This window comes from Schistocerca nitens, chromosome 10 (genome assembly GCF_023898315.1).
Source record: "Schistocerca nitens isolate TAMUIC-IGC-003100 chromosome 10, iqSchNite1.1, whole genome shotgun sequence".
In the NCBI taxonomy this organism is placed as follows: Eukaryota; Metazoa; Arthropoda; class Insecta; order Orthoptera; family Acrididae; genus Schistocerca; species Schistocerca nitens.
Window position 1 is genome coordinate 39911140 of NC_064623.1, and position 144179 is coordinate 40055318.

The window sequence follows — 144179 nt, forward strand, 5'->3', positions numbered from 1 at the left end:
AAAACGAATTTAGGATGTACAGTAATCATTAGCAATGAAAAATTATGTATGTAATCGTCATTACCTATAAATATATGAAGGGGATGACAGACGTGCTGTTTATAATAAGTTGTTTTCTCTTTTCATGCATTGTTTTTGTGGAAGAATATCTGTTCTAAACCTTCGCTGAATATTTCCACCATCGTGCCAGCTGGGATATTTCCCAGTACCAGCCCGTCCTCCTGACGATGAAATTTACCGTGAAATTCAAAATTCAGGTAATCCAACGATTTTGATAACTTCTTCGGTACTAAGTTTTTTATGCGCCAATAAACTATTTTTCTGTAATGTCAGTACATTGTCTAATGGGAACATTAATTTATAATTTAGCAATACCCAAAGATGCTAGTGTAGCATTATCCGCTGTAGGGATCAGCATGGGTTTCGAAAAAGATGATCGTGTGAAACCCAGCTCGCGCTATTCGTCCACGAGACTCAGAGGGCCGTAGACACGGGTTCCCAGGTAGATTCCGTGTTTCTTGACTTCCACAAGGCGTTCGATACAGTTCCCCACAGTCGTTTAATAAAGAAAGTAAGAGCATATGGACTATCAGACCAATTGTGTGATTGGATTGAAGAGTTCCTAGATAACAGAACGCAGCATGTCCGAAGTAAGAGTGATTTCAGGTGTGTCGCAGGGGAATGTCGTAGGACCGTTGCTATTCACAATATACACTCCTGGAAATGGAAAAAAGAACACATTGACACCGGTGTGTCAGACCCACGATACTTGCTCCGGACACTGCGAGAGGGCTGTACAAGCAATGATCACACGCACGGCACAGCGGACACACCAGGAACCGCGGTGTTGGCCGTCGAATGGCGCTAGCTGCGCAGCATTTGTGCACCGCCGCCGTCAGTGTCAGCCAGTTTGCCGTGGCATACGGAGCTCCATCGCAGTCTTTAACACTGGTAGCATGCCGCGACAGCGTGGACGTCAACCGTATGTGCAGTTGACGGACTTTGAGCGAGGGCGTATAGTGGGCATGCGGGAGGCCGGGTGGACGTACCGCCGAATTGCTCAACAAGTGGGGCGTGAGGTCTCCACAGTACATCGATGTTGTCGCCAGTGGTCGGCGGAAGGTGCACGTGCCCGTCGACCTGGGACCGGACCGCAGCGACGCACGGATGCACGCCAAGACCGTAGGATCCTACGCAGTGCCGTAGGGGACCGCACCGCCACTTCCCAGCAAATTAGGGACACTGTTGCTCCTGGGGTATCGGCGAGGACCATTCGCAACCGTCTCCATGAAGCTGGGCTACGGTCCCGCACACCGTTAGGCCGTCTTCCGCTCACGCCCCAACATCGTGCAGCCCGCCTCCAGTGGTGTCGCGACAGGCGTGAATGGAGGGACGAATGGAGACGTGTCGTCTTCAGCGATGAGACTCGCTTCTGCCTTGGTGCCAATGATGGTCGTATGCGTGTTTGGCTCCGTGCAGGTGAGCGCCACAATCAGGACTGCATACGACCGAGGAACACAGGGCCAACACCCGTCATCATGGTGTGGGGAGCGATCTCCTACACTGGCCGTACACCACTGGTGATCGTCGAGGGGACACTGAATAGTGCACGGTACATCCAAACCGTCATCGAACCCATCGTTCTACCATTCCTAGACCGGCAAGGGAACTTGCTGTTCCAACAGGACAATGCATGTCCGCATGTATCCCGTGCCACCCAACGTGCTCTAGAAGGTGTAAGTCAACTACCCTGGCCAGCAAGATCTCCGGATCTGTCCCCCATGGAGCATGTTTGGGACTGGATGAAGCGTCGTCTCACGCGGTCTGCACGTCCAGCACGAACGCTGGTCCAACTGAGGCGCCAGGTGGAAATGGCATGGCAAGCCGTTCCACATGACTAGATCCAGCATCTCTACGATCGTCTCCATGGGAGAATAGCAGCCTGCATTGCTGCGAAAGGTGGATATACACTGTACTAGTGCCGACATTGTGCATGCTCTGTTGCCTGTGTCTATGTGCCTGTGGTTCTGTCAGTGTGATCATGTGATGTATCTGACCCCAGGAATGTGTCAATAAAGTTTCCCCTTTCCTGGGACAATGAATTCACGGTGTTCTTATTTCAATTTCCAGGAGTGTACATAAATGACCTTGTGGATGACATCGGAAGTTCACTGAGGCTTTTTGCGGATGATGCTGTGGTATATCGAGAGGTTGTAACAATGGAAAATTGTACTGAAAAGGAGGAGGATCTGCAGCGAATTGACCCATGGTGCAGGGAATGGCAATTGAATCTCAATGTAGACAAGTGTAATGTGCTGCGAATACATAGAAAGAGAGATTCCTTATCATTTAGATACAATATAGCAGGTTAGCAACTGGAAGCAGTTAATTCCATAAATTAACTGGGAGTACGCATTAGGAGCGATTTAAAATGTAATGATCATATCAAGTTGATCGTCGGTAAAGCAGATGCCAGACTGAGATTCATTGGAAGAATCCTAAGGAAATTCAATCCTAAAACAAAGGAAGTAGGTTACAGTACGCTTGTTCGCCCACTGCTTGAATACTGCTCAGCAGTGTGGGATCCGTACCAGATAGGGTTGATAAAAGAGATAGAGAAGATCCAACGGAGAGCAGCGCGCTTCGTTACAGGATCATTTAGTAATCGTGAAAGCGTCACGGAGATGATAGATAAACTCCAGTGAAAGACTCTGTTGGAGAGACGCTCAGTAGCTCGGTACGGGCTTCTGTTGAAGTTTCGAAAACATACCTTGACCGAGGAGTCAAGCAGTATATTGCTCCCTCCTACGTATATCTCGCGAAGAGACCATGAGGATAAAATCAGAGAGATTAGAGCCCACACAGAGGCATACCGACAATTCTTCTTTCCACGAACAATACGAGACTGGAATAGAAGGGAGAACCGATAGAGGTATTCAAGGTACCCTCCGCCACACACCGTCATGTGGCTTGCGGAGTATGGATGTAGATGTAGAATAGTAGCCAACATGTTACCAAGTTCGTAACATTTTTTTACACTACATGAATTCTGAAAGAACAGAAAAAACAGTCTTGTTTGTGCAAGACTGGATTATTTAATCTTCACATCTGATGCGTTTCGCTCGTTGTAGGCTTCAACAGACAGCATGACTGTTACCTTCCAGTTCTATAAATACGTTACGACGCCTCGGTTGCGAATAGCAAGAATTTTTGTCAGTAAGCTCAGTTATGGCGCAGTATTCTGTGAGTTGAAATTTATACCCCTCACCACCACCAGAGACGCAGATGTGGCCCTGCAGTGTACGTCTTCCTCTTGTTATTTTTAATTTATTCATTATTACCTTTATTAGCAATTTATACTAATACCAGTTTGTAAATTCCCCAGATTGTCTGATGGTGCCTAGTACAGGTGAAAAGTGTCACATGTGAAGATTAAAATAAACCTATCTCTACATCCACGTGATTACTCTGCTGCTCTCAATAAAGTGCCTGGCAGAGGGTTCAATGAACCACCTTCAAGCTGTCTCTCTACCGTTCCACTCTCGGGCAAGAGAGACGTTTTTTTCTGTTCTTAAGAGCCACTACGGTTGCTGCCTCTGGGGAAGTCATGGAATGGACTGATTTGAATTCTGAAAGAAGTAAAATTCTATCAGCCTCTTATTCAGTACTTTATTAAGCTTGTAGTTAGCGGATGTATTATTATTAATCACAGGCCTAATATATTTTTCTCTCTTGTGAGTCTTAACTTGTGACTGTAATTGAGGAATATTGGGAGTCATCATTTTAACTGACCTCTTTCCAGCTTCTGTAGACAGAAAAACGGTATTATCTATTTTTCTTTTAAGATGACTATGGAACCTTTTGGTAGGGTCGTCATGAAAAGCGACTGCGACGAGATCTTTATCTACCTTAGTAACCATACCTTTTTTCTATTTTTTTTTTTTTTGCACGTTTCTTTCTCTTTCCTTTCCATGATGGTATTACGTAGGACGAGAACAGCACTGCACAAATGCTAAAGAGATCACATGCTAAAACGTCATCAGCTGGTGAATGAATGACTCCAATATTACATATTTCAGGATAAGCCAGCATTAGTTATCTGTGAAACTAAGGATACACAGTCACGCAATAAAAAAAAAAAAATGACATGGCATATCACAAAAATATCTTGAAGTTACAAGTGCGGGGCACATACCAGATACATGAAGCTGTACAGATAAACTGAAGTCATATGTTACAAACATAACTGTCAGAACTGGACTGACAGATTAACAGTAGTAACAGCGCCACGAAACAGAATTCAGTAGGTGGCGATAGAGATCCGTTAGCGGCCCTACGAAGCGTCAGGTGGCAAACGAATACTTGTGTGCTACAGTTTTTAGAAATGCAACAAGTCATATAACCAGAAAGGTCCAAACGACAATATAAAATATGCACATACTTCTATGGTCACTTACAAGTGTCAGTATAGAAGACAGAAAGATCTTGATGTGATCGTTTCAGAATGACTTAGGTGTTAACTAATGATACAGATAAATACGGAGGTACTATTGTCTTATGAGCGCGAATGTAGCGGAACTAGAAATCAGAGAGAATTGTATTTTACACAAGTAAAATATTTTTTCTTTTTTTTTAACTGTACAGATATATACAAAATAATCATTTACGCTCAACTATCGGACTTAACTTCTGAGGTAATCAGTCCCCTAGAACTCAGAACTACTTAAACCTAACTAACCTAAGGACATAATACACATCCATGCCCGAGGCAGGATTCGAACCTGCGACCGTAGCGGTCGCGCGGTTATAAAAGGAAGGACATACAGATCTAAAAGTACAGTTTAGTGATTGCATCACATTTGGTGTTCTAATAAAAGTACTGTACAGAGACTAACAAACGTAATGCATAAAAACTGCTAAAATGAAGTTGTACTGCAGACAGCTTGAACAACATGATAATCTGTAATGTACAGAATTAATCAATTTTAAGATACATTAGTGAAAGAAGAAGGAAAAGCTAGCTAGGCAGGGGCTGTGGTGCACCGAACTGTACGTAGCGAGTATGTGGCTGAATATATCAAAAACCATTGGCAATCGCGGTGCAACAGTTCCTCGAGTACTGTAAGCGTGTTGCCTGGTTAACGCAAACAGTTCTCTACCTCTTCCAGACTATCAAATTCACGCACTTTACGTTTAGCATGCAGGATATTCATTTCTTTGTCAATCGGAAGCATGGAATTCCCTTCTTTTAGCAAATGGCAGCAAGGGACAGTATCAGTTTTGTGTCTATGCTCCCCGAAAGCCTTCCGGTCTGTGCCACATAAATGCATTCACACACCTACATCTCTTCCCACATATCCCAGACTTTTGGTAATTGCCTGTCACTCATCCACGAAATCATCCAAAATCGAGTTTTTCTCCATTAGCATCATTTTTAAGTTGTACGCAATATTTTCGCAATGCTGATCTGCAGAGTTACTTCGTCTTTCCATCTGTTAATATAAGCCGAACTTCTGCTTGCTAAAACTTTCGAGCCTATACCAAGTATAAATCTTTCAGAGTAATTGTTATCCATTGAAAGTTGCACGATTGTATGTATTTCTCTGTTCGTATTGCTAATACTGAGATCTAACCTAAGTAGTCTGGAACCTTTATGTGCAGATGCTTTTTTTTTTTTTTTCCTTTTCATTTCTTCCACAAAGGGCAAAAGTTTACATCTGTCTTAAGAAGCTTTTATTAAAATTTTGCGCCAAAGAATAAAGCAGCCGGAATAACACTAAACTATTATAAATGCCCATGGTAACTCATATAAACGTAAAAACTGAATGAAATTGATCATGGGGATACATGCAAGAAAATTACAAGACACAAGGTATTTATTTACTTTTCTATAATTCATTTTTGCAGCTCTGTCTTTTCATTCTCTTCACAAAGGGCACTTGTGTTGCTGTATATTGAACAATCCTCATACAACCACCGCTTACACGCTACACATTATAATCATTCAGCTTTAGACGAGGTTTAAGAGTAAACTTCCAAACATTCTACCATTCATCTTCCTTCAATTTCTCTGAGTCATTACAGCGTTGGCCGCTTTTATCAGATTTTCACTCCAAGAAGCTCGATTGTTTACCCGATTATAGGTATTCGGAATGAGGCACTTAACCTGCAAGCACAACACTTGTGATTTACACTATCCATACTATACTACAATCGTGAAATTACCACACAACAAATGGGTACCTACTACATCTACATCTACATTTATACTCCGCAAGCCACCCAACGGTGTGTGGCGGAGGGCACTTTACGCGACACTGTCATTACCTCCCTCCTTGTTCCAGTCGCGTATGGTTTGCGGGAAGAACGACTGCCGGGTAGCCTCCGTGAACTCTCTCTAATTTTACATTCGATATCTCCTCGGGAGGTATAAGTAGGGGGAAGATTCTCGAAACCTGGACAGCAAGCTACACCGCGATGCACAGCGCCTCTCTTGAAGAGTCTGCCACTTGAGTTTGCTAAACATCTCCTTAACGCTATCACGCTTACCAAATAACCCTGTGACGAAACGCACCGCTCTTCTTTGGATCTTCTCTATCTCCTCTGTCAACCCGACCTGGTACGGATCCCACACTGATAAGCAATACTCAAGTATAGGGGGAACGAGTTTTTGTAAGCCACATCCTTTTATGATGGACCACATTTTCTAAGGACTCGCCCAATGAATCTTAACCTAGCACCCGCCTTACCAACAATTAATTTTATATGATCATTCCACTTCAAATCGTTCCGTACGCATACTCGCAGATATTTTACAGAAGTAACTGCTACCAGTGTTTGTTCGGCTATTATATATACAATAAAGGTTCCTTCTTGCTATGTATTCGCAATACATTACATTTGTCTGTGTTAAGGGTCAGTTGCCACTCCCTGCACCAAGTGCCTATCCGCTGCAGATCTTCCTGCATTTCGCTACAGTTTTCTAATGCTGCAACTTCTCTGTATACTACAGCATCATCCGCGAAAATCCGCATGGAACTTCCGACACTATCTACTAGGTCATTTATACACTCCTGGAAATTGAAATAAGAACACCGTGAATTCATTGTCCCAGGAAGGGGAAACTTTATTGGCACATTCCTGGGGTCAGATACATCACATGATCACACTGACAGAACCACAGGCACATAGACACAGGCAACAGAGCATGCACAATGTCGGCACTAGTACAGTGTATATCCACCTTTCGCAGCAATGCAGGCTGCTATTCTCCCATGGAGACGATCGTAGAGATGCTGGATCTAGTCCTGTGGAACGGCTTGCCATGCCATTTCCACCTGGCGCCTCAGTTGGACCAGCGTTCGTGCTGGACGTGCAGACCGCGTGAGACGACGCTTCATCCAGTCCCAAACATGCTCAGTGGGGGACAGATCCGGAGATCTTGCTGGCCAGGGTAGTTGACTTTCACCTTCTAGAGCACGTTGGGTGGCACGGGATACATGCGGACGTGCATTGCCCTGTTGGAACAGCAAGTTCCCTTGCCGGTCTAGGAATGGTAGAACGATGGGTTCGATGACGGTTTGGATGTACCGTGCACTATTCAGTGTCCCCTCGACGATCACCAGTGGTGTACGGCCAGTGTAGGAGATCGCTCCCCACACCATGATGCCGGGTGTTGGCCCTGTGTGCCTCGGTCGTATGCAGTCCTGATTGTGGCGCTCACCTACACGGAGCCAAACACGCATACGACCATCATTGGCACCAAGGCAGAAGCGACTCTCATCGCTGAAGACGACACGTCTCCATTAGTCCCTCCATTCACGCCTGTCGCGACACCACTGGAGGCAGGCTGCACGATGTTGGGGCGTGAGCGGAAGACGGCCTAACGGTGTGCGGGACCGTAGCCCAGATTCATGGAGACGGTTGCGAATGGTCCTCGCCGATACCCCAGGAGCAACAGTGTCCCTAATTTGCTGGGAAGTGGCGGTGCGGTCCCCTACGGCACTGCGTAGGATCCTACGGTCTTGGCGTGCATCCGTGCGTCGCTGCGGTCCGGTCCGAGGTCGACGGGCACGTGCACCTTCCGCCGACCACTGGCGACAACATCGATGTACTGTGGAGACCTCACGCCCCACGTGTTGAGCAATTCGGCGGTACGTCCACCCGGCCTCCCGCATGCCCACTATACGCCCTCGCTCAAAGTCCGTCAACTGCACATACGGTTGACGTCCACGCTGTCGCGGCATGCTACCAGTGTTAAAGACTGCGATGGAGCTCCGTATGCCACGGCAAACTGGCTGACACTGACGGCGGCGGTGCACAAATGCTGCGCAGCTAGCGCCATTCGACGGCCAACACCGCGGTTCGTGGTGTGTCCGCTGTGCCGTGCGTGTGATCATTGCTTGTACAGCCCTCTCGCAGTGTCCGGAGCAAGTATGGTGGGTCTGACACACCGGTGTCAATGTGTTCTTTTTTCCATTTCCAGGAGTGTATATATTGTATAAAGCAATGGTCCCATAACACGGCCCTGTGGCACGCCAGAGGTTCGTTTAACGTCTGTAGACGTCTCTCCATTGAGAACAACATGCTGTGTTCTGTTTGCTAAAAACTCTTCAATCCAGCCACACAGGTGGTCTGACATTCCGTAGGCTCTTACTTTGTTTATCAGGCGACTGTGCGGAACTGTATCGAACGCCTTCCGGAAGTCGAGGAAAATGGCATCTTCCTGGGAGCCTGTATCTAATATTTTCTGGGTGTCATGAACAAATAAAGTGAGTTGGGTCTCACACGATCGCTGTTTCCGGAATCCATGTTGATTACTACAGAGTAGATTCTGGATTTGCAGAAATGACATGATACGCGAGCAAAAAAACGTGTTCTAAAATTCTACAACAGATCGAGTTCAGAGATATAGTCCTATAGTTTTCCGCATCTGCTCGACAACCCTTCTTGAAAACTAGAACTACCTGTGCTCTTTTCCAATCATTTGGAACCTTCTGTTTCTCTAGAGACTTGCGGTAGACGGTAGTTGGAAGGGAGGCAAGTTCTTTCGCGTACTCTGTGTAGAATCGAATTGGTATCCCGTCAGGTCCAGTGGACTTTCCTCTGTTGAGTGATTTCAGTTGCTTCTCTATTCCTTGGACACTTATTTCGATAGCCGTTTTTTCGTTCGTGCTAGGATTTAGAGAAGGAAATGCAGTGCGGTCTTCCTCTGTGAAACAGCTTTGGAAAAAGGTGTTTAGTATTTCAACTTTATGCGTGTCATCCTCTGTTTCAATGCCTGCTTTTCGTCTTCGCTCCTGTGCTTTCTTGCGTCAACTGTCATAAACCGGCGATGAAGAAGACGCACCTCCCCTTTCCAGTGTGAAAAGTTTCTGACTGACCTTGTACACTGCAGAGTCGATTATCGTTAACTAATCTATAGCTTCCATCATTCGGTTTTTCGTTAATTCACTTGCATCCCGATAATGAAACATATTTGCACCAAGTTCGTGAAATTTCAGACACCTAAGTCGGCCAGTCGTTTAGAAAATTCCTCCTAAAATACGCGAAGAGTCTCACAGTTTCTACATAATTCGCAGCACGCTCGCCCTCTGCAACTGCTAGCTCGCTATCAACAGACTGGTGCTGCCACATACTGGCAAGTATGGAAACGGAATGTGCGTCGTCTTTTCCACCGCGTCAACTCTACTACAGGATGACGCAAAATTTGTGTTAGAAAGTGTTTATTGTAGTTCAATTGTACGCCACAAGTGACTCCCCTTGTGATACTGTTGTTTTGTAGCACTGAAAATTGTTTAGTTCAATGGACAAGGTGTCAGTTCACTTATCAAAATATGTTTTGTATATACTAAAGACGTTTTACATAAATTCTGGGTGTATTGTTATCGTGAGCTGTGCATTCAATGGCGCATTTGATCCAAGAACAGCAACATCCGGAATTAATACATAGCCGGCCGGGGTGGCCTGATCGGTTCTAGGCGCTACAGTCTGGAACCGCATGAGCACTACGGTCGCAGGTTCGAATCCTGCCTCGGGCATGGATGTGTGTTCTACGGGACTGATGATCTCAGATGTTAAGTCCCATAGTGTTAAAAAAAAATTTAATACTTGTCAGTATAATTATGGTATTGAAAGGACGTCTAATTCCGATGACAAAATTTAAGTACCCTCTGAGAAGTATTTGGTTTAACGTTTTCTCTGTTTTTCATTTTTTATTTATTTTTTTCTTACAGGTGGATTCGACGTTTTTAAAACAATGGTTCTCTACATGCCTCAGTGAAGGGCCACTTTTTTTGGGATTATGAAATGAGTGACTATAATCCTCTGAAACTGTCTTTCTGTAAATATGGTCTGTATGCACAGATTAAGATTATACTGACGGCGGATTAAGGACGAAGGCCGGTATGCCGGCCAGCCTGGATGTGGTTTTTAGGCGGTTTTCCACATCCCAGAAGGTGAATACTGGGCTGGTCTTCACGTTCCGCCTCAGTTACAGGACTCGCAGACATTTGAATACGTTGGAAAGAAATTGGCCATGCCCTTTCAAAGGGCCCATCCTGGCATTTGCCTGAAGCGATTTAGGGAAATCACGGAAACCTTAAATGAGGATGGCCAGACGCGGGTTTGAACCGTTGTCCTCCAGAATGCGAGTCCAGTGTGCTAACCACTGCGCCACCTTGCTCGGTACCCTGCTCAGTGAGGAGCCCACAGTATCAACACGACATGAGTGTAGGAACGCAAGATGTCATGACGGACTCTCCTGAGGAGAATCAAACAGAAACTTAATCCTTTCCATTAAAAATTGATCTATGTCCACCTATGAAGGACAGTGATGTGGAGCAGCGGTATTCTTTTGCAAATGATATTGTTAACGGCTGTGAAAATGGAACAGGAATGGAGCAGCGGGTTTTGTGGTAAGGCACATTTCGTCGTCCATGAGGACCTCAACAAATAGAACTGGCTCCACTGGGGTACTGTGAATCCAGAGGGTAAAGATACTGGACTTGATATAGAACGTCACTCTTACAGTCACGAACTTGTGTGACTACGTAAAGGGCAGAGTATTCGAATATGTTCTTGCTACACGCCAGGACCTTGCTGCAATTTCCTGAAAGATCCGTGCAGTCGAAAATGGTGATCTTGAGCAATTCAGTTGAAGACTCTGCACTCTCGTCGCTGCATAAGTAAATCACTTATAAAACTTTTGGATTAAATTTCAGATTGTCTGCTATAGCATAAATACGATAACAAGAACCTATCATCTCGTACTATGACAGCAGATAAAATTTCTGTAACACCTGCTTTGCACCAACCTGTAGCATGAGCCACGTTTCATCATGCTATGTTACTTTGCATTGTCACATCACACGAAAGATCCTTTAGCGGCCAAGTATTTTTACACATACTTTATGTACATTACTAGCCTTTAAAATTGCTACACCACTAAGATGACGTGCTACAGACGCGAAATTTAACCGACAGAAAGAAGATGCTGTGATATGTAAATGAATAGATTTCAGAGCATTCACACAAGTATGGCGCCGGTGGCGACACCTACAACGTGCTGACATTAGGAAAGTTTCCAACAGAATTCTCATACACAAACAGCAGTTGACCGGCGTTGCCTGGTGAAACGTTGTTGTGATGCCTCGTGTAAGGAGGACAAATGCGTACCATCACGTTTCCGACTTTGATAAAGGTTGGATTGTAGCCTATCGCGATTGCGGTTTATCGTATAGCGACATTGCTACTCGCGTTGGTCGAGATCCAATGACTGTTAGCAGAATATGGAATCGGTGGTTTCAGGAGGGTAATACAGAACGCCGTGCTGGATCCCAAAGGCCTCTTATCACTAGCAGTCGAGATGACACGCATCTTATCCGCATAGCTGTAACGGATCGTGCAGCCACATCTCGATCCCTGAGTCAACAGATGGGGACGTTTGCAAGACAACAGCCATCTGTACGAACAATTTGACGACGTTTGCTGCAGCTCGGAGACCATGGCTGCGGTTACCCTTGACGCTGCATCACAGACAGGAGCGCCTGCGATGGTGTACTCAACGACGAACCTGGGTGCTCCAATGGCAAAACGTCATTTTTTTAGGATGAATCCAGGTTCTGTTTACAGCATCATGATGGCCGATTCCGTGTTTGGCGACATCGCGGTGAACGCACATTGGGAGCGTCTGTTCGTCATCGCCATACTGACGTATCACCCGGCGTGATGGATGGGGTGCCATTGGTTACACGTCTTGGTCACCTCTTGTTCGCACTGACGGCACTTTGAACAGTGGACGCTAATTTCAGATGTGTTACGACCCGTGGCTGCACCCTTCATTCGATCCATGCCAAACCCTCCATTTTGGTAGGATAATGCACGACCGCATGTTGCAGGTCCTGTACGGGCCTTTCTGGATACAGAAAATGTTCGACTCCTGCCCTGGCCAGCACATTCTCCAGATATCTCACCAATTGAAAACGTCTGGTCAATGGTGGCCGAGCAACTGGCTCGTCACAATACGCCAGTCACTACTCTTGATGAAGTGTGGTATCGTGTTGAAGCTGCATGTGAGCTGTACCTGTACACGTCATCCAAGCTCTGTTTGACTCAATGCCCAGGCGTATCAAGGCCGTTACTATGGCCAGAGGTGATTGTTCTGGGTATTGATTTCTCAGGATCTAAGCACCCAAATTGCGTGAAAATGTGATCACATGTCCTAGTATAATATATTTGACCGATGAATACCTGTTTATCATCAGCATTTCTTCTTGGTGTAGGAGTTTTAATGGCCAGTAGTGTAGGTGAGGATATTGCTTCTGGAGTGGGCTACACAGTATCAAGTGGAGTATTACGCGACGTCCCTGGAGGCGTCTGGAGATTCCAGAGGGCGTTGGGCCTAGCAGCTGGCACGCCCACGGACTCACGCCGTGACTCAGTCTTTATGTGGAGCAGGCGCGGCGTCTGCGTTGCGCCACGCGGACACTCTACTCCAGAGTACAGCGCTGGAGCACAGCTGGACCCGCACCGCACACGGTCACACCGGGCGTGGCTGCCTCCTACCTTACCTGTCCAGACCGGCCTGAGTCACCGACCCACGGCGGGACCCGGCCGGCAGCTGTTAGCTTGCTGGTGCCTCTACTTTCACTGCTCACCACCAGACCGCCAGATGCTGCGGCCAGGGCCGGCTGGCCCGAGTTAAGCTCTGCGTCCCTAGCCTGATCGCCGTAACGCAATACTGCGTCCGCAGTGTACAATCTCATCGTGGGGTTCACCCCATGTCGAGGCACCTCTGGTCTTGTCATTCGTTTGTCCCATCAACATGAAAGTACGGTATTCTTTTGCAGCTCATCACGTCTCAGGCGGCGTATCGGATACTACAATATCAAAATAGGTCTTGCATCAGATAGTAAAATACACTTCTGGAAATTGAAATAAGAACACCGTGAATTCATTGTCCCAGGAAGGGGAAACTTTATTGACACATTCCTGGGGTCAGATACATCACATGATCACACTGACAGAACCACAGGCACATAGACACAGGCAACAGAGCATGCACAATGTCGGCACTAGTACAGTGTATATCCACCTTTCGCAGCAATGCAGGCTGCTATTCTCCCATGGAGACGATCGTAGAGATGCTGGATCTAGTCCTGTGGAACGGCTTGCCATGCCATTTCCACCTGGCGCCTCAGTTGGACCGGCGTTCGTGCTGGACGTGCAGACCGCGTGGGACGACGCTTCATACAGTCCCAAACATGCTCAATGGGGGACAGATCCGGAGATCTTGCTGGCCAGGGTAGTTGACTTACACCTTCTAGAGCACGTTGGGTGGCACGGGATACATGCGGACGTGCATTGTCCTGTTGGAACAGCAAGTTCCCTTGCCGGTCTAGGAATGGTAGAACGATGGGTTCGATGACGGTTTGGATGTACCGTGCACTATTCAGTGTCCCCTCGACGATCACCAGTGGTGTACGGCCAGTGTAGGAGATCGCTCCCCACACCATGATGCCGGGTGTTGGCCCTGTGTGCCTCGGTCGTATGCAGTCCTGATTGTGGCGCTCACCTGCACGGCGCCAAACACGCATACGACCATCATTGGCACCAAGGCAGAAGCGACTCTCATCGCTGAAGACGACACGTCTCCATTCGTCCCTCCATTCACGCCTGTCGCGACACCACTGGAGGCGGGCTGCACGATGTTGGGGCGTGAGCGGAAGACGGCCTAACGGTGTGCGGGACCGTAGCCCAGCTTCATGGAGACGGTTGCGAATGGTCCTCGCCGATACCCCAGGAGCAACAGTGTCCCTAATTTGCTGGGAAGTGGCGGTGCGGTCCCCTACGGCACTGCGTAGGATCCTACGGTCTTGGCGTGCATCCGTGCGTCGCTGCGGTCCGGTCCCAGGTCGACGGGCACGTGCACCTTCCGCCGACCACTGGCGACAACATCGATGTACTGTGGAGACCTCACGCCCCACGTGTTGAGCAATTCGGCGGTACGTCCACCCGGCCTCCCGCATGCCCACTATACGCCCTCGCTCAAAGTCCGTCAACTGCACATACGGTTGACGTCCACGCTGTCGCGGCATGCTACCAGTGTTAAAGACTCCGATGGAGCTCCGTATGCCACGGCAAACTGGCTGACACTGCCGGCGGCGGTGCACAAATGCTGCGCAGCTAGCGCCTTTCGACGGCCAACACCGCGGTTCCTGGTGTGTCCGCTGTGCCGTGCGTGTGATCATTGCTTGTACAGCCCTCTCACAGTGTCCGGAGCAAGTATGGTGGGTCTGACACACCGGTGTCAATGTGTTCTTTTTTCCATTTCCAGGAGTGTACTTTTTGCCATGTATTGGGTACTGCAAATTATGTTTGCACTCTCCAATGTCACCAGGTAGTAGCTGCAGACGATTAAATACCCGTCAGATTATTATCTTTTACCTTTATATTTATACAGGATATCGCAGGACGAACTGTCAAGAGCAGGTTGGCCAGAGTTCAACTCTACGTCACTGGCCTGATCACCGTAGCGGAATACCGCGTCCGTAGTGTCGAATCACATTGTGGGGTACACCACCTGTCGAAGCACTTCTGGTCTTGTCAGGCGTTTGTCTCATCAACATAAAAGTACGGTATTCTTTTGCACATTATCATGTCTCAGTCGGTGTATCGGACACTACAATATGAAATGAGTTCGTGTATCAGATAGTAAAATACTTTTTGCCATGTATTTGGTACTGCAAATTATGTTTGCACTCTGAAATGGCACCAGGCAGTGACTGTAGACGATTAAATACACGTCAGACTACTATCTTTTACCTTTATATTTATACAGGATATCGCAAAACGAACTGTCAAGAGCAGGCTGGCCGGGTATATACGATGGGGCCCTTCCACGACCTCACCCACGTGGTGACAAACCAAAAGTTCTACTGTAACCTCCATATAACATGTTAGTTTTCGAATCAGGGGTCACAGCATGCTGGTTGTGACGTTGTCCACTGTCTGCGTAGGATTACGCATTGGCATGGTCCATCAGGAGACAGAAAGCGGACGAAAGCGATCGAAGAATAGCGGCTTGTAAGGGCAGAGGGAAAAAAGTGCCAAGGCAACTGCAAAGGGAGGATAACCTCTGCGACAGTAGGACGGGTAGTAAGGGCAATAGCGGCTTGTTAGCTGCGGCAGTGCATGCAAGGTGTGGTTATGTTAGGGCGAGGCATCGTGCATCGTTAGCTTTGTCGTTGCGGGTGCTCGTTGTAAGGCCAGCTGCAGCGTCTGCGTCCCTGTAACTGCCCGAGGTCGTCATACAGTAGTGGGCGATCTGCCACAGCTCAGCTCACAGTGTAGGGGTGTGTGTGTGTGGCTGGGCTGCGGGTTGAGTACAGTACGGCTTCCCTGCGATTGCCCGTTTGTCAGCGGGTCGAGCATCTGGGGTTGCCAGTAGTAGCTGTGTTGCAAGGTCTTTGTTGTGTTAGCGTACTATCGGACCACAGATGTTTAGTTCCTTGCTAATAGTGTCTTTGGTCTATTATGTTTCCATCTATGGTTGTGGTCGTAGTTCCCCAGAGAAAGAATAAACGGGTTACGGGAGTGTCTTGTGTTTCTGTACAGTCGTGTGTCGAGTTTTTGGAATACCTGCGAGAGGTTATCTAGCCGATATTCCTAGTGAAGATCCGCGGTGCGTGTGTAACGCGGATCATAGCTTTTGATTCTGAGTATTTTGTTCTGTATGACCTGCAGACGACGCAGGCGTGTGGTCGCAGCGTATTCCCAGACGGCTGCAGTACACGTCATCAAGCTGGCCTGAGTTGAACTCTGCTTCAGTGGCCTGATTACCGTAACGCAATACCGCGTCCGTAGTGTCGAATCTCATTGTGGGGTACACCGCCTGTCGAAGCGCTTCTGGTCTTCCTACACACTTGCCTCATCGATACAAAAGTGCAGTATCCACCTCCTTCACACATAATAACTTTTTTACGGTGTATCGGATACTAAAATATCAAATCAGGTCGTGTATCAGATAGTAAAATACTGTTTTCCATGTGCTGGGTACTACAAAATATGTTTACACTCTGGAATCTCTCCAGATAGTATCTGCAGATGATTAAATACACTTCCGATTACTATCTTTTACATTTATACTTATACGGACTATCACATGACGAATTTTCAAGGGCAGGCAGGCGGAATTCGCGCTCTGCGTGACTGGCCCCATTGCCGTAACGCAATACTGTGTCCACAGTGTCGAGTCTCATCGTTTGGTACACCGTCTGTCGAGGCACTTCTCGTCTTCTGAGGCGCTTGTCTCATCAACATAAAAGTACGGTACAAACCCTTTTTGTGCATTATTACGTCTCAGAAGGAGTATCGGATACTACAATATCAAATCAGATCGTGTATGAAATAATAAAATACTTTTTGCCATGTATTGGGTACTGCAAATTATGTTTGCACTCTCCATTGTCACCAGGTAGTAGCTGCAGACGATTAAATACACATCAGATTGTTATCTTTTACCTTTATATTTATACAGGATATCGCAGGACGAACTGTCAAGAGCAGGCTGGCCAGAGTTGAACTCCGCGTCAGTGACCACATCACCGTAACGCAATACCGCGTCCGTAGTGTCGAATCACCTCCTTCGCACATTATAACATGTTTTACAGTGTATCGGATACTACAATATCAAATCAGGTCGTGTATCAGATAGTAAAATACTGGTTGCCATGTATTGGGCACTACAAAATATATTTGCACTCTCGAATGTCACCAGATAGTAACCGCAGACGATGAAATACACTTCAGATTACTATGTTTCACATTTATACTTTTACAGTCGAGGGGCACGAAAGGGAAGCAGCGGTTGGGAAGGGAGTGAGACAGGGTTGTAGCCTAGCCCCGATGTTATTCAATCTGTATATTGAGCAATCAGTAAAGGAAACAAAAGACAAATTCGGAGTAGGTATTAAAATCCCTGGAGAAGAAATAAAAACTTTGAGGTTTCGCTGATGACATTGTAATTCTGTCAGAGACAGCAAAGGACTTGGAAGAGCAGTTGAACGGAATGGACAGTGTCATGAAAGGAGGGTATAAGATGAACATCAACAAAAGCAAAACGAGGATAATGGAATGTAGTCGAATTAAGTCGGGTGATGCTGAGGGAATTAGATTAGGAAATGAGACACTTAAAGTAGTAAAGGAGTTTTGCTCTTTGGGGAGCAAAATAACTGATGATGGTCGAAGTAGAGAGGATATAATATGTAGACTGGCAATGGCAAGGAAAGCGTTTCTGAAGAAGAGAAATTTGTTAACATCGAGTATAGATTTAAGTGTCAGAAAGTCGTTTCTGAAAGTATATGTATGGAGCGTAGCCTTGTATGGAAGTGAAACATGGACGATAACTAGTTTGGACAAGAAGAGAATAGAAGCTTTCGAAATGTGGTGCTACAGAAGAATGCTAAAGATTAGATGGGTAGATCACATAACTAATGAGGAGGTGTTTAATAGGATTGGGGAGAAGAGAAGTTTGTGGCACAACTTAACTAGAAGAAGAGATCGGTTGGTAGGACATGTTCTGAGGCATCAAGGGATCACAAATTTAGCATTGGAGGGCAGCGTGGAGGGTAAAAATCGTTGAGGGAGACCAAGAGATGAATACACTAAACAGATTCAGAAGGATGTAGGCTGCAGTAGGTTCTGGGAGATGAAGAAGCTTGCACAGGATAGAGTAGCATGGAGAGCTGCATCAAACCAGTCTCACGACTGAAGACCACAACAACAACAACAACTTTTACAGGATATCCCAGAACGAATTGTTAAGGGGAGGCTGGCCGATGTCTCGCTCTGCATCACTGGCCTCATCACCGTACCGCAATACTGCGTCCGAAGTATCGAGTCTCATCGTCGGGCAACACCACACGTCGAGGTACTTCTGATCTTCCCAGGCACTGTCTCATCAACATAAAAGTTCGATATCAGCCTCCTTTTGCACATTATAACGTCTCAGACGGCGTATCGGATAGTACAGTACCGAATTACGTTGTGTATCAATTAGTAAAATACTGTTTTCCATGTACTGCGTACTACAATATAAGTCGGAACTCTCAAACGTTACCATATAGTAAATGTAGACCGATTAAGTACACATCATATTACTATCTTTAACGTTTATACTTTTACAGGATATGACAGGACGAACTGTCAAGAGCAGACTAGCCGAAGTTGCGCTCTGCGTTACTGGAGTGATCACCGAAGGCGATACTGCGTCCACAGTGTCGTGTCTCATCTTGGAGTACACCGCATGTCGAGGTACTTCTGGTCTTCCCAAACACTTGTCTCATCGATATGAAAGTAACTGAAACAAAGTCGGCCTTTTTTGGGTCGAGATCTATTTACGAAATTTCAATCACCAACTTTCTCTTCTGAATGGGAAACATTTTGTTGACACCCACCTACATACGGAGAAATAAGAATTATAATAAGATAAGAGAAATCAGAGCTAGAACTGAAGGATTTAGGTGTTCCTTTTTCACACGCGCCACTCGAGAGTGGAATAGTAAAGAAGTAGTATGGAAATGGTTCGATGGACCTTCTCCCAGGCACTTAAGTGTGAATTGCAGAGTACCCATGTAGATGTAGATGTAGATCCACCTGCATCGCATATTAGAACATTTATTATGTTGTATCAGATACTACAATATCTAATCAGTACGTGTATCAGATAGTAAAATACTATTTGAGGTGTACAGAAGCTTGCGCTGTCAACTTTCGGCAGATAGTTACTGCAGACGTTAAACACAAATGACATTACTATCTTTCACATTTACGCGGGATATACCAGGAAGAAATATCAGTATTGATGGATATCACGGGTATGATCATTCGAAAAGTCTAGAACAACATGGACTCCAAGTTGCGTGCCTTAAGATCTATGACCACATCTTCATAGGTACTGTGAAACAAAATGTCGGCCACTCCAAGCTCCCTGCTTTCCACATTTTGAGATGTGGTGTTACGCTATGAACCGTAACAAAAAAAAAAAAAAAAAGAGGTCTGGTAGGCACGGACTCTAAAGTGCGTACATCAAGGAGGGATGCACGCGAAAGCGACCAATATTGTGAAAATTTTTAATTGGATCTTCATTAACTACGTGGTACTGAAATTTCAATTCCTGATTATTACTGTGCAGTTCCATTCCTAAGTGTGATAAGTATATTATAATTAACAAAAGCTTGCATATGGGCAAGCCCCTTTGATGTTCTGTATTTTCTCATTTTATTTGTTCCTGCAGGGTTTTCTTCCAGTTATACGCAAACACAACGTGGGGAATATTTCGGTGTTTAGGAAATCCAGTACTGTGCATTGGAAAACTCAAAATCCTAGTGAATGTTACAATTCGATGATAATAGAAACATGCCCGAAGACAGCATTTGTACCCAGAAATGATGAAATTACAGCTTTTAACTGTGCTAATCATGGCATACTATTGACTCGACAGATGGTTCAAATGGCTCTAAGCACTATGGAGCATAACATCTGACCTCATCAGTCCCCTAGACTTAGAAGTACTTAAACCTAACTAACTTTAGGACATCACACACATCCATGCCCGAGGCAGGATTCGAACCTGCGACCGCAGCAGCCGCGTGGTTCCGGACTGAAGCGCCTAGAACCTCTCGGCCACCGCAGGGGAAATCCATGAAACTGATGCAGCTGATATTATTGTTAGTTTGAAAATCACAAGCAAAGAAAAGACAGCTTCAGGATGAAGAGGAAAATGCCTATGATTTGCACTAGTTCACCCACATGAATTAAGATGTAATACAGACACTGTCAAATATTTGATTCAGTTTTTCAGTAACTTACATTTCCGGAAATGGAAACTTCGGAATGAATTTGTAATCCCTTGTCGATAGCACTCAACAGTTCGTGCGAGTGAAGAGTTAGTTGTGTTTATCATTAATGTCCTCAACAATTCAAATATTCATTTTGTTATTTATTAGTTTCTTGTTCAGCATAAGATCTGTTTGTGTTTGGTAATTTTCCTGTGAAGGCAGGATATTTTTATTTTAATCGTCTTCAGGAGCTTCGTAGGTTGCTTGATGTCCGTTGGATGATTGCTGTACTGCGATAGGGAGGGAAAAGCTCAAACTGCATGAGGACATTGTTTGTACATCTATGGAAATCAAGAGGTGCTTTTACAATGAAACATTCAGAAAAATGTTGACAGATTCCGAAATCCAGAGATGACTTGATAAAATGTATACGTAGTTTAAAATTATTCTGAGATAGCTGTCCAACTGTATTTTGATTAAGAACAAATGCTGGAGCGGCGCCATCTGCCACGTTCTTCCATCTCCTGGACCTTCTCCTGACTGTTGTTTCATTCCTTGTTGTATATTTTATCCTGACTACAAATTTGATGAGATGCAAGTAGCACTTATTTAATGTTTTAAACATTTCCTTGTCCTAACCCGTTTTTCTAAATATTTTTCCATCAGTTAATGTTGACGTCTTAACATAGTGATGCCACTGATCAGTCGTCACTGTAGCAGTTTTAACTGTGCATCTCGAGATCGGTGTTAGAACCTTCCATCCCTTACATTTCTTGTATGAAGTAAGATATTATTTCGAAGAGCAATTTTTCTACTGAGTCAATACTGACAGTGAAATTCTTACTTGTCTCTTCACAGTCACGCATCGCCTTATTAACGACAAAACGACTACCACGAATTACACCGATTGTTTCTCTCTCTTCAGTCGTCTGCCATGTCTCATTTTATTTGCTTTACTCAGTATCAACAACATTCACAATTCTACAGTAGGAAGTAGGAAGGGTAAATTACAATATATGTCATCATTTCTGTTTCCCATCTTTCCATAGTTGCTTTAAAATTCGTGGAGGATTACTCCATCAATGTAACTAAATGAAGGCAGTTTATTTATTGCCATACGCGTTTCGCTTCTTTTATTTGTGAAGCAACTTCAGTGGCCTGTAACACTTGTGTTTTAATACATATAATAAGCGCATTATGTGGCAGTTACAGTATGTTGCTATGTTGCATTCTGTCGTGTTCCGATTTTGCTTTTTAGGTTAGAACCAACTTTTATAGCACAAATTACGTGTTGTGAAAAAATCGTTCGGTGTTACTTACGATTTCAAGCATCATGGAAGCTAACGAATACATCTCCAGGACCACAATGCATGAGTTAACAGCGCTGGCATTGCGAAGCGAACTGTACGTCACGGGCATTTTTTATCGGGTACTCCGCGAAAGGCTATTGTTCACAATGGGACACATACGTGCCCATCTTCCATGTGGGAAACACCACAGAAGCTGGCCAGAAATTGACTGGACCCATGTAGTGTGGTCTGACCAGTAGCTATTTTGTCTTGTTTCTTTCTTTTTTTTTGTTAATTATGTGAGGCATCGAACGCAACGTCGACTCGACATACCGTGTAATCCGCGTGGAGGTGGTTGTGTAATGTTTCTGGGATGTTAACCTTTCCATGACATTCATTCAAGATTATTGTGAACATTACCCAAGATGTTGGTCTCAACATTACCGTTGATCAATGTTCATTAAAGTCTTCGTGCCGTAGACATTCGTGCCTTCAAAGACGTTAACAGTCATGTTTTCAGCACTGCAGCATAAAATCGATTTGACACACAGAAAGAATGTGTTGGCACAACTAGTGGCGTACTGCAGTTACAATGCAGTTGCATTTGTCAACTCCCAGTTTTTAGTGGCGCAACTTCAGAGAAGCAACTTCTGTCCTGTCACACAAAGTTCATCTTGGTAGTATGTTGTTCATCCTCTTTCCTTCCACCACTGCTCCCTGGTGGCACTATTTCGAAACACGAGCATTCTGTTATCGTGGAGTAATTGCTGCTGTACTTCCTTTATTACTGAAAAAAGTGAAAATATTGGTCAGCAGGTACACTGCGGCACCTTCTGAAACTAGAAGAACAGCAATATACGTTTCATTTTTTACAGCGGTATGTGTGTGTGTGTGTGTGTGTGTGTGTGTGTGTGTGTGTGTCTGTGTCTGTGTGCGTGTGGGTGGGTGGTTAATATTTGCAAACCAATGACGTTGCCCACAATCTTAAAAAGATTTTCGGATGAATAAATAAATAAACTTAGTTTATGTAACCAAAAAAGCGATTCGTATACAATTCGTGATTTGTGAGACCGAGCATTATATAAACTGGATTATACTCTGGAAATGGTACCCGAGTGTGATGCGGTAGCTGTTAAACCAAATATTACTTGTTCAGAACGCCTATATCAATGAACAGAATAAGATTCTAAAATCTCGGAAGAGTGGCGTGTCTGCAGAAGTTGTTTATGCCAACTGTTGGGCAGTTTGGCGGTGCACACAGCATTTTGGTCTCCAAGTGTTATTTATTTTATAAATGTATTTTTGGTTCCGGGTTTATCTCTGTGCGAAATCTGTTTTCGGATCCGACGTTTGCGTTTCGTATTTCGCGTATTCAACTCTTGTCACAGCTCTAATACCGTAACCTGCAGTATAACATTCATATTCGCTCATATGAATTCAATTGAGGCCATACTGAAAATTGCGCAACTACTTAGAATATGTAGCGTCCTATGTGGACGGTAGCTCACAATGCCACTACAGAAAGCCACAAGTTGTGGCACTATATTTGTTGTTCAAATGGTTCAAATGACTCTGAGCACTATGGGACTTAACATCTGAGGTCACAGTCAGCCAGAACGTAGAAATACTTTTTTTTTTTTTGGGTCAACAGTCTACTGACTGGTTTGATGCGACCCTCCACGAATTCCTTTCCTGTGCTAACCTTTTCATCTAAGAGAGTAGCACTTGCAACATACGTCCTCAATTATTTGCTTGACGTATTCCAATCTCTGTCTTCCTCTACAGTTTTTGCCCTCTACAGCTCCCTCTAGTACCATGGAAGTCATTCCCTCACGTCTTAGCAGATGTCTTATCATCCTGTCCCTTCTCCTTATCAGTGTTTTCCACATATTCCTTTCCTCTCCGATTCTGCGCAGAACCTCCTCATTCCTTACCTTATCAGTCCACCTAATTTTCAACATTCGTCTATAGCACCACATCTCAAATGCTTCGATTCTCTTCTGTTCCGGTTTTCCCACAGTCCATGTTTCACTACCATGCAATGCTGTACTCCAGACGTACATACTCAGAAATTTCTTCCTCAAATTAAGGCCGGTATTTGATATTAGTAGACTTCTCTTGGCCAGAAATGCCTTTTTTGCCATAGCGAGTCTGTTTTTGATGTCCTCCTTGCTCCGTCCGTCATTGGTTATTTTACTGCCTAGGTAGCAGAATTCCTTAACTTCATTGACTTCGTGACCATCAATCCTGATGTTATATTTCTCGCTATTCACACTTCTACTACTTCTCATTACCTTCGTCTTTCTCCGATTTACTCTCAAACCATACTGTGTACTCATTAGACTGTTCATTCCGTTCAGCAATTTAATTCTTCTTCACTGCCACTCGGGATAGCAATGTCATCAGCGAATCGTATCATTGATATCCTTTCACCTTGTATTTTAATTCCACTCCTGAACCTTCCTCTTATTTCCATCATTGCTTCCTCGATGTACAGATTGAAGAGTAGGGGCGAAAGGCTACAGCCTTGTCTTACACCCTTCTTAATACGAGCACTTCGTTCTTGATCGTCCACTCTTATTATTCCCTCTTGGTTGTTGTACATATTGTATATGACCCGTCTCTCCCTATAGCTTACCCCTACTTTTTTCAGAATCTCGAACAGCTTGCACCATTTTATATTGTCGAACGCTTTTTCCAGGTCGACAAATCCTATGAAAGTGTCTTAATTTTTCTTTAGCCTTGCTTCCATTATTAGCCGTAACGTCAGAATTGCCTCTATCGTCCCTTTACTTTTCCTAAAGCCAAACTGATCGTCACCTAGCGCATTCTCAATTTTCTTTTCCATTCTTCTGTATATTATTCTTGTAAGCAGCTTCGATGCATGAGCTGTTAAGCTGATTCTGCGATAATTCTCGCACTTGTCAACTCTTCCCGTCTTCGGAATTGATTGGATGATGCTTTTCGGAAAGTCAGATGGTATGTCGCCAGACTCATATATTCAACACACCAACGTGAATAGTCGTTTTGTTGCCACTTCCCCCAATGATTTTAGAAATTGTGATGGACTGTTATCTACCCTTCTGCCTTATTTGACCGTAAGTCATCCAAAGCTCTTTTAAATTCCGATTCTAATACTGGATCCCCTATCTCTTCTAAATCGACTCCTGTTTCTTCTTCTATCACATCAGACAAATCTTCATCCTCATAGAGGCTTTCAATGTATTATTTCCACCTATCTGCTCTCTCCTCTGCATTTAACAGTGGAATTCCCGTTGCACTCTTAATGTCACCACCGTTGCTTTTAATGTCACCAAAGGTTGTTTTGACTTTCCTGTACGCTGAGTCTGTCCTTCCGACATTCATATCTTTTTCGATGTCTTCACATTTTTCCTGCAGTCATTTCGTCTTAGCTTCCCTGCACTTCCTATTTATTTCATTCCTCAGCGACTCGTATTTCTGTATTCCTGATTTTCCCGGAACGTGTTTGTACTTCCTCCTTTCATCAATCAACTGAAGTATTTCTTCTGTTACCCATGGTTTCCTCGCAGCTACGTTCTTTGTACCTATGTTTTCCTTCCCAACTTCTGTGATGGCCCTTTTTAGAGATGTCCATTCCTCTTCAACTGTACTGCCTACTGCGCTATTCCTTATAGCTGTATCTATAACGTTAGAGAACTTCAAACGTATCTCGTCATTCCTTAGTACTTCCGTATCCCACTTCTTTGCGTATTGATTCTTTCTGAGTAATGTCTTGAACTTCAGTTTACTCTTCATCACTACTATATTGTGATGTGAGTCTATATCTGCTCCTGGGTACGCCTTAGAATCCAGTATCTGATTTCGGAATCTCTGTGATTCTTGAACAGGGTATTCGCTATTACTAGCTGAAACTTGTTACAGAACTCAATTAGTCTTTCTCCTCTTTCATTCCTTGTCCCAAGCCCATATTCTCCTGCAACCTTTCCTTCTACTCCTTCCCCTACAACTACATTCCAGTCGCCCATGACTATTAGATTTTCGTCCCCCTTTACATACTGCATTACCCTTTCAATATCCTCATACACTTTCTCTATCTGTTCATCTTCAGCTTGCGACGTCGGCATGTATACCTAAAGTATCGTTGTCGGTGTTGGTCTGCTGTCGATTCTGATTAGAACAACCCGGTCGTTGAACTGTTCACAGTAACACACCGAAATCCTTGTCTTCCTTCCACTTCACTTCACTGACCCCTACTATATCTAGACTGAGCCATTGCATTTCCCTTTTCAGATTTTCTAGTTTCCCTACCACGTTCAAGCTTCTGACCTACTTAAACCTAACTAACCTAAGGACATCACACACATTCACGCCCGACCCGAGGCAGGATTCGAACCTGCAACCGTAGCGGTCGCGCGGTTCCGGACTGAAGCGCCTAGAACCGCCCGGCCCATATTTGTTGTGTGTGTGTAGCCGGCTTAAGTTCTGGCATGGCGGCAGGCGTCCTGTAGCACCTTGACTGCAACACTAAACCATGTGAAGATGTCTGGGAATATTTTGAAGGGTGGGTGAAACGTAGCAGTCAACAAATGAGTCGGCTGTACGGGATTTGATCGTCAATCAAACATCAAAAAATTTCTCCACTCACCCTCGCGGAATTATCAAGCTGCATCTACAGCTGCATGGCCACACTGTAATTCTCAATTACGTGCTTGGCAGAGGGTTCAGCGAACCACCTTCAAGATATATCTCCGCCGTTCCACTCTTAAGCAACGCGCTGGAAAAAAACCAAAACTTAAATGTTTTCGTGATAGCTCTGATTCCGCTTATTTTATTATGGTAACTGTTTCTCTGAGTGCAGCTGTGTGCCAGAAAAGTATTTTCGTATTCGGCAGGGAAAGGTAGTCACTGAAATTTCATGAGAATGTCCCACAGCAACAAAAAACGCCATTGTTTTTAAGTGATTGCCGCCCCAAATCGCGAATCACGTTCGTACCTCTCTCTCTCACAGTAACACAAAACAAGATGACCTTCCATGATATTTTTCAATGTTCTCCGTCGATTCTATCTGATGGCGATCCAGCACCGCACAGCAGCACTCATGAAGAAAGTCTGACAAGCGTCGTATACGCAGTCTCTTTATTAGACCTGTTGCATGTTGTAAGTGTTCTGTCAATAAATCATAGTCTTCAATTCGCCTTCCCCACGACATTTTTATGTGATCGTTCCGATTTCAGTTATTCTTAACTGAAGACCTTAGGAATGAAGCTGAATTCACCGCCTTCAGATTTGAATGATATATAGCGTAATCTAAATTTGGGGAATCCTTGTAGTACTTATTTTTCAATATTTAGAGCTTTTTTTCCCTTTTCGCACCATAGAGATATCTTGTCTAAATCATTTCACAATTGGTTTTCAACATATGATGACTTTAAAGGGCGGTAAGTGACAGTTGTCTCCTAACTAGTTTATATACACCAGAAGCAGTAGGAGTCCTATAACACTTCCTTCGAGAATGCCAGTTATTACGCTTGTTCTACTGTGAAGTATGGCTTCTCTGAAAGGAAATGACGTATCCAGTCGCACAACCAACACGATACTAGATAGACCCGCTTGTGATGAACGGTGATGTTATTCAATCTGTATATTGGGCAAGCAGTAAAGGAAACAAAAGAAAAATTCGGAATAGGTATTAAAATCCATGGAGAAGAAATAAAAACCTTGAGGTTCGCCGATGACATTGTAATTCTGTCAGAGACAGCAAAGGACTTGGAAGAGCAGTTGAACGGAATGGATGGTGTCTTGAAGGGAGGATATAAGATGAACATCAACAAAAGCAAAACGAGGATAATGGAATGTAGTCGAATTAAATCGGGTGATGTTGAGGGTATTAGATTAGGAAATGAGACACTTAAAGTAGTAAAGGAGTTTTGCTATTTGGGGAGCAAAATAACTGATGATGGTCGAAGTAGAGAGGATGTAAAATGTAGACTGGCAATGGCAAGGAAATCGTTTCTGAAGAAGAGAAATTTGTTAACATCGAGTATAGATTTAAGTGTCAGGAAGTCATTTCTGAAAGTATTTGTATGGAGTGTAGCCATGTATGGAAGTGAAACATGGACAGTAAATAGTTTGGACAAGAAGAGAATAGAAGCTTTAGAAATGTGGTGCTACAGAAGAATGTTGAAGATTAGATGGGTAGATCACATAACTAATGAGGAGGTACTGAATAGGATTGGGGAGAAGTTCGTGGCACAACTTGACCAGAAGAAGGGATCGGTTGGTAGGACATGTTCTGAGGCATCAAGGGATCACCAATTTAGTATTGGAGGGCTGCGTGGAGGGTAAAAATCGTAGGGGGAGACCAAGAGATGAATACACTAAGCAGATTCAGAAGGATGTAAGTTGCAGTAGGTACTGGGAGATGAAGAAGCTTGCACAGGATAGAGTAGCATGGCGAGCTGCATCAAACCAGTCTCAGGACTGAAGACCACAACAACAACAACAACAGTTCTTATTAGGCCATCTTCAGATAACTACTGGCTATTGTTTACAAGGAGCTAGTGTTCTTACGGACCAAATATTCTGGACTAAGATACAACGCACTTACATACCATCTTCAGTTGCGGTATTGTCTTTGGAATTGTCAAACGAGTCTTTTGACTTTTTGTTCTGTAACACTGTTCTTTAACATAACAAATCACATTTTATGGTTTGTCAGTACCATGTAAGACAATAATTAGAATTATTTAGAATACACATTATTACAAAACTACAGTTTTTTTGTATTTGTTGCGAACAGTTGCACTGCACATTTATTGCTTGTTGTACAACAGCGATTTTTTTTTCTTTGGGGGTTACATTTTGTTATTAGAAAAAAATGTGCATTAATAAATACCAAATATTACAATGTTACAGTTGAGTTACAGTTAGGGATGTAAACACATAAGGGATATTACATTATATTGGCGTGTGAATTTGTTTACTATTGGGATACTTTCTGGTTAGTAGCAGGTTTACTCTATTGTGTAAAGTTTAAGAGTGGTGATGTGCTCAGTTGCAATTGGTCATTTAGGACCATCTGGGGGTTTAGGGCTAAGGGTTTGTTAATTTCAAGTGCATCTAGTAGCCTGAGTTTTCTGCCTTGGTTGGCTATACGTAGCACTTCCGTGTGTGTCAGATATTTGTGTCCTTGTTTGAGAACATGTTCAGCAAAGGTAGAGTCTGATTTATTTATTCTCCAGCTGCGTTCATGTTCAGTCAGCTTTGTTGATATGGCTCGGCCCGTTTGACCAATGTGCAGTTAATTGGAGTCAGTGCAGGTTTGAAGAAAATACGTGTTCCAAAATCTTGCTGCAAATTGACGTGCGTGACATGTGTCCCCAATTCAGCGGACTGCTCGCTAGAACTCGCTAGCACTGGCGTTACATTGTGCTAGCGTTGTATTTACTGCGACTATTTTTTAGGTTTACCTCAGTCGGTAAAAACGGAGCCCTTGTAGGATCACTTTGTTGTTCGTCTGTTAAGACTCCTTTTTCTCAAGAACGACTAGATGCGTCGAGTTGAAATATGCGTCAAGTACTAAGGTTTTATGCCTCCTTGGCCGTGTAAAAGTTTTAAGTTTTTAAGTCTATGCAGTCACACGATATGGCCATTTATGGCACTCGCAAAATCAATCAAAACCTATGGATGTGCTATCTGCGTCCATAATTACATTTGCATAGAACACTCAGAGCATCTCTAGTCGCTCTTGTCCGTTTTTGATTATATATTGTGCTTATTTGAGCACGTTATATAGTGATATAAGTATTAGGAGTGAAGTAATAGCTTTACAGAATGGTCGGCGAAGGGCTTTTCAGTGGACAGCATTCACATATGCAATGACAGAAAGCAAGGGAAAGATGCTTGCAGTTCAACATCCCGTCGACTGCATAGTGATTAGTGTCGAAATTCACTCTAGTATTATGGAAGGTAATCAGCAATGTCTTCTCCAGACGAGCCATCCTGGCTTTCGCCTCAAGCGATTTTCGACGACCATGGTAAACGTAATTCTAGATAGCCTGACGGGTATTAGAAACACACAACTTCGCATTACACTCTCTTTTACCTCCTACAACTGCACATCTTAGCTCGGTGTAGCGACAGAGAAGCTAACAATAGGCAGGGTCACCTTGCGGAGTGAGTGAATGTTCTGAAGTCCTTGACCACCGTCCGGACTGGGAAGGTAATGGAGTGAGTGGGCTTCGAACCCACGCTCTGCCGTATGGTCTCTAGCACTTCGGGTCGCCGCAATGCTCTACTGTGGGCGAACAAGGGCGTCTAGACGAGCGTGGAACGGCATACTGGTGGGAGAGGGGAGATTCGTTTCCTGGTCCAGTCCAAGTAGTAACGGGTAATTGACCTTGAAGCTCATCAGACTTTTACGTAAGGTTAAGTTTAATACAATTAATGGTAGGGCCAATAAATGATTTGGATTACATTTGACAAAATAAATTCAGTAAAATATCTCTGAGTAACTCTAAAAGAGGGGAAAATTTTTATCACCATGGAGAAATAAAAATGTCAATTTATACAAGTTAGACTTTGGATCGAATCTTTTTTCTTATATGTATGACTGACATATAAGAAAAAAAATTCGATGACATCTTCCCCCATGAACCATGGACCCTGCCGTTGGTGGGGAGGCGTGCGTGCCTCAGCGATACAGATGGCCGTACCGTAGGTGCAACCACAACGGAGGGGTATCTGTTGAGAGGCCAGACAAACATGTGGTTCCTGAAGAGGGGCAGCAGCCTTTTCAGTAGTTGCAGGGGCAACAGTCTGGATGATTGACTGATCTGGCCTTGTAACATTAACCAAAACGGCCTTGCTGTGCTGGTACTGCGAACGGCTGAAAGCAAGGGGAAACTACAGCCGTAATTTTTCCCGAGGACATGCAGCTTTACTGTATGATTAAATGATGATGGCGTCCTCTTGGGTAAAATATTCCGGAGGTAAAATAGTCCCCCATTCGGATCTCCGGGGACTACTCAAGAGGACGTCGTTATCAGGAGAAAGAAAACTGGCATTCTACGGATCGGAGCGTGGAGTGTCAGATCCCTTAATCGGGCAGGTAGGTTAGAAAATTTAAAAAGGGAAATGGATAGGTTAAAGTTAGATATAGTGGGAATTAGTGAAGTTCGGTGGCAGGAGGAACAAGACTTTTGGTCAGGTGATTACAGGTTTATAAATACAAAATCAAATAGGGGTAATGCAGGAGTAGGTTTAATAATGAATAACAAAATAGGAGTGCGGGTTAGCTACTACAAACAGCATAGTGAACGCATTATTGTGGCCAAGATAGACACGAAGCCCACGCCTACTACAGTAGTACAAGTTTATATGCCAACTAGCTCTGCAGATGATGAAGTAATTGATGAAATGTATGACGAGATAAAAGAAATTATTCAGGTAGTGAAGGGAGACGAAAATTTAATAGTCATGGGTGACTGGAATTCGTCAGTAGGAAAAGGGAGAGAAGGAAACATAGTAGGTGAACGTGGATTGGGGGGAAGAAATGAAAAAGGAAGCCGCCTTGTAGAATTTTGCACAGAGCATAACTTAATCATAGCTAACACTTGGTTCAAGAATCATAAAAGAAGGTTGTATACCTGGAAGAATCCTGGAGATACTAATAGGTATCAGATAGATTACATAATTGTAAGACAGAGATTTAGGAACCAGGTTTTAAATTGTAAGACATTTCCAGGGGCAGATGTGGATTCTGACCACAATCTATTGGTTATGAACTGCAGATTGAAAAAGAAACTGCAAAAAGGTGGGAATTTAAGGAGATGGGACCTGGATACACTGAAAGAATGAGAGGTTGTAGAGAGTTTCAGGGAGAGCATAAGGGAACAATTGACAGGAATGGGGGAAAGAAATACAGTAGAAGAAGAATGGGTAGCTCTGAGGAATGAAGTAGTGAAGGCAGCAGAGGATCAAGTAGGTAAAAAGACGAGGGCTAATAGAAATCCTTGGGTAACAGAAGAAATATTGAATTTATTTGATGAAAGAAGAAAATATAAAAATGCAGTAAATGAAGCAGGCAAAAGGGAATACAAACGTCTCAAAAATGAGATCGACAGAAAGTGCAAAATGGCTGAGCAGGGATGGCTAGAGGACAAATGTAAGGATGTAGAGGCTTGTCTCACTAGGGGTAAGATAGATACTGCCTACAGGAAAATTAAAGAGACCTTTGGAGAGAAGAGAACCACTTGTATGAATATCAAGAGCTCAGATGGCAACCCAGTTGTAAGCAAAGAAGGGAAGGCAGAAAGGTGGAAGGAGTATATAGAGGGTTTATACAAGGGTGATGTACTTGAGGACAGTATTATGGAAATGGAAGAGGATGTAGTTGAAGATGAAATGGGAGATAAGATACTGCGTGAAGAGTTTGACAGAGCACTGAAAGACCTGAGTCGAAACAAGGCCCCGGGAGTAGACAACATTCCATTAGAACTACTGATGGCCTTGGGAGAGCCAGTCATGACAAAACTCTGCCATCTGGTGAGCAAGATGTATGAGACAGGCGAAATACCCACAGACTTCAAGAAGAATATAATAATTCCAATCCCAAAGAGAGCAGGTGTTGACAGATGTGAAAATTACCGAACTATCAGTTTAATAAGTCACAGCTGCAAAATACTAACGCGAATTCTTTACAGACGAATGGAAAAACTGGTAGAAGCGGACCTCGGGGAAGATCAGTTTGGATTCCGTAGAAATGTTGGAACACGTGAGGCAATACTAACCTTACGACTTATCTTAGAAGAAAGATTAAGAAAAGGCAAACCTACGTTTCTAGCATTTGTAGACTTAGAGAAAGCTTTTGACAACGTTAACTGGAATACTCTCTTTCAAATTCTGAAGGTGGCAGGGGTAAAATACATGGAGCGAAAGGCTATTTACAATTTGTACAGAAACCAGATGGCAGTTATAAGAGTCGAGGGGCATGAAAGGGAAGCAGTGGTTGGGAAAGGAGTGAGACAGGGTTGTAGCCTCTCCCCGATGTTATTCAATCTGTATATTGAGCAAGCAGTAAAGGAAACAAAAGAAAAATTCGGAGTAGGTATTAAAATTCATGGAGAAGAAGTAGAAACTTTGAGGTTCGCCGATGACATTGTAATTCTGTCAGAGACAGCAAAGGACTTGGATGAGCAGTTGAACGGAATGGACAGTGTCTTGAAAGGAGGATATAAGATGAACATCAACGAAAGCAAAACGAGGATAATGGAATGTAGTCAAATTAAATTGGGTGATGCTGAGGGGAGACAAAGTAGTAAAGGAGTTTTGCTATTTAGGGAGTAAAATAACTGATGATGGTAGAAGTAGAGAGGATATGAAATGTAGACTGGCAATGGCAAGGAAATCGTTTCTGAAGAAGAGAAATTTGTTAACATCGAGTATAGATTTAAGTGTCAGGAAGTCATTTCTGAAAGTATTTGTATGGAGTGTAGCCATGTATGGAAGTGAAACATGGACGATAACCAGTTTGGACAAGAAGAGAATAGAAGCTTTCGAAATGTGGTGCTACAGAAGAATGCTGAAGATAAGGTGGGTAGATCACGAAACTAATGAGGAGGTATTGAATAGGATTGGGGAGAAGAGAAGTTTGTGGCACAACTTGACTAGAAGAAAGGATCGGTTGGTAGGACATGTTTTGAGGCATCAAGGGATCGCAAATTTAGCATTGGAGGGCAGGACTGAAGACAACAAGAACAACATGACTGACATCCAGCATTTTGCAACTAGAACAATACAGCATCAAGCATCTCTGTTATAGAGGCAGATTACCTTTTTCTAGGTGATGGAGTTACAAAGAAACGAATTGAATCATAACAAAAAGAATGCAGTAAAACTGTGCTGAATGGTCATGAAATGGGAGAATATTTGGGGGCTAGAGAAACATTAGAAATTGCCTACCACAGCGTTCAATTTTGGATCCATATCCATTCCTCTTGTATGCTGGTGAGTTCCAGCATGCTGGAACTAAGTGTGCGCGGGGAACAGTACTGTCCAGAGCAGTTTTGTTATGTGTAATGTACGGATAAGTAATGTGTGCTGCTTTTTTGTATACTGGCAAAAGCGCAGGTCCTGCAATATTGTTATTCGGTAGCTAGTGTAAATTGTTGGAAAATATTGTCAGTCCTTTGGCCTATTTGCGAACATTGAAACACCTAGATTGAAAGGAAGCAAAGTATGAAAGAACTATCTCAGTAAAATGTGAAATAGATAAAAAGAACGTTAATGACATTGAAAGGTGTCCGTGTTGGAATTATTTCTTGTGTATGTTCTATTCAGTATTTCGGTCACCAGTTATCGACTGGCTACAAAGTCGTGACACTGTGGTGTGGAGGAGAGTGTTGGGTATCATGGTTGGCGCCAAAGAGCCGGATACATATCAGTGCGCTGTAACGCCTGTATTCTCTGAGCAGTGCTATATTTCAGAAGCGCCATTCCAGGCGCGCTTATGTGGAGACGCATATTATTTGATGTGCTGTGAATCTGTTTCGAACTAGCCATGTGTCATCTATAGTTAACGACCGTGTAAGTAGGCTGTTTAGTTTTTTATGTTGGCAACGCCGCGTAGTGCTCTGTATGAAAATCACTGACTGTGCTGTGTGCAGTCTGTGGATGGGTGGACTCATTGTTGGAGTATTCGATAGTGTAGTGTTGGGCAGTTGGATGTGAACAGCGCGTACCGTTGGGCAGTTGGAGGTGAGCCGCCAGCAGTTGTGGATGTGGAGAGAGAGATCCCACAGTTTTGAGAGGTTACTATAAGCGGACGATTTGGACGTGTGTCCTCCAGAAAAAGGAAATTTGTAAAAATGGATATCATTAATTGATAGATATATACATTATGACTTTTGAACATTATTAAGGTAGCCGGCCGGAGTGGCCGAGCGGTTCGAGGCGCTACAGTCTGGAACCGCTATGGTCGCAGGTTCGAATCCTGCCTCGGGCATGATTGTGTGTGATGTCCTTAGGTTAGATAGGTTTAAGTAGTTCTAAGTTCTAGGGGAAAGATGACCTCAGAAGTTAAGTCCCATAGTGCTCAGAGCCATTTGAACCATTACTAAGGTAAATATATTATTTGTTCTCTATCAAAATCTTTCATTTGATAACTATGCCTATCAGTAGTTAGTGCCTTCAGTAGTTAGAATCTTCTATTTAGCTGGCAGTATTGGCACTCGCTATATTGCAGTAGTTCGAAAAAATGGTTCAAATGGCTCTGAGCACTATGGGACTCAACTGCTGTGGTCATAAGTCCCCTAGAACTTAGAACTACTTAAACCTAACTAACCTAAGGACAGCACACAACACCCAGCCATCACGAGGCAGAAAAAATCCCTGACCTCGCCGGGAATCGAACCCGGGAACCCGAGCGTGGGAAGCGAGAACGCTACCGCACGACCACGAGATGCGGGCAGTAGTTAGAGTAACGAAGATTTTTGTGAGGTAAGTGATTCATTAAAGGTATAGGTTATTGTTAGTCAGGGCCTTCTTTTGTAGGGATTATTGAAAGTCAGATTGCGTTGCGCTATAAAAAAAAATATTGTGTGTCAGTTTAGTGATCATCAGAGTAAGTAAAGAGTACGTTGAGTTTTGCACAGCTGTTTGAAAATCAAATAACGTACAAGTTTACCAGCACAGTCATTCATAATTTTTCGAAGTGGACGTTTCAACCGTTGGAAGGTTTTCATTCATTTTCCCAGTGTCATTCTTGCTACTTGCGGGCGTTACTAGTGATAGGATATGAATGATGCGCTCTGTTTATCTCAGTAAATCGTTTTATTTCTAGCGAATGCCATATTGGGAAGCGCCGGCTGTAGTGGAGGAAGACAGGCGTACCATGCCCAGGGCGGCAGGTTTTAGGGGGCAGCAGAATATTATATTTTAAAATGGTTGCAAGAGGACAAATTAAAAATGAAAGTTTTGTGTAAATGAAGAAGTGTGAAACTAACTTGTAAATACACATCGTTCATAAAATGTAGTGTCTTTCTGGAAATTGTCAATGGCATTATGAAACAATGACAAAGGAATTGCTGGAGTTCGTTGTCTTGATTGCGGCTTTCAAAATACACTCCTGGAAATTGAAATAAGAACACCGTGAATTCATTGTCCCAGGAAGGGGAAACTTTATTGACACATTCCTGGGGTCAGATACATCACATGATCACACTGACAGAACCACAGGCACATAGACACAGGCAACAGAGCATGCACAATGTCGGCACTAGTACAGTGTATATCCACCTTTCGCAGCAATGCAGACTGCTATTCTCCCATGGAGACGATCGTAGAGATGCTGGATGTAGTCCTGTGGAACGGCTTGCCATGCCATTTCCACCTGGCGCCTCAGTTGGACCAGCGTTCGTGCTGGACGTGCAGACCGCGTGAGACGACGCTTCATCCAGTCCTAAACATGTTCAATGTGGGACAGATCCGGAGATCGTGCTGGCCAGGGTAGTTGACTTACACCTTCTAGAGCACGTTGGGTGGCACGGGATACATGCGGACGTGCATTGTCCTGTTGGAACAGCAAGTTCCCTTGCCGGTCTAGGAATGGTAGAACGATGGGTTCAATGACGGTTTGGATGTACCGTGCACTATTCAGTGTCCCCTCGACGATCACCAGTGGTGTACGGCCAGTGTAGGAGATCGCTCCCCACACCATGATGCCGGGTGTTGGCCCTGTGTGCCTCGGTCGTATGCAGTCCTGATTGTGGCGCTCACCTGCACGGCGCCAAACACGCATACGACCATCATTGGCACCAAGGCAGAAGCGACTCTCATCGCTGAAGACGACACGTCTCCATTCGTCCCTCCATTCACGCCTGTCGCGACACCACTGGAGGCGGGCTGTACGATGTTGGGGCGTGAGCGGAAGACGGCCTAACGGTGTGCGGGACCGTAGCCCAGCTTCATGGAGACGATTGCGAATGGTCCTGGCCGATACCCCAGGAGCAACAGTGTCCCTAATTTGCTGGGAAGTGGCGGTGCGGTCCCCTACGGCACTGCGTAGGATCCTACGGTCTTGGCGTGCATCCGTGCGTCGCTGCGGTCCGGTCCCAGGTCGATGGGCACGTGCACCTTCCGCCGACCACTGGCGACAACATCGATGTACTGTGGAGACCTCACGCCCCACGTGTTGAGCAATTCGGCGGTACGTCCACCCGGCCTCCCGCATGCACACTATACGCCCTCGCTCAAAGTCCGTCAACTGCACATACGGTTCACGTCCACACTGTCGCGGCATGCTACCAGTGTTAAAGACTGCGATGGAGCTCCGTATGCCACGGCAAATTGGCTGACACTGCCGGCGGCGGTGCACAAATGCTGCGCAGCTAGCGCCATTCGACGGCCAACACCGCGGTTCCTGGTGTGTCCGCTGTGCCGTGCGTGTGATCGTTGCTTGTACAGCCCTCTCGCAGTGTCCGGAGCAAGTATGGTGGGTCTGACACACCGGTGTCAATGTGTTCTTTTTTCCATTTCCAGGAGTGTAGCAAAGACAGCAGCTGACAGTGTTGGCATTTCTGTTTCTGCCATGCACCTACGCAATACTTGGAATGTGCCAACGTCAGCTTGAAAGCGCCTACACAAGGGAAAAACGTCCTAAAAGGGAAGCAAATATGAATGTCAGCATATGATGGCTTAACAGTTCCTTAAATACGAGTAGTGTTATCACTGGGGAAAACACTTGGTCATGTATGTAGAGGAAGAATAAATGCAATTTCCTTCTGAATGCAGGTGCTCTGACTAACGGGCGTGTACACGTGGAAGGATTTACGGCATCTCCCTCCCGGCGTCTCATTTCACCGTCTCCGTTGAATGTGCCATTAATACCATTTACATTCATCTTCTTCATCTCACGGTCCTCTAAATTATTTATTTCTGCTTTGTTTTCGTCTACGTCTACGTCCACGTGATTACTCTGCTATTCACAATAAAGTACCCGGCCGAGGGTTCAATGAACCACCTTCAAGCTGTCTCTCTACCATTCAACTCTCTAACGGCACGCGGGAAAAACGAGCACTTAAGTTTTTCCGTGCGAGCCCTAATTTCTCTTATTTTATCGTGATGATCATTTCTCCCTATGTAGGTGGGTGCCAACAGAATGTTTCGGCAATCGGAGGAGAAAACTGGTGATTAAAATTTCATGAGGAGATCCCGTCGCAACGAGAAACGCCTTTGTTTTAATGATTGCCACTCCAATTCACGTATCACGTCTGTGACACTACCTCCTCTATTTCGGGACAATACAAAACGAGCTGCCCTTCTTTGTAATTTTTCGATGTCATCCGTCAGTCCCACCTGATGCGGATCCCAAACCGCACAGCTGTACTCCAGAGTAGGGCGGACAAGCGTAGTGTAAGCAGTCTCTTTGCTAGATATGTTGCACCTTCTATGTGTTCTGCCAATGAATCGCAGTCTTTGGTTTGCTCTACCCACAATATTATCTATGTGATCGTACCAATTTAGGTTATTTGTAATTGTAATCCCTAAGTATTTAGTTGAATTTACAGCCCTCAGATTTGTGTGACTTATCGCGTAATCGAAATTTAGCTGATTTCTTTTAGTACTCATGTGAATAACTTCGCACTTTCCTTTATTCAGGGTCAATTGCCACTTTTCGCGCCATACAGATATCTTATCTAAATCATTTTGCAAGTCGTTTTGATCATCTGATGACTTTACAAGACGGTAAGTGACAGCATCATCTGCAAACAATCTAAGACGGCTACTCAGATTGTCTCCTATGTCGTTACTATAGATCAGGAACAATAGAGGGCCTATAACGCCGGATATTACTTCTGTTTTACTCGATGACTTTCGGTCTATTACTACGAGATGTGACCTTTCTGACAGGAAATCACGAATCCAGTGGCACAAATGAGGCGATACTCCGTAGGCACGCAGTTTGATTAGAATATGCTTGTGACGAACGGTGTCGAAAGCCTTCTGTAAATCTAAAAATATCGAATCAATTTGACATCCCCTGTCGATAGCACTTATTACTTCGTGAGTATAAAGAGCTAGTTGTGTTTCACAAGAACGATATTTTCTGAATCCGTGCTGACTATATGTCAATAAATCGTTTTCTTCGTTCTTTTATGTTTTCCCTCATTCCCTTTATTTTCTCGGTGCGGAAGCCACCCTTAGAAGATGTTAATATTTAATATAATACGAAATAATCTGTCAAAACTTATTTTGGAATTGAATGAACTAAAATGCTCGAACTGTTTAGTATGCTTTATCGTTTTTCATACTGTTTGCCTTCCAAAACCTTATTTAACATATACAGGGTGTTTCAAAAATGACCGGTATATTTGAAACGGCAATAAAAACTAAACGAGCAGCGATAGAAATACACCGTTTGTTGCAATATGCTTGGGACAACAGTACATTTTCAGGCAGACAAACTTTAGACATTACAGTAGTTACAATTTTCAACAACAGATGGCGCTGCGGTCTGGGAAACCCTATAGCACGATATTTTCCACATATCCACCATGCGTAGCAATAATATGGCGTAGTCTCTGAATGAAATTACCCGAAACCTTTGACAACGTGTCTGGCGGAATGGCTTCACATGCAGATGAGATGTACTGCTTCAGCTGTTCAATTGTTTCTGGATTCTGGCGGTACACCTGGTCTTTCAAGTGTCCCCACAGAAAGAAGTCACAGGGGTTCATGTCTGGCGAATAGGGAGGCCAATCCACGCCGCCTCCTGTATGTTTCGGATAGCCCAAAGCAATCACACGATCATCGAAATATTCATTCAGGAAATTAAAGACGTCGGCCGTGCGATGTGGCCGGGCACCATCTTGCATAAACCACGAGGTGTTCGCAGTGTCGTCTAAGGCAGTTTGTACCGCCACAAATTCACGAAGAATGTCCAGATAGCGTGATGCAGTAATCGTTTCGGATCTGAAAAATGGGCCAATGATTCCTTTGGAAGAAATGGCGGCCCAGACCAGTACTTTTTGAGGAAGCAGGGACGATGGGACTGCAACATGGGGCTTTTCGGTTCCCCATATGCGCCAGTTCTGTTTATTGACGAAGCCGTCCAGGTAAAAATAAGCTTCGTCAGTAAACCAAATGCTGCCCACAAGCATATCGCCGTCATCAATCCTGTGCACTATATCGTTAGCGAATGTCTCTCGTGCAGCAATGGTAGCGGCGCTGAGGGGTTGCCGCGTTTGAATTTTGTATGGATAGAGGTGTAAACTCTGGCGCATGAGACGATACGTGGACGTTGGCGTCATTTGGACCGCAGCTGCAACACGGCGAACGGAAACCCGAGGCCGCTGTTGGATCACCTGCTGCACTAGCTGCGCGTTGCCCTCTGTGGTTGCCGTACGCGGTCGCCCTACCTTTCCAGCACGTTCATCCGTCACGTTCCCAGTCCGTTGAAATTTTTCAAACAGACCCTTTATTGTATCGCTTTTCGGTCCTTTGGTTACATTAAACCTCCGTTGAAAACTTCGTCTTGTTGCAACAACACTGTGTTCTAGGCGGTGGAATTCCAACACCAGAAAAATCCTCTGTTCTAAGGAATAAACTATGTTGTCTACAGCACACTTGCACGTTGTGAACAGCACACGCTTACAGCAGAAATACGACGTACAGAATGGCGCACCCACAGACTGCGTTGTCTTCTATATCTTTCACATCACTTGCAGCGCCATCTGTCGTTGAAAATTGTAACTACTGTAATTTCGAAAGTTTGTCCGCCTGAAAATGTACTGTTGTCCCAAGCATATTGCAACAAACGGTGTATTTCTATCGCTGCTCGTTTAGTTTTTATTGCCGTTTCAAATATACCGGTCATTTTTGAAACACCCTGTAGCTGTTAGTTTTCGACAGAATTAATCGAAGTGCTTTAAAAACTACTTCTTTTGAACCATATATCATGGTCGTGGCATGTGGAAAAGTACGCCTTCTTGATATTCGACCATAGTCGTTTCTCCTTTATGTGCTCTGCAGACGCTGTATAGGCACTGGCGATTTATAGTTTTTTCAACAAATAAAGCAGTTATTTGGAAGTCACTGATTGTCCTGTGGAATTTCATTTTGTACAGCAGAAGCGACAAAGAAACCGACGACAAAACAGTATTCAGTTGTGCTCGTCGCTTCGGGTGTCGCACGCACGATCCGCTCTGCTCAGGGAACAAGAAAAAGTGAAAAGGCTTCAGTTATATACTTGGTGAGTGACCAAGTTTAATGTTGGCTGCATAGTTAACTTCGGAGTTGTAGCTCAAAATGTATAACACCATTAACCTTCCGTTTCGCTGACTAAGGTCCTATTCGTGACTCTGGTCTTAAAGACGTATTACTGTCAAAAGGACATATGAGGAACTGTCGTATGTGAAAATGAGTGACATTGTGAAAAGATTGACTATGTTTAAAGATTGAAGGAGTGGATGGGCCCATGGTTGGTGGTTGGGGAAGGGGGGTGGGGAAGCGGATGATGGCATCTGAAAATTCCACACGGGTAGGCAAAATCCCTGGAGTCAGCCCCGTAAATAAGCATTCGTGTATGTCACACGATGTCGTTTTAAATGGTTCAAATGGCTCTGAGCACTATGCGACTTAACTTCTGAGGTCATCAGTCGCCTAGAACTTAGAACTAATTAATCCTAACTAACCTAAGGACATTTCACACATCCACGCCCGAAGCGGGATTCGAACCTGCGACCGTAGCGGTCACGCGGTTCCAGAGTGAAGCGCCTAGAACCGCACGGCCACACCGGCCCATGTCGTTTTAAATCACATTAGACAGGAGCTTGAATAAATTTATCTTACACATTAATGCCTGGGTTTCTAAGACACTTTGTTTAGACCGCACGCCGGCCGGGGTGGCCGAGCGGTTCTAGGCGCTACAGTCTGGAACCGCGCGACCGCTACGGTCGCAGGTTCGAATCCTGCCTCGGGTATGGATGTCCTTAGGTTAGTTAGGTTTAATTAGTTCTAAGTTCTTTGGGACTGCTGATCTTAGAAGTTAAGTCCCATAGTGCTCAGAGCCATTTTTTAGACCGCGCAGTGCTACACATCCCGCTAGTCGTTTAGTTTATTTTTGTGGGTGAATAGGAATTCAAGGCAGCTTTCAGTGTTCTATTCCCATACACTTTACATCAACATATAAATGAGGCTAGATTACAACACCCCGACCACCGATAATAGCGCTATTATGAGGTGGATTGCTTGCATGCAACGACTGTACAGCTCTGTTGGTGAGTCAAATAGGGTGAGGCAACAGTTTTGGCAGAAATGCGTGTGTAAGTCAATTATTATCCGCAAAGTAGTTATAAAATTTTATTGTAATCAAATAGGAGCCTTACAAGAACATCATTTTTCGAGATAGTCCTCCTGCGTTTCAACGCACTTGATACAGAGTTGTACAAGCTTCCTGATGCCCTCATAAAAGAAGGTTCTCCGTTGAGCTGCCAGCCGGGAATGCACCTCTTGTTTCACTGTTTCGTGCGAGGCAAATCAACGGCCCGTGAATGCCTGTTGGAGTGGACCAAACAAGTGATAGAAGGAGCAAGATCGGGACTGTATGCAGGATGATCAAGTAATTCAAATTTGAGTTTCTGGAGCGTTTCAGCAGTTTGGGTAGCAGTATACACATGGCCATTGTCGTGCAACAACACATTTTGACAGCAATCCTCGGCGTTTGCTTCGAATTGCAGGCTTTAGCCAGGCAGTAAGCATCTCACTGTAACGTACACTATTTATTGTTGTCTCCTTTTCCCCGTAATGTTCCAGTACCGGGCATTGTGCGTCCCAAAAATCCGTAAGCATCAGTTTTCCTGCGGGCGGTGGAGTCTTGAACTTTTTCTTGCACGGCGAATTTGGATGTTTCCATTCCATTCTCTGCCGTTTACTCTCCTGCTCGTAATGGTGGATCCACGTTTCGTACCACTAATGTTCCTGTCTAAGAAGTTGTCCGTTTCGTTACCATAGCGATCCAAATGTTTTTTGCAGAGATCCAAGCGCGTTTCTTTATGCAACAGTGTGAGTTGTTTTGGCACACAATTTGCACAAACTTTATAAAACCCAAATCTGTTGTGAATGATTTCGTAGGCAGAACCGTGACTAATTTGGAGACGATGTAACATTTCGTCAATAGTTTATCGTCTGTCTAAGAGAATCATTTCACGTAAACGCTGAATGGTTCCTTCATTTGTGGCGTTAAACGGTCGTCCAACTCCTACATCGTGCGTAACACCTGTGCGACCATTTCGAAATTTTTCAATCCATTCGTAGACACTCCTTTGTGGCAAAATACTGTTCCCGTACTGTACCGAAAATCTTCGATGAATTCCGACCACAAAAAACGGAGCACTGAACGTTGCTCTTCTTTGGTGCAAATACACTACTGACCATTAAAATTCCTACACCAAGAAGAAATGCAGATGATAAACGGTTATTCATTGGACAAATATATTATACTAGAACTGACATGTGATTACATTTTTACGCAATTTGGGTGCAAAGATCCTGAGAAATCAGTACCCACAGCAATCACCTCTGGCCTTGATACGCCTGAGCATTGAGACAAACAGAGCTTGGATGGCATGTACAGGTACAGCTGCCCATGCAGCTTCAACACGATACCACAGTTCATCATGAGTAGTGTCTGGCGCATTGTGACGAGCCAGTTGCTCGGCTACCATTGACCTGACGTTTCAATTGGTGAGGGATCTGGAGAATGTGTTGGCCCGGGCAGCAGACGCACATTTACTGTATCCAGAAAGGCCCGTACAGGACCTACAACATGCGGTAGTGCATTATCCTGCTGAAATGTAGGGTTTCGCATGGATCGAATGAAGGGAAGAGCCACTGGTCGTAACACATCTGAAATGTAACGTCCACTGTTCAAAGCGCCGTCAACGCGAACAAGAGATTACCAAGACGTGTAACCAATGGCACCCCATACCATCACGCCGGGTGATACGCCAGTATGGCGATGACGAATACACGCTTCCAACGTCAGAAATGCCTCACTCGTCCCTTTACTTTTCCTAAAGCCAAACTGATCGTCACCTAGCGCATTCTCAATTATCTTCTGTATATTATTCTTGTAAGCAGCTTCGATGCATGAGCTGTTAAGCTGATTGTGCGATAATTCTCGCACTTGTCAGCTCTTGCCGTCTTCGGAATTGTGTGGATGATGCTTTTCCGAAAGTCAGATGGTATGTCGCCAGACTCATATATTCTACACACCAACGTGAACAGTCGTTTTGTTGCCACTTCCCCCAATGATTTTAGAAATTCTGACGGAATGTTATCTATCCCTTCTGCCTTATTTGACCGTAAGTCCTCCAAAGCTCTTTTAAATTCCGATTCTAATACTGGATCCCCTATCTCTTCTAAATCGACTCCTGTTTCTTCTTCTATCACATCAGACAAATCTTCACCCTCATAGAGGCTTTCAAGGTATTTTTTCCACCTATCTGCTCTCTCCTCTGCATTTAACAGTGGAATTCCCGTTGCACTCTTAATGTTACCACCGTTGCTTTTTATGTCACCAAAGGTTGTTTTGACTTTCCTATATGCTGAGTCTGTCCTTCCGACAATCATATCTTTTTCGATGTCTTCACATTTTTCCTGCAGCCATTTCGTCTTAGCTTCCCTGCACTTCCTATTGATTTCATTTCTCAGCGACTTGTATTTCTGTATTCCTGATTTTCCCGGAACATGTTTGTACTTCCTCCTTTCATCAATCAACTGAAGTATTTCTTCTGTTACCCATGGTTTCTTCGCAGCTACCTTCTTTGTACCTACGTTTTCCTTCCCAACTTCTGTAATGCCCCTTTTTAGAAATGTCCATTCCTCTTCAACTGTACTGCCTACTGCGCTATTCCTTATTATTGTATCTATAGCGTTAGAGAACTTCAAACGTATCTCGTCATTCCTTAGTACTTCCGTATCCCACTTCTTTGCGTATTGATTCTTCCTGACTAATGTCTTGAACTTCAGCCTGCTCTTCATCACTACTATATTGTGATCTGAGTCTATATCTGCTCCTGGGTACGCCTTACAATCCAGTATCTGATTTCGGAATCTCTGTCTGACCATGATGTAATCTAATTGAAATTTTCCCGTATCTCCCGGCCTCTTGTGATTCTTGAACAGGGTATTCGCTATTACTAGCTGAAATTTGTTACAGAACTCAATTAGTCTTTCTCCTCTTTCATTCCTTGTCCCAAGCCCATATTCTCCTGCAACCTGTCCTTCTACTCCTTCCCCTACAACTACATTCCAGTCGCCCGTGACTATTAGATTTTCGTCCCCCTTTACGTACTGCATTACCCTTTCAATATCCTCATACACTTTCTCTATCTGTTCATCTTCAGCTTGCGACGTCGGCATGTATACCTGAACTATCGTTGTCGGTGTTGGTCTGCTGTCGATTCTGATTAGAACAACCCGGTCGTTGAACTGTTCACAGTAACACACCCTCTGCCCTACCTTCCTATTCATAACGAATCCTACACCTGTTATACCATTTTCTGCTGCTGTTGATATTACCCAATACTCATCTGACCAGAAATCCTTGTCTTCTTTCCATTTCACTGACCCCTACTATATCTAGATTGAGCCTTTGCATTTCGCTTTTCACATTTTCTATTTTCCCCTTCACGTTCAAGCTTCTGACATTCCACGCCCCGACTCGTAGAACGTTATCCTTTCGTTGATTATTCAATCTTTTTCTCATGGTAACCTCCCCCTTGGCAGTCCCCTCCCGGAGATCCGAATGGGGGACTATTCCGGAATTTTTTGCCAATGGAGAGATCATCATGGCACTTTTTCAATTACATGCCACATGTCCTGTTTATACACGTTACGTGTCTTTAATGCAGTGGTTTACATTGCCTTCTGTATCCTATTGTCGTTGATCTTTCCCACCCCTAGGACAAGAGAGTGCCCTGAACCTCTATACGCTCCTCCGCCCTCTTTGACAAGGCCGTAGGCAGATTGACGCTGACTTCTTATGCCGGAAGTCTTCGGCCGCCAATGCTGATTATTTATCAAAATTTAGGCAGTGGCGGGGATCGAACCCGGGACCGAAGACGTTTTTGATTATTAATCAAAGACGCTACCCCTAGACCACGGGTACATCCTTCAGTTAGTCCATGCTGCTGCAAACGTCGTTGAACTGGTAGTGCAGATGGCTGTTGTCTTGCAAACGTCCCCATCTGTTGACTCAGGGATCGAGACGTGGCTGCACGATCCGTTACAGCCATGCGGATAAGATGCCTGTCATCTCGACTGCTAGTGATACGAGGCCGTTGGGATCCAGGACGGTGTTCCGTATTACCCTCCTGAACCCACCGATTACAGATTCTGCCAACAGTCGTTGGATCTTGACCAACGCGAGCAGAAATGTCGCGATACGATAAACCGCAATCGCGATAGGCTACAATCCGGCCTTCATCAAAGTCGGAAACGTGATGTTACGCGTTTCTCCTCCTTACACGAGGCATCACAATAACGTTTCACCAGGCAACGCCGGTCAACTGCTGTTTGTGTATGAGAAATCGGTTGAAAACTTTCCTCATGTCAGCACGTTGTAGGTGCCGTCACCGGCGACAACCTTGTGTGAATGCCCTGAAAAGCTAATCATTTTCATATTTTAGCATCTTCTTCCTGTCGGTTAAATTTCACATCTGTAGCACGTCATCTTCATGGTGTAGCAATTTTAATGGCCGGTAGTGTAGACAGTGGTGCAGCCATGATAACAGCACAGCAGCGATAACAAAACTAACGTAGCAGCTTGAAAACTGCAAAGATATAACAACAAATAAACAAAGCGCGTGTTATCTACGAAAAACGACAGTACTACAGAATTAAACGAAAATATAACTAAATTTCGGGTAGTAATTTACTTACCCTCGTACATTCGTCGGTCATAACATTGCGACCACCATAGTACTGTTGTTACTGATCCGTCCAGTCAACAGCGGCGTCTCTTGTCGAGGATCCACTGCTGGCCAGACACACGCACGGTTCATGTAGTATCAGTGAGCGTGCTGCAATGCGTAGAATGGTGAACGCGTGCGATCTGTCTGAGTTCGATGTGATAGCCTGGAGGCTCGATACAAGCATTTCCGAGGCTACATGATTTGTCGGCAGTGTTGCGATGAGTGTCTTCAACACTAGGCGAAACCAAGGTGAACCGTGTCCAGACGCCGTTGGGTTGGCCGACCACCACTCATAACAAATGTCAGACGTTGTAAGCTGGGCAGAGTGGTGAAACTGCACTGTCGGCGAACTGTGGTGACTCTAACATCAGAGTTTAATGCTGGACAGAGAAAAACTCTGTCTGAATACACAGTGCACCGACCAATCCTAACGATCGTCCTCTGCAGGAGATGACCAATGTGCCAATGTTAATGCCAAGACCTAGGCAACTAAGACTGATTTTTGGACAACTTGGTTGTGGAGATGAAGCAGCGATTAGTATGATTAATCAGTTCTTCAAAAACAGTCGTAATCGATTTATGTATTATTATTATACCGCCAACCGGTTTCAACCCGACATAGGGGTCATCTTCTGGGCGTTTACACCATTGGTCGACTGCTGGTGGTGTCACTCCTGTCTACATATTGATAGTTTCCTGCCGTTATGTAGACAGGAGTGACACCACCAGAAGTCGACCAATTGTGTAAACGCCCAGAAGATGACCCCTACGTCGGGTGAAACCGGTTGGCGATGTAATAATAATAATAAACAATGCGATTAAGACTGTTTTTGAATAATTAATTAATTAACTAAGACTGAAATGGACACGTTAGCATAGATACTGGACGCTGGGAAGGTGGCAGAGCTTTGCATGGTCTGATGAATCCCGATACCTTCCATACGATCCCGATGGGAGGGCGCGAATCCGTCGTCCTCCAGGAGAGCAGCTACTTGACACCTGTACTGCCGGATGGCGACGAACTGGCGATGGCTTCATTACAATCTGGGGAACACACATTTGGGCATCCACGGGTCCAGTGGAGCTCGTGCGAGGCAGCATGATAGCTAAGGAGCACCGCACACTGTCTGCAGACCACGTACAGCACTTCATGGTGATCAGCTTCCCGAAAAAAATGGCAATTTTCAACAAGACAATGCGTCATGTCAAAAGGCTAAGAGTGTGACGGAGTGGTTCGAGGAACACATTGGCGACTTCCAATTGATGTCCTGGCCCCTACGATCGGCAGATCTAAACCCTGTAGAACACACATGGAATGTGATTGAATATGGCGTCAGAGCACATTGCCCTCTCCCAGGAATTTACGGGAATGTGTGTGCCAAATGTTGGCAACCCTGATTATTATGTTCTCGCTGACCAGGATACAGGGTGTTTCAAAAATGACCGGTATATTTGAAACGGCAATAAAAACTAAACGAGCAGCGATAGAAATACACCGTTTGTTGCAATATGCTTGGGACAACAGTACATTTTCAGGCAGACAAACTTTCGAAATTACAGTAGTTACAATTTTCAACAACAGATGGCGCTGCAAGTGATGTGAAAGATATAGAAGACAACGCAGTCTGTGGGTGCGCCATTCTGTACGTCGTCTTTCGGCTGTTAGCGTGTGCTGTTCACAACGTGCAAGTGTGCTGTAGACAACATGGTTTATTCCTTAGAACAGAGGATTTTTCTGGTGTTGGAATTCCACCGCCTAGAACACAGTGTTGTTGCAACAAGACGAAGTTTTCAACGGAGGTTTAATGTAACCAAAGGACCGAAAAGCGATACAACAAAGGATCTGTTTGAAAAATTGCAACGGACTGGGAACGTGACGGATGAACGTGCTGGAAAGGTAGGGCGACCGCGTACGGCAACCACAGAGGGCAACGCGCAGCTAGTGCAGGAGGTGATCCAACAGCGGCCTCGGGTTTCCGTTCGCCGTGTTGCAGCTGCGGTCCAAATGACGCCAACGTCCACGTATCGTCTCATGCGCCAGAGTTTACACCTCTATCCATACAAAATTCAAACGCGGCAACCCCTCAGCACCGCTACCATTGCTGCACGAGAGACATTCGCTAACGATATAGTGCACAGGATTGATGACGGCGATATGCATGTGGGCAGCATTTGGTTTACTGACGAAGCTTATTTTTACCTTGACGGCTTCGTCAATAAACAGAACTGGCGCATATGGGGAACCGAAAAGCCCCATGTTGCAGTCCCATCGTCCCTGCATCCTCAAAAAGTACTGGTCTGGGCCGCCATGTCTTCCAAAGGAATCATTGGCCCATTTTTCAGATCCAAAACGATTACTGCATCACGCTATCTGGACATTCTTCGTGAATTTGTGGCGGTACAAACTGCCTTAGACGACACTGCGAACACCTCGTGGTTTATGCAAGATGGTGCCCGGCCACATCGCACGGCCGACGTCTTTAATTTCCTGAATGAATATTTCGATGATCGTGTGATTGCTTTGGGCTATCCGAAACATACAGGAGGCGGCGTGGATTGGCCTCCCTATTCGCCAGACATGAACCCCTGTGACTTCTTTCTGTGGAGACACTTGAAAGACCAGGTGTACCGCCAGAATCCAGAAACAATTGAACAGCTGAAGCAGTACATCTCATCTGCATGTGAAGCCATTCCGCCAGACACGTTGTCAAAGGTTTCGGGTAATTTCATTCAGAGACTACGCCATATTATTGCTAGGCATGGTGGATATGTGGAAAATATCGTACTATAGAGTTTCCCAGACCGCAGCGCCATCTGTTGTTGAAAATTGTAACTACTGTAAATTCGAAAGTTTGTCTGCCTGAAAATGTACTGTTGTCCCAAGCATATTGCAACAAACGGTGTATTTCTATCGCTGCTCGTTTAGTTTTTATTGCCGTTTCAAATATACCGGTCATTTTTGAAACACCCTGTAAATAGCAACATACAGGTAGACTGCAAACAACTGATAATTGTTTATTCTTAGGAGCATTTGCACTACTTAAATGGAGTATGAAGCTTGCGCATGTTAATGCTCTTCAAGGAACGCCTCTGCCATCGACATCAGAGATGCTTGCTGTGACTGCTGTGGGGCCAAAGACGTGGCGCAGCAGGTTAGGCATGGTTCGGTTAGGTTAGTGTGTAACCTCAGGCACAGTCTGCCTGCGGACGAGGAAGACAACAAACACACTGTCGGACGACCTGCGTTGGACAGCAGCCAACAGGTGTACGGATCCGCTGAGATGCGACCAGTGACCCATGTCGGACTGATGAGCTGCAGGCAACGTTGGCCGCTGGTGGCGCTTTGTCACTCGCTCGCCGCCGTGGTTGGAGCACGGTGTCGTTTAGGATGGTGCGCAGATACCGGCAAGTAAAGCAGGCTGTCTGCGTGTCGTTTTTCTGTGTGTATAGAATACCGAGAGCGCATTCGTGGTCTAGGCATGTCGGCACGGTAGCTCAGCGTGTTCGGTCAGAGTGCAGACTGTCCTCTGCAATAAAAAAAACTGAGTATAGTAATCGATGATCAGTTCTAACGGATGTCATGTGACGTCCAGCCAGACCAAACGAATCGTGCAACACCGAAAAAAAATTTAAAAATAGGGGTAGCGTCTCTGATTAGTAATCAACACCTCCACCGCCCTGGGTTACATTTGCATTAATAATCAGCATTGGCGGCCAATGATTTCCAACATAAGAAGTCACCTTCGTTCTGCCAACGGCCTTGTCAAAGAGGGCGGAGGAGCTGACTGTGATTCAGGGCACACGCTTGTGCTTAGGGTTGGAAACTTTCAAATGTTTCAAATGGTTCTAAGCACTATGGGACTTAACATCTGAGCTCATCAGTCCCCTAGACTTAGAACTACTTAAATCTAACTAACCTAAGGACATGACACACATCCATGCCCGACGCAGGGTTCGAACCTACGACCGTAGCGGTCGCGCGGTTCTGGACTGAAGTGCCTAGAACCGCTCGGCCACCAAGGCCGGCCCGGGAAACTTTCACTAAAAGCGGGAGGATCAGCAATGTTCAACGGCATGAGGATGCAGAAGGCAATGGAAACCACTGCATTAAAGACACGTAACATGAACCCACAGGATATGTGGCCTGTAATTGAAAAATTGTCATGATGGTCTCTCCATTGGTAAAAGATTCCGGAATAGTCCCCCACTTGGATCTCCTGGAGGCGACGTCAAGGGGGAGATGACCACGAGAAAAAGACTAAATAATCAACAAAAGGATAATAAATCCGGGCGTGGAATGTCAGAAGCTTGAAAGTAGTAGGGAAATTAAAAAATCTGAAAAAGGAAATCCAAAGGCTCAATCTAAATATACTCCTGGAAATTGAAATAAGAACACCGTGAATTCATTGTCCCAGGAAGGGGAAACTTTATTGACACATTCCTGGGGTCAGATACATCACATGATCACACTGACAGAACCACAGGCACATAGACACAGGCAACAGAGCATGCACAATGTCGGCACTAGTACAGTGTATATCCACATTTCGCAGCAATGCAGGCTGCTATTCTCCCATGGAGACGATCGTAGAGATGCTGGATGTAGTCCTGTGGAACGGCTTGCCATGCCATTTCCACCTGGCGCCTCAGTTGGACCAGCGTTCGTGCTGGACGTGCAGACCGCGTGAGACGACGCTTCTTCCAAACATGCTCAATGGGGGACAGATCCGGAGATCTTGCTGGCCATTCGACGGCCAACACCGCGGTTCCTGGTGTGTCCGTTGTGCCGTGCGTGTGATCATTGCTTGTACAGCCCTCTCGCAGTGTCCGGAGCAAGTATGGTGGGTCTGACACACCGGTGTCAATGTGTTCTTTTTTCCATTTCCAGGAATGTATAATAGGGGTCAGTGAAGTGAAATGGAAAGAAGACAAAAATTCCTGTTCAGATGAGTATAGGGAAATATCAACAGCAGCAGAAAATGGTATAGCATTCGTTATGAGTGGGAAGGTAGAGCAGAGAATGTGTTACTTTTAAAACTTCAGTGACAGGGTTGTTCTTACCAGAATCGACAGCAAACCAACACCGACAACGATGGTTCAGGTGTACATGCCGATGTCGCAAGCTGAAGATGAAGAGACAGACGAAGTATAACAAGATATTGGAATTGTAATAACGTATATAAAGGTTGGTGAAAATCTAATAGTCTGGGAGGACTGGAATGCAGGGCTGTTTCAAGCATTTCTGTGAAGTATTTTGCTTTAACTTTTTGGATTGTATGTTTTAAAATTTGTGCCGAAGCGTTTTCTGTTAAAAGCATGAAGGACTGAGTTGTAAATACTGTTGGCGATTGCCAAAATCCAAAATTTGTTTAAATTATTGACTAATGTGGCAAAATGCAGATGACGACTGAGTGTGTCGTCATTCACGGTTGTAAAATCGCTCTTGGTACCAAATGTAATATGGTTATTTCGTTTATTAATAAATAATAGCTTTAACCTTGACCAGCGAAAACCCCCGGCACCTCTCATTCACCATCTTCACCACTTCTACCAGTACTCTTGATACAGCGATAGTGCAATTGAACAATAACTAACACCGTTTGTGTAACTATTTGGATTGGATTGTTTGGGGGAGGGGACCAGACAGCGAGGTCATCGGTCTCATCGGATTGGGGAGGGACGGGGAAGGAAGTCGGCCGTTGGGTTCAAATGGCTCTGAGCACTATGGGACTTAACTGCTGTGGTCATCAGTCCCCTAGAACTTAGAACTACTTAAACCGGACTAACCTAAGGACATCACACACATCCATGCCCGAGGCAGGATTCGAACCTGCGACCGTAGCGGTCACGCGGTTCCAGACTGTTGCACCTAGAACCGCATGGCCACTCCGGCTGGCCTAGTCGGCCGTGCCCTTTCAAAGGAATCATCGCGGCATTTGCCTGAAGCGATTTAGGGAAATCACGAAAACCTAAATCAAGATGGCCGGACGCGGGATTTGTGTAACTTCCAATGTTGCTCTTCCTGACAGTCGCTGTAGATTAGTCCTTAAGTACTGTCTATCGTGAGATACTCATTAAGTGCTGAGTGAGAGCCAAGCGCGTATGTATATTCACGGTTGGCAGACGGATGTCCACTTGGGAACTACACTCCTGGAAATGGAAAAAAGAACACATTGACACCGGTGTGTCAGACCCACCATACTTGCTCCGGACACTGCGAGAGGGCTGTACAAGCAATGATCACACGCACGGCACAGTGGACACACCAGGAACCGCGGTGTTGGCCGTCGAATGGCGCTAGCTGCGCAGCATTTGTGCACCGCCGCCGTCAGTGTCAGCCAGTTTGCCGTGGCATACGGGGCTCCATCGCAGTCTTTAACACTGGTAGCATGCCGCGACAGCGTGGACGTGAACCGTATGTGCAGTTGACGGACTTCGAGCGAGGGCGTATAGTGGGCATGCGGGAGGCCGGGTGGACGTACCGCCGAATTGCTCAACACGTGGGGCGTGAGGTCTCCACAGTACATCGATGTTGTCGCCAGTGGTCGGCGGAAGGTGCACGTGCCCGTCAACCTGGGACCGGACCGCAGCGACGCACGGATGCACGCCAAGACCGTAGGATCCTACGCAGTGCCGTAGGGGACCGCACCGCCACTTCCCAGCAAATTAGGGACACTGTTGCTCCTGGGGTATCGGCGAGGACCATTCGCAACCGTCTCCATGAAGCTGGGCTACGGTCCCGCACACCGTTAGGCCGTCTTCCGCTCACGCCCCAACATCGTGCAGCCCGCCTCCAGTGGTGTCGCGACAGGCGTGAATGGAGGGACGAATGGAGACGTGTCGTCTTCAGCGATGAGAGTCGCTTCTGCCTTGGTGCCAATGATGGTCGTATGCGTGTTTGGCGCCGTGCAGGTGAGCGCCACAATCAGGACTGCATACGACCGAGGCACACAGGGCCAACACCCGGCATCATGGTGTGGGGAGCGATCTCCTACACTGGCCGTACACCACTGGTGATCGTCGAGGGGACACTGAATAGTGCACGGTACATCCAAACCGTCATCGAACCCATCGTTCTACCATTCCTAGACCGGCAAGGGAACTTGCTGTTCCAACAGGACAATGCACGTCCGCATGTATCCCGTGCCACCCAACGTGCTCTAGAAGGTGTAAGTCAACTACCCTGGCCAGCAAGATCTCCGGATCTGTCCCCCATTGAGCATGTTTGGGACTGGATGAAGCGTCGTCTCACGCGGTCTGCACGTCCAGCACGAACGCTGGTCCAACTGAGGCGCCAGGTGGAAATGGCATGGCAAGCCGTTCCACAGGACTACATCCAGCATCTCTACGATCGTCTCCATGGGAGAATAGCAGCCTGCATTGCTGCGAAATGTGGATATACACTGTACTAGTGCCGACATTGTGCATGCTCTGTTGCCTGTGTCTATGTGCCTGTGGTTCTGTCAGTGTGATCATGTGATGTATCTGACCCCAGGAATGTGTCAATAAAGTTTCCCCTTCCTGGGACAATGAATTCACGGTGTTCTTATTTCAATTTCCAGGAGTGTATATGTGTGACCGAATACGTAACTTAGTTGTGTGTGCCGTTTTAAGAATATAACATAAACTACGATGGCTAAAGTAAGGCCAGATCAGTAGTAGAATAGAAACAACTATTAAAAAATCAAAAATGTTTTATTTGAAACTGTTAGCTACGCCTTTGCGCTACTTCTCTACACAGTCACCGCTCCGACCTAGACATACTTCGTGTCTTAGTACCAGCTTTCCAGTACCCTCGTAACAGAACGCAGGCGCCTGTGCTGCCCGCCAATTCTCTACGCTACTGTACATGTCGTTGTCTGTGCCAAAATTTTATTTGTAGCTAGTGGTCCGAGTGGGCAGAAATGACTGGCAAGGGCAACCAATTGCGGGCTGTATTGTAGGTGATCAAATACCTCCCTTCAAAAACGCTGCAGGAGCATCTTCATTGCCCCCTGCAGAGTGCAGTCGAGAATTATCATACAGAAGGAGACGCATGGCAGTTATGCTATACGGGCTGCATGACATCAGGCGAAATTTCTCATCAGGCCTCAAACTTGTCGGGAAACTTCATTGTTCTGGACGTCTTTACGTGCTCTCTGTGCGCTCAGAACTGAGAAGAGCAACGTGACGCTATCGTCAGGCATACTAGAGACACTGCCCAACACATCTGTGAAAAGCTTCATCGGATTTCCATTGCGGATTCCATTCCGTGCCCGACCGGGTGCTCTTCTACGTAAGTTCCTTGTCTTCTCTACACCACAGCATAATCGTTGAGGCATCAGCGATGCTCCGTCAGTCAAGATGCGAGGGGAGTGTATTTCAGAAATAATCCGCTACTGGCCATTAAAACTGCTACACCACGAATATGACATGTTACAGACGCGAAATTTAACCGACGGGAAGAAGATGCTGTGATATGCAAATGATTAGCTTTTCAGAGCATTCACACAAGGTTGGTGCCGGTGGCGACACCTACAACGTGCAGACGTGAGGAAAGTTTCCAATCGGTTTCTCATACAAAAACATCAGTTGACCGGCGTTTCCTGGTGAAACGTTGTTGTGATGCCTCGTGTAAGGAGGAGAAATGCGTACCATCACGTTTCCGACCTTGATAAAGATCGGATTGTAGCCTATCGCGATTGCGGTTTATCGTATCGCGACATTGTTGCTCGCGTTGGTCCAGATCCAATGACTGTTAGCAGAATACGAAATCGGATCCCAACGGCCTCGTATCACTAGCAATCGACATGACAGCCATCTTATCCGCATGGCTGTAACGGATCGTGCAGTCACATCTCGATCCCTGAGTCAACAGATGGGGACGTTTCCAAGACAACAACCATCTGCACGAACAGTTCGACGACGTTTACAGCAGCATGGACTATCAGCTCGCAGATCATGGCTGCGGCTACCCTCGACGCTGCATCACAGGCAGGAGCGCCTGCGATGGTGTACTCAACGACAAACTTGGGTGTACGAATGGCAAGTCGTCGTTTTTTTCGGATGAATGCAGCTTCTGTTTACAGCATCATGATGATCGCATCTGTATTTGGCGACATCGCGGTGAACGCACATTGGAAGCGTGTATTCGTCATCGCCATACTGGCGTATCACCCGGCGAGATGGTATGGGGTGCCATTGGTTACACGTCTCGATCACCTCTTGTTCGCATTGACGGCACTTTGAACAGTGGACGTTACATTTAAGATGTGTTACGACCCGTGGCTCTACCCTTCATTCGATCCCTGCGAAACCCTACATTTCAGCAGGATAATGCACGACCGCAAGTTGCAGGTCCTGTACAGGCCTTTCTGGATACAGAAAATGTTCGACTGCTGCCCTGGCCAGCACATTCTCCTGATCTCTCACCAATTGAAAACGTCTGGTCAATGGTAGCTCGTCACAATGCGCCAGTCACTACTGTTGATGAACTGTGGTATTGTTTTGAAGCTTTATGGGCAGCTGTACCTGTACACGCCATCCAAGCTCTGTTTCACTCAATGCCCAGGCGTATCAAGGCCATTATTACGTCGAGAGGTGGTTGTTCTGGGTACTGATTTGTCAGGATCTATGCACCCAAATTGCGTGAAAATGTAATCACATGTCAGTTCCAGTATAATATATTTGTCCGTCTATCATCTGCATTTATTCTTGGTGTAGCAATTTTAATGGCCAGTAGTGTACTTACGGTGGTTTTTCGGCTGCTTTCTCGCTTACATCGCGAAATGCCATCCGCTAGCACATCGTTGATTTTCTGTATTAGACAATGATAATTTTGGTCACTGATGATGGTTTACCTCACTAAAGCGAAACGCTTCTGTTGAAAAAGAAACACCGCTAATTACTCCTTACCTCAATAAAGCGAGACGCGTCTGGTGAAAAAATCATACATTATTGTAGTTGCAACGACGGATCAAAAATACCATCATGAATTATAAAGCAACTACGGAGACTATGGCCCCACAAATGAAAAATCCTATTATTTAGAGAAACTTGAACGACTTCTTTCAGACACTCCCCAGTTACAAAAAAATCATTGTTTCCAAAATCCCTTGCTTGGTTCACTAGCTACACTCATCTACATTAGATAGATTTTTTTCCTTCTTTTCTGAATCAAATTGGCACCAGTTATAGTGCTTGCTATAGATCACCTCAAATTCAACATGCCTTGGGAACATCGCTGCAGTGTCGCCATGTTCTAATATTTTCCGACAACCATTTTTTGTAGTATACTGGAACATATGCTTAATAACTGCCCCAAGCGTCGTATATCTATCACCTATCCTTCCACGCAATAACAAGTTTTAAGAGAACCCCTTTATAGGCCGTTACAATGTTGTTACCCCTTAAAAGCCGTCTCATCAGTCCTAATTATGACATCAGTCAACTGTTCATTAACGCCAATCTTTTCACAGAACTAGATGCGCCTATGCAGATCGTCCTCATGCATTGCGTGAGAGTTCCGACTTTGAGCGCTTTAAAATGCGGTGAATACTTGATCTGATTACACCTGATTCACACGCGGCTTGCCGTGTAGACCTCCTCTGGGGATCTTGCCTAGGTTAGTACCATTGCGTCCACCTCTCGTTCAACGGCTACCGATCACTTCCTTTCACAACGTCCCTTCTTCAGATCAGGCACACTTCTTTACCTCTCAAACTTGTTGCGTAACTTTACCATTGTTACATGTGACAGTGGCACACTGCAAGGCTCTATTCGCCTGGTCGGTGCATTTCTTGCATGTTTTCACATTTCCAGTAACACTTAAAAATACACTTTGTTCACTACAAGGACAAGTCTCCAGCCATCTTGTTATATCCGTGATGTTACCGGCTCTTTGAAACAAACAAAAGAGAAACAAGTGAATGGCCAGTCATAGTAGTTTTGAGAGCACCAAGTAATTGCAGATCAATCAGATTATTGTTAATACTTCAACAGTTATCAACGTCCAAACAATGTGAACCCCTTCTAGGGATTCCCTTTGTAAATATGGACGCTGGATGCACGTGCCACTGTGGGATAATGAAACTGGCACATGGGACGAATTGGTGGCGGATCGTATAAAGCTACTCACTCTCGAACCTCCAGGTGTCGGACATTCAAAACGACACCAAACATTGCATGTCGGTAGAGTATCAACCAAACTCCGAATTAGTTCGTACTATGTATTGTCGTCAAGCAGAACGAGCGTAGACGTTAATTAAAAGTGACAACAGAACTACCAGAGCACTTGAAAACCGTATTTTTGAGGGCTGAATCTCGAACGGATTCCGTGAGTGAGTTAGTGGAGCGTAAGATCATCGCGTCCGCAGCTTGTGGTCCAGTGGCTAGCGTTCCTACCTCTGGATCCTGGCGTTTCGAGTTCGGTTCCAGTCCGGGTTGGGGATTTTCTCTGACTAAAATTTAAATGTTAAAAAATGACGTAATTCTTCCAGCTGTATTAAGGTGTTGGTTTTGTTGGCAACTAGTTTCGATGTTGTTACAACATCATCTTCAGGCCCATACTTCTTGATAGTAACCGTATGTATCTAACAGTAGTAGGTAGTGGTGAGAGAGGCGTGAGATAGGGGGGCCCTTAGGATTGACGTTCTGTCGCGCTGACCACACAGCTACCAGGGGTGGATTTCTCTGCCTGTGGACTGGTTGTTTGTGTTGTGATCATTTCATCACCGCTGTGTCACGAAATTTTAACACTAGATGTTGTGTAGGCCGACAACGCACCATTTTTAAACTACGGAAACTTGGAACCACGCGTGTAATGCGTAATAGGCAGACATCTATCCAGACCATCACACAGGAATAACAAACTCCATCAGGATCCACTGCAAGTGTGTCTGACACTAGTAGTTAGTGGTAAGATAGGGGGAACGCGCCTACCTCACCACTAACTACTAGTGTTAGACACATACTGTTACTGTCAACAAGTATGGGCCTGAAGATGATGTTGTAACAACATCAAACCTAGTTGCCAATAAAAACAACACCTTAATACAGCTGGAGTAATTACGTAATTTTTTAATATATATTATACCAGATGACGTCCCAAGTCGTCCGTTTTAATTATAGATATATGAAGATTAAAATTTAAATGTCGTGTGACTAGGGCCTCCCGTAGGGTAGACCGTGCGCTGGGTGCAAGTATTTCGATCTGACGGCACTGCGGTGATTTGTGCGTCGATGGGGTTGAAATGATGATGAGGACAACACCAAGAAAATCTGCGACCCAGCCGGGAATCGAGCCCGGGCCCTTCGGATTAATCTTCTGTCACGCTGACCACTCAGCTATCGGGGGGTGGACTTCTCTGCCTGTGGACTGGGTGTTTGTGTTGTCATCATTTCATAATCATTCTCATCATTCGTGACAGTGGTTATATTGGACTGTGCAGAAAATTGGATTATGAAAAAATTGGGACATTGTCCGGGCGCTGATGACCTCGTCATTGAACGCCCCGCAAACCAAACATCATCGTGCCCGTAAGATCATCGTACGGTGGAGCCCGGCTCAAATCTAGATACTGAAATTTTTTCAACTGTTTATGCATGAAACTGTTATATGTGACAGCATGATTATGCTGCTTTTCCTGTGCTCTGGTAGTTCTGGTGTTACTTTTAATTAACATTTACACCTGTTCTACTGGGTGACAGTACACAGTACGAACTAAATCGTAGTTCTGGTTGATACTCTATGGGATACGTCTGGTACCGATCTGAGTGTCCGCCAGCTGGAGATTTGGGTGTCGGCACGCTGATGATTCGAAAGAAAAGCGCGTGGTTGGGAACAGTCTGTTGCGAAGGTCGTAATACAGTGTGGATCGCTCGAGCGAAACTGGTAGCTGCGTCCCTTGACCCGGTGAAGAGGCGACCGCGACCTGGCTGGAACGCAGCTGCCTGCTGAAGGTGAAAGTCAAGGGAGCATCGCGAGGAGCGGGGAACAGGTTCAGCCGACCTGGCCCCCAGGATGAGCTGGCAGTCTCGCCCGATCGCCGTCTTACATAACACTCGTGTCGGTTCAGTGTCCTTAACAAAGCTACTCTTCTACACCAACACTGGGCAGACTTGCACAACCTGCTGCTGAATGCGCTAACAGAAAAGGGATATTGGTGTTAACACACCAATCCTACAGGGTGGAGAAAACGTGTGTCACGGAATTTTAACCCTAGATGTTGTATAGGTCGACAACGCACCATTTTTAAACTACGGAAACTTGGCACCATGAGCGTAATGCGTAATAGGCAGACATCTATCCAGACATCACACAGGAATTCCAAACTCCATCAGGATTCACTGCAAGTACTATGACAGTTAGGCGGGAGGTGACAAAACTTGGATATCATGGTCGACCAGCTCTCGTAAGCCACACTTCACGCCGTAAATGCCAACGAAGCATCACGTGGTGTAAGGAGCGTAAACGTTGGACGACTAAACAGTGGAAAAACGTTGTGTGGAGTGACGAATCACGGTACACGATGAGGCGATCCGAAGTCAGGGAGAGGTTCCAGCGAATACCCGGTGAACGTCACCTGCCAGCGTGTGTAATGCCAACAGTAACATTCGGAGGCGGTGGTGTTATGGTGTGGTCGTGTTTCTCATCGAGATGGCTTGCACGCCTTGTTATTTTGCTTGGCACTATCACAACACAGGCCTACATTGACGTTTTAAACACCTTCCTCCTTTCAAGTGTTGAGGAGCAATTCGGGGATGGCCATTGTATCTTTCAACGCCTGTGGCGGAGCGGTTACACGACAATAAAAATCCTGAAATGGACTGGCCTGGACAGTCCTGATCTGAATCCTGTAGAACACCTGTGGGATATTTTGGAACGCCATCCAGGACTCACCGACCGACATCCGTAACTCTCCTTAGTGTAGCACTTCCTGAAGAATGGGCTGTCATTCCCCAAGAAACCTTCCAGCACCTGATTGAACGTATGCCTGCGAGAGTGGAAGCTGGCATCAACGCTAAGGGTGAGCCAACACCATACTGAATTCCACCATTACCTATGGAGGGCGCCACGAACGAAATCACTTTCAGCCAGGTGTCCGGATACTTTTGATCATATACTGTATGATGTAAAGGACGGGACCTAAAACCAAGGTTTGCGGGATTCTTGCTGCAATTGCCATATCAGTGTGGACTTGGCTCCGTTAATGTTACTGTAAGCAGCATTGATCTTTCCTTTGGTCATCGTTCTTTTACGGTTATACATTTCTCATCCAGCCACTCCAACTTTGCCGTTTCGCTGTATAAATTCTGAAAAACTACGATGCAAGAGTTGGCGTACCCAGTCATGTAAGGAGGCATACGTTTTGGATATTAGGAGCATTTTGCTGCCACCTGCTGCCGGGTACCCATATCAGAGACCTCAGTAGTTATTAAACGCCGGCCGGGGTGGCCGAGCGCTTCTAGGCGCTACAGTCTAGAACCGCGCGACCGCTGCGGTCGCAGGTTCGAATCCTGCCTCGGGCATGGATGTGTGTGATGTCCTTAGGTTAGTTAGGTTTAAGTAGTTCTAAGTTCTAGGGGACTGATGATCTCAGAAGTTAAGTCCCATAGTGCTCAGAGCCATTTGAACCACTTAGTTATTAAACATCGTGAGAGAGAAGAACGGGGCGCTCCGCGGAACTCAGGGAATTCTAATGCTGTGAGGCGATTGGGTGTCACTTGTGACATACATCTGTACGCGAGATTTGACGCTGCTAAACATCTCTAGGTCCACTGTGATGGTGAAGTGGAGACGTGAAAGGACACGTAAATCACAAAAGTGTAGAGGCCGACCTCGTCTGTTGACCGACAGAGACCGCCGACAGTTGAAGAGGGTCATAATGTGTAATATGCAGACATCTATCCAGACCATCACACAGGAATTCCAAACTGCATCAGGTTCCACTGCAAGTACTATGACAGCTAGGCGGGAGGTGAGATAACTACGATTTCATGGTCTAGCAGCTGCTCATAAGCCACACATCACACCGGTAAATGCCAAACGACGCGTCGCTTGGTGTAAGGAGTGTAAGCATTGCACTATTGAACAGTGGAAAAAAGTCGTGTGGAGTGACGAATCACGGTACACAATGTGCCATTCCGATGGCAGGGTGTGGGTATGGCGAATGCCAGATGAACGTCATCTGCCAGCGTGTGTAGTGCCTACAGTAAAATTCGGAGGCGTTGGTTCATGGAGGGGGCATGCACCTCTTGTTGCTTTGCATGACATTATCACAGCACAGGCTTACATTGATGTTTTAAGCACCTTCTTGCTTCTCACTGTTGAAGATGGCGACTGCATCTTTGAACACGATCGAGAACCTGTTCATAATGCACGGCCTGTGGCGGAGTGGTTACACCAGTAATATCCCTGTAATGGACTGGCCTGCACAGAGTCTTGACCGGAATCCTACAGAACAGCTTTGGGATGCTTTGGACGCCGACTTCGTGCCAAGTCTCACCAGCCGACATCGATACCTCTCCTCAGTGCAGCACACTGAAAAATAGGCTGCCACTCCCCAATAAACCATCTCGCACCTGTTTGAGCGTATTCCTGCGAGAGTGGAAGCCATCACCAAGGCTAAGGGTTGGCCAACACCATACTGAATTACAGCATTACCGATGGAGGGTGCCACGAACTTGTAAGTCATTTTCAGCTAGGTGTCCCGATACTTTTGACCACACAGTGTACTTGTTTCACAGCGTTCTGAAACTGTTATCAATCGTGCTGATATGTGGTACGGAACTGGTGTTGTGTTGAAGGATATTCGGCCACAGATTTATTGACATATTTATTAAAAAGACAGTTAAATGTAGGTATTAAAACAAGAAAATTATGCAAGTCAATCTCAGCAGGTTCCTCCGGAATTAATTAAATTACGGGTTACCGTGTTCGATTCCCGGCGGGGTCAGGGATTTTCTCTGCCTCGTGATGACTGGGTGTTGTGTGCTGTCCTTAGGTTAGTTAGGTTTAAGTAGTTCTAAGTTCTAGGGGACTGATGACCATAGATGTTAAGTCCCATAGTGCTCAGAGCCATTTGAACCATCTGAATTAAATTAATTTCCAACAACACAAGTGTTGGTAGATATTACATAACTTCCAGAAATGACTGGATGAAATGTTATGTTTTGAGAACAACAATAAACTAAAAACGTTTGATAGATGCTTAACACAGAGTTCTACCATATCACAAGTCTATAAAATTAACCTGCTTATTCCACATTACACGTTTCAAAAACATATTGAAAATAGCTAACAGATCATTAACATGAGCCATCCAAAATCACATGACTGTCTGTACGTAATTAGAAGGAAGATCGCTGGTTCCAATCAAGCGGAATAATCTGACAACATTAAATTTAAAGTAAGATTGCCGCGCGGGATTAGCCGAGCGGTCTTGGGCGCTGCAGTCACGGACTGTGCTGCTAATCCCGGCGGAGGTTCGAGTCCTCCCTCGGGCATGGATGTGTGTGTTTGTCCTTAGGATAATTTAGGTTAAGTAGTGTGTAAGCTTAGGGACTGATGACCTTAGCAGTTAAGTTCAATAAGATTTCACATACATCTGAACATTTTTTTTTAACGAAGTAAGATACAAGCGGCAGTTGCAGAGCCACGCAGTTTCTATTTCTTCGCTTAAGAGGGGCCGTTAATGAAATTGACCAAAAATGTCAACTTTCGATTTATTTATTATTTGTTAGTACAACTCATGGACAATAAGGTACCAAAGTTTCAATATTGAAATCGTATTCGAAGTGCCGGAAAATTAATTAAAAGTGTGACGCGGCCTCCCTGCCACACCCACGTTTTGAAGCAGCACTTCAATACCAGCTCAGTGAACAACGATTCTGTGTATTACTTTCAACCAGACGTGTGCCGGATACATCTAGAAGGCCGTGATACATACTCTTTGGTTTTATAGATTATCTTTGACTGTGTTCCGTATCTTATAAACTCATATCGAAACGATGCTCTAGAAACAGAATTGCAACTTATGATGCAGTTATTGTATTTAATGATGGGAACGTCGGGCGGATGAAGGTATTAGGAAGGATGGGCTTCAAGATAGGAAATTTTACTGAAGACATCCTAAGAAAAATAGATTTACAGCGCTTCCCTGCAATTGTAAAGTCAGTTGAAGACCTGGTAAACGAAAGAAGACAGACAACAGGAAACCAGAAGAGAAGCCTTGAAGGGAAACGTGACGCATAGTACAAATATGGTGTCTTCTGAAGAAGTGACATAAGGAAAAATGTTAGGTTGAACTTTAAATTGCGTTTCCGGAAAAGCTTGTTGTTAGAAGTTTATGAACCTTTTCCTCAGATTCTATTAATTCTGGAATCATGAAATTTTGTACACGTATTTCTGTAAACCTAATAAACGTTGTCTCTAGAGCAAAGTTTGAAATTCTGATTGCAAGCTGAGACATGGGGCAAAGTGTATGGAATTTTGCATGAATTTAAAATTGTACTTGTGGAATTATAATTAAAAAATTATGAAAATTGTCCTATTTGACCTATTCCAAAAACCTCATGAGAGAAGCTGACAACATATAAAGAGATGAAGCAGAGAATTTTTTTTAGAAATCTCTTGAATACTTCCTGAGAAAAAGGAACATACATTATTTTTTGAAAATTAAACTTCAAAATTCATTAAAAAAAGTTGGATATATGTAATCAAAGGATTGTATATGTAAATGTGTAACTTTCATGTAAAGTGTGGTACAAAATTTCATTGGCATATCTCCAAAACTGTGGATGTGGTGCATTTTTGAAATAGTGTGTCTTTTTCATCAACGTCCCCCCTTAAGTGAGAATGACGCTCGCCACTAGAGAGACAGGCACTCCCTCAGTAAAAGCATTTAACGTACGTAGGCCTCTTTAGCTGGACCCACAATGTAAACGGTAGATACATCAAACTATCCTGTAGCATACGAACCACTAACTAACTGATTCCATTTACAACACAAATAGACAGTGTATGTACACTTGGAAATGGTGAACGTTGGGTATACATCACCTGATATAAAAATAAACAACAAATTTTAACTCTAGGCGCAATGAAAGTTAGTCATGTAGCTCGTGCCCTACTGGTTTTGACACACACTTTCTCAGAAATGTAACCTGAGTGAGATGATTTAAAGTACCAGGATGTAGAGTTAGAATATCCGCTGGCGATACAACATAATCATGCACACAATAATCGGACGCTCACCCAATAGTATGGCATCGTCATTTAACCAGAGAGTAGAGCTGCAGGCTGTCGGGGAAAATCACAGCTGTAGTTTACCCTTGCTTTCAGCCGTCGGAGTGCCAGCACAGCAAGGCCGTTTTGGTTTATGTTCCAAGGCCAGATCAGTCAATCATCCAGACTGTTGTTCCTGCAACTACTGAAAAGGCTGCTATCCCTCTTCAGCAACCACACGTTTGTCATGCCTCTCAATAGATACCCCTCCATTGTGGTTGCACCTACATTACGGGAATTTGTATCACTGAGGCACTCAAGCCTCCCCACCAATGGTAAGGTCCTTGGTTCATGGGGAGGGGCTCCTTTTGTTATTTCTTTTGTCATCCGTTCTATAACTCAGCTTATATCGTGCAGATACATCTTGGATTCTACATTGCTAATTTAGTATGTACGCTACCTCAATTCGGTTTCTCTTGGTCTAGTCCAGGTTGTATACGTTAAATCTGTCTTGGTTTCTTATTACTTGTTTTTGATTGAAGTTCTTTTCTTGTTGATGGGACAAGAACCCAGATGCCAACCGCTAATCTGAAGGACCGGGGAGATTTTTACTGGGGCCTCTTACCCTTAGACGTCTGTCTTTTTTAGGCTTACAGGAGTCCTCTTTACAGGATATTTTCGGAGTTTCCTTTTCCTCCCACTTATAAAACTCCACTGGGATGGCTGCCATCCCGATACTTAGTCTTCATGCGTAGTTCTGTGAAAGCGATTCTTTCCAGGTAGAACCGAGCGAGGTGGCGCAGTGGTTAGACACTGCACTCGCATTCGGGAGCACGACGGTTCAATCCCGCGTCCGGCCATCCTGATTTTGGTTTTCCGTGATTTCCCTAAATCGCTCCAGGCAAATGCCGGGATGGTTCCTTTCAAAGGGCACGGCCGACTTCCTTCCCCGTCCTTCCCTAATACGATGAGACCGATGACCTCGCTGTTTGGTCTCCTTCCCCAAAACCAACCAACCAACCAGGTAGAACTCGCGGAAGTGGAAGATGAAGATGTAAATGAAAAACACTCTTGGGTCTCGGCACTTAATACTGGGAGAGTTGAAGAAAGGCAAGACTTGGCCAAGCCAGGCTGTTAGAAAGCAGAAGAAGCCTGACCCAGTCAAGTGGAAGCAATGTCGGGCTTAGGTAAGGGCCTATGTGATTACTGCCCACGTACTACCAAGAAGGGAGTATCACACGTTATATGATGTAATGAAATTTAAAAATTTGTCAGAAAAATCTTTTAATGTCTAGACTGCAATTACAGAAAATAATTAAAATAAAACGACTACCTAGTTTCGGTTGTAAGTAACAACCATCTTCAGGTCTTGCATGCACAGAAAGGATATACCACTAGCAAACATCTTGCACTACTTTATGCTGACGACTTACGAGATGTGACGATGGCTATTTTATATTTTATGATTGACTACCAATTTGTCAGCCAGGTTGTTGAATGTTTCTCAATTCTTAAGCCATTTCACAAAAGCACTTTCTCCCTGGAATTGTCTTCCATATATTTGCGAGTTAATGGCTAGTGCTGTACTGATAAGGTCGGTTTGTCCGACCTGTGGTTCGTAAGAACGTGGTGTACAGCCTACCTCAGTCTTGTTGTTGCTTTCTACAAGAACGCATTATGATTGCTGCTGGTATATTCAGTTCATGTTCAGTCTGACTTTGTGTATGCGTGGTCTGAAGATGGTTCTTGCTTACAACCACAACTGGTTAGTCACGCTAGTTTAATTGTTTTACATAAACGCTGTCTAGAGATAAAAATAGTGTTGTACAAAAAATTTTAAATTTTAATAAATTACATAAGGACCACCCTCTGCATTCTTTGACAATGTCAGGCATTGATACATAGTATCACTCCCCAACAAAAGAAAAAAAGAATAATTAATCTTTCTTCATTTCACGAGTAAAATCTTCCGAATTTTGTCTGAAGGAAAATGAGTATGACAAAGGAAAGTTTTCAGTAGCTCTACTTTCTGTGATATACAATAGGTGGAAGTATATTTTATTTCAACAGATTGAGAGGAAACGGTACATTTAATTACATATATAAACAACACTGAAAGTCCATTTCACATTTTTTAATGGCAGCTACATTACAAGTGTTGTAATTTGATGGATGAGCACCCGGTACTTCGCTTTATACGATCGTTGCCTTTTGACTTGCGTCTTGTAAGTTACTTCCAGAGCATCACTACAAAGGGACTAGCTGATGTGAAGTAATACAGCTCTCCATTATGCTTGAAGATGTCTATGAATAACCTTCAGTCTCTTGCATCATGATTCAGATTCAAATATTTCATCAACCCACAGACATCACAGGGAAGGCCAAGATCGTTTTCCTTCGGAAAAAAAGACTCAGATGCGAAGATGTTTGTAGTCTTTGAGGCCCTGACATCACGTCGGAGAGGCTTCGATTGCTGTCATCTTGATCCTGGAAGTTCTGCCTTCTCAGTCAAGATCTCGAAGGTAACCACTGAATACCACTTGACTCAAGTCTGTGAAGTTTGTCACCTTTTGCGTCAAAAATCAGTCCCATTGGATTCTTCTTCATCCATGCTCTCTTTGTCTTCTACTTGAAGCTCATAATTTTGGGAAGAATTAGAAACTGGTAAACTATTTGAAAATGGAGTAGGTTGAACAGCAGATTTTATTTAAGAAACACAGTCGTCATCGCATTTAAGCTGTTAATTTTTATTTTTTAGAGGACCAGTTTCAATTTTCTATGACATCATCATCAACCTACATTCGTTGATAGCAGGAGGAATCGCTGCCGTGGAGCAGGCCCGTCCGGGGTGGCGTGGAGAACACTGCTTGAGTACTGAATCAAAATCATCAGCAATTGCGGCCGACCCTCATTGAGACTGGTCCCCTATTTGGGTCTCAGGGAGAGAGAGGTAGGCCAAGGAGGTGACCGTGAGAAAAAGATTGAGTAACGAAGTAGCATTGTTCACCACGACAGCATGGGCGGACATGTTTCACGAGAGCGATTTCTGCTGTGTATCTGATGATGAACTCATAGAAGATGGAAATCGCTTACCTAAAAAATAAAAATATGATCACAACTATGTGTATTAATTAAGGCATAATATGAATCAATCGCTGTTCCTCCTGGAATAGTGCTCCACAAAATTTCGAATAGCAGATGGTAAATTAGGCTGTATTGTGTATTCTGTATTGAAATCGGGAACCTAGAAACGACGGAGATGCTTCGTCCCACTTTAGCTAGCAGTGGTTCGCTGCTCCTCAACAGGCCACAGCAGTCCCCCACCCCACCACCGCCCCACACCTGAACCCAGGGTTATTGCGTGGTTCGGCCCTCAGTGGAACAAGCGGGAACGTCTCATACCAGTCGAGTGTAACCCCAAATGTTTGTGTGGTAGGATAATGATGGTGTACGTGTATGTGGAGACAGTGTTTGCGTAACAATCGCAGACATAGTGTAATGAGTCGGAATAAGGGGAACCAGCCCGCATTCGCCGAGGTAAATGGAGAACCTTCTTGAAAATCCATCCACACGCTGGCCGGTGCCCCAGACCTCGACACTAATCCGCCGGACAGATTCGTGCCGGGGACCGGCACATCTTCCCGCTCGGGAAGCATGCGTTACACGGCGCGGCTAGCCGGGCGGGCCAGGTCAGCGTACTGAACCATTCCACTCTTCTTCACTGAGGATCCTGCCTTTACAAGCGGAGTCAAATAAAATTGTCTGTATGGTTTGCGGCTTCCCGCCAAAACAAAGGCAAAACAGGAATACATCTTCCTGTTTGTTTCTTACTCGTGTTATTACTGAACAACAGTTGCAACGTATGTGCGAGCCCATGACTTACCAAGTTTCCCTATCATCATAACAAAATATGCTGACAGGCAGTGTCCATAAGAGGCGCCGTTTTGCTTTTCTGTAAGTAAAATGGCATGTCACCACAACAGGAACAAAAATTGTCGCTGAATTTACAAATTTTCTTGGCATTTAGATGCAACAAATATTAGACTTCAAAAGCACTAAAAAACCGTAAATTATAAACTAATTACAACACAAACAATATGACTCACATTCAGAGCAACAATAATAATTTTTGTAAGCTACAAACAGTTGGAGAGTGTTTTGTTTTGTCGTTTAACATATGTGACAAATCCAGAACCAGATACATAGGCGCGCACGGAGGCTTTCCGCAGTCGTTCTTCCCGCGAACCATACGCGACTGGAACAGGAAAGGGAGGTAATGACAGTGGCACGTAAAGTGCCCTCCGCCACACACTGTTGGGTGGCTTGCGGAGTATAAATGTAGATGTAGATGTAGGTGTACACTAAATTTTATCTATGTAATGTGGCGATAAACAGATGATAGGGGTATTTTTTTTCTTTCTCTGTCCATCACACACGTGTGATGTGATACGCATCAAACATTAGCACAGCAAGATCATCACCAGAGGGCTCTACAAGAATTCACAAAATTGTCAAACCACTTACTGTAGTAAAAATATGAGTCTGAATCCTACGGCCAACGCAGCAAGCAGAAGTTATCCGGATGAGAGAACGAGTCGCAATGTGCCATACTGTCCTGTTTTAGGATACTCACTTTATCACCTATTAAGAATGAGCCATCTCGCGCTAGAAACATACTCTCATGACAACGCTGCTCGGTTTTGAGGATAATTCAGTACAGGGAATGAAACAGTGTTTGATAAAGAATATAATCATTTGAATATTTTTACAAGTGCTGTTTGACTGAAGATAGTAAAGCCTCACAAGTTCGGTCACTTACAAAATTTTAAATTAAACACTTTTAACATAAAAGATTCTCGAAACCGTCCGCCCCCTAATGTTTTTACTGCTCTACTCAAGAGCTGTGAGAACTAACTTCTGATACTCCACGCCAGTGGTGAGCACTTACCTCAGTCACAAACCACACTGAAGCGCCAAAGAAAGTGGTATAGGCATGCGTATTCAAGTACAAATATACGAGGGTGAGTCAAATGAAAACCTTAAATTTGTAATAACAAACGGAAATTTCGCGCCGTTATCCTGTAAGTTGGTAAGAGTGCTACAAACAGCGTGCAGAATGGCCTGTAGGTGGCAGCATAGTGCAGATGCACACATACCGTCGCAGTATCAGTATAAAGATGGCCACCCTACTTCCGACTTGCACCTTGCACCGGGGAAGAACTGCTTTCTGTTATTCGGTTTTTGCGGAGTGAAGGTGTGAAACCTATTGAAATTCATCGACGAATGAAGGTTCAGTACGGTGCTGCATATTTGTCATAGCAGCAACTCTACGAATGGAGTAGAAAGTTCGCAAATGGTGTGACTTCAGTGGAAGATGCTCCTCGTCCAGGTCAGGCACAACGAGTTGTGACTCCACAGAACATTGCAGCAGTTGAAGCCATAGTGAAGGAAAACCGCCGAGTGACCCTGAATGACTTTGCAGCACGTTTCCAGATTAGTCATGGGTCAGACCACCATATTGAGCATCATGTGCTCCAGTTTCACAAAGTGTCTGCAAGATGGGTGCCACGGTAGCTGACTCCTGAAATGAGAGAACGACGTGTTGATGCTTGTGAAGAGCTGCTTCGGCGCTTTGAAACCTGGGTTCACTTCCACCAACCGGAAAAGAAGAGAGCGAGCAAGTAATGGTGCCATTCCTCATCACCAAAACCAAAGAAGTTTCGAACAGAACCATCAGCAGGGAAGGTTATGCTGCAATCAAACCAAGGAGTTGTGGATTGCTGTGAGCAGGTGTCCTTTTGCAACATGACAATGCAACGCCCCACACTGCCTGTGCAACAGTTACAACAATCACCTGCATTTTGAGTATCTTCCTCATGCACCATACACACCAGATCTTGCCCCAAGTGATTTCCATATGTTTGGACCACTCAGAGACGCAATGGGAGGAAAGAAGTTCCGTTCTGATGAAGAGGTACGCCACGCGGTGCATGAGTGGTTGCGCGGACTACCAAAAGAATTTTTTTCTAAAGGATTTATGCACTTGTAAGCTCTGGAGGACTTGCACTGAGCGTGGTGGAGATTATGTTGAAAAGTGATACAGCTTTGTACCACTTCTGCACAATAAATAATATTTAAAAAAATATTTAAGGTTTTCATTTGATTCACCCTCGTATATAAACAGGAAGAATATGGCACTGCTATCGCCAACGCCTATGTAAAAGGACAAGTATCAGTTGTTAGATCGGTTACTGTTGCTACAATGGCAGGTTATGAAGACATAAGTGAGTTTGAAAGTACTGCTATTGTCGGTGGCACAGCATCTCTGAGGTAGCGATAAAATGGGGATTCTCCCATACGACCATTTCACGAGTGTACCGGTAAAACATCAAATCTCCGACATCATTGCAGCTTTCAGCAAATACTGCAAGAAAGGGAGCAACGACGACTGAAGACAATCGTTCAACGTGACAAGTACAACCCTTCCGCGGATTGTTGCAGATTTCAATGCTGGGCCATCAATAAATTTCAGCGAACGAACCATTCAACGAAAAATCATCGATATGGGCTTTCGGAGGCGAAGGACCACTCGTGTACCATTTATGACTGCACCACACACAGCTTTAGGTCTCGCCTGGGCCCGTCAACACCGACGTTGGGCTGTTATTGAGTGGAAACAAGTTGCCTGGTTGGACGAGTCTCGTTTCAAATTGTATCGAGCGGATGGACTTGTACGGATATGGAGACAACCTCATGAATACATAGACTCTGCATGTCAACAGGGGACTGTTCAAGCTGGTGGAGGCTCTGTAATGGTGTGGGGCGTGTGCAGTTGGAGTGATATGGGACCCCTGATACGTCTAGATACGGCTCTGACAGGTGGCACGTACGTGAGCTTCGTGTCTGACCATCTGGATACACTCATGTCCAGTGCGCATTCCGACGGGCTTGAGCAACTACAGAATTGCTACAGAGTGGCTCTGGGAACACTCTTCTGAGTTTAAACGCTGCTGCTGGCCACCGGACTTCCCAGACATGAACGTTACTGAGCATATTTGGGATGCCATGCAACGTGCTGTTCAGAAAAGATTTCCACCCTTTCGCACTCTCACTGATTTATGGGCAGCCCTGCAGGATTCATGGTGTCAATTTATTCCAGCACTACTTCAGACGTTAGTCGAGTCCATGCCCAGTCGAGTTTTGGCTCTTCTGCGTGCTCATAGGTGCCCTGCACCATATTAGGCGAGTGTACCAGTTTCTTTGGCTCTTCAGTGTAATTGTACCATAACAGACACGTTTTCCCTTTAGTCAAAATCATGTTCTGCAATGAAAATACTACTTCGGAAATTTAAAAACTATGTCAAACCAGGATATAAATAACTTTTATAAATTAATTTCTGATTCGAGTAAGGCAAAGGTTGGTGCATTCTATCGTCTGGCGTTTATAGCTTAACACCCATAGACCATTGACATTCATTTCTGTTCTCCACGTAACTTAGATAGAAACCATAATTTCCGTTGGAACACTATACTCCACGCTTCTCTTGTCAGTGGGAAGGTGGTGCAATTTTGTACCTCTTTATCTTTTTTGTTACGCGTCTAACGGGATTATAGTGTATGCTGTTTGATTGAGTTTAAGCGTCTCAATCACACAAATTGCCCTGAATATTTCAACTTATTTTTCCGAGCATGTTTGTAGTTTTTCTTCAAGACCAACATTTACGATTCTCTCTGACTCAGTTTCATCTTAATGATTATTTTTATGCTGCACCTGCTTTCCCGTTCTGTCTGGTACTGAGAATAGATTTACGCATGCAGGCAAAATTTTCTTCTCGGTACTTTGATTTGGACCTGACTGTTCCCGACATTGAGAGTCATAGTGAATTTTACTGTTCCCGAATAAAAGGGCAAAAGGAATGCTGTTGAATGTGGTGCATTCGTTTGACTGTCCAATTTGAATTTAGCGGAGTCATTCACCCCCAAAAGAATAATTATTCGAATGGCTACTCTCTAACATTTGAAATATTAGGTCCGTAAAATATAACATTTTTTCTGGAAATCGGATCTAAATTCACTTAGCCGTCAAAATAGTAACATTCTCTCACTCCTATAAATTGAATGCCCTTAAAGTAACTTTGATGAAGTTTGTTGAAAATTTCCTGAGTTTCGTGACAGATTTAGTTAGCTCGTGCTGCAACTGTTTTCTTAATTACTATAATTGATACTCAGCGGTGTGATGCTCATCAAGAAGCTACCACAGAAATGACATTGACTCCTATCACGATGGGGACATATAAAGTATTGAGCAGATGGGGAAACCGAACTCTGGTGCAGTGAGGGACGAGGATGCACTTTGACCACGACTTATCATTACACTTCGGTGTCCACATCCTGTACCTCTCTCTGTAATGTTTAATTACTACGAGCCCAACGTTGTCTACACTCTGTCTCGCTAGTATGACAATATGTTGCCGCTGTATCCCAACGCAGATATTAGCGAGACTAAAACGTCGCCACAATTTGTGACGTGGCCTTACACTTCGAGAAAATCCGAAATCGTACAGCCATTTTCCGTTCTGACAGTTTCGTTTCGTCTACTTTGTTTTCAATTTTTACACAAAATAAAACAGAAAAATAGTAGTTCGGGCAAAAATTGCTTAAGATGCCTGTAAATAAAACTAAAATCATGTTATTCCATGGAAAACACGCAGTACGAAACAAACTGTAGTTTAGGATCAGATTTTGGAACAAGTTCAGCACTGTGTCAGAAAATTAATAAAAAAGTACCAGTAAGAGCCACAAAAATGAAATTATACAGGGTGATGGCTGTACCTGTTCTACTGCACGGCAGTGGAACCTGGGTTGCGAATAGAAAAAATTCTGTGTTCAGGCGGGTAGTCACTAATTTCGGAATTACACCCCACGCTACCCTGTCAAGTCTTGGCATGGTGGAACATACGAGTCGTGTCCATAAATCTGAATACAGATGTTAGGGCCTGCAGAAAAGTAATGCCTCTGAAATTTTTATGTTAAAACTCTTCAAGTTTTTTTAGATACATCACAGGCAAGCTACAGTAATCGCCACAGCTCGGCGAAACATGCATGCATGATTGTTTACAAAAGGATGTGGGATTTATATGGAGGAAGTGGATGTGGTATTTATATGGAGGAAGTGCGTAACAGCTGGAAATGTATGATGAAAGTGGCTAAGATTTTAGTTGAGCAAAAGGAAGATGAGTTGGAAGCTGAATCCGGTTGGGGATCTGTGACATAGGATACAGTTGATAGAGCGGATGGATTTCAGGTTCGTCACATCAGCGAGAGGGCAACTAAAATTACCCTTATGTCGTATTATACAGGGTGTTACAAAAAGGTACGGCCAAACTTTCGGGAAACATTCCTCACACACAAATAAAGGAAAGATGTTATGTGGACATGTGTCCGGAAACGCTTAGTTGCCATGTTAGAGCTCATTTTAGTTTCTTCCACCTACGCTCAATGGCGCACGTTATCATGATTTCATACGGGATACTCTACCTGTGCCGCTAGAACATGTGCCTTTACAGGTACGACACAACATAAGGTTCATGCACGATGGAGCTCCTGCACATTTCAGTCGAATTGTTCGTACGCTTCTCAACAACAGATTCGGTGACCGATGGATTGGTAGAGGCGGACCAATTCCATGGCCTCCACGCTCTCCTGACCTCGACTTTCATTTATGGGGGCATTTGAAAGCTCTTGTCTACGCAACCCCAGTACCAAATGTAGAGACTCTTCGTGCTCGTATTGTGGACGGCTGTGATACAATACGCCATTCTCCAGGGCTGCATCAGCGCATCAGGGATTCCATGCGACAGAGGGTGGACGCATGTATCCCCGCTAACGGAGGACATTTTGAACATTTCCTGTAACAAAGTGTTTGAAGTCACGCTGGTACGTTCTGTTGGTGTGCGTTTCCATTCCATGATTAATGTGATTTGAAGAGAAGTAATAAAATGAGCTCTAACATGGAAATTAAGCGTTTCCGGACACATGTCCACATAACTTATTTTGTTTCTTTGTGTGTGAGGAATGTTTCCTGAAAGTTTTGCCGTACCTTTTTGTAACACCCTGTATTTTGGGGTAACTCTTCTCATTCTGAAAGGATATTTTTGACTCAGAAACGGGCGGTTCGGGCAATAAGTGGTGGAAGTTCGCGAACCTCCCGTCGACCCCTGTTCACCAGTCTGGTTATTTTGACATTGGTCTCTCAATATACACTCCTGGAAATTGAAATAAGAACACCGTGAATTCATTGTCCCAGGAAGGGGAAATTTTATTGACACATTCCTGGGGTCAGATACATCACATGATCACACTGACAGAACCACAGGCACATAGACACAGGCAACAGATCATGCACAATGTCGGCACTAGTACAGTGTATATCCACCTTTCGCAGCAATGCAGGCTGCTATTCTCCCATGGAGACGATCGTAGAGATGCTGGATGTAGTCCTGTGGAATGGCTTGCCATGCCATTTCCACCTGGCGCCTCAGTTGGACCAGCGTTCGTGCTGGACGTGCAGACCGCGTGAGACGACGCTTCATCCAGTCCCAAACATGCTCAATGGGGGACAGATCCGGAGATCTTGCTGGCCAGGGTAGTTGACTTACACCTTCTAGAGCACGTTGGGTGGCACGGGATACATGCGGACGTGCATTGTCCTGTTGGAACAGCAAGTTCCCTTGCCGGTCTAGGAATGGTAGAACGATGGGTTCGATGACGGTTTGGATGTACCGTGCACTATTCAGTGTCCCCTCGACGATCACCAGTGGTGTACGGCCAGTGTAGGAGATCGCTCCCCACACCATGATGCCGGGTGTTGGCCCTGTGTGCCTCGGTCGTATGCAGTCCTGATTGTGGCGCTCACCTGCACGGCGCCAAACACGCATACGACCATCATTGGCACCAAGGCAGAAGCGACTCTCATCGCTGAAGACGACACGTCTCCATTCGTCCCTCCATTCACGCCTGTCGCGACACCACTGGAGGCGGGCTGCACGATGTTGGGGCGTGAGCGGAAGACGGTCTAACGGTGTGCGGGACCGTAGCCCAGCTTCATGGAGACGGTTGCGAATGGTCCTCGCCGATACCCCAGGAGCAACAATGTCCCTAATTTGCTGGGAAGTGGCGGTGCGGTCCCCTACGGCACTGCGTAGGATCCTACGGTCTTGGCGTGCATCCGTGCGTCGCTGCGGTCCGGTCCCAGGTCGACGGGCACGTGCACGTTCCGCCGACCACTGGCGACAACATCGATGTACTGTGGAGACCTCACGCCCCACGTGTTGAGCAATTCGGCGGTACGTCCACCCGGCCTCCCGCATGCCCACTATACGCACTCGCTCAAAGTCCGTCAACTGCACATACGGTTCACGTCCACGCTGTCGCGGCATGCTACCAGTGTTAAAGACTGCGATGGAGCTCCGTATGCCACGGCAAACTGGCTGACACTGACGGCGGCGGTGCACAAATGCTGCGCAGCTAGCGCCATTCGACGGCCAACACCGCGGTTCCTGGTGTGTCCGCTGTGCCGTGCGTGTGATCATTGCTTGTACAGCCCTCTCGCAGTGTCCGGAGCAAGTATGGTGGGTCTGACACACCGGTGTCAATGTGTTCTTTTTTCCATTTCCAGGAGTGTACATATTCTTTGCTGTCGTTTCTTGTTAACAATATCAGCTTATTCCCTAGTATCAGCAGCTTTCACTCAGTTAATACTCGGCAGAAATACAATCTTTATTTGAATCGCACTTCCTTAACTCTTGTGCAGAAAGGTGTTCAGTATAATGCTGCATACATTTTCAATAAGTTACCACAAGGATTCAAAAATCTTAAGAGTAATCCACGATGTTTCAATTCGAAACTGAAGAGTTGCCTCGTGGATCACTCTTTCTACTCTGCTGGGAAGTTCCTTGAAAAATTAAGCTGATTCTTGTGTTATATTGTTGATTGCGTTTACTTAAACTTATGGCTTGACGTTTCTTGGGTTCAAATGGCTCTGAGCACTATGGGACTTAACATCTGTGGTCATCAGTCCCCTTGAACTTAGAACTACTTAAAGCTAACCAACCTGCCCGAGGCAGGATTCGAACCTGCCACCGTAGCGGTCACGCGGTTCCAGACTGAAGCGCCTAGAACCGCACGGCCACACCGGCCGGCTCGTTTTTTGGGTTCATAAACATTTTGTTCTATGTGTTATTACTTTTATGTTGTAATTTCATGTTCTGACACGTTCCATGACCTTGGCGATTTGTTCCACAGTTTGGTCCTACGGAACTAGACTTGTAAATAAAAAATAAATAAAAAATAAATTTGTTAACATTCTACATTTATTAACATTCTATGTTTATATTCTTCATGTCTATATATTTATTTCTCAACATAGTCATCCTGGCGACGACCACATTTCATCCATCGAGACACTAGTTTGTTGAAACCGTCGCTGTAGAATTTTGATTTTGTTGACATAGCCACAGCCTCACCTCTGCTTCCACAGCTCCAGCACTGTCAAAGTGAAGAACGAGAAAGTGTTATTTAACTTGAAATGAAGTTTTCACTACGATTCAACGGATACCTCAAATTGGACATGTTTCCTAACGAAATCACCAAACAAGAACGGAATAATTTTTGCTGTAAATGATATAACAGAAGAACATAAACGAAACTGGGAGGAACATCTCGAACTAATGAAAAAAACAAGGTTTCCAAAGACGACCTTCCACTACTAATCAAACTGAAAGAGAGGCATAGGACGGCCAGTCAAGAGATGTAACCGACGCCGCAGCAGGTTGTGTGAAGGGACGCAACGTAAATGGACATTTCGAAAAAGGGGAAAGAAGTATTTGCTATGAGACGTGTGAAACATAAATTATCTAAAGACTAAGTACGTCCGCGCGATGTATAACAAATAGTAAAGAACGTAAGCTATTATTATCAAAACAGAAATATCGATGTAATTAAAAAAACACAGTTTTTTTGGTATAATCTCTGTGTAACATATGCCATGAAGATCAGAGACAATGCTTTGATTGAACGAGCTCTCCTGTTTTTGTTTCTTCTAGAGGTAGGCAGCCATTGTAGCGCTGGATAATATTTAATGTAAGTTTGGTTGTAATTTAGCAAAATATAATTGTTACTGGAAACTGTGTATTATTGACTTAGTTGTCGCATGATCGCAACCATTAATTCTCATTAGCCAAGTTTTTACGGAACTTCGTAGTGCAGGGAGCTCATCTCCCCTAGCAGGACTTAGTCGGCCATTGCGCTGACTGTATTATTTAATTAAAATTTCATGTCATAATATTAAATGTAAATGAGAGAGACTTCTCAGTTTTGATCAATCATTAATTTCAAAGTTAAAGACAATAGTGATAAATTTCATTTACTAAAATCCACAGCACTGAATGAGTTCAGCATGTTTCATTTTGGCCGCCTGACGGCAGATGAGATTCCCCCCAGTTTTGCCTTGCAAATAATGAACAAGAAATATTGAAAATCAGTATAGTCAAAAAGCTGCGCAATATATCAGTTAATGTTTCTGACATTTAGTACATAAATAACCAATAGCCCCTGAGACTCATATTAATAATGTCTGCGTAAGAAAACGCATATTTTCTTTTCTAAACAGCAGCACTCACGCAAACTATTTATTATAAGGCGGTGAGTCACGCGTTGTGTTTAAAAAATATTATATCGTACGTACTTCTGGGCAGCCGATGTCCGTACGAGTGTTATCGCGGTATAAGATAATTAAAAGTCTCATGCTAGCCCACAATATTTAAAGCCACCACAACCAAAATCATCAAATATAATTGTAAAAATAAAAATGTATAATTATCTCGTGATAAAGTGGACACATACACATACAGCTATACCGTGATAGTTCACAGGCCTTATCTGTAAAAAGCAGAAGAACAACAGGAAGAAAAATGTAAAATCACAGGTCAGCTTCGTTTGTAATACGTGTAAAAATTTTCTGTGTGGTTCTATAACTGAATTTATTGGTAGTGGTTAAGGGGAAATATCTTCAGCTCTCCCCGGTCTCTGCTACATGCAAACATACGAATAATTAAATACATAAGTTTATTTTTTTCGAAGTGATAATCAAAAGAGTGGCATCGATCAATGATAGCGGTGTTATAACAGAGTCAGCAATTCCAGAAGGTAGCGGTGTCTCGATGCATATTTCAAAGACGAATGGTAGGCGCTGGCGAAGTCACAGCCCGTCCCTCAGGGTCACAGCGCCTCGCATGGAGGCCCAGGTACAGCCGAGCAGGTGGCCGCACAAACTTCCCCTCATGAATTTGATTCACATTGACAGCGAACTTCACTTCTACATCTACATCTACATCTACATACTCCGCAATCCACCATACGGTGCGTGGCGGACGGTACCTCGTACCACAACCAGCATCTTCTCTCCCTGTTCCACTTCCAAACAGAACGAGGGAAAAATGACTGCCTATATGCCTCTGTACGAGCCCTAATCTCTCTTATCTTATCTTTGTCGTCTTTCCGCGAAATGTAAGTTGGCGGCAGTAAAATTGTACTGCAGTCAGCCTCAAATGCTGGTTCTCTAAATTTCCTCATTAGTGATTCACGAAAAGAACACCTCCTTTCCACTAGAGACTCCCACCCGAGTTCCTGGAGCATTTCCGTAACACTCGCGTGATGATCAAACCTACCAGTAACAACTCTAGCAGCCCGCCTCTGAATTGCTCCTATGTCCTCCATCAATCCGATCTGATAGGGATCCCAAACGCTCGGGCAGTACTCAAGAACAGGTCGTATTAGTGTTTTATAAGCGGTATCCTTTACCGATGAACCACATCATCCCAAAATTCTACCAACGAACCGAAGACGACTATCCGCCTTCCCCACAACTGCCATTACATGCTTGTTCCACTTCATATCGCTCTGCAATGTTACGCCCAAATATTTAATCGACGTGACTGTGTCAAGCGCTACACTACTAATGGAGTATTCAAACATTACAGGATTCTTTTTCCTATTCATCTGCATTAATTTACATTTATCTATATTTGGAGTTAGCTGCCATTCATTACACCAATCACAAATCCTGTCCAAATCATCTTGTATCCTCCTACAGTCACTCAACGACGACACCTTCCCGTACACCACAGCATCATCAGCAAACAGCCGCACATTGCTATCCACCCTATCCAAAAGATCATTTATGTAGATAGAAAACAACAGCGGACCTACCACACTTCCCTGTGGCACTCCAGATGATACCCTCACCTCCGATGAATACTCACCATCGAGGACAACGTACTGGGTTCTATTACTTAAGAAGTCTTCGAGCCACTCACATACTTGGGAACCAATCCCATATGCTCGTACCTTAGTTAGGAGTCTGCAGTGGGGCACCGAGTCAAACGCTTTCCGGAAGTCAAGGCATATGGCATCCGTCTGATACCTTTCATCCATGGTTCGCAAGATATCATGTGAAGAAAGGGCGAGTTGCGTTTCGCAGGAGCGATGCTTTCTAAAGCCGTGCTGATGTATGGACAGCAACTTCTTTGTCTCAAGGAAATTTATTACATTCGAACTGAGAATATGTTCGAGAATCCTGCAACAAACCGATGTTCACCTGTTTGATTCACATTAACTAGAACTTAAACGTAACATGTATACAGGAACACGCAACTCTCAACCATTTTCGAGAAAACTAAATTTGAAAACTTGAGGCGACCATATAAACTTCGTATTAGCGCTAGGCTTCAAGGAGTCTACCGCCAAGCGAAGTAGCCCTTAGTTTCAAAAGAGCGATGTCTCGGATTGAATCTCGCTGCTGGTACTTATCCGTCATTCCCACGTAATTCTAACAATAGATTTATCACGACTGTGCAAATTATTAACAACCAATTAATTATTTGTCATTTTCTCTATTTTATCCTGAAACCTTTTTACCATTTCTGTAATAAAATGAAGATCAATCAGAGAACTCACCATTTATATCGAACGACTCTAGTTTCGTCGGATCATAAAAATAACTTTCGCCTGGTCATTCTGAGTGCGACAATACCAAGCCCACCTACGACCCTGAAATCTTCTTTTCGCTGCCCATATTGCCCATACTTTCTTTATAGTTTATGAGTGTCTATTATAATTTGTAATGTTTATCTTTGGCCTGCACTTCTTTTTCCTTCTCCTATGTAGCTAATTATATGTTTGTTACTCTAACTTTGCTGCTGCGTAAGCCCGCATCTCGTGGTCGTGCGGTAGCGTTCTCGCTTCCCACGCCCGGGTTCCCGGGTTCGATTCCCGGCGGGGTCAGGGATTTTCTCTGCCTCGTGATGGCTGGGTGTTGTGTGCTGTCCTTAGGTTAGTTAGGTTTAAGTAGTTCTAAGTTCTAGGGGACTTATGACCACAGCAGTTGAGTCCCATAGTGCTCAGAGCCAACCTGCTGCGTATTTATATACTGTGTAAAAGCAATTAAGGAACAGTGACGGAGTTTTTTGTGATGAATAGGTGGGGAGGGAGAAGCAAACATTAGTGATAATAGGTGCATAGCAGAGTAACGCAGAGTGAGTTGGAGAAAAATCTAAGGAGCAATATTTATTTAGACACTGAGCACCTGTTTACTTGACGTGTTATTTATATCTTGTGTCAAATGTCCTGCCAGTCATCGCAGTGTAGATAAATTGGGGCTATCGGTTGGACATTTGGCACAAGATACATGGAACACATCGGAGCACTGAAATACAGAACAAACCTTTCAGCATTTGCGGGTCCTCTGATACAGGAATACCACAGTCTAATAAGGATATGAACACCATAATAATTAGTAAAAAAGAACACCTTCTCTCTTTCCCCCTTTTCAACAAAATTTAGACATTCACAAAGCATTAACAACAACAACAAAAAGAAACAGTTGCTCAATGTTCAAATAAATATTGGAAACCAGAAATTGTATAAAATATTTCAAGAAATCACATGAAAAAGAGAAGTGGCTTTTATACTCTTCATCCTCTCCCACTCAACCTGCACCCCCACTTGCATCACTCCCTATCCCCAGTTTCATATTACTTCTTGCTCCTCACCTTTCCTTCCAACTCACTCTTCATCGCACTACTATGCACTTACGTCTACTCATATCTGCTTCTCCCTCCCCCACCTATTCACCACGAAAGACTCCATCGCAATTCTGTCATTACTCTTAAACAGAATATACACACAGAGCAACATAGTCAAGTGTAATAACACACATATAATTAACAACAGAGGAAAATGAGAAAAAAGGATAGCTCAAAGACAAACTACTGCCAATGTTGGCAACACTACAAAACACAATACACACTTACGTAAAAGCATACGAATAAACACTGCAAGTGTCAGTGTCTAATAAAGAAAGGAAACAGAGATGTGGTGGCGGAGAGCACTTCCTGATGTAGGAGAAATACCAAGCAGAAATTACCCTTAGTAAAACGCAACAAATTTTTGAAGAACTGTTTTTCGATCGTAAAAACGAATCAAATTCTGAATATCTTTCAACACAGACCACTGACGATGCTTTACTTCAGTTAAGTGATAGGCGTCCGATAAGAAAAGCGCACATTTTCTTGTAGTAGTAAAGAAGTAACAAAAATCTCTACATACAGCCGTTTCATTGTTACTAAAAGCGGAACAACCCAAATGCGCTCATGCATTCTCGAAAGAGTGGATATCTTCGGCACACGTGGGTGGTGACCGTTCCAACGCTGACGCGGATGAACGTGGTTTTCGCCGCCGAAGGCTAGAGGATTAACTCTGCGGCGAGATCTGGAGTCGGGCCACGAATCGATATTCAGCAAGTGTGCTCGCACGAGCCGTCCGTTGCCAACTCGTGTCCGCTTAATGCGTCGGCGGAATTTCACTTTCGAGGAGGTCGTCCTTTCTCAGGAGGCCATTAAATCGCTGTCCACACTCCACACCTCAGCACGCCAGGAAGCCGCGTCTCTGGAACATGCTGGAAGAAATCGCCGACACGTTCACCCGGAACTGTATTCTCGCTGCGCGTTTCGTTGGCGTACAGGAAATAATGCCTCCTTGCATAACAGGGTGCACTCAACTCGAGCACCGTAGTTTTTCAGAATTTATACAGCGAAAGGGAAAAGTTGGACTGGCTGGATGAGAACTGTATAACCGTAAAAGAACAATGACCAAAGCAAGGATCCATTCTGCTTACAGTAACATTACCGAAACTTACTGGCAGATTAAAACTGTGTGCCCGACCGAGACTCGAACTCGGGACCTTTGCCTTTTGCGGGCAAGTGCTCTACCATCTGAGCTACCGAAGCACGACTCACGCCCGGTACTCACAGCTTTACTTCCTCCAGTACCTCGTCTCCTATCTTCAAAACTTCTAGTAACATTACCGTTTGGAGGACAGAGATGAACCTGCATGAATGATTAACAAAATTAAGTCATTGTAACAAAACCACCACACGAGCGAATCGTTTCAGGATACGTTGGGGATCGAGTTCTTACCGCTATGTCAGTGGTATACGCTATTTCTATGTTTGCCACATGATTTCCTGTCAAAGAGGTCACAGTTCGTAGTAACTGACGGAAAGTCATTGAGTAAAACAGAAATGATTTCAGGCGTTCCGCAAGGTAGTGCTATAGGCACTTTGCTGTTCCTTATCTATATAAACGATTTGGGAGACAATCTGAGCAGCCGTCTTAGGTTGTTTGCAGATGACGCTGTGGTTTATCGACTAATAAAGTCATCAGAAGATCAAAACAAATTGCATAACTATTGAGAAAAGATATATGTATGGTGCGAAAATTGGCAGTTGACCCTCAATAACGAAAAGTGTGAGGTCATCCACATGAGTGCTAAAAGGAATCCTTTGAACTTCGGTTACACGATAAATCAGTCTAATCCAAAAGCCGTATTTCAACTAAATACCTAGGTGTTAGAATTACGAACAACTGACATTGGAAGGAACACATGGAAAATGTTGTGGGGAAGGCTAACCAAGGATTGCGTTTTATTGGAAGGACACTCAGAAAATGTAACAGATCTACTAAGGAGACTGCATACACTACGCTTGTCCGTCCTCTTTTAGAATACTGCGCGCTGTGGGGTCCTTACCATATAGGACTGATGGAGTACATCGAAAAAGTATTTTTTTTTTTTTTTTTTTTTTTTTTTTTGATCATCAGTCTTTTGACTGGTCTGGTGTGGCTCGCCTCTCGAATTTCAGTATTCTTTTCTAAAAACCGGAAATGAAATTCAAATGGTTTCCAGAACGACATTTTCACTCTGCAGCGGAGTGTGCGCTGATATGAAACTTCGTGGCAGATTAAAACTGTGTGCCGGACCGAGACTCGAACTCGGGACCGTTGCCTTTCGCGGGCAAATGCTGTACCTACTGAGCTACCCAAGCACTACTCACGCCCTGTCCTCACAGCTTTACTTATGCCAGTACCTCGTCTCCTACCTTCCAAACTTTACAGAAGCTCTCCTGCGAACCTTGCAGAACTAGCACTCCTGAAAGAAAGGATACTGAGGAGACATGGCTTAGCCACAGCCTGGGGGATGTTTCCAGAATGAGATTTTCACTCTGCAGCGGAGTGTGCGCTGATATGAAGTGCCCGTGAGAGGCAATGGTCTCGAGTTCGAATATCGGTCCGGCACACAGTTTTAATCTGCCAGGAAGTTTCGAAATTCAAATAATTTGAACTCCCTCAAAAACGCTCCATTCGAGTCATGTGATGCCTGTGACGTCACTGGCTAGTTCATTGCTCCTACTGTCATAATGCTAACCCACGGTGATGTCCTGTTTTGGAATTTAAGTTTTGGAAAATGGTCTACAAATGGTTTGTAGTACGATATTGTACAAATACATCTACAAAAACTCATGAAAAATAGTTTTTTGCAGTGTTCCAGAGGATAAGAAGATGCGAAAAGTGTGGTCGCACTGTACCGGCAAATTGTCAGCACGTCGACATACAAGTTCACTAACATAACTGAAAATGTCTTGCATTGGTAAGTTAACATTAACTTCATCTCCGAGATATGCTTTCCCACTGGTAAACGAAGGATAGCGTCATTTAACGAAATTCAACTCCTAGTGACAAGTGTTTTACTTAACTAAACCTCAATTGTTCGGTACTCAGTTGTTAAAGCGATAAACCATCGAATTTTATTAGACGATGTCCACAGATCGCTGGTTCGAATCTAGCACGAAGGAACATTTGAGCTTACTTGTAAAACGATTCGACAGTCGTCTCATATGAAAACCAATTGACGATTACAAATATTCACCACACCGATCAGAAAGAGAATACCATTGTGGTTTCCTTGCTCTCTGCATGCGCTTACATTTTGCAATCACCGTTCACACACGTCACGTTCGAAAAGATGTTTTCCAGTTCATGTGGGCACACACTTTTTACTTAGTTATAAACTGTGTTTTTATCTTCGTACCGTCTAGCTAGGATACTTATTGTTTAAACTTTTGCAGTTTCATCATCTTACATAAAGGTTAAGTAAGTCTGCTTCAGACGTTAACGAACGTTTACACTCACTAGGATTACTGCCCTTACGTTTGTGTTACTTGAATGTTGTACACGCTTTATATCTCCTTGTATAACTCATCATCCTACCCCTCGTTATACTGTGGACATATGGCTATCACCTACACTATTAGCGGTGCTTTCTAAAAAAGTGAATTGTTTATTCGCAAAGTAAATGTATTTATCCTCTGTTGTCCGACTCTGATACTAATTGTAAGACTAATGTAAAGCTATATATAATACATCCCACAACCGAAGCAACTGCTGCAATCAGTTATTGCTAAAGTCATTTTTGTATTTCGTGTAAATCTTTTAAAAAGTATATAACCGTCCCAGGATTCAAACATGTGACGTCTTGCACTACAGTCGTATGCGCTATCCGTCATCTAGACAGGAAATCAGCACTACGTTTTGCCAAGAATATTTTTTTGGTGCTTTTGGTCGTAGCTCATGACTGATAGGCGACAATCTAGTTATATAAGAGGCGTTCAAAGAGAAACGAGCCGGAGGCATAATTACAGAAACCAGTAACTGTATGTCAGGAGTATTGACCCTGGCTGTTGAGACACTTGTCCCACTGTGACACAAGGCTCATAAAATTCCCGGTGCTGCGATGTTAACCAGTTCCGCACGTACAGCTGGACGTCGACGTCAGAAGTGAATCATTTGCCACTGAGAGCCTTTTTAAGGGGACCAAAAATGATTCACTTCTCATTCACTTCCTGTAGCACGGGACAACAGTGAATGCCCAGCGTTAATCACAAACCTCGACCAGCCTTTGCCCAGCGATCAAATCAAAATGACCACGAACTCTCACTCGTGGGCTCATTCTGTTCCACAAGCATGCAAAGCCTCATACGGCCAATACAGTCGCGGCACTCCTGCAGAAATTCAAATGGGAGGTTCTCGGCCACACTCCATACAGTCCGGACTTCTCTCCCTGTGGTTACGCCATTTTTGGTCCCCTTAAAAAGGCTCTGAGGGGCAAACGATTGTCCTCGGACGACGACTTTACTGAGACAGCCATTCACCACCTTGTGTCACAGTGGGATAAGTGTCTCAACAGCCAGGTCAATTCTTCTAACATACAGATACTGGTTCCTGTAATAATGCCTCCGGCTCGTTTCATTTTCAACGCCCCATACAATATACAGACCCATTTGCAAAAGTTTACAATTCCTTAGTTTTGAGCGAGTCTGATGATGTTTCAGGCAGCGGGGAAAATAATGTCCGTCGTTGCACGTATCGTCGCTCTAAACGGGTGGAGCATAAACGATCAACTTTTGTAAGGCTTCCACTATCAGCATTCACAAAATTCCTTTCTATTGTTACTTAAAAGTTGTAATTGCATTTTCCATCCTTACACAGATAAACTGATCGCAGTAAAACTACGTAAAAACCTTTTAACTTCGCGTAACGCTCCTGTAACAAAAGTAGAGCTTCGTCTTACGCCTAGCTTGTGAAGCCACCAGAGCGTGAGCCAATAACATAGCGTTTTCGATCACATGGCCAGATCTTGATATTTAATTCTTTTTAATCTTTCATTACATAAAAATGTAACATTTTGGGCAAGGTCATAAGGGAATGGGAGAGTGAGCTTAGAAAACGTGGCCTATGGAAACCGGAGAAGAAGGAAGGGAAACTGAACTCACCTGCGTAGCCTTTGCCGATGACCTTTGTTAAACATACAGAATCTGACAAAAAATATGGACGGATAAACAGAGTTCCACATTTTCTATACCTGGGGGAGATTTTGGAACCCACTGGACTAGAAAAAAATCTCAAGAAACTCGAGCACCGAAGCTAAAGAGGGCCTATGGTCGAACATACCAACTTTACAACACCAAGTGCATGTCCTTGCATGCAAAAATCAGGCACTACAGCACTCTCATTAAACCCGAGGTGCTATATGCAGCAGAAAATTTGTCACTCCATAACAAGACGCTACTACAAAATCTACAAAATGAACACTGAAAGATCCACAGGAAAATCCTTGGACTACGAAAAACTGAAGCTGTATATAGACTGCAAACCAACGAAAACAGAGCCGAAATTGCAAACATTGCTGCTGACATTAAAAAAAGACGCCTTAAATTCTATGGGCACATACAAAGATTCGCTGAGTATAGACTCACACGCCATATACGCACAGCCACTGAAAACCTTAAAGGTATGACATGGGCCGAACGAGTACGAAGAGACCTTATTGATGCTCAACTCACCGTTCAGGACACTACGGACCGTAGCATCTACAGAAGCAATATAGACAAGCGGAAGTCCAGCCAGAGACAAGAGCGAAAAAGACCGGTACAAAGTTGACGGATGAAAGAAAAAAAGCCATGAGAGAGAAAATGAATGGCGGCCGCTGTGGCCGAGCGATTCTAGGCGCCTTTAGTCTGGAACCGTACTGCCGCTACGGTCGCAGGTTCGAATCCTGCCTCGGCCATAGATGTGTGTGATGTCCTTAGGTTGGTTAGGTTTAAGTAGTTCTAAGTCTACGGGACTGATGACCTTAGATATTAAGTCCCATAGTGCTTAGAGCCATTTGAGAAAATGAAAGTCTAATGGGAAAACCGCAGGAATAACTGTAGAAGTTTCACGTGATCCACAAATGGTGTACTACATGTATAATAATAAGTAAGTAGTACCGTGCTTATTGCACTACTTGCTTACAATTCCATCTACCGGTACCAGTCTAGCATTTCTCTTGGCGTACTTTATTGAATGCCAACTTGCACAAAAGTAATTGTTTCTATAACCTAGTCAACAGCAACACAAAAATTCAGAAGACTATCACATAAAATCATCGGCATATAATGTTATTGCTCTTTTAATACGAGAAACACAACTCGGCTGCGAGAGTTTGATGGTCTTAGAAATCTAACGCTTCTACGTGGAGAGTATATATCTTTGCCGTGTTAATATAATAAAGAGTTGAGAGAGTACGTGTATAGATGTTAGTCTCAGTTTGGATTGTAAGGGCACTGTCGACGGCAGACGATAAAGGTTGTCGCAAGTTAATTCAGTTTTAACGACGCAAATAGTGTCAGTAAACACTACGTCTCCAAAACCACGTGAAGGACTCTAGAAAGTATTTTTTTAGTGAAAAACGTATAAAACAGCTTATTTCTTTCATCAGTGAGTGCTTTATTATTATGACTTGAGAATACACACATAGATTTTTCGGAACGATGTTTTCTGGAAGCTTCAACTGCCGAATCTGCACGCAGGGTCATTTTCCCTTTGAGTATTGTCCCGTTTTCTGATATCTGAAATGCTGCGCTGCCGTACTCTCATCGCAGAACTCTAATTGCACCTATACAAACTGGACTCCGTTCTTTTCCACTAGGGCATATAGAAAGCACACTGAAGCGCCTAAAGAAACTGGTATAGACATGCCTTTACAGAGATATGTAAGCAGGGTCACTCCAAAACAAATGCACACTATTTTTTTTAATCCATATTTTAGTCTACATGTTTCAAAGTTTTACAGTGTGTAGATATATCCTTTTGGAACAATATTTTCATTTCTCCACATAATTTACATCCCTCTCAATTGCCTTACGCCATGTTTAAACCAGAGGCTGTATACCCGCACAGTAAAATTCTGGACCAACCTGTTGGAGCCACTGTATGGCAGCGTACACAACGGAGCCGTCATCTTCAAACCTTGTTCCACGAACAGAGTCTTCCAGTTTCCCTAAGAGATGATTGTCACACGGAGCCAGGTCAGGACTGTAAGGCGGGTGTTTCAGTGTTGTCCATCCTAATTTTGTGATCTTTTCCATGGTTTTTTGCCTGACATGTGGCCGTGCATTGTCGTGCAACAGCAGAACAGCCTGCTTTTGCCGATATGGTCGAACTCGACTCAGTCCAGGTTGAAGTTTCTTCAGTGTCGTCACATATTCATCAGAAATTATGGTGGATCCACTTGGCATGATGTCCACAAGCAAGAGTTCTTCGCAATCGAAAAACACCGTAGCCATAACTTCTCCAGCAGAAGGTGTGGTTTTGAATTTTTTTTCTTCGTCTCTGGTGAAAAATGATGGAGTCATGTTTCATCACCTGTCACAGTTCTTCCAAGAAATTCATTTCCACCATTCTCGTACTGTTCCGAAAGTTCGCTGCATACCGTTTATCTTGTTTCTTTGTGAGCCACTGTCAACATCCTAGGAACCCACCTGGCACAAATGTTTTTTTAACGCCAACACTTTCAGTATTCTGCAAACACTTCCTTCCCCTATCCCAACGTAGCGTGACAATTCGTTCACTGTGATGCGTCTGTCAGCAGCCACCAATTCGTTAACTCTCTGCACATTGTCTGGAGTGTGTGCAGTACGAGGCCTGCCGCTGCGAGGACAATCCTCAATAATGCCGTGCCAGCTTTCATCACGTAACCTGCTTGTCCACCGACTAACTGTACTGCGATCGACAGCAGCATCTCCGTACACCTTTTTCAACCTCTTGTAGATGTTTCCCACTGTCTCGTTTTCACAGCACAGGAATTCAATGACAGCACGTTGCTTCTGACGAACGTGAAGTGTAGCAGCCATCTTGAAGACATGCTGTGACTGCACCACTCACGGGGAGAGGTTGACCTAAGTCTGAGAACAAGTGGGTTCAAATGGTTCAAATGGCTCTGAGCACTATGGGACTTAACATCTATGGTCATCAGTCCCCTAGAACTTAGAACTACTTAAACCTAACTAACCTAAGGACAGCACACAACACCCAGCGATCACGAGGCAGAGAAAATCCCTGACCCCGCCGGGAATCGAACCCGGGAACCCGGGCGTGGGAAGCGAGAACGCTACCGCACAAAAAACAAGTGGGAAGTATGTATCTATACACTATACAACTTTCACACATGCAGAATGAAAACTGTATTTTTACAAAAATAGTGTGCATTTCTTTTGGAGTGACCCTCGTACAATGGCAGGTTGTCAAGATTTAAGTGAGTCTGAACGTGGTGTTATAGTCAGCGCACGAGCGATGGGACACAGCATCTCCGAGATAGCAGTGAAATGGAGATTTTCCCGTTCGACCTCTTGAAGAGTGTATCGTGAATATCAGGAATCCGGTAAAACATCAAATCTCCAACATCGCCGCGGCCGGAAAAAGAACCTGCAAGACTGACGAGTGACGATAATAGATCAACGTGACGTAAGGGCAGCCCCTCCGCAAACTGCTGCAGATTTCATTGCTTGCCCGTCAACAAATGTCAGCATGCGAACCATTCAACGAAATATCATCGATATGGGCTTTCGGAGCCGAAGACCAATCGTGTACCCTTGATGACTGCACTTGACAAAGGTTTACTTCTCGCCTGGACCCGTCAACACCGACACTGGACTGTTGATGACTGGAAACATGTCGCCTGGGCGGACGAGTCTCGTTTCAAATTACAGGCCCATATCATCACTGGCCCATATCATTAACGTCGATATGCAGCAGGATTCTGTAACATATATTGTTTTCGAACATTATGAATTACCTCGAAGGAAACGATCTATTGACACACAGTCAGCATGGGTTTGGAAAAAATCGATCTTGTGAAACACAACTAGCTCTTCATTCGCATGAAGTGTTGAATGCTACTGACAAGGGGTTTCAGATCAATTGCGTATTGCTGGATTACCGGAAGGCTTTTGACACTGTACCACACAAGCGACTCGTAGTGAAACTGCGTGCTTATGAAATATCGTCTGAGTTATGTGACTGGGTTTGTTATTTCCTGTCAGAGAGGTCACAGTTCGTAGTAATTAAAGGAATGTCATCGAGTAAAACAGAAGTTATTTCTGGCGTTCCCTAAGTTAGTGATATACGCCCTTTGCTGTTCCTGCCTGTACAAACGATTTGGTAGACAATCTGAGCAGCCCTCTTTGGTTGTTTGCAGATGACGCTGTCTTTTATCGACTAATAAAGTCATCAGAAGATCAAAACAAACTGCAAAACGATTTAGAAGAAATATCGGAATTGTGCGAAAAGTGGCAGTTGACCCTAAATAACGAAAAGTGTGAGGTCATCCACATGAGTGCTAACAGGAATTTGTTGAACTTCGGTTACACGACAAATCAGTCTATTATTAAAGTCGTAAATTCAACTAAATACCTAGGTATTGCAATTGCGAACAACTTCAACTGGAAGGAACACACAGAAAATGTTGTGGGGTAGCCTAACAAAGACTGCGTTAAGTTGGCAGCACACTTAGAAAATGTAACAGATCTACTAAGGAGACTGCCTACACTACGCCTGTCCGTCCTCTTTTAGAATATTACTGCGCGGTGTCGGGTCCTTGCCAGATAGGACTGACGGGGTACATGGAAAAAGTTCAAAGAAGGGCAGCACGTTTTGTATTATCGCGAAATCTGTGAGGGAGTGTCACTGAAATGATACGGGATTTGGGCTGGACATCATTAAAAGAAAGACTTTTTCGTTGCGACGGATTCTTCTAAATGGCTCAAATCGGTCTGAGCACTATGGGACTTAATATCTGAGGTCATCAGTCCCGTAGAACTTAGAACTACTTAAACCTAACTAACCTAAGGACATCACACACATCCAAGCCCGAGGCAGGATTCGAACCTGTGACCGTAGCGGTCACGCGGTTCCAGGCTGTAGCGCCTAGAACCTCTCGGCCACTCCGGCCGGCCGAAATTGTTTCAGTTCATGGACTTAATGGCAAGGCAGCGTATGACGAAATGGGTACGGAATTTCAAATTTGGAAGAACGGAAATTCACGATGAAGACAGAAGCAGAAGTGTCTCTGTAGGGACTGATGTGATGCAGAAAATGGAAGAATATACACTCCTGGAAATTGAAATAAGAACACCGTGAATTCATTGTCCCAGGAAGGGGAAACTTTATTGACACATTCCTGGGGTCAGATACATCACATGATCACACTGACAGAACCACAGGCACATAGACACAGGCAACAGAGCATGCACAATGTCGGCACTAGTACAGTGTATATCCACCTTTCGCAGCAATGCAGGCTGCTATTCTCCCATGGAGACGATCGTAGAGATGCTGGATGTAGTCCTGTGGAACGGCTTGCCATGCCATTTCCACCTGGCGCCTCAGTTGGACCAGCGTTCGTGCTGGACGTGCAGACCGCGTGAGACGACGCTTCATCCAGTCCCAAACATGCTCAATGGGGGACAGATCCGGAGATCTTGCTGGCCAGGGTAGTTGACTTACACCTTCTAGAGCACGTTGGGTGGCACGGGATACATGCGGACGTGCATTGTCCTGTTGGAACAGCAAGTTCCCTTGCCGGTCTAGGAATGGTAGAACGATGGGTTCGATGACGGTTTGGATGTACCGTGCACTATTCAGTGTCCCCTCGACGAGCACCAGTGGTGTACGGCCAGTGTAGGAGATCGCTCCCCACACCATGATGCCGGGTGTTGGCCCTGTGTGCCTCGGTCGTATGCAGTCCTGATTGTGGCGCTCACCTGCACGGCGCCAAACACGCATACGACCATCATTGGCACCAAGGCAGAAGCGACTCTCATCGCTGAAGACGACACGTCTCCATTCGTCCCTCCATTCACGCCTGTCGCGACACCACTGGAGGCGGGCTGCACGATGTTGGGGCGTGAGCGGAAGACGGCCTAACGGTGTGCGGGACCGTAGCCCAGCTTCATGGAGACGGTTGCGAATGGTCCTCGCCTATACCCCAGGAGCAACAGTGTCCCTAATTTGCTGGGAAGTGGCGGTGCGGTCCCCTACGGCACTGCGTAGGATCCTACGGTCTTGGCGTGCATCCGTGCGTCGCTGCGGTCCGGTCCCAGGTCGACGGGCACGTGCACCTTCCGCCGACCACTGGCGACAACATCGATGTACTGTGGAGACCTCACGCCCCACGTGTTGAGCAATTCGGCGGTACGTCCACCCGGCCTCCCGCATGCCCACTATACGCCCTCGCTCAAAGTCCGTCAACTGCACATACGGTTCACGTCCACGCTGTCGCGGCATGCTACCAGTGTTAAAGACTGCGATGGAGCTCCGTATGCCACGGCAAACTGGCTGACAGTGACGGCGGCGGTGCACAAATGCTACGCAGCTAGCGCCATTCGACGGCCAACACCGCGGTTCCTGGTGTGTCCGCTGTGCCGTGCGTGTGATCATTGCTTGTACAGCCCTCTCGCAGTGTCCGGAGCAAGTGTGGTGGGTCTGACACACCGGTGTCAATGTGTTCTTTTTTCCATTTCCAGGAGTGTATATATTCTCTCTGATCGCCGTTCGACAATTGACGACCTGCATGCAGTTTGTCCGAATATTTCACGAACTTATGTTCATGAAATCGTAACTGATCGACTAAATTATCGCAAGCTGTGTGAGCGATGGGTACCGAGGATGCTTACCGAAGCACACAAAATTAATAGCATCAGTGCCGCTCGCGAATTTCTCGACCGTTTTGAGACTGAAGGTGAGGCTCTTCTTAACTCTACCGTGACAAGAGATGGAACTTGGGCTTATCACCATACTCTAGAGAGCAAACGACAGTCAATGTAGTGGCGCCATACTTACTCTCGTTCAGCCAAAAAATTCAAAACACAGCAAACAGCGAGGAAAATGATGGCGTCAGTATTTTGGTTCAGAAAAGGGGTTCTGGTCGTTGATTTATTGGTAAAGAGACGAAACAACAAATGCTGCAAGACATTGTGAAGCTATGACGGAACATCGCAGAGCCCTACAAACCAAACGTTGCTTGATTGTGTCAATGCGAGTCTGCCCTTCACGCCAACGCGCGTCGGCACACAAATCACGAAACAAAAGAGTTGTTGACTTACCTAGTGACTATCACCTGTTCACTAAATTGAAGGAACGCCTTCGTGGAAAACACTTTTCCGACGACGACGAGGTGAAAATTGTAGTGAAGAGCTGGCTGAAAAAGGCGGCGGAAGACGTCTATGAAACATGTATCAAGAAACACGTCCACCGATGATAAAATGTATTGAGGTAAATGGTGATTATGTGGAAAAACAATGCAAGACCATTACTACAATGCATGTATATTTCATTGAATTAAGTTCACTACAAAAAATTCTTGTAATCTTATTTTCCGGATTAGCCTCGTAGTTGGGGAAAGGAAATCAATAAAACAGAAGTGTTTTGCCTCGAGAAGGACCCCGAATCTTATACTGATATTTCTGAGATGTAGGTGGAAGTAGAGGTCATGAAAGCTCTACGATAAAAGTGATCTGCTGGAATGATTGTTTTCGATATCGCAGTCATTAACATCCTTTACAAACGTGCTTTGCTCGATTACGTCACCTTATGTCTCTACACATCGGTACGTTCAAATGGTTCAAATGGCTCTGAGCACTATGGGACTCAACTGCTGTGGTTATCAGTCCCCTAGAACTTAGAACTACTTAAACCTAACTAACCGAAGGACATCACACACATCCATGCCCGAGGCAGGATTCGAACCTGCGGCCGTAGCAGTCGCACGGGTCCGGACTGCGCGCCTAGAACCGCGAGACCACCGCGGCCGGCCATCGGTACGTGGCACGTAGAGTGGTGTCAGAGAAAGATGAATTCCAGGTTATGAAGTAAGAGCATTAAGATGCGTTCCGGTCCGTTCTCTCCTCTTAAGCTAATGCACATGCCTTGTTTTGGAGTCTGCCATCTGTATTCGTGCGAATGTGGTCCCCGCAACACAGACGAAAACTCTTCCTCTCCTGTTGGCACGAGAAGTCTCGCCCAGATAATGAGGATTTGGCAGGTTTTTAAAAGGACACGGAAGAGCACTACCAACACGAAAAGTTGTCCGTGTTTCGTAAAGTACACTTTCCCCCGCGGGCCACGGACCGGAACAGAATTTATTTTTCTTAAGTAAGAGGCGATCTGTTAGATGATGACCAGTTTGGATACGGGAAAGGTAAAAGCCCTGGAGGGATAAGTCTGATGTAACCATTTCGCGTATTGATGTACGGAAATCGTTTTATGACGTAAAGAAGAGTAAGGAGGTCGAAACACCCAGAAAAATACGCACTAGTAGGAAACAGATAAGACACATTGTGTCGAAATCCAAGAGGTATCACAAAGAAGGGAATACCGAGACAGAACACGTTGGGCCGGCCGCGGTGGTCTCGCGGTTCTAGGCGCGCAGTCCGGAACCGTGCGACTGCTACGGTCGCAGGTTCGAATCCTGCCTCGGGCATGGATGTGTGTGATGTCCTTAGGTTAGTTAGGTTTAAGTAGTTCTAAGTTCTAGGGGACTAATGACCACAGCAGTTGAGTCCCATAGTGCTCAGAGCCATTTTTTGATAACACGTTGGATTAAAGATGGCACAAGAGTGCATCTTCGTCGTCTACTGTTCAGCATGTACGAGGGGCGTTCAGAAAGTAACCTCCGATCGGTCGCGAAATGGAAACGACTATGAAAATCCGATAAAGCTTTGCACAGATGTGTTGGGTAGTGTCTCTAGTATAACCCCAGTTAGCATCACGTCGCTCTTCTCATTTCTGAGCTCGCAGTGAGTGCGTAAAGATGTCCAGAAAATAGTGTCTGCCGCCAAGTACGAGGGCCTGGTGAGAAATTTCGCCTGAAGCTATGCAGCTAACATTACATAACTGTCGTGCTGTTTCTTCTTCAAGACAATTCTCAGCCGCATTCTGCAGGGGCAATGAAGATGCTCCTGCATCGTTTTCAAATGGAAATGTGAGATTACCCACAATACAGTCCGCAATTGTCTCCCCCTGAGTTTCATCTCTGGTCACATGAACCGCTGTCTTTGAAGACAACATTTTGACACAGACAACGAGGTGTAGGCCAGCGTGGAGAATTGGCGGAAAGCACTGGCGGCTGCCTTCTATGATGAGGCTATTGAAAAGTTGGTACAACGCTATGACAAAAGTCTAAGTCAGAACGGCGACTACGTAGAGAAGTAGTTGAAAGGTGTAGCTAGTTGTTACAAGTAAAACATTTCTGATGTTCACTGTGGTTTCAATTTGGCAATCAATCGGAGCTTACTTTCTGAACAGGCCTCGTATATCGAAGAAGTAGTGAAAGCGGAAAAAAGATTTTCTGTGGCGGGATTGTAATGCATTGTGAAAGAGGCTTTTGTAGATTTAGAGAAAGCACTTGACAATATTGACTGTATTACACTCATTTATATTTCAAACGTATAACGGATAAAATACAAAGAACAGAAGGTTATCTATAGCTTTCAATGCTGTTATAACAGCCGAAGGACATGAACGGGTAGCACTGGCTATTTAAAACAGCAGGTAAAATTTCTCAGGATGACTTCCTGAGATACAGCCTCCATTTCTTACAAACTATGTTAAGTGTAGACCAGATATGGCTAATACTTCAAATAGTATTGACTGCAATTGAGAGTTGTGTCAAGCAAATTAATAAGGGACGGAACAGTTCCCGCATGATACACAAAACAGGTGAGGACAAAATTGTACTAACGCTGTTGTTTGAAATGCAGAGTAGTAACATAGATGCAGATGAGTTGAGAAGAGAGTGTGACAGGCTTGGAGCCTACGTCTAGTGTTGTTAAATCTGCACTCTAAGAGCACAGTAAAGGCAACGACGAAGAAATTTGGAAAGGAAATTAAAATTTAGGGTGAAAAAATAAAACCGTTGAGATTTGCAGATGGCATTGTAATCCCATCAAAATGGCGAAGGACGTGAAAGAGCCATTAAATAGAATGGATAATCTCTTGAAATGAGATTATAAGATGAACATGAACAAAACTAGAACAAGGCTGACGAATTGTAATAGAAGTAAATCAGGTGATGTAGTTGGAATTAGATTCGGAAATAAGACGCTAAAAGCTATTGATGAATTTAGCTATTAGGGCGGAAAAATAACTACAGATGGTCGAAGTCGAGAGGACACAAAACGTAGACTGGCAATAGTTCGAAAAGTATTTCTGAAAAAGAAGAGTTTCTTAAAATCTAATATTAATTTAAGAGTGAGGAGGTCTGTTCTGAAGGTATTTCTTTGATTGGAACTTTCTAGAGAAGTGAAACGTGGAGGATAAGCAGTTTGGACAAAAAGGGACTAGAAGAATGCTGAAGATTAGAAGGATTGACCGAATAACTAATGAAGAGGTACTAAATCGAAATGGGGAAAAAAAGTGACTTATGGCTGAACTGGACTAAAAGAAGGGATCAGTTGATAAGAAACACGGTGAGGCATCAAGGAATCGTGAGGTTGGTAATTGAGGAATGTGTGATACTTGAAAGGCTTAGAGGGAGACCTGTACATGACTACAGTGAGCAGGTTCAAATGGAGCTGCAGCAGTTACAGATGGTGAGGCTTTACAGGGCAGAAGAGCGTGGCGAGCTGCTTCGATACAGCCTGACCACCATCACAACAACAACAACAACATTAACTGATAATGTTGCAATCGTTTGTGAACATTGTATCGCATACACTGACTAATGAGCACAGAATATTGATTTAGACTGGACGAAAGAAAGAGGAACGTGTTGAACAGTAACAGAAGTTGAGATTACAACAAAGGTAACATCAAGACAACGAAGTAGATGATCTGTAAGAATTCTCCTACCCTGGAAGCCCAACAATGCACGATGTACAAAGCACTGAGGTTATAAGAAGCAGATTATAACAGATCAAGAGAGCATTACTCGTAGCGCTTTACTCATACATCGAAGAAACCGTAATAGTTTCAAACATAGCCATGAAGTTGTGAGAGTAACATCTGACAACGTACGACTGATACACAGCACTGCATGGAAATTAATTATGGATCATCGGAAAAGCGCCTAAGAGAATCCAGATGTGGTATGAACAGAGGGGTGTCCAAAATTGGGGGGGGGGGGGCACAAGATAAGACTCAAGGAAAGAAAGCACTGGCTAGGAGAGGGGACAGGACATCAGCACACGCGCAAAGACATCAGGGAATAACTTACGTGCAACTAGAGAGTACTTTAGAGCGTACAATTCGTTGTGGAAGACAGGCATTGGGAAGCACTTAGTCAGGACAAAAACTGCTTCCTTCTAACTAATATCGTTACATTTGGTGACGATAATGAACAGTGTGAAGCACCGGTAAAAAGTTTCGTCTACATCTACATCTACATGGATACTCTGCAAATCACATTTAAGTGCCTGGCAGAGGATTCATCGAACCACCTTCACAATTCTCTACTATTCCAATATCGTTTAGCGCGCGGAAAGAATGAACACCTTATCTTTCCGTACGAGCTCTGTTTTATTTTATCGTGGTGATCGTTCCTCACTATGTAGGTCGGTGTCAAGAAAATATTTTTGCATTCGGAGGAGAAAGTTGGTGATTAGAACTTCATGAGAAGATTCCGTCGCAACGATAAACGCCTTTCTTTAAACGATTTCCAGCCCAAATCCTGTATAATTTCTGTGACACTCACTCCCACATTTCGCGATAATACAAAACCTGCTGCCTTTCTTTGAACTTTTTCGATGTATTCCGTCAGTCCTATCTGGTAAGGATCCCACACCGCGCAGCGCTATTCTAAAAGAGGACGGACAAGCGTAGGTCTGTTACATTTACTAAGTATCCTGCCGATAAAACGCAGTCTCTGGTTAGCCTTACTCACAACACTTTCTACATGTTCTTTCCAGTTTAATTTGTTCGTAATTGTAATACCTAGGTATTTAGTTGAATTTACGGCTTTTAGATTAGACTGATTTATTATGTAACCGAAGTTTAACGAGTTCCTTTTAGTACTCATGTGGATGACCTCACACTTTTCGTTATGTAGGGTCAACTGCCTTTTTTCGCATCATTCAGATATTTTTTCTAAATCGTTTTGCAGTTTGTTTAGATCTTCTGATGACTTTATTAGTCGATAAACGACAGCGTCATTGGCAAACAACGGAAGACGGCTGCTCAGATTGTCTCCCAAATCGTTTATATAGTTAAGGAACAGCAAAGGGCCTATAACACTACCTTGGGGAACGCCAGAAATCACTTCTGTTTTACTCGATGACTTTCCGTCAATTACTACGAACTCTGATGTCTCTGACAGGAAATCGCAAATGCAGTCACATAACTGAGACGATATTCCATAATCAGGCAATTCCACTATGAGTTGCTTGTGTGGTACAGTGTGAAAAGCCTTCCGGAAATCCAGGAATACGGAATTGATCTGAAATCCCCTGTCAATAGTACTCACCACTTCATGTGAATAAAGAGCTAGTAGTCTTTCACAGGAACGATATTTTCTAAACCCATGTTGACTGTGTGTCAATAGACCGTTTCCTTCGAGGTAATTCATAATGTTCGAACGCAATATGTGTTCTAAAATCCTGCTGCATATCGACCTTAACGATCTGGGTCAGCAATTTAGTAGATTACTCCTACTACCTTTCTTGAATATTGGTGTGACCTGTGCAACTTTCCAGTCTTTGGGTACGGATCTTTCGTCGAGCGAACGGTTGTATATGATTGTTATGTATGGAGCTAATGCATCAGCATACTCCGAAAGGATCCTAATTGGTGTAAGTCTGGACCAGTGATTTGAGTTGCTTGACTACTCCGAGGATATTTACTTCTACGTTACTCATGTTGGCAGCTGTTCTCGATTCGAATTCTGGAATATTTACTTCGTCTCCTTTTGTGAAGGCATTTCAGAAGACCGTGTTTAGTAACTCTGCTTTGGCAGCACTGTCTTCGATAGTATCTCCAGTGCTATCGCGCAGAGAAGGCATTGATTGTTTCTTGCCGCTAACATGGTTCACATACGACCAGAATCTCTTTGGATTTTCAGCCAGGTTTCGAGACAAAGTTTCGTTGTGGAAACTGTTATAGGCCAGAATGAGATTTTCACTCTGCAGCGGAGTGTGCGCTGATATGAAACTTCCTGGCAGATTAAAACTGTGTGCCCGACCGAGACTCGATCTCGGGACCTTTGCCTTTCGCGGGCAAGTGCTCTACCATCTGAGCTACCGAAGCACGACTCACGCCCGGTACTCCCAGCTTTACTTCTGCCAGTACCTCGTCTCCTACCTTCCAAACTTTACAGAAGCTCTCCTGCGAACCTTGCAGAACTAGCACTCCTGAAAGAAAGGATATTGCGGAGACATGGCTTTGCCACAGCCTGGGGGATGTTTCCAGAATGAGATTTTCACTCTGCAGCGGAGTGTAGAGCACTTGCCCGCGAAAGGCAAAGGTCCCGAGTTCGAGTCTCGGTCGGGCACACATTTTTAATCTGCCAGGAAGTTTCATATCAGCGCACACTCCGCTGCAGAGTGAAAATCTCATTCTGGAAACATCCCCCAGGCTGTGGCAAAGCCATGTCTCCGCAATATCCTTTCTTTCAGGAGTGCTAGTTCTGCAAGGTTCGCAGGAGAGCTTCTGTAAAGTTTGGAAGGTAGGAGACGAGGTACTGGCAGAAGTAAAGCTGTGAGTACCGGGCGTGAGTCATGCTTCGGTAGCTCAGTTGGTAGAGCACTTGCCCGCGAAAGGCAAAGGTCCCGAGTTCGAGTCTCGGTCGGGCACACAGTTTTAATCTGCCAGGAAGTTTCACTGTTATAGGCGTCTCGCATTGAAGTGCGAGCTAAATGTAGAGCTTCTGTAAAAGATCGCCAATCTTGGGGATTTTGCGTCTGTTTAAATTTGGCATTTTGTTTCGTTGTTTCTGCAACAGTGTTCTAACCCGTTTTGTGTACCAAGGAGGATCAGCTCCGTCGTTTGTTAATTTATTTGGTATAAATCTCTAAATTGCTGCCGATATTATTTCTTTGAATTTAAGTCACATCTGGCCTACACTTATATTATTAATTTCGAATGAGTAGAGATTGTCTCCCAGGAAGGCGTCAAGTGAATTTTTATCTGCTTTTTTGAATAGGTACATTTTTCGCTTATTTTTCGAGTATTTGGGGATTACAATATTCAGTCTCGCTACGATAACCCTGTGTTCACTAATCCCTCATCGGTTTTGATGCTCGTTATTAACACAGGATTATTTGTTGCTAGGAGGTAAAGTGTGTTTTCACAACCGTTTAGTATTCACATGGGTGCATGAATTAACTAGTGGAAATAATTTTCAGAGAAAGCGCTTAGCACAATTTATAGTATGAGTCGAGTACGTGTTTGAAATCAAACTCAAGTTTTCTTTGAACCTTTCAGGAACTGTATCATCTGAATTGGGAGGTCGGTAAAAGGATCCAATTATTATTTTATTCTGGTTGCCAACAATGACATCTGCCCATACTAGCCCGCATCTCGTGGTCGTGCGGTAGCGTTCTCGCTTCCCACGCCCGGGTTCCCGGGTTCGATTCCCGGCGGGGTCAGGGATTTTCTCTGCCTCGTGATGGCTGGGTGTTGTGTGCTGTCCTTAGGTTAGTTAGGTTTAAGTAGTTCTAAGTTCTAGGGGACTTATAACCACAGCAGTTGAGTCCCATAGTGCTCAGAGCCATTTTTTTGCCCATACTAACCCACAGGAAGTATCTATTTCAATTTCACAACAAGTTAAACTACTTCCTACAGCAACAAACACGCCACCGACAACCTTGTTTAGCCTATCCTTTCGGAACACCCTTAGGTTCTTCGAAAAGTTTCGACTGAGCTTATATCCGTCTTCAGCCAGCTTTCAGTGCCTATAACGATTTGAGCATCAGTGCTTTCTACTAGCGCTTGGAGCTCTGGTACTTTCCCAACACAACTACGACAATTTAGAACTGTTTTACCAATGGTTTCCGTATCTACGTTCTACCTGTGTTCAGCATGCACCCTTTGTGACTGAAGCCTTTCTTTTGTTTTCCCGAGGCCCTCTAACCTAAAAAACCGACCACTCCACGCCACAGAGCCCCTGCTACCCATGTAGCCGCCTCGTGTGTATAGTGGACACCTGACCTATTCAGCGAAACCCGAAACCCAACCACCCTTTGGCGCAAGTCGAGGAATATGCAGCCTACACGGTCGCAGAACCGTGTGAGCCTCTGATTTAGAACGTCTACTCGGCTCTGTACCAAAGGTCCGCTATCGGTGCTGTCGACTATGTTGCAAATGGTCAGCTCTGCTTTCATCTTGTAAGCAAGACCGGCAACCTTTACCACTTCTGTTTTCCGCTTGAAACCAGAGAGAATCTCGTCTGATCCAAAGTGACACATGTCATTGGTACCGACGTGAGCAACCACCTGTAGTTGGCTGCACCCTGTGCTCTTCATGGCATCCGGGGGGACCCTTTCCACATTTGGAATGACTCCACCTGGTATGCACATGGAGTGCACATTAGTTTTCTTACCTTCCTTGTCAGCCAAGTCCATAAGGGGCCCCATAACGCGACTAACGTTAGAGCTCCCAACTCCCAATAATCCCTGCCTCTGCGATTTCCCAGATCTTGCAGGCTGAGTGGTTTCCTGTGAAACAGGACAGGTGACAGCATATGGCTCAGCGACCGTGTCAGCCACAGACAGCACCTGGAACTTGTTTGTCAGGCAAACCGGGGAGGCCTTACTTGCGGCCGCCTGGGAAGTCTTTCGCCGCCTGCTTCGCCCCAGGGCGACCTCCCACTCGACCACAGGTGAGGGGTCAGCCCCAGTACGAGCAGTAACTGGGTTGGCCACCGGTCGGGGGACTCTGATGTGCTGGGCGTCCTTTGGGTCCCCACGGCCGGCCCACAACAGTGGTGCCCATCCACTGCAGCCTCAAGCTGTGTAAACGAAGCCATCACAGCCTGAATCTGAGAGAGAAGTGTCACCAACTCGGCTCGCATCCGCACACAACAATCGCAGTCCCTGTCCATACTAAAGACCGTGGAAAACTAAACTATGAAGATAAACGGACTATCGGCACGTGCTGCGCAACTCTACTGTAGACCCTGACGAAAACGCACGTACTGTGTCTAGTAATACGCAGATATTAAAAACCTAACCACCGAAGCAGGTGAAACTAAATTTACCCCTGATTACGAACTTTTAATATGTCACAAAATCGGTTTTTCTGTCGAAAAAGCGAGAACTGTGGCTATTAGATATTAAATTAACACACAGAAACTCAAGAAACTAAAATATTAAAGCACACAGATAATATATTAAATTCACTCCTGGTTAGGAACTCGTAAATGTCACAAAAGTGGTTACTTCCCTGTTGCTGCGTCTGTCTCGCTTGGCTACTGCTGCCTGACTCATGGCTCACAATACGCTTTTTTTTAAAATTGGTATTACTTATCAGGTGCGATTGGACACTACTCGACTACACCAAGAGTTAGTATTCAATTTTTCTGAGTTTCAGCGTAACTTTCAATTTTTTCTCCGTGAATTCTCTTTCTATCTGCACTCATCTGCGTTCACAGTTTCATACTTCCTATCTGTCAACCTTTTACCTATGGGAGTTCCTATCTAAACCTGCGTGAGAAGGTATCTCTCTTTTTTCTAGAACCATTTCAGTAGAAGCCTCCGTATAGTTTCCAGTCGTTTCGTGTTGGTTCCCACTAATATTTTGTAAGTAATTCTTGTTGCTAAGAGTCTATGGCTACGTTCATAAAATTTTAATCCACTTTATAGGATGTATGCCATGTTGTTGTTGTTGTTGTGGTCTTCAGTCCTGAGACTGGTTTGATGCAGCTCTCCATGCTACTCTATCCTGTGCAAGCTTCTTCATCTCCCAGGACCTACTGCAACCTACATCCTTCTGAATCTGCTTAGTGTATTCATCTCTTGGTCTCCCCCTACGATTTTTACCCTCCACGCTGCCCTCCAATACTATATTGGTGATCCCTTGATGCCTCAAAACATGTCCTACCAACCGATCCCTTCTTCTGGTCAAGTTGTGCCACAAACTCCTCTTCTCCCCAATCCTATTCAGTACCTCATCATTAGTTATGTGATCTACCCATCTAATCTTCAGCATTTTTCTGTAGCACCACATTTCGAAAGCTTCTATTCTCTTCTTGTCCAAACTATTTACCGTCCATGTTTCACTTCCATACATGGCTACACTCCATACAAATAATGTATGCCATGAGATACTATAATTTTTTATTACTTATTTATTTATCAATTAATTTTTTAGTTTTAGTCTTTTAATCGTTGAGCACCTCTTGGGATGTTTGGGCCGCGAATCCATCTCAAATCAGCATGTCTGCAGGTCGTGGTCCAGTGGTTAGCGTTGCTGCCTCTGGATCACTGCGTCCTGAGTTTAATTCCCGACTAGGTCGGGAATTTTCTCTGCCCCGGGACTGGATGTTTGTGTTGTCCTCATCATTTCATCATCATTCGGGAAATGGCGAGACTGGAAAGTGAAAAAGATTGGGAGTTTGTACAGGCACTGATACCCACACTGTTGAGCGCTCCACAAACAAAAATCATCATCGTCATCACCAATACCATTACAAATCTGAGTTGCTCTTTCAGGAAATTTCCCGTGTCAAATTTTAAGTGAAATGTGAGAGATTCTCTGGCTTCGGGACTTGCGATTTGTACATAACCTTATTTGAATCCAAAAAATCGAGAAGGTATTCTGACACCACAGAATTATGCTGCCCACCTCGCCAGTGCAAACAATCGACAAATTAGCAAGTATGTAATATAAAATAATTCGTATTTTTTCTTCAGTCAGAGTTGCACTTTTTTTAAAATGAAATGAGATGTTTAGATCACTCTGAATCACCTTCAGTTCTACGTAGCTGAGACAACAGCCTGTCTGATACAAGTACTTGGACCTGAAGATGATCCAAAGTGTTCAAAACACGTCATATTATTTTTACAAACAATCTGGATGAGGCTGAAAAATAAATGAGAATTACCTTAAATATCAATATAGTTGCTTATTCTTTCGAGACGAATCGAACCCGGCAACGCTTTGCAGTTGCTAAATATGTCTGTCCTAGTCTCCTTCTTTCCCCGCTCTCTGTCCACCTCTTCATGCCCCACTCTTTACCCATCTCCTCTGCCCCCTTTCAGTATTTCCCCTTTATGCCAGGGTTGGAACTTTAATAGTGGCAACTACTTATTTACAGCTCGTACAAAATAGATACGCGTTTCAAAGTTTTACTGACCTTCAAAGTAGTCACCAGCATTATGTTCAACCCGTTGCCGGCGATGTGGAAGCCGTAGGATACTCTTAGCATGCCAGTTGTGTTGGCAGTTCGAGCGGCGCTGTTTGTTGCCCGGCGAATTTGTAGCAGTTCTGAAGCTAGTGCCGTGAAATGTTTCCTTCAGTTTAGAAGCTGAGTTGAACTCGCGAGGGCTTAAGTCATGGAGGTGCAGTAGGTGATATAGCACTTAGCAGCTCACTCAGACAAACGAATCAGTAACAGCTTGCACTGTACGTGCTTGAGCATTGTCCTGCAAAATGATGGTCAAGTCCTGTAGAAAGTGTCATCACTTCTGTCACAATGCTGTTCATTTTTGGAACACAACCTACGACCACCTATGTGAACCTGAGGTTCTTTTGCAGCAATTACGGTACATGTGACACTTACAGGGTGTTTCAAAAATGACCGGTATATTTGAAACGGCAATAAAAACTAAACGAGCAGCGATAGAAGTACACCGTTTGTTGCAATATGCTTGGGACAACAGTACATTTTCAGGCGGACAAACTTTCGAAATTACAGTAGTTACAATTTTCAACAACAGATGGCGCTGCAGGTGATGTGAAAGATATAGAAGACAACGCAGTCTGTGGGTGCGCCATTCTGTACGTCGTCTTTCTGCTGTAAGCGTGTGCTGTTCACAACGTGCAAGTGTGCTGTAGACAACATGGTTTATTCCTTAGAACAGAGGATTTTTCTGGTGTTGGAATTCCACCGCCTAGAACACAGTGTTGTTGCAACAAGACGAAGTTTTCAACGGAGGTTTAATGTAATCAAAGGACCGAAAAGCGATACAATAAAGGATCTGTTTGAAAAATTTCAACGGACTGGGAACGTGACGGATGAACGTGCTGGAAAGGTAGGGCGACCGCGTACGGCAACCACAGAGGGCAACGCGCAGCTAGTGCAGCAGGTGATCCAACAGTGGCCTCGGGTTTCCGTTCGCCGTGTTGCAGCTGCGGTCCAAATGACGCCAACGTCCACGTATCGTCTCATGCGCCAGAGTTTACACCTCTATCCATACAAAATTCAAACGCGGCAACCCCTCAGCGCCGCTACCATTGCTGCACGAGAGATATTCGCTAACGATATAGTGCACAGGATTGATGACGGCGATATGCATGTGGGCAGCATTTGGTTTACTGACGAAGCTTATTTTTACCTGGACGGCTTCGTCAATAAAGAGAACTGGCGCATATGGGGAACCGAAAAGCCCCATGTTGCAGTCCCATCGTCCCTGCATCCTCAAAAAGTACTGGTCTGGGCCGCCATTTCTTCCAAAGGAATCATTGGCCCATTTTTCAGATCCGAAACGATTACTGCATCACGCTATCTGGACATTCTTCGTGAATTTGTGGCGGTACAAACTGCCTTAGACGACACTGCGAACCCCTCGTGGTTTATGCAAGATGGTGCCCGGCCACATCGCACGGCCGACGTCTTTAATTTCCTGAATGAATATTTCGATGATCGTGTGATTGCTTTGGGCTATCCGAAACATACAGGAGGCGGCGTGTATTGGCCTCCCTATTCGCCAGACATGAACCCCTGTCACTTCTTTCTGTGGGGACACTTGAAAGACCAGGTGTACCGCCAGAATCCAGAAACAATTGAACAGCTGAAGCAGTACATCTCATCTGCATGTGAAGCCATTCCGCCAGACACGTTGTCAAAGGTTTCGGGTAATTTCATTCAGAGACTACGCCATATTATTGCTACGCATGGTGGATATGTGGAAAATATCGTACTATAGGGTTTCCCAGACCGCAGCGCCATCTGTTGTTGAAAATTGTAACTACTGTAATGTCTAAAGTTTGTCTGCCTGAAAATGTACTGTTGTCCCAAGCATATTGCAACAAACGGTGTATTTCTATCGCTGCTCGTTTAGTTTTTATTGCCGTTTCAAATATACCGGTCATTTTTGAAACACCCTGTATGTGTAGTTAAAAATAGCTATTGCTCTTCTTTTAAAGTAACTAGGTTATCCGATCAGTGTCGCACTGTACGTGGCTAAACAAGGAAGTCGCTGCAAGCCGAAATAAGTAAATAAACGAACAATCATTCCAAGAACAGTAGCCCGATACGCTTCCCTGACACATAAACAGTCTCAGAAAAATTACCTTACATTCGTTTTTGAAGAGGATTTTCCGGAACAGGGCATAGTGCTGCGAGATAAGCAGCAATTTAGCAAACCCAGAGCTGTGCTGCTTATCTCCCCGGTGCCACACGCCGCGTGCTTACGTCATATCTGTGTTGGTTGGCCGTAATTTTCTCTGTAATCGAGTAATATTTCATGAGGCTCCCATGCATTTTAAAACCCTCATCATCATATTATTCTCTGCACTGGTTTACTCAGTGTTTTGTGTAGTTTCCTGCACGTTGATAATAGATATTCGGAGTAACAGTTCATAACGTCGAATCTGCATTGTTCAGAAGAATTTAATACTCAGTTTCCATAAATTTTCTATTCGCTTTATCATCGGTCTGTTTATCTCTTGTTTGTGCACATGACTCATATCGAAATTACACAGACCGGCGTCATTTTATCCTACAAAACATTCTTTTAGGTGTGAGACTGCATGCTTGTCATTTACAAGTTATAAATGCAGGTGAAACAAGAACAGAAATATTTTTTATAAATAAGGGTAAGGAATTAAATTTATTTCAATACCTATGTTAATGACATTAAACTAAAGTGGATGAAATGCATACGAAAGGTAGTAATATATCAGAATTATTTTACTTTGTGCACAATATGTCTTAATATTGCAAGAAAAATGATAAAATTTACAGTGTGCACTGGACCACCTCTATTGCTTTTGCACACGATACAATGTTAAGGTCTCTAAAGTGATAACTTTTTGCCGCAAACGTACCCTCCAATCCAAAATTATTGTGAATTATATAACTTACGATCAAGTGTCAGATAGTAATGAAGATGTATAAGTGAAGTTGGCTAGGTTCTAAAATATATGTGGCACCATTCATAATGTGTTTTCAGATAAGATCAAAGAAGAAAAGAGTGTAAATTTTTACTAAACTATTGTCTTCCAGGACTTCTCCAGGGGAATAAATGCTGGATAGCCAAAAAGAAAAAAAAATCTTTAGGTAAAACATAGAGTGCAGAAATGAAGTTTCTAGTAACTAAAGACTACTCAAGAACCGACCAGACAAAAGTTGAAACAGTGCGAGAAGAAGTAAAATCAGAGCCAACTGAATACATGATAAGCAAATATGCAACATATGGTACGAACAGGTACACTTCCATACCTTACTTTTATTTAAAAACCGGCAGGAAGAAGAGATTTGGCAAGATCTAGAGATGGACAGCCGATTTGTACAGAGGCAACAGTCTCAGCGCCTAATTTATTAAGTCTAGAAGAAGGCTCTTTGATGCTACTTATCACACTACAAAATATAACAACAAAAATGAGATTATTCCGGTTCCTGCATATGAAATAACGTAAGTGAAGGTGAGCCTTAAACGTGGGTCGAACAAGGTAAGTTTATAATTTTGCATAGCTTCAGCTTCAGCGCCGCCGGCCGCTGTGGCCGAGCGGTTCTAGGCGCTTCAGTCCGGAACCGCGCTGCTGCTACGGTCCCAGGTTCGAATTCTGCCTCGGGCATGGATGTGTGTGATGTCCTTAGGTCAGTTCGATTTAAGTAAAGTCTAGGGGACTGATGACCTCAGATGTTAAGTGCCATAGTGCTTAGAGCAATTTGAACTATTTTTGCTTCAGGGGCCGTAGCGTCCGAGTGCGTCACAGAAAACTCGAAGAATATCACGTGGAAGCAGCTGTGAAGGATGGACACTTGCATTTTTGCCAGCTATGGAATGATATGGTGTATGTGACAGAATTTTCGATGACACTGTCTTTGCCGCCGAAGCGACGTAAAGTAAATGTTCGTTTTAAAAGATGATTAAGGAGCTTTTATGCAGTTCCACACTGTAAAGTAACTACTAAATGTTTGTTTCGTACGTTTCATGTTGAACAAGGAGGTATCGGAGCAACACGGATTCCAATACAACGAGGTGACAAAGGTACTAAGATACGTTTTCGAAGAGATTTTGGCATTCCACGATATTTCAACTGGACGCCTGCCAGTCGTATTCAGGTGAGTTATCGAAGATTTAAATTTCACAGTGGGTTTCCTCTTAATACCGGGTGGGATCTCCTTTTTTTCCGATGTAGCAAAGCAATCATGCAATGAAGGCTTTCACGACCGGATGTTTCAGCTGCCGAGAATTCTTCCGCGTCTTCTACCCCTGACATATCGTCCAAAGCTACGTTGGACATCTTCGGAGGTGCTCCTGGTAATGCTGAGTCTAGCCAACTGACGAGTCGGACGTCGAAGAACGGCCTAAATACCGTGGAAAGCGGGCGTGGTCTGGACTTCACGTGGTAGCAGAGATAAATCTTGTTAAGGGTGAAATATGACTATCGATCACAGTACGTCAAAGATAAAATATCTCATCGATTCCGTAGCGTCACTGTCCATATATCGCTGAGTTTCATAGCTTCTCCTTTTCTGTTAAAATTATCCCCGTGTTTATATATTCCGATGGCTTCTCTATATAGCCGTGGATAATAGTTCGTCATAGTACATAGAATTCGAGTTTCCGAAAATTTCACTACGTCATCACCCGACTGAAGAACATGTTCGGCCACGGGTGACTTGTCTGTTTTCCCTGGTCGGCAAATACTATAAAGTTCTTTCAACTGTGTTTTCACACTTCTCTTTGTATTCCCATGTAGACCTTACCACATGTACACGGAATCTTGTACACACCACTTGGAGACAGAGGGGGACGTTTATCCTTAGGGGAACGAAGTGCTTGGCCTTATTTCCTTAGCTAGTCTGAAAATCGGTCGAACGTTATGTTTCCTCAAAGTCTTGCTGATTTGATCCGTTACTTTTTTTATGAAGGGTAGAGAAATCGTGTTCATCGCTGTGTCCTATCGATGTCCTTAGGCTTCGTGTTATTCGGTCTCAAAACTTTATTTGAAGGGCTTATTTCAATAGTGATACAAGTCCATTACCTCCACTTTTCTGCCTATTGCGCTTCTTAAATTAATGATCCAAAGAAACAGAAAAAAGGTTCATCTCTAGCAGGAAGCCATATGTTTGAATATTTCTGGTATCTCAACCGCAGATTCTTCAGCGCTCATTTAACTTTCGGATTCTGTATCTCTTAATGAAATGGACTTGTACCAGTATTGAAATAAGCCCGTCATTTATTTCCTTACTAGAGTACCCATTCATCTCAAAAGTCTGCCTTAGATGTTTTAACTCGGCGTCCATGTATTTCGGCGCACAAATCCCTTTAGCTCTGTCCACTAGACTTTTAATTACACCTCTGTCCATAGATCACGGCAATACAACCCGGAAGAATTCTCGGCAGTAAAGATTCAACAAATCGTTGGCATTCCCTTCAGAAATACTGAGACATGCTGCCTCTTTTGCCGTCCATAACTGCGAACGCGTTGCAATTGCAGGATTCTGTGCACGAACTGACCTCTCCATTATGCCCCACAAAAGTTCAGAGCAATTATGTCGATCGACCTGGGTGGCCAATTCATTCGCTGGGATTGTCCATAATGTTCTTCAACATTTGTGGCCCGGTGACATGTTTGCGAACATGAATAGTTGTTAATGGTGTCCAAGCAGCCGAATATAATTTCCAGATAATGATCGGTTCAGTTCAGTTGTTGAATGGGTGCAAACGGTCTACAGGTACCCGAACGGAACCGTTTCTAGTAAATGATCGGTTCAGCTGGTCCAGAGGGTCCAGTTTAATCCATGTAAATACAGCCCACAGCATTATGAAGCCATCACCAGCTTGCATGGTGCCTTGTTGATGACTCGGGTCCATTGCACCGTGGGGTGTACGTCGCACTCCAACCCTACCATCAGCTCTTACCAAGTGAAATCGGGACTCGTCTGTCCAGGTTTTCCAGTTGTCCAGGTGCCAACCGATATGATCAGGAAAGGTTCTGCAGATGATGTGCTGTTAGGAAAGGCACTCACTTCTGAATACTGTTCTTGTCAGAAACATGGATGCATGAGCTGTTAAGCTGATTTTGATGTAATTCTCCCGTCTGTCAGCCCTTACAGTCTTCGGAATTGTGTGGATGATATTTTTCCGAAAGTCAGTTTGGTATGTCGCCAGACTCGCACAATCTAAACGCTGAAGTGAATAGTTTCGTTGCCACTTATCCCAATGATTTTAGAAATTGTGACGGAATGTTAGCCAACCTTTGTGGCCGAGCGGTTTTAGGCATTTCAGACTGGAACCGCGCGACCGCAACGGTCGCAGGTTCGAATCCTGCCTCGGGCGTAGATGTGTGTGATGTTCTTAGGTTAGTTAGGTTTAAGTAGTTCTACGAGGTGCGGCTAGAAAAAAACCGGACTGATGCTGGAAAAAACATTTATTTACAATTATTTACAATTTCATGTTATCTCCTTCAATGTACTCTCCTCCTCGGTCTTTACACCACTCCATACGAATTTTCCACTGTTCATAGCAATGCTGCAGATCATTTTCGGTAAGTCCATACATTACTTCCGTCGCATTTTCTTTTACTGCTTCAACAGTCTCAAATCTAGTTCCTTTCAAAGCTGACTTGACTTTAGGGAAAAGAAAAAAGTCACAGGGGGCCAAATCAGGTGAGTAGGGTGGATGATCTAAGATGGGAATGTTGTGTTTTGCCAAAAACGTCTTCACTGACAACGCACTGTGAGCTGGGGCATTGTCTTGGTGAAGCATCCATGACTTTTTTCTCCACAAATCGTTCCGTTTTCTCCGTACTCGCTCACGTAGGGTAGCCAGGACGCTAATGTAGTAATGCTGATTCACTGTTTGTCCCTCTGGTACCCAATCAATGTGCACAATCCCTTTGATGTCAAAAAAAAATCATCATTGCCTTGAATTTCGATTTTGACATTCGCGCTTTTTTTTGTCGTGGAGAACCAGGAGTTTTCCAATGCATCGATTGGCGTTTAGTTTCGGGATCGTAAGTAAAAAACCACGATTCATCGCAAGTAATAACATTTTGTAAGAAGGTGGGATCACTTTCAATGTTTTCCAGGATGTCAGAACAAATCATTGTTCGGCGTTCCTTCTGTACAATTGTGAGACACTTTGGAACCATTTTTGAACACACTTTGTACATGTTTAACTTTCATGAAGAATCTGCTTAACACTTTCCTTGTCAACTCCTGTTAACTCAGACACTGCTCCGATTGTTAAACGGCGATCTTGTCGAACAAGTTTACCGATTTTTTCAATGTTTGCATCAGTTTTTGCTGACAATGGTCTGCCAGTGCGAGTGTCATCACTGGTGTTTTCGCGGCCATCTTTAAATCGTTTAAACCACTCAAACACTTGTGTTCGCGATAAACAATCATCGCCGTACACTTGTTGTAACATTACAAACGTTTCACTTGCAGATTTTCCTAGTTTGAAACAAAATTTGATGTTAACACGCTGTTCTTTCTGTACACTCAACATTTTCCGACGCACAGACAAAACGTCAACTACTTAAAACAGACGCCACGGGCAGACTGAGTGCAGGAGGCAGATGAAACTCGAGCAGTAGGCGGAGCGAGAGTCACGTGACAGGCCACGCGACTTTCAGCCTTATTGCATTCGTTTTATTGTTTCACCAGTACTAGTCCGGTTTTTTTGTAGCCACACCTCGTAAGTTCTAGGGGACTGATGACCTCAGCTGTTAAGTCTCATAGTGCTCAGAGCCATTTGAACCGTTTGATGGAATGTTACCTATCCTTTCAGCCTTAGTTGAAGTCCTCCAAAGCTCTCATAAATTTTGGTTCTGATACTGAATTCCCTATCTCTTCTACTAGGGTAATTCAGTAATTAAAGAGACAAATTGGTCGGGGGTAAGAACTCTTAGTAGGGCAAGTTTGATACTTTAGCTTTAAGTTGGCATCACTCCAGTGAACCCTGATCAGCTGATGTTTTCTCTGTAACCTCAAAAACACTTTTTAAGATGGCGAGTCCGTTTGAAACGTCCACATTAGTTGAACAACGTTCTGTTATTCGTTTTTTACTTTCTGAAGGCGAGAAACCAGTAAATATATACTGTAGAATGTTTAAAGTTTATGGTGAAGATTGTATGAACCGTGAAAATTTTTACAAGTGGGTAGATCAATTCAAAAATGGTCGCGACTCAGTGTTTCCTGACCACCGTTCTGGCCGACCAGTTGCAGTTTCAACTCCCTCACTTGAAAGTCTAATTGATGACATTATTCGTGCTGATCGCCGTGTGACTGTGGAAATGACAGTTGATAAGACTCAAATTAGTACTGGTACAGTTCCTAACATTATCTGTAACATGCTGAACTACCGCAAAACACGTGCAACAATGGTCCCAAAGGTATTGTAACCTCTGGCGTGCCACAGGGGAGTGTTATGTGACCATTGCTTTTCACAATATATATAAATGACCTAGTAGATAGTTCCATGCGGCTTTTCGCGGATGATGCTGTAATATACAGAGAAGTTGCAGCATTAGAAAATTGTAGCGAAATGCAGGAAGATCTGCAGCGGATAGGCACTTGGTGCAGGGAGTGGCAACTGTCCCTTAACATAGACAAATGTAATGTATTGCGAATACATAGAAAGAAGGATCCTTTATTGTATGATTATATGATAGCGGAACAAACACTGGTAGCAGTTACTTCTGTAAAATATCTGGGACTATGCGTGCGGAACGATTTGAAGTGGAATGATCATATAAAATTAATTGTTGGTAAGGCGGGTACCAGGTTGAGATTCATTGGGATAGTGCTTAGAAAATGTAGTCCATCAACAAAGGAGGTGGCTTACAAAACACTCGTTCGACCTATACTTGAGTATTGCTCATCAGTGTGGGATCCGTACCAGATCGGGTTGACGGAGGAGATAGAGAAGATCCAAAGCGGCGCGTTTCATCACAGGGTTATTTGGTAACCGTGATAGCGTTACGGAGATGTTTAATAAACTCAAGTGGCAGACTCTGCAAGAGCTTGCTCGCCAGGTTTAGAGAGGGTGCGTTTCTGGATGAGGTATCGAATATATTGCTTCCCCCTACTTATACCTCCCGAGGAGATCACGAATGTAAAATTAGAGAGATTAGAGGGCGCACGGAGGCTTTCAGACAGTCGTTCTTCCCGCGAACCATACGCGACTGGAACAGGAAAGGGAGGTAATGACAGTGGCACGTAAAGTGCCCTCCGCCACACACCGTTGGGTGGCTTGCGGAGTATAAATGTAGATGTAGATGTAGAATGACTCGGCTACACACTGAAACAAGGTTGAGAGTGTGCACAGAGCTAAAGGAACGTTATGAAAGAGAAGGTGGGCACTTCCTCAAGGATATTTTAAACTTGTGACGAAACTTGGTTTACTATTATGAGTCAGAATCAAAGATACGAAGCATGGAGTGGAAGCACATCAACTCAAATGCCAAGAAAAAATTTCAGAACCCAAGCATCAGCAGGAAAAGTCATGTTGACGGCGTTTCGGGATGCTGAAGGTCCACTTTTTGTGATTATCTAGAACAGAAGCGTACAATGAACAGCCAATACTACTCGGATTTTCTTTTAAACAAGGTGAACACATCCATGAGAGAGAGACGTCGTAGATCTCACAGGAGAGGTGTGATTCTCCAGCAAGACAACGCACGTACTCATATTGCTCAACTAACCCGTGAAACCATCGACAAAACGGGCTGGGAAGAACTGCCTCTTCCCCCTTGCAGTCCTGATTTACCACTTAGTGATTTCCATTTGTTTGGCACGCTGAAGGAGGCATTATGTAAGAAGAGGTTTCGGGACAACGAGGACGTGAAAAGTTGTGGGAAATAGGTTCAAACATCAAGGTAAATAGGTCTTTGCTGCCGGAATAAAAAAGCTTGTAGACCGTTGGAACAAGTACATAAATGTTCAAGGGGATTATGTTGAAAAGTAAAAAAAAATTAATGTTTTGTAAAACTAAAGGGTCTTTTCTCTAGACCAATTTGTCTTTTTAATTATTGAAAGACCCTCGTAAATCGACGCCTGTTTCTTGTTTGACTGCAAATCTTCTCCCTCATAGAGTACTCTTTCCACCTATCCGGTCTCTCCTTTGCATTTAATAAAGTATTATGAGCGCAGTAACACTGCTGCACTGACTGCCTTTGCACCAGTTCCACCTAGGATATACAAATGCCTTATTATGCGACTTGTGCAACGACAGAAACTATGTAATTGCGTCATGATGTTCACAACTTTGTTCTTTGCGGCCCGCAGTGCAAAATATGTCTTTAATGACATGAGTATTATGACATAGCAGTGTAGCTGGCTACAATTCGTAATAATCAATTCGTCATAATACACTGCTGGCCACCGTAAATGCAACACCCTGAAGGAAGCATCCGAATCAAGTGAAATTTACACCATGGGTTTGCAGCGATGAGATATGCAACTGATTAGAATTTCAGCGCAGACGCACATCACGCGCGCCTGTGGCGCCACCTCATAGCGCCATTTAGGGCTTGCCGATTTCGACGAGTATACGTTCGGCACGTGTGTTTACCTTGTGGTTGTTTCACAAGACGATAAGTTATGCCTCGTAGACAACAGCGAACATCTTTTGATCAAGTATCCGAGTTCGACAGAGGAAGGATAGTGGCTTACCGAGATTGTGGATTATCATACAGAGAAATCGCTAGTCGTGTTGGACGAAACCAAACAACTGTAATGCGGATATGTGACCGTTCGATGCAGGAGGGTACGACGGACCGACGTGGTCGATCGCATTCACCTCGGTGCACCTCTGCAGGTGCTGATAGGCAAATTGTGCGCATGGCAGTGACGGATCGCTCAGTGACATCCCGAACCGTAGCACAGCACATTGCGTCTGTAATGAATCATCCAGTGTCTGCGCGTACCATTCGACGCCGTTTACAGCAGAGTGGTCTGTCCGCAAGACGTCCATTGCTTCGTCTACCATTGACGCAGAACCACAGACGTCTCCGTCGCCAATGGTGTGATGACAGACGGATGTGGACGGCAGAATGGAATGACGTTCTCTTTACTGACGAGGCACGCTTCTGTCTGCAGCACCACGATGGTCGGATTCGAGTGTAGAGACACCGTGGAGAGAGGATTCTGGACAGCTGCATTATGCACCGCCACACTGGTCTTGCACCGGGTATTATGGTATGGGGCGGTATTGGATATTACTCTCGCACGCCTCTAGTACGCATTGCCGGTACTTTAAATAGCCGGCGCTACATATCCGAGGTGCTGGAGCCAGTTGTCCTTCCTTACCTTCATGGCTCGGCCACAGCCATGTTTCAACAGGATAATGCGCGACCACACGTGGCACGCATTGTCCAAAGGTTCTTCATCAATAACCAGATTGAATTGCTTCCCTGGCCGGCTCGCTCTCCGGATCTTTCGCCGATAGAAAACATGTGGTCCATGGTTGCTCAACGAGTGACCCAGATTACATCCCCAGCTGCCACACCAGATGATCTTTGGCAACGTGTGGAAGCTGCTTGGGCTGCTGTACCCCAGGAACACATCCAACGTCTCTTTGACTCAATGCCGAGACGTGTGGCAGCGGTGATCTCCAACAATGGCGGCTACTCTGGCTACTGATTCTGGCAGGAACCACATGTCACAGACGTCTGTAAACGTAATTATTTGATACTTGGTCAAGATGTTATCTACAAAATAAATCTTGTTGTGCTACCTCTTGTCTTTCTTGGTGTTGCATTTACGGTGGCCAGCAGTGTAGCTTATGACTTATTTATACCTAGTACTTTCATAATAAATTCGATAGAATGTGTTACACACATTGTACTATTACTTCCGTAGGACTCCTGCCCTTGTAATGATTTCCACTGCTGTTTTAAAAGGCTGCCTCTGCGACTCTTTCCTTCCCCTATTCATTCAGCCACAGTTTTCAGTGACGACTCATACCTTAATACGAGGGATTTTCGGAATGTGAGCTCCAATCTGTCACGAAATGGAAACCACTGTGAAAATCCGATGAAGCTTTGCACAGGTGTGTCGGGCAGTGTATCTAGTACGCCCGACGATAGCGCCATGTCACTCTCTGCAATTCTGAGTGTACAGTGGGAACAGAAAGATCCCTAGGAAGCAGCGTCTCCCTCCAAGTCTGAGGACCTGGTGATTCATGATGCTCCTGCAGCGTTTTCGATGGCAGGTGTGTGATCACCCACAGTAAAGCCCGTATCTAGTTGTCCTTGAGTTTCATCTCTGCTCATATGAAACGCTTTCTTTGAAGACATTTTTCTCACAGTCAACGAGCTGTAGACCGGCGTAGATTATTGGCGCATGGCACAGGCGGCTGCCAATACCGGTGTTTTGGAAAGTTCCCACATCGCTACGACAAATGTCTAGTTCGAAGCGGCGACTGTGTAGAAAAGTAGCTGGAAGGTGCACCTAACTGTTGCAGATAAAAGATGTTCGATTTTCACAGCGGTTTCCACTTCGAGACACATCGTAGGTCACTTTCCGAGTAGCCCTTGTATGTGTCCACCAATTCAAAGATAAAGTGTTCAGACGAGAAAGTAGCAGAAGCCTCAGAAATGTGATGCTATAGGAGAATGCCGACGATTATATGGTTAGATTTCTTCGCTAATGAGAAGGTACTGAATCGAAATGGGAAGAAATTTAGACAATTCTACAAGTCTGTGACTCCCAAAGATAGGAAAGTTATGGAATGCCTTAATTAAAATTTTCAGCCGATAACAGCTTCAGAGGAAAGGAATTGGGGGAGGGAGGAGAAAGTTTTCTTTTTTGCGTTATCACTCTTCTGACTGATCTGATGCGGCTCGACATGAATTCATCTTCTGTGGCAACCTCTTCATCTCAGAGTAGCACCTGTATCCAACATCGTGAATTATTTGTTTCGTAACAATCTTTGTCTTTCCCTGTAGCTTTTACCCTAAACGGCTTTCTCAAGTACTGTGGAAAGTATTCCTTATTATCTTAAAACATGTCCTTCCGCCGTGTCCTTTCTTCTAGTCAAAGGTCTTCTCATGCACTTCGACGATTCTGCGGAGAATCTCATTTCGCATTCATCAGTCCACCCAATTTTCAAACTCTGTGCGACCACATGTCAATCGGTTCAATTTTCTTCTGTTCTGGTTTTCCCACAGTCCATGTTTCACTACGATAGAGTGCTGTGCTGCAAACGCACATCCCCAGAAATTTCTTCCTGAAATTAAGTCCGATGTTTGATACTAGCATACTTCTGTTGGCCGGGAAAGACACCTTTTGCCTGTGCTAGTCTGCTTTTCATACCCTCATAGCTCCTTTCATAGCCTGTTATTTTGATTCCATGGTAGCAGAATTACTTACTCTAGGATGCTTTTTGGTCACTAATGTTGATGTTAAGTTTATAGCTAGTCGGATTTCTGCTACTCTTTATTACTTTCGTCCCAACGGCATTGCCGCAGTTGTAACACCGGTTACCGTCAGATCACTGAAGTTAAGCGCTGTCGGGCTTGGACAATACTTGGATAGGTGACCGTCCGGTCTGCCGAGCCCTGTTGGCAAATTCTCAGCTCTCGTGAGGCCAGTGGAGGAGCTACTTGATTGGGAAGTGGCGACTCCGGTCATGAAAACTGTCAACGACCAGGAGAAAGTGTGCTGACCACCCCTCCACATCCACACCCAGTGGTGCCTGTGGTCTGAGGATGACACGGCGGTCGGTCGCTACCATAGGGCTCTAAAGGCCTTTACAGTAATACTTTAGTTCATTACTTTCGTGTTTCTTCGGTTTCCTCTCAATACGTTCTGTACGCTCATAGGCTAACGTAGGGACGGTATTACAACGAAGGAGAATTTTTTTTATTAGAAAGAAAAACAGACGACTGACGTTAAAAAACACACTGTTACGAGAGTCTTTTTACTGTTATAATTTCTCTGTTTCTAATCGCCTTCCACAGGAAGATACAGACGAGAATAATCACGAACAGTTTGCATGAAAGGTCAGATATGCCGAATGCGGCTATTGTCACATTTCCACAGTGGACCCCGGACGCCTTGCCATGATCTGGCCTTCGCCCTACTTTCACAGACGTACCTTCGCAGGAACAATAGCATCCGCTCCGCAGATGTTCCGCACATCTGTTGACCAGACGTCGGGATGCCTCGCATTTCGCGGACCGCCGGACCTTGACATTATCTCACCGTCCAACAGGTGGCTGAACTATTTTTTTCAGACTGTTTTACCAGCGAGGAGACGTCCTTGGTTGTGCAGACGACTTTCTCGTGAGGTCGCTTCACGCACACGTTCAGACGGGCAGAATAGCTCAACTGTCTCCCCAAATCCTGTTTTGAAATTTTATATGTTTCTTAAAGCTTCAGGTTCCAAGGCACCGTCTGACCTGAAGTTGCTTCACTATTCAACGAGTCACAGCATGAATCACAGAAAGCTAATTTTACCAACAAAAAATTATTAAAATACTTTATACAATTTCAGACTCTTTTAAAATCAGATCGGTCCTCAGACATGGACATGGACTCTACTTTCGAATTGCGTGCTCGAGAAAGTAATCGGTTATTGGCAAAAAGCAAAGATCCACTACCATACAATGCTGTGCTCCAAACATATTTTCTCAAAAATTTTTTCCTCAAATGAAGGCTTACGTTTGATAGTAGTAGATTTCCTTTGGGAAGGAATATCCAGTGCCAGTGTGCTTTTTATGTTATTCTGTCTCCGTCCATCATAAATTATTTCGCTGCCTACGTAGCAGAATTACCTAACTTCATCTACTTCGTGATCACCAATGCGGATGTAAAGTTTTTTGCTACTGCCATTCCGGAGCCTTCTCCTTGCTTTGGTCTCTCTGCGATATACTCTCAGTCTATATTCTGTACTCTTTAGACTGTTCATTCCATTCAAAAGAGGCTGTAATTCTTCTTCATTTTCAGTGAGAGTAGCAATGTCGTTACTGAGTCATTTAACTGATACCCTTTCACCTTGAATTTTAATGCTGCTCTTGAACCTCTCTTTTATTTTAGTCATTGTTCAATGTGTAGATGAAACAGTAGAGGCGAAAGGCTGCTTCCCTTTCTGACACCCTTAATAATCCGCGCTCTTAGGTATTGGTCTTCCAGTCTTATTGTTCCCTCTTGGGTATTCTACATATTCTAAATCACCCGTATGTCGCTAAAATTTACTCCTTTTTCCTCAGAACTACGAATGTCTTGCACCATTTGACATTGTCGAGCCGGCCATTGTGGCCTTGTTGTTCTAGGAGCTTCATTCCGGAACCTAGCAACCGCTACGGTCGCTGGTTTGAATCCTACCTGGGGCATGGATGTGTGTGATGTCCTTCGGTTAGTTAGGTTTAAGTAGTTCTAAGTTCTAGGGGACTGATGACCTCAGAAGTTAAGTCCCATAGTGTTCAGAGCCATTCGTACCATTTTTGATATTGTCGAAAGCTTTTTCCAGATCACCACATTCTAGGAAAGTATCTTGATCTCTCTTTTGTCTTGCTTCCATTATTAACCGCGCCGTAAGAACTGCCGCTATGGGGCCTTTACCTTTCCTAAAGCCAAATTGAGCATTATATAACAGATCCCCAATCTACTCTCCTTTTCTTCTCCAGTGGAAGACTCTGCAGGAGAGACGCTCAGTAGCTCGGTACGGGCTTTTGTTAAAGTTTCGAGAACATACCTTCACCGAAGAGTCCAGCAGTATATTGCTCCCTCCTACGTATATCTCGCGAAGAGACCATGAGGATAAACTCAGAGAAATTATAGCCAACAGAAGCACACAGACAATCCTTCTTTCCACGAACAATACGAGACTGGAATAGAAGGGAGAACCGAAAGAGGTACTCAGGATACCAAAAAAAAAAAAAAAAAAAAAATGGTTCAAATGGCTCTGAGCACTATAGGATTTAACATCGGTGGTCATCAGTCCCCTAGAACTGAGAACTACTTAAACCTAACTAACCTAAGGACATCACACACAATTATGCCCGAGGCAGGATTCGAACCTGCGACCGGAGCGGTCACGCGGTTCCGGACTGAAGCGCCTAGACCGCACGGCCATACCGACCGGCGTACTCAGGGTACCCTCCGCCACACACCGTCAGGTGCCTTGCGGAGTATGGATGTAGATGTACACTCCTGGCAATGGAAAAAAGAACACATTGACACCGGTGTGTCAGACCCACCATACTTGCTCCGGACACTGCGAGAGGGCTGTACAAGCAATGATCACACGCACGGCACAGCGGACACACCAGGAACCGCGGTGTTGGCCGTCGAATGGCGCTAGCTGCGCAGCATTTGTGCACCGCCGCCGTCAGTGTCAGCCAGTTTGCCGTGGCATACGGAGCGCCATCGCAGTCTTTAACACTGGTAGCATGCCGCAACAGCGTGGACGTGAACCGTATGTGCAGTTGACGGACTTTGAGCGAGGGAGTATAGTGGGCATGCGGGAGGCCGGGTGGACGTACCGCCGAATTGCTCAACACGTGGGGCGTGAGGTCTCCACAGTACATCGATGTTGTCGCCAGTGGTCGGCGGAAGGTGCACGTGCCCGTCGACCTGGGACCGGACCGCAGCGACGCACGGATGCACGCCAAGACCGTAGGATCCTACGCAGTGCCGTAGGGGACCGCACCGCCACTTCCCAGCAAATTAGGGACACTGTTGCTCGTGGGGTATCGGCGAGGACCATTCGCAACCGTCTCCATGAAGCTGGGCTACGGTCCCGCACACCGTTATGCCGTCTTCCGCTCACGCCCCAACATCGTGCAGCCCGCCTCCAGTGGTGTCGCGACAGGCGTGAATGGAGGGACGAATGGAGACGTGTCGTCTTCAGCGATGAGAGTCGCTTCTGCCTTGGTGCCAATGATGGTCGTATGCGTGTTTGGCGCCGTGCAGGTGAGCGCCACAATCAGGACTGCATACGACCGAGGCACGCGGGGCCAACACCCGGCATCATGGTGTGGGGAGCGATCTCCTACACTGGCCGTACACCACTGGTGATCGTCGAGGGGACACTGAATAGTGCACGGTACATCCAAACCGTCATCGAACCCATCGTTCTACCATTCCTAGACCGGCAAGGGAACTTGCTGTTCCAACAGGACAATGCACGTCCGCATGTATCCCGTGCCACCCAGCGTGCTCTAGAAGGTGTAAGTCAACTACCCTGGCCAGCAAGATCTCCGGATCTGTCCCCCATTGAGCATGTTTGGGACTGGATGAAGCGTCGTCTCACGCGGTCTGCACGTCCAGCACGAACGCTGGTCCAACTGAGGCGCCAGGTGGAAATGGCATGGCAAGCCGTTCGCAGGACTACATCCAGCATCTCTACGATCGTCTCCATGGGAGAATAGCAGCCTGCATTGCTGCGAAAGGTGGATATACACTGTACTAGTGCCGACATTGTGCATGCTCTGTTGCCTGTATCTACGTGCCTGTGGTTCTGTCAGTGTGATCATGTGATGTATCTGACCCCAGGAATGTGTCAATAAAGTTTCCCCTTCCTGGGACAATGAATTCACGGTGTTCTTATTTCAATTTCCAGGAGTGTAGATATATTATTCTTGACAGCCACTTCGGTGTATGAATTGTTCAGACAATTGTGCCATATTCTTCGCACTATTTGGCTCATTCAGTCTTCGGAATTGTGTGGATTTTGTTTCTCCGAAAGTCTGGTAGTATGTCGCCACTCTTACACATTGTACACAACAACGTGAATTGTCGTTTTGTTGCCACATTTCCCAATTAAAGTGACCACCTGTTGAAATACTGAATAACCATGTTTTGCAAGCGGGCACCTGGGAGTCGTACAGTAACAGGGTCAGTGAGGTTCTAGAAGTACTGACAGTGTTCAGGAGCCATATCGACTGGCGTACCATGGCCGGATGCGCTAGGTTTCCCTGTTGAGGACCCATGATGCGTGCAGTCTGGTCGAGGTGATTCCACAGTGTCCTCATTGGGCTGAAATCTAGAGAATTTGGTGGCTACAGGAATCGAGAAACTCACCCTGGTTCTCCTCGAGCCGCGCAAGTACTTTGCAAGCCGTGTGACACTTTACAGTGCCCTGCTGGTAGAAGCTAAGGCGAAGATGGACGAATTAACTCCAACTGTGCATGTAAGGACCCATTATGCCTTCCAGAGTGACCGTCCAGGGAATACTAAGAAAACGTTCACCAGATTATAATGCTCCCTCTTCGGTCAGACGCTTGTAGAGGGGTATTTGCTTTCAAATGCTTCACGCGATCAGGCCTGCGGTGATATGTCATCTGGAAGGGCCACCTGTCACCGCTCAGTGTAAGTCTAGATGCGGTACTGGCGTACAAATTCCAGCCTTCGTTGCCAGAGAGCAGCCGTCAGAATGTGTGTAAGAATCTGATGTCTGCTGCTGCAGGAGCCCATTTGTGGCAACGTGCGTTACGGAGACACTTATAGTAGCACCTTGGTTCATGTGGGCAGTCATCAGCTCAACAGTTGCGTGTTTATTCCCCTGTAGACATCTCCCAATTCGTCGTTCACCATACCATGAATAGCCAGAGCCTCGACGCCGATTTTGATTCGCTACATTTTGCCACGCACGGTAAACTTTAACCGCAGTGACACGCGACCTGTTACTTAGCCGTTTCGGAGATACACTATGAAATCAGAAGTAACTGAACACCTGGCTGAAAATGACTTACAGGTTCGTGGTGCCATACGTCGGTTGTTGTTGTTGTGGTCTTCAGTCCTGAGACTGGTTTGATGCAGCTCTCCATGCTACTCTATCCTGTGCAAGCTTCTTCATCTCCCAGTACCTACTGCAACCTACATCCTTCTGAATCTGCTTAGTGTATTCATCTCTTGGTCTCCCCCTACGATTTTTACCCTCCACGCTGCCCTCCAATACTAAATTGGTGATCCCTTGATGCCTCAGAACATGTCCTACCAAACGATCCCTTCTTCTGGTCAAGTTGTGCCACAAACTCCTCTTCTCCCCAATCCTATTCAGTACCTCCTCATTAGTTATGTGATCTACCCATCTAATCTTCAGCATTCTTCTGTAGCACCACATTTCGAAAGCTTCTATTCTCTTCTTGTCCAAACTATTTATCGTCCATGTTTCACTTCCATACATGGCTACACTCCATACAAATACTTTCAGAAATGACTTCCTGACACTTAAATCTATATTCGATGTTAACAAATTTCTCTTCTTCAGAAACGCTTTCCTTGCCATTGCCAGTCTACATTTTATATCCTCTCTACTTCGACCATCATCAGTTATTTTGCTCCCCAAATAGCAAAACTCCTTTACTACTTTAAGTGTCTCATTTCCTAATCTAATACCCTTAACATCACCCGACTTAATTCGACTACATTCCATTATCCTCGTTTTGCTTTTGTTGATGTTCATCTTATATCCTCCCTTCAAGACATGCTAGAATTTAATATGGTGTTGGCCCAACCTTAGTCTTCATCACATCTTTCGCAGGCATATGTTCTACCAGGTGCTGGAAGGTTTCTTCGGGATTGGCAGCCCATTCTTCACGGAATGCTGCATTGAGGAAAGGTATCGATGTCAGTCGGTGAGACATGACAAGAAGCCGGCTTTCCAAAACATCCCAAAGGTGTTCTATACGATTCAGGCCAGTCAACTACGGGGATGTTATTGTCGTGTAACCACTCCACTGTTCAGTCGTCCAATGTTTACGTTCCTTACGCAAAGTGAGGCACCGTTTGGCATTTTCCGGCGTCATGTATGGCTTATGAGCAGCCGCTCGACCAAGAAATCCAAGTATTTTCACCTCCCGCCAAACTGTCACGGGCGTGCATTATGAACAGGTCCTCGCTCGTGTCGAAATATGCAATAGCAATCCCCGAATTGCTCTTCAAGAGTGGGAAGCAAGAAGGTGTTTATAACATCGGTGATGGCCTGTGCTGTGATGGTACCATGCCAAACAACAAGGGGTGCAGGCCCCAGTCCATGAAAAACACGACCACGCCATAACACCACCGCCTCCGAATTATACAGGGTGATTCAAAAAGAATACCACAACTTTAAAAATGTGTATTTAATGAAAGAAACATAATATAACCTTCTGTTATACATCATTACAAAGAGTATTTAAAAAGGTCTTTTTTCACTCAAAAACAAGTTCAGAGATGTTCAATATGGCCCCCTCCAGACACTCGAGCAATATCAACCCGATACTCCAACTCGTTCCACACTCTCTGTAGCATATCAGGCGTAACAGTTTGTATAGCTGCTGTTATTTCTCGTTTCAAATCATCAATGGTGGCTGGGAGAGGTGGCCGAAACAACATATCCTTAACATACCCCCATAAGAAAAAATCGCAGGGGGTAAGATCAGGGCTTCTTGGAGGCCAGTGATGAAGTGCTCTGTCACGGGCTGCCTGGCGGCCGATCCATCGCCTCCGGTAGTTGACGTTCAGGTAGTTGTGCTTCTTGTTCGAGCTGAGGGAACAGCCAATTCTCTAACATCTCCAGATACTGTAGTCCAGTTACAGTAGCACCTTCGAAGAAAAACGGACCAAAAACTTTATTGGCTGAAATGGCACAGAAAACGTTCACCTTAGGCGAGTCACGTTCATACTGAGTTGTTTCCCGCGGATTCTCAGTGCCCCATATACAGACATTGTGACGGTTGACTTTCCTGTTAGTGTGGAAAGTTGCTTCATCACTAAACACAATCTTTGAAACGAAAGATTCATCTGTTTCCATTTGAGCAAGGATAAAATCACAGAAATCGATTCTTTTAATCTTATCAGCTGCAGACAGTGCTTGAACCATTTTCAGACGATAAGGTTTCATAACTAACCTTTTTCGTAGGATTCTCCATACAGTTGATTGTGGAATTTGCAGCTCTCTGCTAGCTCTGCGAGTCGATTTTCCTGGGCTGCGAACAAATGCTTGCTGGATGCGTGCTACATTTTCATCACTCGTTCTCGGCCGTCCAGAACTTTTCCCTTTGCACAAACACCCATTCTCTGTAAACTGTTTATACCAACGTTTAATACACCACCTATCAGGAGGTTTAACACCATACCTCGTTCGAAATGCACGCTGAACAACTGTCGTCGATTCACTTCTGCCGTACTCAATAACACAAAAAGCTTTCTGTTGAGAGGTCGCCATCTTAGCATCAACTGACGCTGACGCCTAGCCAACAGCGCCTCAAGCGAACAAATGTACAACTAAATGTGCTTAGCTCTGCCTTTTGTCGTTGCAGAGTTTTAAATTCCTAAAGTTGTGGTATTCTTTTTGAATCACCCTGTACTGTTGGCACTACACACACTGGCGTTCGCCATACCCACACTCTGCCATCGGATCGTCACATCGTGTACCCGTCACTCCACACAACGTTTTTCCTCTATTCAATCGTCCAATGTTTACGTTCCTTACACAAAGCGAGGCACCGATTGGCACTTTCCGGCGTCATGTATGGCTTATGAGCAGCCGCTCGACCGTGAAATCGAAGTTTTCTCACCTCCCGCTTAACTGTCATAGTACATTCAGTGGACCCTGATGCAGTTTGGAATTCCTGTGTGATGGTCTGGATAAATGTCTGGGTATTACACATTACGACCCTCTGCGACTGTCGGCGGTCTCTGTCAGTCAACAGACGAGGTCGTCCCGTACGTTTTTGTGCTGTACGTGCCCCTTCAGGTTTCCTCTTCACTATCACATCGGAAACAGTGGAGCTAGTGATGTTTCGGAAGGTGAAAATCTCGCGTACAGACCTACGACACAGGTGACACCGAATCAACTGACCACGTTCGAAGACCGTGAATTAAGCGGAGCGGCCCATTCTGGGCACCCACGATATCTAATGACTACAGAGGTCACTGATATGGAGTACGGGGCAGTAGGTGGCATCAAAATGCACCTAACATGAAAAAGTATGTTTTTGCGTGTGTGCGGATACTTTTGATCAGATATTGCACTGCTATTCTTGTTACGAAAGTCAATGATACTGCCCTTTTAGAAGTCACATAAATCACTCTGTTTTCGTACTACGACAACAACAACACTGTTTTCTGAGCCCTTCCTCCCCCAGTACGCTTTATAATCCTCCACTGCTGGTGATACCACCGTCCGTCTGTGAGTGGTTCTTGCACGTCGACGCCGAGCATAGTTGGTGTTAACATAATGTGACCGAACCGTGTATTTCACGGCAGACATTACAACAACACTACAGACGAATAAAGCTAGAGTACTCTGGCGCTGTCCTACCTGTCACAGCTCTAAGCCATTTACGTCCCCGCCGATGGTCTCTACTTGTACGGAACTACGTTGACTTCTAACCTTGTCTAATGGGTGCTCGATTTGGTCATCAGGTGGTGTATATATGTATCAGTATTGAAGGAAGGTGGCAGGGGTAAAAAACAGGGAGCGACACGCTATTTACAACTTGTACAAAAACCAGATGGCAGTTATAAGAGTCAAGGGCCATGAAAGGGAAGCAGTGATTGGGAAGGGAGTGAGACAGGGTTGTAGCCTATACCCGATGTTATTCAATCTGTATATTGAACAAGCAGTAAAGGAAACAAAAGAAAAATTCGGAGTAGGTATAATAATCCATGGAGAAGAAATAAAAACTTTGAGGTTCGGCGATGACATTGTGATTCTGTCAGAGACAGCAAAGGACTTGGAAGAGCAGTTGAACGGAATGGACAGTGTCTTGAAAGAAGGGTATAAGATGAACATCAACAAAAGCAAAACTAGGATAATGGAATGTAATAGAATTAAGTCGAGTGATACTGAGGGAATTAGATTAGGAAATGAGACACTTAAAGTAGTAAAGGAGTTTTGCTATTTGGGGTGCAAAATAACTGATGATGGTCGAAGTAGAGAGGATATAAAATGTAGACTGGCAATGGGAAGGAAAGCGTTTTTGAAGAAGAGAAATTTCTTAACATCGAGTATAGATTTAAATGTCAGGGAGTCGGTTTCTGAAAGTATTTGTATGGAGTGTAGCCATGTATGGAAGTGAAACATTGACGATAAATAGTTTGGACAAGAAGAGAATAGAAGCTTTCGAAATGTGGTGCTACAGAAGAATGCTGAAGATTAGATGGGTAGATCACATAACTAATGAGGAGTAATTAAACAGAATTGGGGAGGAGTTTGTGGCACAACTTGACAAAAAGAAGGGATCGGTTGGTAGGGCATGTTCTGAGGCATCAAGGGATCACAAATTTAGCATTGGAGGGCAGCGTGGAGGGTAAAAATCGTAGAGGGAGACCAAGAGATGAATACACTAAGCAGATTCGAAGGATGTAGGTTGCATTAAGTACTGGGAGATGAACAGGACAGGACAGGTAGCAGGGAGAGCTGCATCGCCGGCCGAAGTGGCCGTGCGGTTAAAGGCGCTGCAGTCTGGAACCGCAAGACCGCTACGGTCGCAGGTTCGAATCCTGCCTCGGGCATGGATGTTTGTGATGTCCTTAGTTTAGTTAGGTTTAACTAGTTCTAAGTTCTAGGGGACTAATGACCTCAGAAGTTGAGTCCCATAGTGCTCAGAGCCATTTGAACCATTTTTTGAGAGCTGCATCAAACCGGTCTCTGGAGCACAACAACAACGTTGAAGGGAGGTTCTTTAATTTGCTCCAGCTTGTAATGTGGTACCTTAGCTTCACTCCTGCACATGAGCTATCACTTGGAAGTCCCGCAGGCTTGCCGATTACCAGTCCTACTGTGGAGCCGCTTCCAGCAGCTCCGTGACGTCAGACGACCGCTAGTGCTGAGATAGGCGGCGCGGAACGGCCGGCGGTCGCATTATGCAGACACGTGAGCGGCCGGCCGACATGCCGGTCATGCCCCGGCTTTACTGCCTCTGCCCGGGGAAGGGAAACGCGAGCGGGCCGAAACGACACTCCGTGTGTGAGCCTCGCCCCCCGTTGCGCCACGCCCCCGCGCTCGCCGAATGCGTTCGCGAACCCGAGAGCGCCTGCGGTGAAAGGCGGCGGGGGCGCGAACACGCCCGTTCCCTTCCCAGTGTGGGGCAATCGGCCGGCCAGACCTCTCATCGATAAGAGACACGGCCGATGCGGAAGAGGGCGGCGCTGCAGACTACTGTGCGTGTACAGCTCTGGCCAAATGTCGTGGCATCACTGTTCTGCGAGTCACCATGAACATTGATAGTGTCCGGGCCAAATATCTCACGAAATAAGCATCAAATGGAAAAACTACAAAGAACGAAACTCGTCTAGCTTGAAGGAGAAAACCAGATGGCGCTATAGATGCCCCGGTAGAAGGCGCTGCCATAGGTCAAACGGATATCAACTGCGGTTTTTTAAAATAGGAATCCCCATTTTTATTACATATTCGTGTAGTATGTAAAGAAATATGAATGTTTAAGTTGGACCACTTTTTACGCTTTGTGATAGCGCTGTAATAGTCACAAACGTAAAAGTACGTGGTATCACGTAACATTCCGCCAGTGCGGACAGTATATGCTTCGTGATACATTACCCGTGTTAAAATGGACCGTTTACCAATTGCGGAAAAGGTTGATATCGTGTTGATGTATGGCTATTGTGATCAAAACGCCCAACTGGCGTGTGCTATGTATGCTGCTCGGTATCCTGGATGACATCATCCAAGTGTCCGGACCGTTCGCCCGATAATTACGTTATTTAAGTAAACAAGAAGTGTTCAGCGACATGTGAAACGTTAACTACGACCTGCAATAAATGATGATGCCGAAGTATGTGTTTTAGCTGCTGTCGAGGCTAATCCGCACATCAGTAGCAGACAAACTGCGCGAGAATCGGGAATCTCAAAAACGTCGGTGTTGAGAATGCTACATCAAAATCGATTGCACCCGTACCATATTTCTATGCACCAGGAATTGCATGGCGACGACTTTGAACGTCGTGTACAGTTCTGCCACTGGACACAAGAGAAATTACGGGACGGTGACAGATTCTTGCACACGTCCTATTTAGCGACGAAGCGTCATTCACCAACTGCGGTAACGTAAACCGGCATAATATGCACTACTGTGCAACGGAAAATCCACAATGGCTGCGACAAATGGAACATCAGCGACCTTGACGGTTTAATGTATGGTGCGGCATTATGTGAGGAAGGATAATTGACCCCCATTTTATCAATGGCAATCTAAATCGTGCACTGTATGCTGATTTCCTACGTAATGTTCTACCGATGTTACTACAAGATGTTTCACCGCACGACAGAATGGCGATGTACTAACATGGTCGTCGAAGCACCATACCATGACCCGCACGTTCACCGGATCTGACGTCCCCGGATTTCTTTCTGTGTGGAAAATTGAAGGATATTTGCTATCGTGATTCACCGAAAACGCGTGACAACATGCTTCTGCGCATTGTCAATTCATGTGCGAACATAAAGGAAGGCTAACTACTCGCTGTTGAGAGGAATGTCGTTACACGTATTGCCAAATGCATTGAGGTTGACTGACATCATATTGAGCATTTATTGCATTAATGTGGTATATACAGGTAAACACGCTGTAACAGCATGCGTTCTCAGAAATGATAAGTCCAAAAAGGTGCATGTATCACATTGGAATAACCGAAATAAAAATGTTCAAACGTACCTACGTTCTGTATTTTAATTTAAAAAAGGTACCTGTTACCAACCGTTCGTCTAAAATTGTGAGCCACATGTTTGTGACTATTACAGCGTCATCTATCACAACAAGAAAAAAGTGGTCCAACAAAAAACATACATGTTTCTTTACGTACTACACGAATACGTAAAAAAAATGGGGGTTCCTATTTTTTAAAATAACGCAATTGATATCTGTTTGACCTATGGCAGCGCCATCTAGCGGGCCAACCATAGCGGCATCTGGTTTCCCCCTTCAAACTAGACGAGCTTTGTTCTTTGTAGTTTTTTCGTTTGACGCGTATTTCGTGAGCTATTTGGCCCGGTCACGATCAATGGACCACTCTGTATTCGTAGCAAACCAGCAAAGTATGGGTTAAAAGTGTTTGCTTTGGTTGATGTAAAAACAGCTTACACTTTGAATTTAGAACCGAACGTCGGTAAGCGACTAGGGGGACCATGTAATGTCAGTAATTCAGCTGAAGATATTGTTCTTCGAATGGTCAAACTGTTTCAAAAGTTAGGATATATTATACTGTGTACAAATATTAAATGTATCACCCGGTATATCCAGTTTACGATCTCTCACTTTCATTCACTGCTGCGTGGCAGCGCCACCTCTTGAGCTGAATCTGTATTAGAGGCTTCAGTACTGGCACACGACGCTGTTGCGCGTTATGCTTACTACCTGAGCCCCCATCTTACTGTTACTCGCTCCTGTGAACGGGAACGCGTTATGCAGATCTTGGTGCCTCTCGCATCCATCTAGAAAAGGTAATGATTTTACTATTTCATATTTCTAGTTTTTACTGAGTTTAAAGAAGGCGATGTTGGCCTGATATATTCGACGATGCCCTTTGGCTACATTGACTAAAGGGTTCTTAAGAAATACCAAATTAAGGTATTTGTTCTTTAAATAGGCGATCTGTTTATATTTTCAATAGCTCATCTGTTTATACATGCTTATAAGTTATTCAAGTCTGCACAACGCGATCGCGATTCTTAAATAGATGTATTTGTTCTCTGTTTTCTATTTAGATAACCTGAAGATGCCTAAATAAGATGAAACGCGTCGTTGAAAAATAAAAAAACCTTAAACTGCAACCAAGACAGTTTTTAAGCAATACTGTTAAGCACTGGTTTGCTGTTATGCCATATATGGACTGGAAGACTGTCTACATGTACACAGGCACTCTGCAAGCAGCCATACGGTGTGTGGCCTAGAGTGCTCTGTACCACTAGAAGTCATTTCCTTTTCTGCTTCACTTGCAAATACAGCGAGGAAAGAACGATTTCCTGAATGGTTTCGTACGAGACTTATCTTAGTGGTCCTTAATCCTTCGTTACTCGCTAAAACATTCGTGACTTGGTCACTCTCGCGGATGATTGGTGTCATCCACAAAGCAAGCGGACTATTGTACGCTTTGAACGGTATACATGACTGGTTTTATGATCTTTTATTAAATCTAAATACGAGGGCCGTTCAGAAAGTAACCTCCGGTTGATTTAAAAAAATACACCAAGTTAAATAAAAATATTTTAATATATACATCTTACAACTACATCTTTGCACTATTTTTCTACATAGTCTCCATAGCGATTGAGGCACTTATCGTATCTCTTCACAAGCTTTGAAATTCCTTCTGCATAAAAATCACCCGCTTGTGCCTGGAGCCAGCCTGTGACCGCATCTTTGAGCTCTTCGTCGTCATCAAACCGCTGTGACCCGAGCCATTTCTTCAAATGCATGAAGAGGTGATAATCACTTGGCGCCAGGTCTGGGCTGTAAGGTGGATGGTTGATAACGTCCCACTTGAAGGACTCAAGAAGGGCCGTTGTTCTGCGAGCAGAGTCAGGACGGGCGTTATCGTGCAAAAAAACGATACCGGAAGTCAGCATACCACGGCGTTTGTTCTGTATACCCCGTCGTAACTTTTTTATTGTTTCACAGTACACGTCTTGATTAATGGTCGTACCACGTTCCATGAATTCAACCAACAACACCCCTTTGGCATCCCAAAACACCGTTGCCATCAGTTTTCTGGCAGAAAAATCTTGCGAGGCTTTTCTTGGTTTGGTAGGCGAATTTGAATGTGCCCACATCTTTGATTGTTCTTTTGTCTCAGGGTTCACGTACTTAATCCAGGTTTCGTCACCGGTCACGATTCTGTTTAACAATGGTTCTCCTTCGTCCTCATAACGTGACAGAAAGTCTAATGCAGAGGCCATTCTTTGAGTTTTGTGGTGGTCGATAAGAATTTTGGGCAGCCATCGTGCACAGAACTTACGGTAACCCAATCTTGCTGTCACTATCTCGTACAAGAGAGTCTTAGAAATCTGTGGAAAACCAGTAGACAACTCCGACATTGAGAAACGTCGATTTTCACGAACTTTTGCATCAACTGTCTGAACGAGTTCGTCAGTCACCAATGATGGTCTACCACTCCTCTCTTCATCATGAACGTTTTCTCGTCCACTTTTAAATAAACGTACCCATTCACGGACAACTCCTTCACTCATAACTCTTGGTCCGTACACGGCACAAAGCTCACGATGAATAGCTGCTGCAGAATATCCTTTGGCTGTAAAAAACCTTATGACAGCACGCGCTTCACATTTGGCGGGGTTTTCTATTGCAGCACACATTTCAAACTGCCACAAAAACTAAACTAGCGCAGGTACGACGTTCACTCGACCACGGCTTGATGCCGACTGACCTGTTGAGTGCGTGAACGCACAGATGGCGTCGCTACTCCCCCCACAACCCGCACTGTGACCAATCGGAGGTTACTTTCTGAACCACCCTCGTATATACATCAATTAAGTTCGTGGTAACGTCTGTAGGGAAAGGGACGCTAAAGAAACAGATGCGATAGAGATCAGAGCTTTCATTGGTTTGTTATATCTATGTGAATCTTTGAGATGTTCGAGGAAGAGTATATCGAAATTGTGGGATAACTCAAAGGGAAACGGACTTGAATCATGTTATTTAGGCGTAAGTGAAAATCGATTTAGGTTTCTGTTCAGATATCTGAGGTTTGATAATATCCGTGATAGAGGTGTCCGCAGAGAGACTGACAAATTGGCTGCTACCATATCTATCAGAGAGGTACTTGAAATATTCATGACCCATGGCCAAATACTGTTCACGAACAGCTTTTGGCATTTAGAAGAAACTGCCCGTTCAGACAATGTACAGGACGGTCCACTGATACTGTCCGGGCCAAATATCTCACGAAATAAGCATCAAACGAAAAAACTACAAAGTACGAAACTCGTATAGCTTGAAGGGGGAAACGAGATGGCGCTATAGTTGGCCCGGTAGACGGCGCTGCCATAGGTCAAACGGATATCAACTGCTATTTTTTAAATAGGAACTCCCTTTTTTATTACATATTCGTGTAGTACGTACAGAAATATGAATATTTTAGTTGGACCACTTTTTTCGATTTGTGATACATGGCGCTGTAATAATCACAAACGTATAAGTATGTGGTATCACGTAACATTCCGCCAGTGCGGACGGTATTTGCTTCGTGATAAATTACCCGTGTTAAAATGGACCGTTTACCAATTATGGAAAAGATCGATATCGTGTTGATGTGTGGCTATTGTGATCAAAATGCCCAACGGGAGTTTGCCATGTGTGCTGCTCGGTATCCTGGACGACATCATCCAAGTGTCCGCAACGTTCGCCGGATAGTTACGTTATATAAGGAAACAGGAAGTGTTCAGCCACGTGTGAAACGTCAACCACGACCTGCAACAAATGATGATGCCCAAGCAGGTGTTTTAGCTGCTGTCGCGGCTAATCCGCACATCAGTAGCAGACAAACTGCGCGAGAATCGGGAATCCCAAAAACATCTTTGTTGAGAATGCTACATCAACATCGATTGCACCCGTACCATATTTCTATGCATGGCGACGACTTTAAACGTCGTGTACAGTTCTGCCACTGGGCACAAGGGAAATTACGGGACGATGACAGATTTTTTGCACGCGTTCTATTTAGCGACGAAGCATCATTCACCAACAGCGGTAACGTAAACCCGCATAATATGCACTATTGTGCAACGGAAAATCCACAATGGCTGCGACAAGTGGAACATCAGCAATCTTGATGGGTTAATGTATGGTGCGACATTATGGGAGGAAATATAATTGGCCCCCATTTTAACGATGGCAATCTAAATGGTGCTATGTATGCTGATTTCCTACGCAATGTTTTACCGATACTACAAGATGTTTCAGTGCACGACAGAATGGTGATGTACTTCCAACATGATCGATATCCGGCACATAGCTCGAGAGTGGTTGAAGCGGTATTGAATAACATATTTCATGACAGGTGGATTGGTCGCCGAAGCAACATACCATGGCCCGCACGTTCACCGGATCTGACGTCCCAGGATTTCTTTCTGTGGGGAACCTTGAAGGATATTTGCTATCGTGATCCATCGACAACGCCTGACAACATGCGCCAGCGCATTGTCAATGCATGTGCGAACATTACGGTAGGCGAACTACTCGCTGTTGAGTGGAATGTCGTTACACGTATTGCTAAATGCATTGAGGTTGACGGACTTTATTTTGAGCATTTTTTGCACTAATGTGGTATTTACAGGTGATCGCGGTGTAACAGTATGCGTTCTCAGAACTGATAAGTTCACAAATGTACATGTATCACATTGGAACAACCGAAATAAAATGTTCAAACGTACCTACGTTCTGTATTTTAGTTTAAAAAACATACCTGTTGCCAACCGTTCGTCTAAAATTGTGAGCCGTATGTTTGTGACTATTACAGCGTCATCTATCACAACAAGAAAAAAGTGGTCCAACTAAAACATTCATATTTCTTTACGTACTACACGAATATGTAATAAAAATGGGGGTTCCTATTTTAAAAAACGCAGCTGATATCCGTTTGACCTATGGCAGCGCCATCTAGCGGGCCAACCACAGCGCCATCTGGTTTCCCCCTTCAAGCTAGACAAGTTTCGTTCCTTGTAGTTTTTTTCGTTTGACGCTTATTTCGTGACACATTTGGCCCGGTCACGATCAGTGGACCACCCTGTATTCCTAGCAAACCAGCAAAGGATTGGTTAAAAGTGTTTGCTTTGGTTGATGTAAAAACAGCTTACACTTTGAATTTAAAACCGTACGTCGGTAAGCGACTAGGAGGACCATGTAATGTCAGTAATTCAGCTGAAGATATTGTTCTTCGAATGGTCAAACTGTTTCAAACGTTAGGATGTATTATACTGTGTACCAATATTAAATGTATTGTACGAGGGCGGTTCAGAAAGTAACCTCCGATTGGTCACAGTGCGGGTTGTGGGGGGAGTAGCGACGCCATCTGTGCGTTCACGCACTCAACAGGTCAGTCGGCATCAAGCCGTGGTCGAGTGAACGTCGTACCTGCGCTAGTTTAGTTTTTGTGGCAGTTTGAAATGTGTGCTGCAATAGAAAACCCCGCCAAATGTGAAGTGCGTGCTGTCATAAGGTTTTTTACAGCCAAAGGATATTCTGCAGCAGCTATTCATCGTGAGCTTTGTGCCGTGTACGGACCAAGAGTTATGAGTGAAGGAGTTGTCCGTGAATGGGTACGTTTATTTAAAAGTGGACGAGAAAACGTTCATGATGAAGAGAGGAGTGGTAGACCATCATTGGTGACTGACGAACTCGTTCAGACAGTTGATGCAAAAGTTCGTGAAAATCGACGTTTCTCAATGTCGGAGTTGTCTACTGGTTTTCCACAGATTTCTAAGACTCTCTTGTACGAGATAGTGACAGCAAGATTGGGTTACCGTAAGTTCTGTGCACGATGGCTGCCCAAAATTCTTACCGACCACCACAAAACTCAAAGAATGGCCTCTGCATTAGACTTTCTGTCACGTTATGGGGACGAAGGAGAACCATTGTTAAACAGAATCGTGACCGGTGACGAAACCTGGATTAAGTACGTGAACCCTGAGACAAAAGAACAATCAAAGATGTGAGCACATTCAAATTCGCCTACCAAACCAAGAAAAGCCTCGCAAGATTTTTCTGCCAGAAAACTGATGGCAACGGTGTTTTGGGATGCCAAAGGGGTGTTGTTGGTTGAATTCATGGAACGTGGTACGACCATTAATCAAGACGTGTACTGTGGAACAATAAAAAAGTTACGACGGGCTATACAGAACGAACGCCGTGGTATGCTGACTTCCGGTATCGTTTTTTTGCACGATAACGCCCGTCCTGACTCCGCTCGCAGAACAACGGCCCTTCTTGAGTCCTTCAAGTGGGACGTTATCAACCATCCACCTTACAGCCCAGACCTGGCGCCAAGTGATTATCACCTCTTCATGCATTTGAAGAAATGGCTCGGGTCACAGCGGTTTGATGACGACGAAGAGCTCAAAGATGCGGTCACAGGCTGGCTCCAGGCACAAGCGGGTGATTTTTATGCAGAAGGAATTTCAAAGCTTGTGAAGAGATACGATAAGTACCTCAATCGCTATGGAGACTATGTAGAAAAATAGTGCAAAGATGTAGTTGTAAGATGTATATATTAAAATATTTTTATTTAACTTGGTGTATTTTTTTAAATCAACCGGAGGTTACTTTCTGAACGGCCCTCGTAATATGAGTACAAAATTTCATTAAAATCGTTCCAGGAGCTTAGGATGGCTGCCTGTGCACATGCCAAATACGTTTAACACAAATTTAAAATAATTCGCACGTTTTTGTGCACACATTTCACCGGTATCTCCAGCGAATTTTGTCTTGCATTTTTTATATTTGCACGCATCTCAATGTCTAGACGTTGTGTCACCTATCCTATGTGTCGTATAATGACACAGTTTCGAAGGTACATACAATGGTGTATGTTTCTGCTATCTGCGAAACGTGTTGCGTATAGAGTTAGTGGTAAATAAATAATTAATTAAAATCCCATGCATGATGGAGCAGTTATTGAGGCATCTCAGTATTCGACGTCATATCTCCAGAGCTGTGTGCCGTACAATGACGTAATTTCCTGTTCCATTCAGTACCACAGGTGAATACTGTCTCCAAATCGGATCATGAATACAGTTAGCAATAATGAAGTAATGAATCAAAAGTCAAGCATGATGCGGCAGTTTTACTACTCGAACTAAAATGTAATAAACGGTAACCTTTTCTCCTTTCTTCATTTTGTGAGGGTTGTCTGCATGTAAATGTTTAGCAAGGGTTTCAAATTATGTGTAATTTTTGTATCAAGTTATTAATGCTCTCATTCTCAAATACTGGACGAATAAAGCAGACGTATTCACACGTCATGGGGTATACAACTTATTCACTCTCCCCCATACGCCTTTGATAAATAGCTGGTTCTTATTCCACAAGAATTCCTTCCAATCAGTAAGTGATATTTACACCAATTTTGACTGAAATCAGTCCAGTTATCACTAGGTTATATGGAACATACATAAATGAATGAATATACACTGTTGGACATTAAAATTGCTACACCAAGAAGAAATGCAGATGATAAACGGGTATTCATTGGACAAATATATTATGCTAGAACTAACATGTGACTACATTTTCACGCAATTTGGGTGCATAGGCCCAGAACAACCACCTCTGGCCGTAATAACGGCCTTGATACGCCTGGGCATTGAGTCAAACAGAGCTTGGATGGCGTGTACAGGTGCAGCTGCCCATGCAGCATCAACACGATACCACAGTTCATCAAGAGTAGTGACTGGCGTATTGTGACGAGCCAGTTGCTCGGCAACCATTGACCAGACGTTTTCAATTTGTGAGAGATCTGGAGAATGTGCTGGCCAGGGCAGCAGTCGAACATTTTCTGTATCCAGAAAGGCCCGTACAGGACCTGCAACATGCGGTCGTGCATTATCGTGCTGAAACGTAGGGTTTCGCAGGGTTCGAATGAAGGGTAGAGCCACGGGTCGTAACACATCTGAAGTGTAACGTCCACCGCTCAAAGTGCCGTCGATGCGAAGAAGAGGTGACCGAGACGTGTAACCAAAGGCATCCCATACCATCTCGCCGGGTGATACGTCAGTAGGGCGATGACGAATATACGCTTCCACTGTGCGTTCACCGCGATGTCGCCAAACACGGATGCGACCATCAGGTTCGTCGTTGAGTACAACATCGCAGGCGCTCCTGTCTGTGATGCAGCGTTAAGGGTAACCGCAGCCATGGTTTACGAGCTGATAGTCCCAGCTGCTGCAAACGTCGTCGAATTGTTTGTGCAGATGGTTGCTGTGTTGCAAACGTCTCCATCTGTTGAGTCAGGGATCGAGACGTGGCTGCACGACCCGTTACAGCCATGCGGATAAGATGACGGGCATCTCGACTGCTAGTGATACGAGGCCGTTGGGATCCAGCACAGCGTTCCGTATTACCCTCCTGAACCCACCGCTTCCATTATTCTGCTAACAGTCATTGGATCTCGACCAACGCGAGCACCAATGTCGCGATACGATAAACCGCAATCGCGATAGGCTACAATCCGAGTCGGAAACGTGATGGTACGCATTTCTCCTCGTTACACGAGGCATCACAACAACTTTTCACCAGGCAACGCCGGTCAACTGCTGTTTGTGTATGAGAAATCGGTTGAAACTTTACTCGTGTCAGCACGTTGTAGGTGTCGCCACCGGCGCCAACCTTGTGTGAATGCTCTGAAAAGCTAGTCACTTGCATAATTCAGCATCTTCTTCTTGTCGGTTAAATATCCCACCTGTAGCACGTCATCTTCGTGGTGTAGCAATTATAATGGCCAGTAGTGTATACTGACGTGACCGAGGTCGCAGGATACCACCTAATATTGTGTAGGACCTCATTTTGCCCGGCGAAGGGCAGCAACTTGACGTGCCGTGAATGCAACAAGTCACTGGAGGTGTCCTGCAGAAATATTCAGTAATGTTGCCTCTATAGCAGTCCATAATTGCAAAAGTGTTACCGGTGAGGGTTTCCGTGCACGAGCTGGCCTCTCGATTTTATCCCATAATTCTTCAGTGGGATTCATATCGGGCGATCTGTGTGGACTGGTCTCGAATTGTCCAGAAAGTTCTTGAAACCAGTCGGCGAACAATTCTGGCCCGGTGGCATGACACTGTTCTTTTGGAACGTGAAGTACATGAATGGCTGCAAATGCTCTACCACTAGCCGAACGTAAGCATTTCCAATCGATGGTCTGTTGGACCAGAGGACTCAGCCCATTCCACGGAAACACAGCCCACACCATTATGGACCCACCACTAGCTTGCACAGTGCCTTGTTGACAACTTCGGTCCATGGCTTCGTAGGGTGTGCACAAAACTCTAAGCCCTACCACCTGCTCTTACCAACTGAAATCTGGATTCATCTGGCCGTGCCACGTTTTTCCAGACGTCTAGGGTCCAACCGATACCGACACAAGGCAGGAGAGGCACTGTTGGCCATCTTCGCGAAGGCATTTGCATCCGTCATCTGCTGCTATAGCCAATCATCGCCACATTTCGCACCCCTGTCCTAACCAATACGATCGTCGTACGTCCAACTTTGATTTCTGCAGTTATTACACGCAGTATTGCTTGTCTGACAGCACCGACAACTCTACAGAAACACCGCTGCTCTCGGTTGATACGTGAAGGCTGTCGGCCACTGCGTGTTCTGTGGTGAGAAGTGTTCTCAGCACGGCACACTGTGGGTCTCGAAATACTGAATTTCCTAACAATTTCCCAAATATAATGTCCCATACATCTCGCTCCAACCACTATTTGCGTACAGAGTCTCTTAATTCCTGTTGTGCAGCCATAATCACGTCGGACACCTTTCCACATCAATCACTTGAGTACAAATGACAGCTTCGCCAATGCACTGCCCTTTCATACCTTGGGTATGCGATACTACTGCCATCTGTATATGGCCATATCGCTAACAAGCGTCTTTTAGCACCTCAGTGTATACGTTCTATGTATGTTCATCCATTTTGTAGTATATATGTACTACATTACCAACGAGATGGTCACAACTTTTCGCACTCCTACTTCCCACCCCCCTCCCTCCCTCCTACCCTCACAGATTATAATCAATTTCAGTTGGGCGCAATGTAAAGCAGAATGAGATTTTCACTCTGCAGCGGAGTGTGTGCTGATATGAAACTTCCTGGCAGATTAAAAGCTGTGTGCCGGACCGAGACTCGAACTCAAAGGTCCCGAGTTCGAGTCTCGGTCCGGTACACAGTTTTAATATGCCAGGAAGATTCAGTGAAACGCAGTTTGTTGAATATTGAGAACGTTACACACAGGGGTTCTTCGGCGACATCTTACGTCTACATCTACATCTACATCTACGTGATTACTCTGCTATTCACAATAAAGTGCCTGGCAGAGGGTTCAATGAACCACCTTCAAGCTTTCTCTCTACCGTTCCACTCTCTAACATCACGCGGGAAAAAGAGCACTTAAATTTTTCCGTGCGAGCCCTGATATTTCTTATTTTATTGTGATGATCACAAGATCCCGTCGCAACGAAAAACGCCTTTGTTTTAATGATTGCCACTCCAGTTCACGTATCATGTCTGTGACACCATCTCCCCTACTTCGCGATAATACAAAACGAGCTGCTCTTCTTTGCACTTTTTCGATGTCATCCGTCAGTCCCACCTGATGCGGATCCCACACCGCACAGCAATACTCCAGAATAGGGCGGACAAGCGTGGTGTAAGCAGTCTCTTCAGTAGACCTGTTGCACCTTCTAAGTGTTCTTCCAATGAATCGCAGTCTTTGGTTTGCTCTATCCTCAATTTTATGTGTGTGATCGTTCCAATTTAGGTTATTTGTAATTGTAATCCCTAAGTATTTAGTTGAAATTACAGCCTTCAGATTTGTGTGATTTATAGCGTAATCGAAATTCAGCTGATTTCGTTTAGTACTCATGTGAATAACTTCACACTTTTCCTTATTCAGGGTCAATTCCCACTTTTCGCTCCGTACAGATATCTTATCTAAATCATTTTGCAAGTCATTTTGATCATCTAATGACTTTACAAGACGGTAAATGATAGCATCATCAGCAAACAATTTAAGACGGCTACTCAGATTGTCTTCTATGTCGTTAATATAGATATTCCTTTCGGTTGAGTACTCGCCGTCCAGTATAACGAATTGCCTTTAATTAGTCAGTAACCCAGAGAGGCGTCCGCCCCTGGTAGCTGAGTGGTCAGCGCGACAGTATGTCAATACTAAAGACCTGGGTTCGATTCCCGACTGGGTCGGAGATTTTCTCCGCTCAGGGACTGGATGTTGTGTTGTCCTAATCATCTTCATTTTCATCCCCATCGGCGTGCAAGTCGCCGAAGCGGCGTCAAATCGAAAGACTTGCACCCGGTGAACGGTCCACCCGACGGGATACCCTAGTCACATGACATTTACATTTTACCCAGTGAGACAACCCATATGCTATCTGTAATTTCGTATATGATGTCTGCGTTACTAGTAGTTAATGTGGTATCGAGTCATAATCTACTGGTCCACCTACATCTCTAGTTTCTGCAAGTTATTGTATTAATTGAGGTAACCGTAATATATGTTGCCCATCTTCGAACTTCTTGTAGGCAACTACTAGAAAAAGCGAGCACAATAACAGCAGCGTCACAATGAAGTCGCACTCTTTTGATTTTATAGGGAATCAGGCACGATTTGACAGTAATAGTAGTACTTATTAATATAATCCTAAGAACCAATGTAGCCTACCCTACGTAACGTTACTCATGCAAAAAAGTGCAAAATATGCATCCATAAATGTATCTGACCTGCTCCCTTGTGAATTGAATGTACTGCCAATAACACAAAAACAAATACGAATTATTTCTACTTGGCAACTCCCTCTATTCAGTACATGTACTGCTGAGTAACACGTAAGTAGTAGGGTTTCATTTATCAATTTATTGCAAGATAAAGACTTTTAAAAAACGACAAAAGTCCAATTACGTAAACAGCCACCATATAGCTAAGTTTTCATACGGAAAATGTTTTTAGCAAGTAAGCTCGCAGACAATTTACTCATGATATTGAATTGTCGCGAATATGATCCACGAAAACAAAAAGAACTAAACTGAACTTCGTACCTGAGTGATACAATTTCGTTTTCGTACGACTGCTACCTCCTAAACATTTGCTTATTCTTTGATAGAAACATCTTTTAACGTAAGTACTTCACTGATAATCTTACGGTGTGGTTAACGATACTTAACGTACCACTATGTGTTGCACAATTCTTTGTTCCATCGCGAATGGCGCATGGGAAGAACTTTTGTCTGTAAATCTCCTCGACGAGCTCATTTCTCCAGATGTATGTGGGTGGAAGCAATTTGATGCTCAATCTTGCCCACGGCGTACACTCTCGTAATTTCTGTAACAAGTTCTGTGATACATAAGTCTCTCTACCAGTGCAGTTTGTTCACGCTATCGCATCTGCTAACCCATCTCGTAACGAAACGTTCCGCCCTTCCTAGAACCTTTTCTACTTCTTCCATTAATCCAGCCTGGTAAGGCTCCCATACTGATGAGCAATACTTACGAATCAGTCGAACAAGCGTTTCTGTAAGCCACTACTTTCGAACGAATTACATTTCCTTAAGATTCTGCCAGTGAATCTCAGCCAGGCATCTACTTGGTCAACATAGTTATTCCACTTCAAGTCGGTCCGAATAGTTAATCCGACGTATTTTAACATTTTTGATATCGCAGTGTTCTAGCCTACTCGACTTACGTTTGAACCCTGAATGTTCCGTTACGTCCTGTTGCCTGCGTGCTGTGTTGTTTGACCTTCCTTTGAAATCACTCGCAGAGAAAGGGCATCTATAGACAATGACCTTCAAAAGGTGTCTCTGACGCTAAAACTGTCGTCCATCTAAGAGCGCCGTGAAAATGCTATCCGTTTAGCTCCGCCTGTGGCTGTACCAGTCATACAGGCCCCAACAACCCGTTCTTACAAAGTCATAACACCAGTTCCCCAATTGCTCGCCACTTTGAACGCCCACAAGACCATATCGAAACACATTCGATGAAGGAGACCTGTCCGTGCTGATAACTGCCGCCTCTCTACACCTGGAAATAGACAGCACTGCGATCATCTTGGGAAGCAATGGGCTGCATCTTGGTGTGATGGCAGGATGCTGCAT